Source organism: Manis javanica, chromosome 3, assembly GCF_040802235.1.
Source record: "Manis javanica isolate MJ-LG chromosome 3, MJ_LKY, whole genome shotgun sequence".
NCBI classification, from domain to species: domain Eukaryota; kingdom Metazoa; phylum Chordata; class Mammalia; order Pholidota; family Manidae; genus Manis; species Manis javanica.
This window is the reverse complement of record NC_133158.1, coordinates 98,186,396-98,326,161: the sequence shown is the minus strand read 5'-3', so window position 1 is coordinate 98,326,161 and position 139,766 is coordinate 98,186,396. Positions and strand designations below refer to the sequence as shown.

General features: G+C 35.2%; 2 protein-coding genes across 2 annotated transcripts; one reads left to right on the top strand and one right to left on the bottom strand.

Annotated features, from left to right (window-relative positions):
* Positions 1 to 13,003: 13,003 nt before the first annotated feature.
* On the bottom strand, positions 13,004 to 30,315 carry RBM11 (RNA binding motif protein 11). The gene is made up of 5 exons (XM_017654354.3): positions 30,147 to 30,315; positions 26,976 to 27,138; positions 25,537 to 25,609; positions 23,263 to 23,356; positions 13,004 to 21,624 (listed from the first exon to the last, which is right to left on the bottom strand). The coding sequence occupies exons 1-5, from the start codon at positions 30,240 to 30,242 to the stop codon at positions 21,337 to 21,339; spliced, it is 714 nt and encodes a 237-aa protein (XP_017509843.1). The 5' UTR covers positions 30,243 to 30,315; the 3' UTR covers positions 13,004 to 21,336.
* A 25,612-nt stretch (positions 30,316 to 55,927) lies between these two features.
* On the top strand, positions 55,928 to 91,204 carry LIPI (lipase I). The gene is given in 10 exon segments (XM_073230469.1): positions 55,928 to 56,188; positions 56,190 to 56,285; positions 58,520 to 58,628; positions 60,484 to 60,585; positions 68,889 to 68,978; positions 70,269 to 70,328; positions 70,331 to 70,432; positions 76,009 to 76,113; positions 85,492 to 85,603; positions 91,027 to 91,204. Coding segments are annotated over 10 exon segments (1,191 nt in total). The 5' UTR covers positions 55,928 to 55,951.
* The last annotated feature ends 48,562 nt before the right edge of the window (positions 91,205 to 139,766 follow it).

The following is a 139,766-nucleotide window of genomic DNA, read 5'->3' as shown; positions in this document are numbered from 1 at the left end:
TTCTTTAATTTCTTTTAGGTTGTGAGAGGATTAACTTTGTTATTTCTCCTTGGGAACATCATAAGAAATTATATTAAAACAAGGAACTCTCTTATGGACATTGTATTACTGAAGCATTTCTGCATTTTACTGTTCAGTATCTTAATGTGATTTGACTTCCTTATATCACCATTTGTGGTCTATTCTATCATGACTGGATGTAGTGGGAAGGTGAGGTCAGAATTTGCAGTTCCAATTCCAATTCCTTAACCCTGAATGAAGGACAGAGCTTAAAATTCCAAGGTGAAAAAACTTCTGTGGCTGTGAAACACAACAGGAAACTGCAAACAGTGATTCTAAGGAGAGTCTTTCAAAGAACTAAGGCAAACTGGGAAGACCTGAGAACACTGCCGCCTGTTGAGTGTACACACTGAAACAGCCAAGCAGTGAAAATTCAGTTGTGCAGAGCAGATCTAAGTTTCCAGGACTGTGACTCACAGGAATGATGGAGAAAAAGATATGAGTTGAATACCTAAAACTTCCAGTTTGTATTAATGTATCCTAACAATTAGAAATGCAGATCAATAGGTTTCTTCAGTCAAGAACCCCACACCTGTATAGGGTCAAGTGAGTGAGATACAGGACAAGGAGCCATAAAGAATTAATTTTGGGGGTCTCCACAGAATGGAAATGAGGTGAATGAATGATATATTTAAGTCTAACATCCCTAGGTTTCTTCTTCTCTTAACCCTTAGGTCAATAGCCAACCAGGGACAGGATCTTCCTGTTCAGAGGAGGCGACCAGCAGTCATTCTATCAGGGCACGTGGCTTCCACTTCTAACAGTCAACTCCTGCAATAACTAGCATTACTTTGTTGGGTTTCCTCCTATGTTCATTAATGAGCAGTTTATATATCCTCACTGGAAGCCATTAGCTGGGGCAGGGCACAAAATTGAACCCCAAAGTGAGTTTCAAGGTGGCAGTACTGTCCCAACTTTGAGAGCTATGGTCCAGAATTCTAAAGGAATACTTGTCCAAGGGAAGGCACAAAGTATCACCCAATGCTTTCTGATAGAATGACCTCCCTATATTCTAACTACATTCATCTTTCCAGCACCATAGCACTAGTCCCAACATTGATGCATTAATACTGTAGTTTTCTTTCTATCACAAAAATATAAATATAAATGCAATAGAATCAAAGAAGAGTTGACAGAGTCCTCAGTAAGTGTGACACAGGTCTTCCATATCTACCCTGAGGCAGAAGCCCCGGAGCTGCTGCTGAAAGGAGGAGCCCCCACTGGATGGGCTGGGGAGCGCCTGGCCTGGATCCTGCAAATAACTTAACAGATCACAGTCGGTTGTACCTGCCCCTCATTTGGCTCTTGTTCTCTGCAGACTCCAGGACTAGAGAACTTTTGTTGCTGTCCTCACTATTAGGAGCAGCATTTCCATTATCGTTTTGTTGTGTGCTTTCCTTTACAGTTTTTAGCCCTTATTTTTGGCAAATAGATACAAAGGCACAGATATACACATAGATATATTTGTAGTACTAAGGAGAGTCTACTTGGCTGCTGAGACTATTTTATCTGCCACTGTGAACTAGTAACCTTTTAAAAGCTCTATGCTAATCTTTTTCTCAATAATTGAGGTGTGTGTACATGTCTTTATGTGTGTGTGAAATCTAAAATCTTCTGTGATACCTAAACTTTTCCTGCCACTTAAAATTATAAGAACTGGTTCAAATCCAAATCCATATCTTATGAAATATTCAGAGAGTTGCCCAAGATTTCTGGGAATACCCAGCACAAGCACAGCTATAGCCATCTTTATTTTCAAATTCCTACTTCCACTAAATTTGTACAAATAATATATTGGCGCTACTCCACACCTTGTTAACTCGCTGAACTCAGATTTCCTTATTTTCAACACACACACTCACACACACACACACAAGTCAGAGAAGGTCTAAGTGACTTTACTGATGATCGGGACTAATTACCTAGGCTGATATTGTTGAAAAGTAATTTGAAATTGTAAATACTTTGAAACTGAATCTTAAACAGTATCCTGTGGTGCTTTCCACCAACAAAGGGTTCAGTCCTGTGCTATTTGATCAGTTGTCTTCTCTGCTGCTCCTCTTTCTGGTTTTCTCAGTTTGTCTACTTTCTCACATATCTTCCTGTTCATTTCTACACAGTTCTATTTTATTTTCCTAGATTCCTACTAACCAGACGCTCTCTAGTGACATCTCAAGGCATCTTTCGTAAACAAAAACTTTCCTGCCTAATAGCTCATGCAGGCTATTAAGATTAATTCATTTTTGAACATTTCACTTGTAATGGATTCAACTAGTATTCAGCACAGTTTTTATGTAACTTTATTTTTTAATTTATTTAAGTTCTTGAGGAATTAATTAGGAAAACGTTAAGTAGTTTCCCACATACCTTGCCAAAACAGCTTCTGTGAAAATAAATGATATGTCAATGAACAATATCAAATAAAAATATCTTCCAAGAGGTAATTCACATGGCCACATTTCATAGTAGTTCATCCTGTACTGTGTAAAAGAAGAAATAATTAAAATTAGAAGGTTTCAAAGAGCCATATTAAAGTTTTTGTTGTTTTTTGTTTGTTTTGTTTAATGGTACTGGCAACTTGGCTTTTACTCATCTATAAAATTCTGTGTGCTGAAGTAGTATTTTTCAGTCTTAATGATCATACCTCAGTGAAATACCTATACAGACACTTGCATAATTAAAAGTATATTTTTTAAAAGCTGTCCATTGTCACTCCTGTGTTACAACTAAGGAGAGTTCCCTGCCTGAGGACTAATTTTTTGGAGCAGAACCGTCACCTCTGCTTTTCTCCTTCTATTCTGCAAAGCAATCAGCTACATAAACTATCTGCTGTTAAGGCATATGACATGCACTTGTGAACAAGGAACTGGTTTTCAGGAACAAGCTAAAGAATGGAATATGGACTCAGGTATGATTCAAAGACATCATGGTTGACATATTTTTGAGAAAGAGCACAGTGAGATAAGAGCAGTGTCAAGGAGATGTACTGATCAGCCCTAAAATATGCTGAATGCCCTCGACTTTGGACCTTTTACTAGAAGCACAATGTCTAAAGCTTGTCGAATTAGGTTGTCAGAATGAAGTTTGATTTTGCCTACCATATGGTTAACTGGTTGTTACTCTCTACTGGATTTGATAATTCAGACCAAATTTAAGAATTAGCTGGATTAATAATCAAACCCTGTCTTTAAAGTTATTTACAAAACCCCAAAGGAAGTGCCAATAATTGGAACTCAAGACAGGGAGTCCTATTCTCTGGAAATAGTTTTTAGTTTGCCTTTGTAGTTCTTAGGACTGGAATGATTTCCTTAGCCTTCCTTTGACATCTGCTAAGAAGGATCAATGATTCTGTATAACCATTCTAATTTTTTCTTTTCCATTTCTCATTGCAAAAGTGAATTTTATAAGGGATTTTAGATATCCTTATATCCATAGTAACAAAGGGGATGATGAATCAAAACATTAATGTTGCTTTTGCATAGCAGAAACTATAGAATAAAGTCAGGTGATTTGAACACAAGTGATTTAGTCATGTCCTTGCATCATTACTGCACTCTGGGATATCCTGATAGTTGCCTTGGATTTGCTAAGAATTTCATCTCACTGTTCTTGCTGTGTCACATTGTAGCAAATTATTGATTACAGTCTGACTATGTCAGTTAGATAATGCGTAAACAACTTGAGGAAATGAGATGTATTTTTCTTCTCCTACTCATGATTTCTACCCAGTGAAAAATATTAAAATTCATCCTTACACAGGTACTTGAAGAATTGTATCAATTATTTGAGTCAATGGATAAACAAAGTCACAGAAATATGGAAAACTGAACATAGCTATAGCATATCCTTGTGATAATATTAAAAACTGTTAAATGGTATTGCCTTGTTGAGTGTTTTCTCATTGATATGAAACACAGCTTTGCATTTAAGTGTTTGTTCTGTGAAAGTATCATTCCATTTCCATGCACTCTCTCATGATTACAAACAACTTTTGCAATAAATATGACATACTAGATGTTTTGTGGTCTAGAAGGAAAAATACTAGACATTATAAGGTATCTGGAACATTCTTAAGTTTCTTAATACTTAACATATGAAATAGATCATTGTTTCTTATTTTGCGTATGAGTAAAAGGAGGATAGAAATGGTACAAGTTTCCTTGGTCCATATTTCTACATTTGATTTGGATTCAAGTTTCTTGAAGAAATGTTAAAGTATCTGTTATATATGGAATTTGGTACAACTAGTATATGGTAATTTCTGAACATGTTCTCAGTAATCAATTTAAATGCATATATATGTTCCTGCAATCAAATTATTTATCAATGCACACTGACTTAAGTATTAAGTACTAGTAAACAATGATATTTTCAGATGAGTGGTAAGAAGAATCAATATCCAGTCCACTAGATTTGAAGGAACTGTGAAAGAATTTCAATCTAAAATAGAACTGGAGGGTATAAAAAGAAAAACCCTTTGCATGTGTCCTCAGGAAAATAAAACTTAAGGGCTGAAAGATAGATTTCCATACATGCCTGATTTATAGAAAACTGGTAATACTGGAATTTTCTTGAATGAAAAGGAAGTAACCAGGGGTTGCCTCATATCAACCTTGGGATGTTTTACTCACAATTTCCAGAGACAAGAACAAGAAATGACCCAGGTAGGATTGGTCTCACAAAATTGGCTGAATTGACCTTTTTTGTATGACTTGACTGTTTTTGTCTTCTTGGTCAATTTTCAAAGCTGCTCTCCATTAGTTTTTATTTTAACAGACTGAGTTCTTCTCCCTTTACATTCTCTGCCTATAAATACAGCCCACCCCAAACTCTCGGTGAACTTACCTGTAACTTGCTACAGTTTGCATGTTCCAAATGACAATTTCTCAGCTAGTCCCAAATAAACTAATTTTTATTAAAATGATTTTGAGTTTACCTCTTTATTTTGGTCTACAGTACTATATCTTCCTCAGGAGGCATGGTGACAGAAGAGATGAACTTGCTTGTATGATATAAGACTACTATTAAGAGAAGTCATAAGGACTAATGTGATTATTGTAATGTTTACTCTTTGTGTTTAAATTAATTATGTTCCCTAGTACATATTTAAATGCTTTTCTCAGGAACAGATAATGTAAATGACAGAAAACATCAATAGTTTAAATTTTCTTCCAGGATTATTTGGAGGCAAAATCAACCTTTTATACAGTGTTTTTCTGACCTGCTTACTTTGGTTTCCTTTTTCCATCTCATGAATAAAAACTGTTTGGTTAGGGACTTCTTGTCTTTTTAAGAAAATGGCTATAATTCATTTGCTTCACTCAGCTTCTGAGTCAAACAACCAATCTAGAAATAGAAGAAGATAAAAACCCAAACAGCCATGGTAGTAAGCTTGTCTGAATATGGGAAGTTTTCTAAAACTTCCAGGCTGATAGAAGTGAGAAACTGATTAGCTCAGCTATGGGAAGCAGTAAGTCATTCTCTCTCCACCTTCTGCCATTTTTTTTCCTCTTTCACAACTTGAACCTTAATTAATTAGAAAAATTGATACCTATTCCTCTACCTCCCAGATGCTACTTTGTGATGTTAGCATTTACATTCCAATTCAACTTTCTCTACTCCTAATTAGATGCCAAAATTCCCATCATACTATAGAGATTGGTGGTGGCTTACTATCTTCTGCAAGATATAATGCTTACAAAGAGCATTAGAAAAAGGTACGGGTCAGGAGGACCTCTGGTAAAGTTGCACACTGAGGGACCTACAGATCCATGTGCCCTACCTGTTTAGAACATTAAGAACCAGGTGTTGAATGCAGAAAGGGCTCATCTAATTTTTGCAAGACACAAATAGATAAAAGCCTTCTAAATAATGAAAGAGCCGATAAACTGAGCACATACTACTGAAAGAGTGTTCTGGGTAAAGTCCTAGTGAAAGAACGGGATTTGCTTCCAAGTCGGCACACAATGGACATAAACTCATTCCGCATTCCACGCAACACTGTACCTGAGGAGAGTTCTGGTTTAAGAATGAGTACATTTTTTTAAAAGAAGGAAATTAAAATGTATGCTAAAGCAACAGAAAAAAAGTCATTAAGTTTCAGAAAAAGGAGAGACTTAAAAAATTAGTTACTTTATGAAATATAATGATGAGCTTGTGTGTTCTCCTCAGGATACAAAGTATCTTCACATTAACTGAACGTGGCAGCAGACCATAGAGAAAGAGCAGGTTAGCATGAAGGTGAATAAGACATGATAAAAAAGGAACATGGGTGAGAAAAACAAATATGTTATGTGACTCATAAATGGAAAATAAAAGCCAAATTGGTAGAAGAGCACAGCAAATTTCAGGTAAAATCAATGAGAATAAATTTACACCTTTAAATATCCTATAAATGAGAAGAAATGAACACGTTGACTATACTTTCAGATTTTAAAAATGCATCATGATAAGGAGAAAAATCCTAAAAGGATCTAGGTAGAAAAACTAAGTTACTTATAAAGAATAAAAGAACACTTACACTGGCCCTGGAATTTACCTTTGGAACTTCTTCCACATATTCATTGGCACTTTGCTTTCTTTCTTTCATGAGTCACTGGTTAATATTATTTGCCATTTTTAAAACATTTTAAAAATGTTTTAAAATGCCATTTTAAAATAAAAGATTTTATTATAAATGATTCATAAATGCTGGTTCTTATTTTAAAACTCAAACAATACAGAAGTATAGAAGAAAATTGTCTCTTGTATCTCCTGATCCTCCTTAGAACTCCTAAGAGCAAAGCTAGTCACTTTCAACTAATGTAGTGGGAGCATTAAAAGAACCCATCTTTCTGACTGTTAGCTCCTAGAAATGTATGCTATTAAATAAATTCATCAGCCATCAGGAGTTAGCACAAAGATGTCTAGCAGAGCATTAGCTATAATAGTGAGACTGTTACAGAGTTATGAAGGAATATCATGAAGTGTGTTTCTTTCACCTGCATTAGTTTAGGCTTTAAAATGTGATCATACGAGCTTTAATAATCTCTGTCTTCTTCTTGCCCACACATGTTAATGGGAAGACAACAGTTGGTCAGTGAAGAACAGGATTCTTGCAATTAATATGGAGTGATTGCATTTTGGGGTAATGGGGCAAAGTCTGAAGATATGACCATGGGGGTGAGCATCTGAGGGAGGGTAAGAGTTGAGCTCCTCAGAGGAGTTTAGGGAACTAAGTTACTGGTGCTTTGGAAGGATTGGCTAGGTATACATTGAAATCACTGAAAATTTTGGCAGGAATGGCATTGAAAATACTGACAGACAACTAGCACTTAAATTCAAGAAATGAGAGAGCACTGTAAAGGAGGCAATGAGGAGGCATGGCAGGTGATATATTACAATAGAGAGAAGGGAGAAGGATCTTGAAGTGTCAGTGCTGAGCAAAGAGACTAGTGCCCTTCTTCCAGACTAAGCAGTCTGAGGCAGTTGCGAGAGAAGAAGGCTGCCCTGAGAGGGTTGCAAGGGAACCAGTGTCCTCAGTGGAGAATCTAGTTTCGGTTAAAGTAGGAAAATAAGAGAACAGGTTAAGGAGTCAGGGGACTTTTTTTTGACTGACTATGAGTTAAAGAAACACAGCAAGAAGGTTCAGATATTGGAAAGGAGTAGAAAAATGGATAAGAGCAGGGATGTTTACATATGCTATGGTCCCTATAGCCTGGGACATGAGGGATGACCTGTGTGCTTTTTGTAGCATCAGAAGCAACTCAAGATGAGCACCATAATAAGATTGATCTTAATGGTCTCAAGGGAAATAGTGTTGGTGAACCTGTGAGTCCTAGGTTTGGAGGGAGGGGGAGAAAGAGCCATGAGGTCTTGCCAGAAAACAGAGATATGGAGCGCTCCTTTATTCCTATGAGGCCAGAGAAGAGGATGTCCTGTCAGTACAAGCTATCCTTTTGGATGGAACCCCAACATGATTCAGTCTACTGAGGGCTTTTGAACTATACCCATGAAACAGCTGTAGATTCCAGATTCTTATTTATAGAACACCTTATACTCTACAATTTCTTATGCCTAGATTCTTATTTACAGGTCATAGGAAATATGGGGGAGCCGAACACCACTTTAATATTTGGAATTAGAAAACCTGAGATTGATAAGGGTGGAGCTGCATGACAATCACTGTGAATAAACAGGAGATTTGGAAAGATGGGAAGAGGCTACTTGTCTCCCCACATGAAATGTAAAGAAATGAAAAGCATTTAGTGAGATAAACAGCATTTTTGTAATCTTATCTGACCTGAGAAGATTAACCTGGGTTTGAAGCTTTCCAGGTTACATGGCTTACACTGGCTGGAGTTTAAGTGTGACAAAGTCCAAGAGATAGCTACCCAGCCAGCTCAGAGAAGAAGCCAAGTCAACAATAAACAGAATATGCAAATTCTTAGAAGAGATTTAATACAAGTTATTTCTGAAGACTTTTAAAAACCAGGTTTTAAGCATATCTGTTTATGGATATAGATTAAATGGGATTTTTTATGGTTTAAATTAAGTGAACATTAAAATTTTTACAGATTAACTCTAGGGTTAAAGCTCGTAATTTTACTCTCTCTCTAACCATAAGGATGGAAAAGTGGCCTATAGATCTAAACATTCCAGTTAATAGATACATTGCAAAAAGATTAAAGGCAGGTTGACTTGCAGAAATACATTTAAATTGTTCAATGAGCAAGTGAGCATATGGAAAGTTATTTGCATTGGTTAATGGAACGTGACAAAAAAAATCAGTTCTTTCCCTCCCATCTCACTGGTATTTAAAGGCAAATAAAACCAGTCTGATTGCGTTAAAATTCTGAAAGTTGGGCTTAGCAGAAATACTTTAGAGAGCAGAAGAAATTGTCCTCACACATCTTCACCTGAATTCCAAAGATATGAGAAGACAAAGGAGTAGCAGAATGGAGGCCAAGACATAACATCTTGGGAGGAAGATAGAGTATTTTTTCCAAATGACCCCTAATTTCTGGACTCCAAAATTCAACAAGTTTAATGACCCAGTAAAGATGGTGCTGACAAAACTTATGGTGTGGAGAACACCTACATCTTGAGGCGAATTCACACCTAAGAAGACCAAGGGAAAGAGCAGTGCCTCTGCTTTTCCATTTTAAAATGGTATGAACTCTTTTTTTTCTGTATCCTAGAAGCTGCAGACTGAGATGTCTCACCTTGAAATATTTTCTAGTTATCTATTGCAGAGTAATAAATTACCCCAAGCTCAACTGGCTAAAAACAAAATATTTTATTATATTTCATGATTCTGTGGGTCAGAAATCTAGTCGGGGCTCAGTTGTAAAATTCTTCTGCTTCCTGTGGTTTCGACTGGGTTCATTTGGTGGTATTTAGCTGATGGGCAGAATCAGAGTTTCAAAACTGATTCACTCGCATGCCTGGCCTTAGAAAGGATTGTTGGAAGATTGGGCTCACCTGTGCTCTTCAGACTTTCCACATAGTCTCAGGCCCTCTTCACATGGTCCTTCCAGTGAACTTTTCATATAGGGACTTCAGACTCCAAAGGTGAGTATTCTGAGATGCAGGAAATGGAAACATTAGTCTCTTAAGGCTTTTTGGGCCCTGAAACTGGCACCTCATCACGTTGGCCACCTTTTGTTTGCCAAAGTAGTTCAAAGAGCCCACTCCGACACAGAGGAGAAAACAAATACCCCATAATTCCAGGAGAGGAGTGCCAAAGAACTTACAGTCATCCTTAGTGTGTGATCGTTTGCCTGCCTTCGGAATACACAGGAAACACAGTTACCCTCCAATGACCCCTGGAGTTCTCACTGCATTGCAACATCACGCTCAGACCAGGTTCCAGGTGGCCATCACCTAAATCAGATCCAGGCATGGATGAGGCTTTTTGGCTAATAGGGGCACAGTTCCTCTCTATATGATGAGCTATGAACTAAAGAGACAAGTTTTTCTACTACCCACACAATTGTGAGAAAAAATTAGTGAAGAAGGAACTCCACTTCAAATAGGGAGGGAATGAGAGGCATAGAGGATACCAGTCTTTAGCAATTCTGAATTCCAGGACTGGGGACAGTCTTGCTCCCTGGGAATGACTCCCTGGGCTCTTGATTGTCTTCTGAACTCTTGGATCTTCCTTTTCAGACCTTATGTATATGGAATGGCCAATGGAATGTATATGGAATGTATATGGAATGGCCCAACTAGCCTTTTCAGCCTGCTTCCTGCCCATAGTAAGTTGGGAAGGTCCAAAGACGTCTTTTCATTTTGTACTTTTAAAATCCATGCCATTAGCATGAACCACAAACACATTTTAGTTTTACTATGACGGGCCCTTCTCTATTTTTGGCTAAGAGTACAGTTGTAATGGGGCAACAATTACAAGATAAGATCCTTTAGTGCCCAAGGAGGCAGGCTCTTACTTTTTTTTTGAGGTCTCCACAATGGGGATTTACAGCAGTCACACACTGGTAACATTTACCCTGAGTTTCTTTTACTGTGCTGGATTTTATATTTGCTAAAGCTATTTCGTTCTTTGAGAATCTTTTTCTGGGAATAATGGGGTATAAGAAACAATTTTATTTTCAAATCCAACAATCCCTGGATCCTTTATATTTCCTCTAAATTTCTAAAATCGGAATAAAAATGGTACAGTTCCTTCTTTAGTTTCTGTCTCCCTTCCCATCCCCCCTTCCATCTTACAATTAATTATAGGAAGCTAGATGAATCCTACTGGAATTTTCCACATTCTGTCTGTAAATCTCCCCAGCTAGATTCATGAGTTCATTAAATACCTTATTTATATTCCACATTTTTACAGGGAGCTATGGTACCAAACTTGCCAGTAACAATGTCTCCACTGTTTTTGAATTCTCACTGTCTTCTGAAGCCTCTTCCACCTTTAACCAGTCCTTCTGAAGCCCCTTTCTTCTTTTGCCTGCTGCCTTCTTACTGCCATCCTGTCCCAATGCCAATGTCACCTGTTTTAGGCTTTTACTATGACAGCACCTCTATTTCAGGCACCGAACTTTGTACGATGCAACCAAGGAAGAATTATTATGAGTGATAGGTATTTATTCTAAGGATTAAATCTTACACAGTCATAGAACCTGGTAAAGAAGTCTACAGAAGAGTGTTACCTCTGCATCTGGCAGTCAGCTGGAAGCAGTTGTACATTACTTCGACAGAAGTAGAGAAAAAAAAGGAGGTTGTGAAGTGGGTTAACCAAAGACTAACTGGAACCCATATATATTTCTCAGTATCTCCAACTATGATGATGTGGGTGGTTGCAGAAGTAGCTGATGCTTTCACTACACAACCATATACAGGCCTGCCTTAGGACTAAGAAGAGCTGAACAAGGATATCCAGGAAATGTGGCGCAGTTGTGGGGCTAAATGCTGCCCCATGCCAATGATATGAGCCTGCAGGACAGTAACAAATGTGTAAGTTACAGCAGTGGGACATCCTACGTGAACTTCAAAGCCTAATGTGACTGCTTCTGTGCTTCCTTCCAAATATCATTTCTGATATAGCTAACTTAGCCTAGAATTATAGAGATAAGAATTCTAGGAAATGTAGTTCCAGCTTAGCTATATTACTACATTACAAATACACTAAAAATGGGTATGATTCCTTCAAGGTGAGTTAATTCACCACCAAGTCTCTGATGTGCCTTAACTTTTAAAGAATTCAGAAAGTTAATAGATACTCAGGAATTTTATAGCAATGATCCAACATGCCAATGTCACCTGTTTTAGGCTTTTACTAAAACAGGTTAGAGAAAGCCAATTCCTAGCCATGAGGGCTATTATTACAGAAATCAGTTTTTAGCATTGCCAAAGTCTATTGCAAGAGATTTAGTTGTAAATGAGTCATAATGGTTAGAAGGGAAAAGGAGTAAGTATCCTAGTTTCAGCTCTGATCGAATGCTTGTTATTCATTTAATACCAGGCAGTCAATGCTTACCAAATACACATACAAATTGTAAATTTATACTCATTTAGGAATGTTTCTTGGAGAAAGATTATTTTGGCACATGCATTTGCCATATTTCTGGGAAAAATCCGCTAGACATACTCTTTCCTTTTTCCTAAACTGGCAACTGAAACGTTACTAATATCTTACAAAGTGTGGACATTACAATGTTGGAAGCCTTTCTTTATAATCTGGAAAATCCTCTTCCTTTTCACTTCCTGGCTCTTCATTGCTCATTAAAGGGCAACTTAGTCAAGTTATGTGAGCTCCACATGTCGGAAGGAATTTTTAGCCCTGTTGCTTTTACCTTTTGTTATGGAATTGCTTAAACCTACAGAACCTTCCTGCTTTCATGTTTGCTTCAGCTTGTTAAATACTTCCTCAGAGGATTTTTTACTTGGAGCTGCTGTTGATGTTTCTAGCATCCATGGACCTAACAGCCTAGAGAGAATAGATAACTATCAGTCTCTCCTCCACTTCTGAATTTCACAACTTTCAAGGACATGTTCATATGACACAATTGATATTTGCATTCCACCTGTAGTAACTAACTCTCTCCAAAAGCACTAATATTTCCTGCTCTTGAGCCAAAGGTAATATTACATGAATTCCAGATTAGCCTCTTCCTGACTCTAGATGCTGGAGAGCTATGCCACCAGTGGTGTCTCCATGGGGAAACACTTCTCTAATATCTATATAAATGTTCAATGACTATGGTATGTTTAGTCCTTTTTAAATATGTGTCAACACCATTGGGAACAGGACTGACACATGTTTATAACTGGAAAAGAATTTACAAAAAACCTTCATGTTACAAGGGCTACTGATTGAACAAAGATGAGAGAAGAAAAAAGAGAGGAAATAAAAAAGCAATATGAGATTATTCACTTTATTATGTAATTCAAATGACACATTCACATAAATGTTCAAAAATGTTGATACTCTTATTATTTTAATCCTGAATAAAGACTTCTTAAAAGTAGAATGATTGATAAAATGTAAATACACTTAGATGAGAGTGCAGGTAGCCTTTATATATATATTTTTGAAATGAATTTTCAGGACTTCAAATAATTCTGTAGATATTTTAGCTCACATTAGATAAAAGGGAAAAGGAAGCCAAAGCAAAATTAACCCTTCAAGATGATTATTTTTCCAGGTTGCTTAATTATAGGTAAGGAGTTCTTGAATGTAAACTATTTTACATCAATAAAATAAAGCAAGCAGAAAACAAATTTAACTGCATTAAAAACTTACTGATTTAAATGTTTTATGGAGATGCAAAAGCCAGGGGAGACAGTATCTTATATTCTGAAGCCAGAGTAATTAAGACAATGCAGTATTGTTGTAAAGCCAGAGTTAAATGGAATAGCATAAAAGGCACAGAAACACAAACAAGAATTTTTTATATGAAAGAGGAGTCATTTTTAACTAGCCCTTTGGAGAATAAGGTTAGATGCTTAATTCATACCACACAGTAACATTCAGTGTAAGTAGATTATACATTTCAATGCTAAATATGGAATAAAATGCCAGAGGAAAAGTTGGAACTAGTCACATAATTTAATAATGAAAAAGCCTTCCTGGGAATAATGATGATGGCTGTTAACAAATATCCATTCAAACACACTGTCCAGTTATTATAGATCCTGCAAGTAAATTCTTAGTACCAGCAGTGTGATAATATATTTAGAGCACTGGAACAAGTCCTATGAGATTTATATTCCAGCTTTTCTCTGCTGAAATAAGATACATGTTTTTGGGCAACTGAACTTCAGCTTCCTCATTTCTAGGGTGTTTTTCTCAGGAATAATGTCAGGCATGCAGTAGTCTGAATAAATAGTAGTTACTGTGACTATTAACCTCTTACAGCTTCAGTCTCCTTCATTCTTTCATTCTTACTCCCCAAATCAAGTAATGAACATCTCCAGTAGTAAACAAAAAAGTATGATTAATGGTCTTTTCTGTTATTGCCTGAAAATCTAGTTCTTTGAAGAGTTGAGTGAATTTATCTCTGCTCCCACCTTTTGTTCAGCTGGTATATAAACCAGCTTTCTTTGGGAGTAACTTTGGAATTCTGTGGGCTGCATCTTCTGTGCCCTTTTCAGGGACACCTCTAGTTAAAATGTATTCTAAGCTGGGAAGGTTACCTCCAGGTCTTCCCATTAAAGACTTAACATTGTCACATTTGGAACAGGTATATTTATGCAGATCCTAATTGCCAAAGGTCAGATAATGGGTCCTTTTATTTAGGAAAGATTTTATATTTAAGGTGGTTTATAGAGAGCTCCCATATGAAATAAATGCTGTCTTGGTATCTCTGGGAGGACCACGTTGAAAGAAAGGCACAAAAAGTAGCATGGCTGGCCTAAAACGATTCCTTAACAAAATTACAGAGCAGAAGTCAGACTTGACAAAAACTAATGTCCACCATACATTCTCTGAGTTGCTCTTATATTCCCCTTTACTCCCAACTCCTTATTCCTGACCTCCCAGATTTAGAGATCTAGGATCTGGATCTCTGGACCCCCACCCCAAATCCATCTCCCTCAACCATATCCAGCTCCTCTTCTTCAAACAATTCTTTTAAGGCCTATAATTACTTGGCTTCCACAGAAAAAATTTTTGACCATCTAACTGCCTTCTTTAATCTCCCTTTCCTTATAATAATTGCAAAAGGTTCTCTAACTTGACCTCAAAACATGGGGCAGTCAAGTCACAAGTGATTACTGTCAACCAAGAAATAGCTTTAGCTGAAGCCCCAGATACACATACCAGAGCTTGTCTTAACTGTCCCTTTTAATTCCACCTACTTTGTATGGCTCTATAATTAGGTCCCAAATAATCAGGCCCAACAAGCCTTATACCTTCCCATTAAATGCCTATTATGCATGTACCCTGCCTCCCACTAGAAGGAACTCACGTGCCCTGGACAACAGAAGACCTTTTAAATTGCAAATCCTTTTACCCTCACATTCTAAAGATCCTACCAAATTTAATAATGTACAAATTATTTGCAAAAAATAACTGGAAAGTTGGGTGGCCATCCATAATCTAAGAAACAGGGACCTGAAATGGCTGTCAAGGGATGTCCTTCCCACCTATGATTATATTGTAATTATATAACAAGGTAGCCAGACCCTCTTCCAGGCCCTCCTACAAATGATCAAGAAAGGGCCCAACTGGAGGCTGATATTCAGGACCTGACTGGAGAAGCCATTAGAGAAGACTTTACTCTAAAAGTTAACTGGGCTAAAGTAGAACTATGTGTTTGGAAGGAAGAAGAATTGTTCTAAAGCCTTTGCGGAATGCAGTAAACAAACATTCTAAAGACACACTTCCCTAAATCCAGAGTCTCAGAATAGTTCTCAGAAAAACAATTTTTTGATTTCTGCCTTAACTGGAAATCTTTCTGAGGTAAAGAAGCAAAGTTAAAATAATGTAGTTTGATGGGCAGGCCAACCTGTTAGTGTTATCATTGAGGCTGTCATTCAATTATCTGAAAACAGCTTGCAAGAAAGCAAGAAAAAGAAGTAGAAACAATAGTCCTTTCCTTACAACTGAAATTTTTACAAAAAAAACCCCACAACCTTAAAAGCAAGCCCCAACCCACCTATTCTTTTTACAACCTCAGATCCCTGCCTGTTCACCAAGGACACTTACAGTTACTATAAGAAGTCAGGACATTGGAGAAAGGAGTGTCCTATGCTTAAAAGAAAAGGCAACCTAAGTAGTAATTACGTGAGACCTCAACATTCTCAGGTCTGTTTTTCCCCGTTTATGGGTCAATTTCTCATAAACCCTACCAATTGGTGGAGTCAATCTTCAGTTGCACTTCAGAAGCCACAATTAAAATACATAATCAGAAACTGGATTTTTAAATTGATAGTTGTGTGACTTTCTCTACCACAGGCTCAGGATTTGTATTTACCTATCACTTCTAATTTTGTTCAAACTGTTGAGGTCTCAGGGCAACTTATGTTACTGCCCATATCCCAAGCCACTCTGGCATCCTCAGGGCCGCTTAGCATTCACCAGGTTTTTTTTGGTTCTCTGACTCCTTATCAGCAAATCTTCTAGGTAGAGATTTGTTATTTAAATTCAGTGCTAACATACAATGCAACAAAAGGTTATCTTTAGTCCCCTAACCCTCAGACAAAATCTTAACTTTCAGACCATCACTAAAGGAATTCTTTTCAATTCAAAATCCTCTGAAGAAGATCCAAACTTAAAAGATATCCCTATTAGCTTTAGGGCCTAAGCCTATAAATGACGTTGCACTATTACTTAAACGTAGTGCCCACATTATCTGTAAAAAAAGCAAACCTTTCCCATGTGTAGCCCAAAACTCTGAGATGTAGAACAAGGAATTCAACCTATAACACGCTTCCTTGTACAAAGTGTCCTTATTTCACCTACTTATACTGCAATACTCCAATCTTGCCAGTAAAGAAAGAAGGGAAATTTGATTCAAGAAGAAATCAAATCTACTGACATTCTCATTCCCTACCTCCCCATTCAGAAGACATTAACCTGAGAGTATATGACAAAGTCCTTAAAATAGTCTATAAGGTCTCATTATCTTCTGATCTCATCTCTCCTTTGATCAATCTCCTCTACCACACTGGTTTCTTTCCCTTTCTTTCAGGCATGCTTCCTCCATGGGGACTTTGCCTCTGCTGTTATCTCTGTCTGGAGTGCTCTTCCCATAGATAACCACATGGCTTACTTTCTCTCTTACTTTGAGTTTTAATCCCTAAACATTTCTTTGTGTTTTTTCCCCAGTAGTTATCAATTAACATCTAACTCTATATTTTATTTATCTAATTTATTCTTTCCACTAATACTTTCCATGAGTACAGGAATTTTTATCTTTTTTATTTAGTGCTATAACCCAAAGTCCTGTATCCTCAAGAGGATGGGGTGATACTGACAAGAGACAAGCCATTATCTTGTACAGAGTTAAAACTTGGAGCCACCCTTCCAAGGAGGGGTCAAGAGCAGGGCTGACAATGTAACAGTTGAGAGTCAGTATAGACTCCTAGATCTCCACTTTTCTGTGATTGCCTCTCTTTCTCCCAGGATTCATTTTCTTGAGGAATGGAGACCCTTGTGCATTTCCATTGCACAATGTGTTTACATCTATTATAACATAGTCCTGAAATCACCTTTCTGTCCATCTGTGTCAGCAGACAATTAGCTCCTTGAACGTTGGGAACATACTTTTTCAGTACTTTACTCTCAGCACCCAAATCTGTGTTTAGGATGATAGGCATTCATTATTGATTGCTTAATGATGATTTGCTTAACGATGCTTCAAGAGGGAATGAACAGAACCTGAACAAGGTTAAAGTGAAGAGCTAATGACTACTTAGAAATGAATTAAGGGAATTGTCTAGAATAACTCCCAGGGTTTCAACTGGCATGCAAGAGACTCTGCAATGTTTTGCTTGTGATTAACTTGGAGGTGGGATAAAATCAATGAAGATGTCAGCTTGGGGTAGGTAACTATCCAGGATATTACTGCTTTTCTCATATAGAAATAAAAACAAAGACATTAATCATTAGAATTCAGACAGTAACTATGTTGGACTGATCAACAATATTCATTTAAGGAATATTTTCATTTATTAAACTCCCCAAGCAAAGTCAAGTAGATGAACCCATTATTGTCAGGTTCAGGTTCCTTGTACATGATATTGAATTATCTTTCAGTTGTTGGTCTCAATCCTCTCCAAGCTTATCATGCAGGAAATATATGAGCTTGTAATTCTTACATACTGGTTATGTTCTCTAAGTCCAGTACAAATAGCAGGTGTGTCTCTTCCTTTTGTGACCTATTGATTATATAATAAGATGGTATTGGAAGCTCAAAAGGAAATGTTACTAGGAACCAGATAATACATCATTTGTTCTCACTTGGTAAGGCAGTGTTTGCTTATATATGAAATAATTTTTGCAGGTTGGCCCTGACTGGGAATAAAGAGACTTAATTAGTCCATAATTAGGGCATCATGTGACTTTGCAGAACTCATTCTGATAAGGCCAAATAACATCATCACTAACCGCTTCAGTAAATATTACTTAGTGCAAACTGGAGAGGCTGTGCTCACTGAACTTCCTCAGGCTGAGGTACAGAAGCAGGCATCATCCCTAAAAAGATGTTTTTTGAACTTTCTGCAGTCAAATAGAGTTTCCATAGAGATTTCTGTTAGTGTTCACTTTTACCAAAATCAAACCCAGGCTATTAATTTACCTTTCTTAATAGGAAATAAATTAATGAAAGATAGACTTTTAATTCTGATGTAAATAGCCTTACTAGGATATACACAAGAGGAAATAAAAGTGGAATAGGAAGACTTTAGACTACAGACCTGAGCAGTTCAGATAGTACTTCATTAGTTCTGTAGGGTGATACTTCAAGAGCCAACCTTACTTCTCCAGCCTTCCTAGGGGCAGGGAGGATGGGGAACCACTCGTCCAGCCTTCCTTCCTCAGGAGCCGGGGAGTGTGGGACCAGTCCTCCCACCTTTCTTCCTAGGGATGGGGAGGACCCGGAACCAAATAGCCAAGCCATCATCCAGGTGAGGCTATTTAAACAACATCTGCTGGGAGCCACATCCACCCTGGAAAATATGCCCAGGCCTTAAACATATTTAAATGGGTATGGGGTGAGCAACTGGTGATGTTTCTATCTTTTCATTTCCTGATCAGGCTCTAATAAATGGGCCCATTTTCATTTATTTAAGTGCCTGACAAAGATTGTTTCCTTATAGTTGAAGTATGTGAATGGACAAGAGGGACTGAAATGGTTCTCTATTAAGTCACCGAAGTGAGGTCAATGATTATTGCAACCCTCCAGCAACCGGTCCATAGTAAAATACTGGCCCAAATTGGTCAAAGAAGAAAATATTTGGGGCTAAAAAAATTAGGGTAAAATTCAAAATGTAATTTTCATTGCTAAAGAGACACCCAGGTGGGCATGCTCAGTAGGCACTAGACAAAAGTCTGGGGATACAGTTTTCAAAGTGTTACCAAGAGAGAGAAATCTCACTTTTGGATCACCCATGGTTTATTAGTATTTAGCCATACAAAGAAAGAGGTTGACTACATGTCAGTGTACACTGTCCTTGCATCTGGATAGTGCTACAGAAAGTGTAATAACTCTTAAATCTTTTTCTTTTATTTCTGTAAGAAGGTAACCAAAAACATTACTGCATCATAATTTTATATTAATCATGTTACAATAAATTAGTTACTGCATATCTTATAACAATTGCATTTAATGCTAAGATTTCAAAGGTGAAATACTTGTCTCAACAGTTACATATTTGATACCAGAGCTAAAGGTGCATCATTTTAGCAAAGATTTCAAGGGCATGCTTTGCACTCATCTTTTTCACCATTTTAATTCTAAGCAATTTTTTTCAATTGTTTTTCTATTGTCTGATGCATTACAGAAATTCATTAAAAGTAAATTAATGAAAATGAGAAAAAAAGATGATTGATTTTGTTCTCAAATTCCAAGCTTCTTGTTGTACATACATACTTAAAAATAGATTTTGAGAAGGGAGAAATAAACTGGAAAAATAAAAAACCCTTTAAGGCAAAGAAATAATTAACTCAAAGATATACATTGAGAAAATTGATAATTTAAAATTATATAGGACTGTATATGATATAACATTTTAAGGGAAGTTCTATATTTTCTAACAATAAAAGACACCAGAGTATATACGTGAATTTGCCTTCTAGTTGGTTCAAATTAAGTTACTTTCTAAAGTTGATATTGAGGTAATTCCTGGCTACAATGAAAGAAGTTACAAGAATTCCTTGTAGTTCATATAACTGTACTTCAATATGATTTTCTTCAAATATGCCACTCTTACTTGCTAAGACAATTCTTATGTATACGTTTCTTGTAACACCCATCATAATACTTTAGGGCTTAGATAAACTGTAATGTAGTAAGAACTGAAAAGGTTGAGGTGAAGTTAATGTGTTTAAATATATATCATTTTCTATTTATTTAGAAACATATTTCTCTTTGCATGATCTGAAATTACAAAAATGCAATTTAAACGGAATAAAGAGTCACCTTCTTTAAATATTCAAGTACATGAAAGTATACAGGTCGAACTACATCAAGCAGAATTCAGGTTTTCATGTTGATCAGATAAAAATAGACTAATATTTATATTTAAAACTCTACTGTTTTGTATATTTGTAAGCGAAAGTTAAATGTACTCATTTTGCTAAAAAGTCTTTATTATCTAAAATAATAAATATTTATAAGTGCTATGCAATATGTAAAAGAAATATCCAAGCATGGCTTTTCTTGTTAAATTGGTAACTCCCAATGAAGTTGCATGATTCTTTCAATTAGTTTTAGTAAATATTTTCATTATGTGAGTTTACAATGAGCTACTGAAAAAATAAGCCCAAATAAGCTATTAATTTTACATGTAGTCTATTTTCTAAAAATAAATTAACCAGAAATAGGAAACTTGATTTGACAATATTAAATATCATATATTAATGAAATGTTATTCTCTTATGTTATCAAGATTTAAATACGTCAAATACACCCTCTCAAACCCAGCTGGCAAAAAATAAATACTGTCATAGCTAACTAATTTTCATGAAATATAACTAATAAGTGAGAAGTAAAGAGGCAGGTATTCCTATTCATATACATTCATATAAAAAGGGAACATCCAAAAACTAGTCCCATGATAATCATCTTTCCTTTGGTAACACTATCACATATCCTCATTTTATGAGATAAAACTGTAGGACAGTAAGGCTCAGAAACAACATATTTAGACAAAAAAATAAAATGTTACTAACAAAAGAAACTAAAGCCTGCTTATTCCATTTTGTTAGGAACGTGAAACTCCTAAATATTTATACCAGTTTCATTCAGAAAGTCCCCCCACTCAGTATCACCAACAATCCAGCAGAACAGGGTACCTTATCCTTAAGTGCTCAGTGGGTGTCTTTTGTTTAACAGTTTAGTGCATTTCATCATCAGTAGTAAAATATAACAACTCAAAGTGTATTTCTTACCGACAATGTGTCAACAATACCATTACAAATATGAAACCTAGTACATTATATTAATTTTAAGTTTTTGTCATTCAAGACAAAAACTGAATAGCAAATCTAATGTCATATTGTTATATATTTCAAAAAAGACAAGAAAGTCATGAAATTTGTCATTTACTGGAAAACAGATTCTTTTTTCTTTTAAGAAAATTAAGACCAGTACAGACAAATTTCATTTGAATGTAGTACTAATACCTTTTCTTCTTCTTACACTTTCGAAACTTTTGGCTGTATTCACTTCCTCTGTTGTTTTCTGTGCTACTATCACTATCACTGGTTTGTTTTTTCCTCTTTTGTTTATTCATCTGATAAAGGTCAGGGTCATTTGGTTGTTGGTGAGTCCATTCATAAGAGCTGGGTCCGGCCTCCAGATCTGGAACATGATTTAGTGAGGAAGACACAGATGTGCTATTAGGAAGGAGTGCGGTCATCTCATAGTAAGGAAGCTGAAGGGCTGGGTTATATGCATGCCATTGCTGTGGAAAAAAAGACATTCACCTACCAAAACAAATCCAAAAATTTCACAGTACATTCATACTACAAATAACTACCAACGAATAAAACCATGTGTTAGTATATAAGGACAGTGACTTTTCAGAGTAGGGATATGGTAGCTTCCTTAAATGGTTAACATATTCAAGTAGTGCATAGCTTACTACAGTAGAGATTAGTGCTGTCCTATAGAAATACAATACAAATGACACATATAGTTTTAAATCTTTTAGTGGCCACAATACAAAAATAAAAAAATAGGTGCAATTAATGTATTTTACTCAAAAATATTTAAAAAATTGATACTTCAACATGTAACCAATATAAGAATTATCACTGATGTATTTTACTTTCCTTTTTTCATAGTAAGTCTTTGAAATCTGGTGAGTGTTTTATACTTACATCTCAATTTGGATGCCACATTTCCAATGAAAATACTTGATCTAAATATAGACTATATAAAATTTGTAGTTGTAAAAGCAGACTCACATACTCATATTCTTTCAAATATTCTTAAAGTTTTTCATTAAATGGACCAAATATTTGTTTTTAAATTTTAATTAAAATGAAATAAAACAAAAAACTCAGCTCCTTAGTCCCACAAGTGACTAATGGCCACCATATTGCATAGCATGGTTATCAACTGTTACGATAGAGATGCTTTCTTGTTTTTAACTCAAATTTCTAACTATTCAAAGTAGAGTAAAGATTAATAAAGATAACATGAACTTGTGTGTTTGTGTGTATGTGATCTTTATCAAAGATAAAAAAAATTCTGGGAAGAAGATATTGACAGTTTCAGATGAGAACTATTTACTAATATATCACTGTAAGAAATTTTTTTTAAAACTTGAATTACCAGTTTTCCTTATGTTTACAAAGTGAAAAAGGCTATTCAAAAAATCTGAAGCACACATTTATGTTGGATGTTTGCAAAAATCATATCCTGTGAATCAGAAGAGCTGTATTACAGTCCCACATCTGTCACAAATGAGCTGTATGATTCTGGGCTTGTTGATTAACATCCTATACCTCAGTTTTACTATGTATAAAACAAAGAGTTGGAAAAAAAAATCTTAAATTCTCCTTTAACAATAATGACCATAACTATAATTACTAGGTCAGACCATATTTTTGGGAGTCTTTGGAAATGATGTAATTTACCAATTGAGGATCTTTGCCTTTAGTTAAAAAAAGAAATTTATTAAAAAAAAAGTCCATACCCAAAAGCATATTTGTGATTGATGATTACATTATATAAAAATACTTCACCTAGATTACATTAAAGTGTTTCACCTAATGAAATTATTCAATTCTAAAAAATATTTTTAAAAGTAGTCATTTAAATGAGAACTCTCTACTTCAATTTTAATTGGACCACAGCACATGATCACTACCATTCAGCCCTTTTCTGCTTATGCACTGGCTATTTGCCAAGGTACCATGTGTGGGATTTAAGATGACCAAGTTAGAGCACACCACTACTGGGGTCAGTGCTAGGCCACTTCTGTCTTTACCCCAGGCTTCAATTTGAGAATCATAAGTTCCAAATATTTTTCATATTATTCATAGTTTGTATTGTATTATAAATTGAACCAAATCGAAAAGCTTACCAAACTTACCATCTTCTGAAAGAAAAAATATTCTTGAGGTAAGGCTGCATTAGTAGGAAAAGACTGCATGGGAAAGGAAGATCTGACCACAACTTCTTCATTTCTTTGAGAAAGTGAAAAAGGAAGTAATAAAAAACGTTAAAATTCCTACACACAAATATCTTATTTTCTTGAAAAAAAAAAAAGGATCTTCATAATAAAAAAAGGGCTTGTCTAGGAAAGCTCGGTTAAGAGTAATTACTTTTTTTTTTTTTTGAGAGGGCATCTCTCATATTTATTGATCAAATGGTTGTTAACAACAATAAAATTCTGTATAGGGGGGTCAATGCTCAATGCACAACCATTAATCCATCTCAAGCCTAATTCTCGTCAGTCTCCAATCTTCTGAAGCATAACGAACAAGTTCTTACATGGTGAACAAATTCTTACATAGTGAATAAGTTCTTACATGGTGAACAGTACAAGGGCATTCATCACAGAAACTTTCGGTTTTGATCACGCATTATGAACTATAAACAATCAGGTCAAATATGAATATTCGTTTGATTTTTATACTTGATTTATATGTGGATCCCACATTTCTCCCTTTATTATTATTATTATTTTTATTTTTAATAAAATGCTGAAGTGGTAGGTAGATGCAAGATAAAGGTAGAAAACATAGTTTAGTGTTGTAAGAGAGCAATTGTAGATGATCATGTGTGTGCCTGTAGACTATGTGCTAATCCGAGCTAGACAAGGGCAATAAAACATCCACTGATGCAGAAGCTTTCTCTCAAAACAGGTGGGGGGGGGGTGAGGTTCTAAGCGTCACCACTGTTGTTCCCCGATTTCTCACCTGATGGCCCCCTTGCGACTGTGCCTGTCTTAGGTTGTTCCTCCCTTGAGGAATCTTACCCGTAAGAGAAATTACTTTTAAATTAACTATCAGTTATTATATTGATCATGTAGTAAGTTTAAGTCTTATTAATTACTATGTATTGAAATTTCAATATTTAGAGTCATATTTGGCTTTCTGACAGGAAGATATTAACATTTATTTACATAAAGACAAAGAGCACTTAGATTATATAAAGAGAACAAAACAAGTCATTAAAATCACCAAGGACAGATCAATCTTCTACAGATATAAAACGTGAAAAAAGTAGGAATTTTCCTTAATTTATTTTTGATGGTCTCTTCACTGTTTAACTATAATAATTATGTTCTTTCCTAAGTGGACTGCTCATGTTACCATGAACTCACATTTGCTGATTTCTTCCACACATTAATTAACAGAAGTCCCTAATTTGAAAATTCCGTGTCCTAATGTTTTCATTTATAAGTGCAATATTCTTCTATGAATACAAAAGTGTTTCTATAGAGATGTTCGGTAAATTCCAATGTTATGAATACTTGCTAAATTCTATAGTTAGACTTCATTAGTTTACTTCCTCCATAGTATTCCACAATTTTAATGCTAATACTACTAATCATTAGGACAGGAAGTGTACTGTGGGTAAAGTAAAATGAATACAAGGCAGAGGAAAAGATGAAGGTATCTCACTAAATGGATAGGTGGTAATCCCATTTGTAAGTGCAGAGAGTAATATTACAGAAGCCAGTGGGAGAGTGAATTTCTTTGAGGTAGTAATTAGACAGGTGTCAGCTGTTATGAAAGAGGAAACTGGATAAGCACTAAAGCCACTGAATTGTTGATCAGAAGGGTCCTGAAAACCCTTACAAGAACAGCTTCCATATATCAATAGGGTTAAAAAGTGACTGGGAAGTAAGAACGTGAAGAATAAGAGATTTTAATTTGGGAGCCTTTCTATTCCATGTCCACTGGGATAGCTTGCCTGATAGTGTACTGGGCAGCTACCACTCCATCAAGAACAAATAACCGAATAGCTTAATGTCAGAAGTTGTAATTTCAAGTCTAGCAACTATCACTTTTTTACCTTTGTAATCCTGGAATTAGTTAACTTATGCATCTCTATTTATTCAAATATAAAATATGGGTAATAGTATCTCTGATCCATCATAATGAGACCTTGGATGCTTATATGATTTAAAAGCTATGAAAAGCACATGGTAAACTATCTACTGCTGCAAATATTAAGACTGAACTTTAAATGAAAATATTTTCTTGTCACTTTTCATGGTTTATGAAAAAAATGAATTTCTTAATTTTATCCTATGTCTAAATAGAAAGGTTTTACAATAGTTCAGTTTATATAAAAACTTCCTGGCATAAGAACATACTTGTTTTCTTTAACTTTGTGAAAAAGTATTTTTAATTACCTGTAGCTATGTGAATTTATCTTAACACAACTCTCAAAACTTTGATCAGCTGGTTCAGTAGAACGAGAACTCCCTTTAAAAGAAATAGAATAACAGATTACTTCATGGTAGATTTTTTGAAATTCTAAAATTAAACCATAAAGAACTGCAAACCTAAAAGGATGTAGCAGTGAGTAAAATTCCATACTCATGTAAGACACATGAATATGTCTTTGATCTCCCAAGTAATATTTACAGATGGTTTATATTACTATAAATGAATTATAATGACACTTTGTCCAAAGCAATGGCTGTACCTAAGAGTCATGGTGACATGGGACCATATAAGATAGATCATGCTGTTGAATTCTATACACCTGTAAACTAAAAATGGTAACTAATCAGTGGTATTTGTCTCCTGTGTAAAAATGTGTGAGTTCTTTAAACTGCACTGACAAAAGGAAATTTAAGCTTATAGAGGAAACTGAGCAGCTGACTAAGGATGTGTCTGAATATAATATGTCCTGGCCCATTTTACCAGCCTGGGTGAGGTAACTTGGACAGCAGTTGAGAGCATCATGCAGCTGGCTATTTTTGCAAAGACATTAAAAAAATGAAATGCAAAGAGAAGCCCTTTTCCTTTGCAACAGGGCATTGTTTTCTTATTCTTATTTGTTTTTAGTATAGCAAGAGGAATAAAAACAAAGAAACAAGGGCTACATCAGTAAGTCTGAACCATTTAGGGGAGGAAGACAGCATAAGCACTATACGTACTGCGAACATTACTTTGCATAAGCATCAGCACTGCTGCTATCAGTCTCTCAAAACATGACAGGCCTAGAGTAGTAGTACCATGTTCTCTGGGCTTCTAATCAAAGGTGATCAGTTCTTGACAAGCATGCAAGGAGAAGGCATTTGAGGCCATCCATGTCAGGAAGCTTCCTTCCATAGCTATTAAGGGTCACTCTACAGCTGCCTTTGGCCAGTGACTTTTAAAGGAGTTTAGCTACTGAGCTGTTATGTACAGCATGCTTTCCCGAGAAGGACTAAGGCGCTCACCCTGTCTTCCAAATAGCAGGTATTTGATACTATAAATTAGCATTGACAAGAATATTAGCAAATAGAGCTTTGCAGTATAAAAGCTAGAGTTGTGTGTCCCCAGTTCAATTAGATTTGCTTCATTTACAACTGCCAATAGTAACTATCATAACTACTTGCTAGCTCATATTAAAATAGAACATTTAAACTTTTAATATGGAAAAGATGCTATGGGTTGGCAGTGTAATTGGCAATATTAATTATGTAACAATATGGATGTACGTATGTTCTGAGAAAGTTTAACAGAGGCCACAGGGGCACTTTTTGGGTCTTATGTTATACAGAAAACAAAGTGTTCAGACCTCTGTGAACATCACCACCACCAAAACACATTTTTAAGATTCATCAGTGACAGGACCTACCAAATCGATACTGCACATTAATTGGTCTTCCATATAAACGAATTCCATTCAGCAAAGCTATGGCATAAGACACTGATTCTGGGTGTTTAAAGCAGACAAATCCAAAAGACTTCGGCTTTCCTTCTCTGTCTTTGCATATAGTCACTTTGGTTAATGGCCCAGCCTATAAGAAACTTAAAAATTATTTTCTCATAAATCTCAAGATTTTTCTACACTTAAATGAATCAAGTATATTCAACATTAGATCTAAAAAACCTGCTAGCTTTAGGTAGCTCTGCTAATAACGTATATTCCTAACAATAAGTATCACACTTCATCACACTTTCTTAGTATTTTCTGGCTCATCAAAGAAACATTCATGACTGTTAAGAACAGGAAATTTTAGGTAATAGTTCCAAATCTTAAAAAGAAAGATATGTTAGGCTTAACGAAACAAGTTAGAAAGCATTGAAATCTAAGATTAAAATACTGCTTTGTCTCCTTACATACTAACAGAGTGTAATTCAAAAATACAAACCCACTGTTGGTTGAATTATAAAAAATTGGTAACATATATTGCAGCCTAATTTTTTCTGTCAAGATTAAAGTGTTTTACAAGAGAAACTAAACACTTCATGCATTTTGATCTAGTAATTCCATTTAGCAAATATTCCAAAGCAAAAAAAGTTTTAATATGTTTAACACTTAAGTAGGTGGATTATTAAGAGTGAAAAATTAGAAAGGCTCTAAATCCAACAATAGGAGAATTTAAGATTTAGTCTTTCTCTTTGTATTCTTTGCTTTCGCAGGGACTAGGCATTGTCCCTTCCATGCCTTCAAGGAACACTTCATTAACAAATCTATTTTTCCCACTCATACCTCTCTCATGGAGAGTCTCCTAGAGACCTCCATGTGACTGTGCTTCAAACTCAACATATTTGAAACTGAATTCATTTTCTTTCCTCTCAAAATCTCTGCTTTAGCATTTCTTAGTTAAAAATACAAAGATATTAAACCTGATTTTCTCACTTCAAAGGATAATCAGAAATTTGAAAGAAACTAATAAAAAGATACACAGTAGTAAAATATTTATTATTATAAATAATTACTATTTGATTACCATTTTAATCAGTACTTTTCCACTACTGGCATTAAATGTATGAAAACACAAGTGGACAGAATGTTTAAATGCCTTGAATTTTACAAATTCAAATATATACCAAAGAATTTTTAAAGATAAAAATCCAAAAAGAAGACTGGCTTGTAGCAACAATCATATCTTTAGTCATTTTAAACTAGAATGAAACACATAAAGAGTTTTGCAATAGTCAAGATTTGCTAGGGTTTGCTGGGTTGAAACCTCTATAAAAGATACCTTACTTTAGTAAATCCTTCCAGAATATACAAGGGCCTGGCCAAAAATAAAAACATATGCTTGGTTGCTTGATCTGTTAAAAGATATGACTATTTTGTATAGGTATAAATTATGAAAGTGAGATTATATATATATACATATCTCATAGATCCATACAACTAATATAGATTCAGTACTTGACTAGAAATAATTTATGAATGTGAGGGCCTTCATACCTTTTCTCCCCCAACTATCCTCCCCTTTCCAATCTCTTTTTTGGAGGCTCAACATGAAAGAAGCTTTCTAGAGAAAAACACCAATAAATTTCTTTCTTTTTTTTCTCTTGTCCTTTCTTTATTCCTTCCCCCTTTCTTTTATTTTTTTAGAGTGACAAGTTTTAAATGATACTGAGGGAAAATAACTATTGGAAAGGATAGGTATTATTAGCACAATTAAAAAAGGGAAAGTTTAAAAGATGGAAAATTAGAAGAATTAAGCATAAAAGCCTCTAATCAACAATATTTTTCAAATAATAAAAAGTTCTATGTCCAGAAAAGTAAACTGTGTTTTTGGAGGGAATTCTCTGTATCAAATTATGTGTATCTATAATTAACAGAGGGGTGCTTAAGTTTAGAGACAATGGTAGGGCCTTTCCAAAAAGGACCCCTTTTACCTCTAGTACTCACTTCTGGTAATTTAGCTTTGCTATTGTCTTCCTTGGAATTTGCCCTTATTCTGACTGGGGAGGTCACTGTTTCTTGACTTACCAGTAGTAATAATAGTACTATCAGTAGCTGCAAATGCTTAGTAAGCCAGGCTCAGTTCTCTTTCACTTGGATTAGCTTATTGAATCTTTACAACACAAATGTAGATTCTATTACCACCATTGGACATTTGAGGAAACTGAGGCACTGTGAGAGTCATTTACTCATCCAGTGACATAGCTGGCAGAGCTCAAACTCTAAACAACTTTGCTATATACTATGCGAATTAAGAATCTCCTTTGTAAATTATCCTAAATCTTGACTAAAATTTCTCCTTTTAGAAAGAACAAGACTCAAATTTGTATGCTCAGCACCTTAGTGTTTGCCGTGGAATTCTGGATCATTAAACTGTTAGATGATGGCTAAATGAGGATATCTCTTTAGCAAGAGATACTTAGGTGTATTACAATAGGTGAGTGCTTACAGGAGAAGGGAGGCTTAATTCTGGAGGTACCAGATCTTGAAAAGTTTCCAGATGGTATTCTTGGTTTGATATAAAGCAAATTGGCCAGGAAATCAATTAGTCACAGTCATTATTTGGCTGCCCAAATCACCTCACATCTCTTTATCAATACTGGAGTAAAGTTACCTGCCAAATAAAAAGGCTTAGGGGAGTATGTAATGTACAGGGAAACATTTTTAAATCTCTTCTTCTCATTTCGCTGGATGTAATGCATGAGGGTGTTTATTACCTTAAGAGAGACAGTGACAGCGCTGTTTCTGTTTTGCCTGAGACGACAACCAAGGCCCAGACAACCTGCGTGAGGCACTTACTAAGGGGGTGGGGGTTGTGCGCTGGGATCTGGGAGGAGCTCTGTCACTGCGCACCCCCCGGACTCTGCAGTGCGGATGGGGATGGGGATGGGGATAGGGATGGTGCGCACACTGACATTTCACAGCCTAGGTGCTCACCTGAAGGCAGGTGCGCCGGGGCGGAACTAAGTTAAAAACCCAGGCTGGGGATGGGGTAGGAAGGGAGCCGAGCTCAGGGGCGTCCAGGTGAGCCCCGCCCCTCCGGCTGCGCTTCCGGCTCGGCATTCCCCGCCCCTCCGCCGCACCTTACCCCCACGGTACCTGAAGGAACAGCTCGTAAAGAATCTCTTCCCGCACACGGGCTTCTAAATTTCCCACAAACACGGTCCTGTCGGCCTCCTCCTGAGTAGGGAACATCTCTCCACTCCAGGCCCGAGGATGGAGAAGGCGGCGAGACCCCGCCCCTCCCCTAGCTTAAACTGCACCGCCCAGGAGAGGGGGCGGGGCCTGAATCGAGAGCACGCCAGCGGCGGGGCGAGGCTGCGGGGCCACGCCCCCGTCCCCCACGGGAGCCGCCCACCACGCCACCGCCCACCCCAGATCCGGCTGGGACCACGCCAGAGTAACAGGAAAGGTCAGTGTGGGAAGTGCTTTGCCTTCTTGCTTGTGGAGTGGTTCACATACCTTAATAATTTTAATCCACAATATGTACATAATTAGACTAATCCTCCACTGTTAGACTGTTGGCATAGTTTCCAGTTTTTTGGCTGTTATAAAAATGCCGGGATGAATAACCTTGCTCATACATCTTTGAGCTTGTGTGGTAGTACTTCTGTGGAAAAGTATCTCAAATGTTTAGTGCCTGAGTCAAAGAGTTAGATCATTAGCCATTCTGACACATATTGCTAAATTATACAAAAAGGTAGCGCCAAAATATATTCTGATAAACAATGACTCCCCCGTCTCAGAATACACTACTCAACTACTTGTTAGAGAATTAGTTGTAAAGTGCCTACAAAGCACTCCTGCCGCATAGGGCTCAATCAACTTTATATTTTCATCCTCTTCCACATCATTTTTATAGTGTTGTTTATTGTATGCAACTTGTTAAAATTATTTTTAACATCTAAGGTGGACTTAGTAAGTGTGTAAATAATATATTCTCTTATTAAACTGTAGGCATTTTATATATTTAATCATTCCTCAGTACTTTGCTGCTTAATGCAATGGGACATTAATAATCCCAGCTTTCTCACTATTGATAGCAAGTAAAAAATATGAAAGTAAAATAATTTTGTATTTTGAAACACTGCTATGTATTGCTATGTCTTAAATGACAAGGTGATATTTTCATATTTTCAACATGAGCTCTGTAGAGCAGTAAAGAAAATAATGTGCAGGATTCATGTTACAGTTAGTGTCACATCAAAAGCACAAAGCAAAAGAAAAATTATATGTTAAATAGGAAAGATATCTTTTGCGTATGAACTTATTAAGAAGAATCTCTTCTAACTTGCATGACAATTACATGATCTTTCTTCGCACATTCTGAAATGACACAGTATATTTATATCTTTGTTAGAGAAGCGCAGTTGCTACAGCTAAATGATGTGGAAGTACCTAGGTTATTTGCTGGGCTCCAGTCAAATTATGATGGGGGCACCCTTATTAAAATGCAGTCTCTCATAAAATCCCCAGAGATCAAACCTTTCAAGATAATGATGAGGTTTCATCAGCAGTTACATTTTCATGATTTTTAAATGAGTCACAGTCATTTTGTTTCTGAGTTCCCAGATCTCTGACTAGTAACTGTTGATTGTTGAAGAAAATTAAACAGTTGTCTTCTTACAGTATCTTTGGAAATTTGCAGAGACTTGAATTTCCAGAAAGCAACTTTAATTTTTAATTTTTGAACTTATAATGCAGGTACTTAGAACAACTCCCTATTTTCCTGGCCTACTGAAGTCCATTGCTGGAAGAAAATAAGAGAAAAAATATGTAAACATGGGGAAAAAACTCTTGTAATAACTTTAAAATGTTTGCTATATTAAAACAAAACTATTTTTCATTTTCAAATTATACATCTTCAGAGACAGACTAGTATTTAAAATTTTTAAATAGCCATTGAGTTTGGGTTGCAAAATGACCTAAACATGAAAAGGCCATATTTTACATTTAACAGATTGATGGATATGGATTTCATAATTGGTCTTATGGTGCATAAAGAAAACTTAGTTTGTAATCAAAATGAACATAAACCACAACTTTTTCTGACTTTTTTCATTTCTAGCACTCTCTAACATTACATTTGCTCTAGGCTTTCAACAAACATTCTTCCTGACTACTTCTGAAACCCTGTAGTTGAGAGGAATAAAGAAAGCCATAGTTAACTTTTTCTTTCCTTAAATTCAACTTGTGTAGCTGAATGTCTTTGACTTAAAAATCCTTTTCAAAACCACAGGCTAAATGGAAGAAAACAAACCACTTCACCTTTGCAACAAACAGGGAGGAGCAAAAGGTCAGGGACCTTTTTCATTAAAACCTACCAGACTGCCAGTCTTTCCAAAGAGAAATTTTTCTCTTTAGGTGAATCTGAGTGCTTGTCTTACTTTTATCAGATTCCAAATGAGAGTATACATTTTTCTCTGATGTGCTGGACAAGATCTGGTAAGAACTTAATAACTTGATTTATCATAAAAATTTGTGTATAAAATAATCAGTATGGTCTTCTGATTCTGGGATAAAGAATGCTATCATGATATGAAAAAAATGTGCTTTTTGATTATGTATACTAATTATATTAGACAGATTATTATGAAAAAAGTTTATGTACATATAAACATGTGTGTGTTTGGTAAATTTAATTTTCTGTATTTTTAATTACTTTCCAGATAATTGGTAACTAGAAAACTTTTGACAAGAAGATGTAAATAGAAAACAAGAGACGTATTCAAGAGAAAGTTACAATAATTCAGTAATAGAGAAATCAATTCAGTATTTGAAAATCATGACAATTAAATCTTGATTCAATTTCATTTGTTCAAATAACCCTACTTTTGAGGAAAATGTTTACATAGGTAAACTGTCAATTACAAAGCAAACAAATTTTTTTGTCCTGTTAGCTGAAAACTAACAAAAACCAAAACTGATTTATGGTAATAAAGTAGAACTTTATTCTCCTGCTTTACTGGTTTGTGGTAATAAAGTTTACTAGTTTTAGAAATATCACCTACCACTTTGTGGTAATAAAGCAAACTACTTGTTCTACATTATAATAAGAAATTTAAAGTAACAATGAGTAGTTTTTTGTAGTGATCTTGCAAAACAGATAATTTGCTTTGTTTTAAATTTATTTTTTAAAACATTCTTGAATGCATACTTGAAATATCATTTTCAGATATGACCTAGAAGTTCAAATTAATGTTTTTTTCATAAATTCTAGGAGGGTTTGAGTTTTATATGCAAATACAAAATTAAATGGTACTGATACACAGTTTATCATTTTTATTATACTCATTGGAAGTTTCTTGATAGGGATTTTGTATTTGTATAATGTATAACAGTAAGACCTTAATTTGAAAGTCAGATAAATTTGAAGTCCCTAACCTTTGTGCCATACCACAGTTTATATCATTTTAATTATAGTTTATACTCTAAAATTATGTGGCAGACTTTCTGAAATTATTGTTTTGATTATTAGTCATTTGCTTAAATTTACAGCTGCAAAATTCGGATGTAATTACTAAATATGTTTGTCTCTGTTGACTAAAAAATGTAGCAGACTTCTTAGATATAAATAACAGTATATAGAAAATAAGGAATTAAAGATTTCAGTGATTCTCAAAATCATTCTTTACCCATGCTAACTTTTATATATTCTGTCATTTTCCTCTAATTCCCACTGAAAATGAAATTTTCAGTAATTGATTTCATATGAGTATGCTTTATTCAAATTACCCATGCTCCACCCTTCTTCCCTAGAGATTCAGATATATATCTTTTGGAGGACACGTCTCCAGTCATCATGAAAATCATTCCATGATTACATCTGCCTTCATAAAAGGAAGAACATTTTGAAAAATTAAGATTAGTCAGATATTTTAATATCTTTTAAATAGAATGAAAGGGGAGTGAAGAGTAGCTGAACAAACTATATACAACTATATGTATCTCTATGCATGTATATATTCTTAGTACAGTTTCTGATTCATAGTAACTGCTTAAGTGGCACCTGTGGTTGTTCACTATTGTTATTCTGGCAAGGGTCAACAAGTATTTCTGTAAAATGTCAGACAGTATATATTTTAGGCCTGGAGGGCCATGCAGTCTCTGTTGCAACTACTCAACTCTATCACCATAGCATGAAAACACCTGAGGACATTTTATAAAAAATGAGTGTGGCTGTGTTCCAATACAAGTTCATTTATGGGCACTAATATTTGAATGTACTGTAATTTTCACATCACAAAATATTATTTTAATTTTTTCAACATTTCAAAATGTGAAAACCATTCTTAGCTTGCCAGCCAGATTTGGCCTACAGGTGGTAGCTTGCCAGCTGTTGTGTGCTAGCAGCCTGGAAGTGATGTTGAAGATTGATTAGCTCATCTTTCTCATTTCATAGTTGAAGAAAGTGAAATTCTTCTAACATGATAGAAATTACACCTGGGACTCTTGTTTAAAATGCAGATTTTTATTCATAGGTTGGAGGTAAAGCCCAATATTCTGAAATTCTAATAACCCCCCAGATGATGCCCATGGGTATGTGGACTACATTTTGATTAGTCAGAGTACAGAAATTTTTAGAATCTTTCTTCCTAGGCTGTTTTTAGGACAATGATCTTTTCAAAATTCATGGAATTCTAACTCACTGCCTTAACAAATTCATCATTATTTTTTTCTAAATTGTATACAAATCTTTCTGATGTGAGTAGTAATTTATTTCTGTTGTGTAACTAAAACCAGAAGCAACTTTAAATTTATTGTGCTGAAGTTTCTTTAAAATAAAGACTATGTGAAAGAACATGCAATTTGCAATTAAAAGCCTCAGATTCAAGTCTTGGTGACTTGTTACACTAGGCCAAATTGCTAAACCTTCCTTAACCTCAGTTTCCTCATTTTTAAATGGAAGTAAAAGTTGTAGTACTCACTCAGTGCATTGTGAAGCTCAAAGGAGATAGACATAAATCTGCAATTTGGTCAGTTATAAAGCAATATAAATTAATTTAGAATAACCCACTATATTTTCTTCCCTATGTTTTTTCCCTGTAATTCTGTCAGATTAATATCTGAGGGCTTCACACTATATCTACATGTGTGCAGTTATGTAGACCTGTGTAGACTGCTTATATAAGAATCCCATTTTAAAATTCAGATGTACCTACCAAATCAGAATCTTCCATATAGTCTCAGGAAATTACATTTTGAACAAGCTTTTCCACTCATTTTTAATACCCATTTTTAAAGTCGTGCTTAGGGATTCCTGGCTAAAGACTTACAAGACATTTACTCTGGCTTGTGTAATCAGTTTTATTTTCAATGGCTTTCCAATCATTTGCAGGTTGAGTCACTGATTGAATATCTTGATTTCTTATGACATGTTAGGTAAGTGTGTATTTCCTGAATGTGATTTGATTGCTTCAGGATCATTAAGTTAAAGATACTTTTACCTTTAATTTTGTTTTCTGCCATTGACCTTCAGGGATTAAAGTTCTACATAAAATTTTGTGTCACAACTGGATATATGGCCATACAAACCTCTCTAGCATCAAGTCAGTCAAATTTTTTGTGCCTAAAATTCTGCTGTGCCCCAAAAGTCTTCATTCTTCTTATTATGCATGAGCAAACAACTGAACTAGTGAACCTCTGATAGTCTTATTTATGTCACTCAACTGTTTACATAATAATTTGTGCCGTAAATATGCACATGCTCTTCAAATCTCACTTAGAAATGTTCTGTTGCTTCTAATTGCATAATTTTGGACAGGTCATTTAATATATTTAAACTTCGCTTTCTTCAGATACAAAATGATGGAAAACATAGCAATATATAGAGCAACACAGTGCCTCACATGGAGTGATTATTTAATAACCATAAGCCATTACTATCATTTTTGATGTTATTGTTACTGCAGTTAACAAGTATGTTTTGTTTTCAGAAATCAGGAAAGAGAAGGAGGTTTTCATACACGCTTTTGGGGATGAAGTGTGGTATCAGAGGATTATCAGAGGGGAAAGAGTTAAACTTTTCCACGTTGTGTTAAGATTGGGAGCTTTTTATGGTTGGGTGTTGAGGCCCCTCTGTTATGGACTTGGTCCATGTTGAAGTTGCAAGAAAGGCTAACTTGTCTCAGCAGTTTACCAAATGTGAAAATGGGTTGGAATCAAAGAATGTTAGACTAAGACAATTCATAAAAATCATTTGTTTTACCTCCTTCCATTTGAAGAAACTGAGGCTGAGAGATGAGAAAGAATTTGCTCAGAGTCAGGAGATGTTTGGAAAGGGCAAAGGCAGTTGGGCTTCAGCTGTTCACGTTCAAGCCACTGTCCATGCCTCTTGATTCTGTCCATTTTGATCTCTTTGTCCTCCTCTCCTCCTCTTCGCAGTCATTGTCACTATAATGGAAATGCATTTCAGAGATACATCTGAACAACTTAGAATGATTATTCCTAACTTTACCTAGGTCTTTGATATTTTTAGCAATTTTACTGCTTCTATAATTTGAAACCCAAGATGATTCTCAGAATTCTTTCTCAGTGTACCTCTCTTTTGAGATTATTGTTAGAGTCACTACCTTACTATGTATTTGGCAATGAAATCGAATTTGGTACCCTTGCTACAGAATTTGCTTAATTTGTAACAGCCAATAGCAACTATCACAAAGCTTAGCAAATCATTTTTAAAAGCTAATATCAAACATAACAAAGAGGACAAATACACACGCACACACACGCACGCACAGCACACACATGAGCTATAAAACATTCCAACTCATGCAACACCTAAAAGTAAAATTCCCAAATAATACACTCACAAGCACACATAGCAGTCCATAACAGTGTATAGTATAAGACTAGAAAAGAGAAAATAATTTTAATTAATACTCTTTTTCTACTACTGTGTTTTTTTTATATACAATTTTTTTATTAAAGTATTATTGATATACACTCTTACGAAGGATTCACATGAAAAAACACTGTGGTTACTACATTCACCCATATAATCAAGTTCCCCCTGATACCCCATTGCAGTCATTGTCCATCAGTGTAGTAAGATGCCAAAGAGTCACTATTTGCCTTCTCTGTGCTACACTGTCTTCCCCATGATGCCCGGACACTGTGTGTGCCAATCATAATACCACTTAATCCCCTTCTCCCTCCCTCCCCACCCGCCCTCCTACCACCCTCCCTCCTACCACCCTCCCTTTTGGTAACCTCTAGTCCCTTCTTGGAGTCTGTGAGTCTGCGGCTGTTTGGTTCCTTCAGTTTTGCTTCATTGTTATACTCCACAAATGAGGGAAATCATTTGGCACTTGTCTTTCTCCACCTAGCTTATTTCACTGAGCGTAATATCTTCAAGCTCCATCCATGTTGTTGCGAATGATAGGATTTGTTTATTTCTTATGGCCAAATAGTATACCATTGTGTATATGTACCATATCTTATTTATCCATTCATCTACTGATGGACACTTAGGTTGCTTCCATATCTTGGCTATTGTAAATAGTGCTGCAATAAACATAGGGGTGCATATGTCTTTTTGAAACTGTGATCCTGCATTCTTCGGGTAAATTCCTAGGAATAGAATTCCTGGATCAAATGGTATTTCTATTTTGAGTTTTTTAAGGAACCTCCATATTGCTTTCCATAATAGTTGAACTAGCTACATTCCCACCAGTAGTGTAGGAGGGTTCACCTTTCTCCGCATCTTCGCCAGCATTTGTTGTTCTTAGACTTTTCGATTCTGGCCATCCTAACTGGTGTAAGGTGATATCTCATTGTGGTTTTTATTTTCATTTCCATGATCATTAGTGATGTGGAGCATCTTTTCATGTCCCTGTTGGCCATCTGAATTTCTTCTTTGGAGAATTGTCTATTCATATCCTCCACCCATTTTTTGGGTTATTTGCTTTTTGGTTGTTGAGGAGTGTGAGTTCTTTGTATATTTTGGATGTTAACCCCTTGTCGGATATGTTGTTTACAAATATATTCTTTCATACTGTAGGATGCCTCCTTGTTCTGTTGATGGTGTCCTTTTCTGTAAGAAGCTTTTTAGTTTGATGTAGTCCCACTTGTTCGTTTTTGCTTTTGATTCCCTTGCCCAAGGACATGCATTCAGGAAGAAGTTGCTCATGTTTATCAGGAGATTTTTGCCTATGTTGTCTTCTGAGAGTTTTATGGTTTCATGACTTATATTCAGGTCTATGATGCATTTTGAGTTTACTTTTGTGTATGGGGTTAGACAATAATCCAGTTTCATTTTCTTGCATGTAGCTGTCCAGTTTTACCAACACCATTTGTTGAAAAGGCTGTCATTTCCACATTGAATATCCATGGATCCTTTATCATATATTAATTAGCAGTGTATGCTTGGGTGTATATCTGGGCTGTATAGTCTTTTCCATTGGTCTATGGTTCTGTTCTTCTGCCAGTACCAAATAATCATGATTACTGTGGCTTTGTAGTAGAGATTGAAGTCAGGGAGCATAATCCCTCTAGTTTTATTCTTCCTTCTCAGGATTGCTTTGGCTATTTGGGGTCTTTTGTGATTCATATGAATTTTAGAACTGTTTGCTCTAGGTCGTTGAAGAGTGCTTTTGGTATTTTGATAGGGATTGCACTGAATCCGTAGATTGCTTTAGGTAGGATGACGATTTTGACAATATTAATTCTTCCTATCCATGAGCATGGGATGTGTTTCTATTTATTGATATCTTCTTTAATTTCTCTCATGAGTGTCTTGTAGTTTTCATAGTATAGGTCTTTCCCTTCCTTCATTTGGTTTATTCCTAGATACATTCTTCTTTTTGATGCAATTGTGAATGGAATTGTTTTCCTGATTTCTCTTTCTGCTAGTTTATCGTTAGTGTATAGGAATGCAGCAGATTTCTGTGTATTAATTTTGTATCCTGCAACCTTGCTGAATTCAGATATTAGATCTAGTAGATTTGGAGTAGATTCTTTAGGGTTTTTATATATAATATCATGTCATCTGCAAACATAGTTTAAATTCTTCTTTACCAATCTGGATGCCTTTTGTTTCTCTGTGTTTTCTGATTGCCATGGCTAGGACCTCCAGAACTACGTTGAATGAAAGTGAAGAGAGGGGGCATACTTGTCTTGTTCCCAATCTTAAAGGAAAAGCTTTCAGCTTCTTGCTGTTAAGTATGATATTGGCTGTGGGTTTGTCATATTTTGCCTTTATTATATTGAGGTAGTTGCCCTCTGTACCCATTTTCTTGAGAGTTTTTATCATGAATAGATGTTGAATTCAGGTGAATGCTTTTTTGGCATTTGTGGAAATGATCATGTGGTTTTTGTCCTTTTTTTTTTTTGATGTGGTGGATGATGTTGATGGTTATTTGAATTTTGTACCATCCTTGCATCATTGGAATATATCCTACTTGATCATGATGGATGATCTTTTTAATGTGTTTTTGAATTGAGTTTGTTAATGATTTGTTGAGAATTTTTGCATCTGTGTTCATCAAGGATATTGGTCTGTAATTTTCTTTTTTTGTGGTGTCTTTGCCTGGTTTTGTTATTAGAGATATGATGGCCTCATAGAATGAGTTTGGAAGTATTCCCTCTTCTTCTAAGTTTTGGAAAACTTTAAGCAGGATGGGTATTAGGTCTTCACTAAATGTTTGGTAAAATTCAGCGGTGCAGCCATCTGGTCCAGTGGTTTTGTTCTTAGGTAGTTTTTTGATTACCAATTCAATTTTGTTGCTGGTAATTGGTCTGTTCAGATTTTCTGTTTCTTTCTGGCTCAGCCTTGGAAGATTGTATTTTTCTAGAAAGTTGTGTATTTCTTCTAGGGTATCCAGTTTGTTAGCATATAATTTTTCATAGTATTCTCTAATAATTCTTTGTATTTCTGTGGTGTCTGTAGTGATCTTTCTGTTCTCTTTTCTGATTCTGTTTATGTGCGTAGACTCTTTTTTTCTTGATAATTTTTGCTCGGGATTTATCTATTTGTTTATTTTCTCAAAGAACCAGCTCCTACTTTCATTGATTCTTTCTGTTGTTTTATTCTTCTCAATTTTATCTATTTCTGCTCTAATCTTTATTATGTCCCTCCTTCTACTGACTTTGGGCCTCATTTCTTCTTCTTTTCCTAGTTGCGTTAATTGTGAGTTTAGACTGTTCAAATGGGATTGTTCTTCTTTCCTGAGGTAGGCATATATTGTAATATACTTCCTTCTTAGCACGGCCTTCGCTGCATCCCACTGGTTTTGCAGTGTTAAATTATTGTTGTTATTTGTCTTCATATATTGCTTGATCTCTGTTTTCATTTGATCATTGATCCATTGGTTACTTAGGAGTATGTTGCTAAGCCTGCATGTGTATGTAGGATTTTTCATTTTCCCTGTGTAGTTTATTTCTAGTTTCATACCTTTGTGGTTTGAGAAGCTGGTTCGTGCAGTTTCAATCTTTCTGAATTTACTGAGGTTCTTTTTGTAGCCTAGTATATGATCTATTCTTGAAAATGTTCCATGTGCACTTGAGAAGAATACGTATCCTGCTGCTTTTGGTTGTAGAGTTCTATAGATGTCCCTTAGGTCTATCTGTTCTAAAGTGTTGTTCAGTGCCTCTGTCTCCTTACTTATTTTCTGTCTGGTGGATCTGTTCTTTGGAGTGAGTAGGGTATTGAAGTCTCCTAGAATGAATGCATTGCATTCTATTTCCCCTTTTAATTTAATTAGTATTTTTTTCACATATGCAGGTACTCTTGTATTGGGTGCATAGATATTTATAATGGTTTTATCTTCTTGTTGTATTGACCCCTTTATCATTATGTAATGTCCTTCTTTGTCTCTTGTGACTTTCTCTGTTTTGAAGCCTATTTTTTCTGATACAAGTGCTCAACTCCTACTTTTTTCTCCCTATTAGCTGCATGGAATATCTTTATCCATCCCTTCACTTTTAGTATGTGTATGTCTTTGGGTTTGAAGTGATTGTCTTGTAGGCAGCATGTAGATCAGTTGTGTATTTTTATCCATTCAGTGACCCTTTGTCTTTTGATTGGTGCATTCAGACCTTTAGGGTGATTTTCAATAGGTATGTACTTATTGCCATTGCCATCTTTAGATACGTGGTTACCAAAGGTTCAAGGTTAACTTCCTTACTATCTAGGAGTCTAACTTAACTCAGTATGCTGTTACAAACACAATTGAAAGGTTCTATTTTTTTTCCTCCTTTTTCTTCTTCCTCCATTCTTTACATATTAGGTATCATATTTTGTATTCTTTGTCTATCCCTTGATTTACTTTGGAGGTAGTTGACTTAATTTTGAATTTGCTTAGTAATTAATTGTTCTACTTTCTTTACTGTGCTTCTATTACTTCGGGTGACAGCTATGTAGCCTTAGGAACACTTCCATCTACAGCAGTCCCTCCAAAATACACTGTAGAGCCAGTTTGTGGGTGGTAAATTCTCTCAGCTTTTGCTAATCTTGAGATTATTTAATCTCTTCTATAAATTTAAATGATAATCTTGCCAGGCAGAGTATTCTTGGTACAAGGCCCTTCTGCTTCATTAAATTAAATGTATCATGTCACTCCCTTTTGACCTGCAGAGTTTCTGCTGAGAAGTCTGATGATGGCCTGATGGGTTTTCCTTTGTGTGTGATCTTTTTTCTCTCTTTGGATGCCTTTAATAGTCTGTCCATTTCCTTGCTCTTTGCCATTTTATTTATTGTGTTTCTTGGTGTTGTCTTCCTTGAGTCCCTTGTATTGGGTGATCTGTGCACTTCCATGGCCTGAGACACTATTTCCTTCCACAGATTGGGGAAGTTTTCAGCAATTACCTCCTCAAAGACACTTTCTATTCCTTTTTCTCTCTCTTCTTCTAATTTCTATTTCATTTATCATCTCTTCTGCCATATATAATCTACATTTAAATCCCCTTATTGTATTGCATAATGATTGGATCTCCATCCTGAATTCATCCCTGAGTTCTTAAATATTATTCTGTAGTCCTGTGAGCATGGGTATGATTTTTAGTCTGAAATCTCTTTCAGGAAGATTGATTAGTTCAGTTTCACTTGTTCCTTTTTCTGGTGTTCATAGGATTTTGGTTTAAACCATGTTCATTTGGTGTTTCATTTTTTTGTTTTTTTTTTGAGAGGGCATCTCTCATATTTATTGATCAAATGGTTGTTAACAACAATAAAATTCTGTATAGGGGGGTCAATGCTTAATGCACAATCATTAATTCATCTCAAGCCTAATTCCCGTCAGTCTCCAATCTTCTGAAGCATAACGAACAAGTTCTTACATCGTGAACGAATTCTTACATAGTGAATAAGTTCTTACATGGTGAACAGTACAAGGGCATTCATCACAGAAACTTTCAGTTTTGATCATGCATTATGAACTATAAATAATCAGGTCAAATATGAATATTCGTTTGATTTTTATACTTGATTTATATGTGGATCCCACATTTCTCCCTTCATTATTATTATTATTTTTATTTTTAATAAAATGCTGAAGTTGTAGGTAGATGCAAGATAAAGGTAGAAAACATAGTTTAGTGTTGTAAGAGAGCAATTGTAGATGATCATGTGTGTGCCTGTAGACTATGTGCTAATCTGAGCTAGACAAGGGCAGTAAAACATCCATGGATGTAGAAGCTTTCTCTCAAAACAGGGGGGGAGGTGAGGTTCTAAGCTTCACCACTGTTGTTCCCCGATGTCTCACCTGATGGCCCCCCTGCGACTGTGCCTGTCTTAGGTTGTTCCTCCTTTGAGGAATCTTACCCGTCTCTGGCTAACCAGTCATCTTCCGGGGCCATACAGGGAAATGTAAAGTTGTTAAGTGAGAGAGAAGCCATATTGTTTGAAAAGGTTAGCTTTTTACTTCTTTGCAGATTTATGCCCTGTGGCTTCTATGCCCAGCACTTGTCTTGAGGTATCTTTATCACCTGGAGGAATTATGATACTCGGTAAATTCGATATGAGGCACGAATTCTATTTAAGGGTTGTAATTAGGAAGGAAGAAGAAAAGCTATAGAGGTAGCATATGGAAGAAAACATGGGAGGATTGATTATTTCTTTGACATATCTTCTTGTAGAGTACCTTAAGCATGTATAGATTTTAAACTACCAACTAACTTGCGCACACATATTAATATAATAGGAATACAGTTACATAAACAGAGCAAATCTATAATTACCAGCCATCTCCAGTGAAGCCAAGAAAACCATTTAGGCACCCTAGGCATTTGTGAAACTTAGTCTATGATATGATGGATATTGTCCAACTGTACTTGAACAGTCTGAGAGAAATCAGACGAATTAAAGCAACCCATTTCTGGGATCTGTTCACATCCCATATGTTCTTTTAACCATAGATAGTCTATAGTTGTAAGATTTTGGAGTGCTACAACTTGCACCCCTCCCAACTCCTGGTTGAGTTCCAACAGTACAGATCCGGTCAAATTCATTGTCTCACTGTATGCACATGCCAGCCTAGACATCTCCCTCCTCATTCCTATGACAAGTCTAGGAAACGGTGGGGTGGACGCAGCCACAACCGCAGCATCGTCCAGATCCCTGTGGAGGCTTTTTGATGATCCTCCCCCCGGCACGAGTCCTCCAGAGAGTGCTGATGCCGGAAGCTCCTCCTCATATCGTATCTTAGTTCATTTTCTGGGTATCCAAGCTAGGCCTTGATCTTCTGCATAGAAACAAACAGACCCTTTGCCCACCCTTTGACATGCCCTCTATACCACTGTGTAGAACTCATTGGAGGTCAGCACACAGGAATTGCTTTTTTTTTTTTTTTTTTATTAAGAGAAAGGCATATTATCAGAAAAGAGTACCTCCATAGCTGATCATCTGACACCCTTTAAGTGATCAACATTAAGGATATTTAAAGCATGTGTTAATCTTTGATTTACCAATAGTATTATCCTATCAAGGAGTAATCCCCATTTTCTTTCTTTCTTTCTTTTTTCTTTTTTTTAATCTTTAATCTACACCTACATGAAGAATATTATGTTTACTATGCTCTCCCCTATATCAGGTCCCCCCTAAAACCACATTACGGTTACTGTCCATCGGCATAGCAAAATGTTGTAGAATCACTACCTGTCCTCTCTGTGTTGTATAGCCCTCCCTCCCCTTTCTCCCTCTCCCCCATGCATGCTAATCTTAATACCCCCCTTCTTCTTCCCCCCGCTATTCCCCCCTGCCCACCCGTCCTCCCCAGTTCCTTTCCCTTTGGTACCTGTTAGTCCATTTTTCGGTTCCGTAATTCCGCTGCTGTTTTGTTCCTTCAGTTTTTCCTTTGTTCTTATACTCCTCAGATGAGTGAAATCATTTGGTATTTCTCTTTCACCGCTTGGCTTATTTCACTGAGTATAATACTCTCCAGCTCCATCCATGTTGCTGCAAATGGTAGGATTTTTCCACTTCTTATGGCTGAGTAGTATTCCATTGTGTATATGTACCACATCTTCTTTATCCATTCATCTACCGATGGACATTTAGGTTGCTTCCAATTCTTGGCTATTGTAAATAGTGCTGCGATAAACATAGGGGTGCATCTGTCTTTCTCAAACTTGATTGCTGCGTTCTTAGGGTAAATTCCTAGGAGTGGAATTCTTGGGTCAAATGGTAGGTCTGTTTTGAGCATTTTGATGAACCTGCATACTGCTTTCCACAATGGTTGAACTAATTTACATTCCCACCAGCAGTGTAGGAGGGTTCCCCTTTCTCCACAGCCTGGCCAACATTTGTTGTTGTTTGTCTTTTGGATGGCAGCTATCCTTACTGGTGTGAAGTGATACCTCATTATAGTTTTAATTTGCATTTCTCTGATAATTAGCGATGTGGAGCATCTTTTCATGTGTCTGTTGGCCATCTGTATTTCTTTTTTAGAGAACTGTCTGTTCAGTTCCTCTGCCCATTTTTTAATTGGGTTATTTGTTTTTTTGTTTGTTGAGGTGTGTGAGCTCTTTATATATTCTGGACGTCAAGCCTTTATCGGATCTGTCATTTTCAAATATATTCTCCGATACTGTAGGGTTCCTTTTTGTTCTATTGATGGTGTCCTTCGCTGTACAGAAGCTTTTCAGCTTAATGTAGTCCCACTTGCTCATTTTTGCTGTTGTTTTCCTTGCCCAGGGAGATATGTTCAAGAAGAGGTCACTCATGTTTATGTCTAAGAGGTTTTTGCCTATGTTTTTTTTCAAGAGTTTAATGGTTTCATGACTTACATTCAGGTCTTTGATCCATTTTGAGTTTACCTTTGTATATGGGGTTAGACAATGGTCCAGTTTCATTCTCCTACATGTAGCTGTCCAGTTTTTCCAGCACCATCTGTTGAAGAGACTGTCATTTTGCCATTGTATGTCCATGGCTCCTTTATCAAATATTAATTGACCATATATGTTTGGGTTAATTTCTGGAGTCTCTAATCTGTTCCACTGGTCTGTGCTCTGTTCTTGTGCCAGTACCAAATTGTCTTGATTACTATGGCTTTGTAGTAGAGCTTGAAGTTGGGGAGTGAGATCCCCCCTACTTTATTCTTCTTTCTCAGGATTGCTTTGGCTATTCGGGGTCTTTGGTGTTTCCATATGAATTTTTGAATTATTTGTTCCAATTCCTTGAAGAATGTTGCTGGTAATTTGATAGGGATTGCATCAAATCTGTATATTGCTTTGGGCAGAATGGCCATTTTGATGATATTAATTCTTCCTAGCCATGAGCATGGGATGTGTTTCCATTTATTAGTGTCCCATTTAATTTCTCTTAAGAGTGACTTGTAGTTTTCAGAGTATAAGTCTTTCACTTCTTTGGTTAGGTTTATTCCTAGGTATTTTATTCTTTTTGATGCAATGGTGAATGGAATTGTTTTCCTGATTTCTCTTTCTATTGGTTCATTGTTTAGTGTATAGGAAAGCTACCGATTTCTGTCTGTTAATTTTGTATCCTGCAACTTTGCTGTATTCCGATATCAGTTCTAGTAGTTTTGGAGTGGAGTCTTTAGGGATTTTTTATGTACAGTATCATATCATCTGCAAATAGTGACAGTTTAACTTCTTCATTAGCAATCTGGATTCCTTGTATTTCTTTGTTTTGTCTGATTGCCATGGCTAGGACCTCTCGTACTATGTTAAATAACAGTGGGGGGAGTTGGCATCCCTGTCTGGTTCCCGATCTCAGAGGAAAAGCTTTCAGCTTCTCACTGTTCAGTATAATGCTGGCTGTGGGTTTATCATATATGGCCTTTATTATGTTGAGGTACTTGCCTTCTATTCCCATTTTGCTGAAAGTTTTTATCATGAATGGATGTTGAATTTTGTCAAATGCTTTTTCAGTATCTATGGAGATGATCATGTGGTTTTTGTCTTTCTTTTTGTTGATGTGGTGGATGATGTTGATGGATTTTCGAATGTTGTGCCATCCTTGCATCCCTGGGATGAATCCCACTTCGTCATGGTGTATGATCCTTTTGATATACTGTTGAATTCTGTTTGCTAATATTTTATTGAGTATTTGTGCATCTACATTCATCAGGGATATTGGTCTTTAATTTTCTTTTTTGATGGAGTCTTTGCCTGGTTTTGGTATTAGGGTGATGTTGGCTTCATAGAATGAGTTTGGGAGTATTCCCTCTTCTTCTATTTTTTGGAACACTTTAAGGAGAATGGGTATTATGTCTTCTCTGTGTGTCTGATAAAATTCCGAGGTAAATCCGTCCGGCCCCGGGGTTTTGTTCTTGGGTAGTTTTTTGATTACCGTTTCAATTTCTTTGCTCGTAATTGGTTTGTTTAACTTTTGTGTTTCTTCCTTGGTCAGTCTTGGGAGGTTGTATTTTTCTAGGAAGTTGTCCATTTCTTCTAGGTTTTCCAGCTTGTTGGCATATAGGTTTTCATAGTAGTCTTTAATAATTCTTTGTATTTCAGTGGAGTCTGTCGTGATTTTTCCATTCTCATTTCTGATTATGTTGATCTGTGTTGATTCTCTTTTTCTCTTAATAAGTTTGGCTAGAGGCTTATCTATTTTGTTTATTTTCTCAAAGAACCAGCTCTTGGTTTCGTTGATTTTTGCTATTGTTTTATTCTTCTCAATTTTGTTTATTTCTTCTCTGATCTTTATTATGTCCCTCCTTCTGCTGACTTTAGGCCTCATTTGTTCTTCTTTTTCCAGTTTTGATAATTGTGATGTTAGACTATTCATTTGGGATTGTTCTTCCTTCTTCACGTGTGCCTGGATTGCTATATACTTTCCTCTTAAGACTGCTTTTGCTGCGTCCCACAGAAGTTGGGGCTTAGTGTTGTTGTTGTCATTTGTTTCTATATATTCCTTGATCTCTATTTTGATTTGTTCATTGATCCATTGATTATTTAGAAGCGTGTTGTTAAGCCTTCATGTGTTTGTGAGCCTTTTTGTTTTCTTTGTGGAATTTATTTCTACTTTTATACCTTTGTGGTCTGAAAAATTGGTTGGTAGAATTTCAATATTTTGGAATTTACTGAGGCTCTTTTTGTGAGCTAGTATGTGGTCTATTCCGGAGAATGTTCCATGTGCACTTGAGAAGAATGTATATCCTGTTGCTTTTGGATGTAGAGTTCTATAGATGTCTGTTAGGTCCATCTGTTCTAGTGTGTTGTTCAATGCCTGTGTGTCCTTACTTATTTTCTGCCTGGTGGATGTATCCTTTGGGGTGAGTGGTGTGTTGAAGTCTCCTAAAATGAATGCATTGCAGTCTATTTCCCTCTTTAGTTCTGTTAGTATTTGCTTCACATATGCTGGTGCTCCTGTATTGGGTGCATATATATTTAGAATGGTTATATCCTCTTGTTGGACTGAGCCGTTTATCATTATGTAGTGTCCTTCTTTATCTCTTGTTACTTTCTTTGTTTTGAAGTCTATTTTGTCTGATATTAGTACTGCAACCCCTGCTTTCTTCTCACTGTTGTTTGCCTGAAATATGTTTTTCCATCCCTTGACTTTTAGTCTATGCTTATCTTTGGGTTTAAGGTGAGTTTCTTGTAAGCAGCATATAGGTGGGTCTTGCTTTTTTATCCATTCTATTACTCTGTGTCTTTTGATTGGTGCATTAAGTCCATTTACATTTAGGGTGACTATTGAGAGATATGTACTTATTGCCATTGCAGGCTTTAGATTCGTGGTTACCAAAGGTTCAAGGTTAGCTTCTTTATTGTCTTACTGCCTAACTTAGCTCGCTTATTGAGCTGTTATATACACTGTCTGGAGATTCTTTTCTTCTCTCCCTTCTTATTCCTCCTCCTCCATTCTTCATATGTTGTGTGTTTTGTTCTGTTCTCTTTTTAGGAGTGCTCCCATCTAGAGCAGTCCCTGTAAGATGCCCTGTAGAGGTGGTTTTTGGGAAGCAAATTCCCTCAGCTTTTGCTTGTTTGGAAATTGTTTTATCCCGCCATCATATTTAAATGATAGTCGGGCTGGATACAGTATCCTTGGTTCAAGGCCCTTCTGTTTCATTGCATTAAATATATTATGCCATTCTCTTCTGGCCTGTAGGGTTTCTGTTGAGAGGTCTGATTATAGCCTGATGGGTTTTCCTTTATAGGTGACCTTTTTCTCTCTAGCTGCCTTTAAAACTCTTTCCTTGTCCTGGATCCTTGCCATTTTAATTATTATGTGTCTTGGTGTTGTCTTCCTTGGATCCTTTCTGTTGGGGGCTCTGTGTATTTCCGTGGTCTGTTTGATTATTTCCTCCCCCAGTTTGGGGAAGTTTTCAGCAATTATTTCTTCAAAGACACTTTCTATCCCTTTTCCTCTTTCTTCTTCTTCTGGTACCCCTATAATACAAATATTATTCCTTTTGGATTGGTCACATAGTTCTCTTAGTGTTTGTTCATTCCTGGAGATCCTTTTATCTCTCTCTATGTTAGCTTCTATACGTTCCTGTTCTCTGGTTTCTATTCCTTCAATGGCCTCTTGCATCTTATCCATTCTGCTTATAAATCCTTCCAGGGATTGTTTCACTTCTGTGATCTCCTTCCTGACATCTGTGATCTCCCTCCGGACTTCATCCCATTGCTCTTGCTTTTTTCTCTGCATCTCTGTCATCATGTTCATGATTTTTATTTTGAATTCTTTTTGAGGAGGACTGGTTAGGTCTGTCTCCTTCTCAGATGTTGTCTCTGTGATCTTTGTCTGCCTGTAGTTTTGCCTTTTCATGGTGATAGAGATAGTTTGCAGAGCTGGTATGAGTGACCGCTGGAAGAGCTTCCCTTCTTGTTGGTTTGTGGCCTTCCTCTCCTGGGAGAATAGCGACCTCTAGTGGCCTATGCTTGGCAGCTGTGTGCAGACAGGGCTTCTTCTACCTGCCCGGTTGCTATGGAGTTTATCTCTGCTGTTGCTGTGGGCGTGGCTTGGCTGGGGCTGCTTCTCCAAAATGGTGGAGCCCTGTTGGAGGCGGAGCGGCCAGGAGGCTGTTTATCTCTGTAAGGGGCCTCTGTGCTCCCTGTTGCCCAGGGGTTTAGAGTGCCCAGAGATCTCCAGATTCCCTGTCTCTGGTCTAAGTGTCCTGTCCTGCCCCTTTAAGACTTCCAAAAAGCACTCTCCAAACCAAAACAACAACAGCAACAATGAAAGAGGAAAAAAAAAAAAGAGGGAAAAAACACGTGATTTTCTTTGTCCTCAGGCACCAGTCCCAGGCACCTGCCCACTGGTTCTGCCACCCTGCCTCCCTAGTACTGGGGTCCCCGTCCCTCCACGGCCTCCAAAAAGCACTTGCCAAAAAAAAAAGGGAAAAACGCGCGATCCTCTCCTTCCCCAGGCGCCGGTCCCAGCACCCGCCCACTGGCCCTGCCGCCCTGCCTCCCTGGCACTGGGGTCCCTGTTCCCCTAAGGCCTCCAAAAAGCACTCGCCAAAAAGAAAAAAAAAAAGAGAGAAACACGCAATTTTCTTTGTCCACCAGGCACCCTCCCATCGGTCTTGCTGCCCTGCCTCCCTGGTATTGGGGTCCCCGTGCTTCCAAGGCTTCCAAAAAGCACTTGCCAAAAAAAAGGGAAAAACGTGTGATTTTCTTTGTTCTCAGGCGCTGTCCCCAGGCACCCGCCCACTGGTACCGCTGCCTTGCCTCCCTAGTATTGGGAAAAACACACGATTTTCTTTGTCCCCAGGCGCCGGTCTCAGGCACCCGCTCACCAGTCTTGCTGCCCTGTTTCCCTGGTATTGGGGTCCCTGTCCCTTTAAGGCTTCCAAAAAGCACTCGCCAAAAAGAAAAAAAAAGGGAAAAATGCGCAATCTCCTCCATCCTCAGGTGCCAGTCTCAGGCACCCACCCACCGGTCCCGCCACCCTGCCTCCCTGGCATTGAGGTCCCTGTCCCCTTAAGGCTTCCAAAAAGCACTCGCCAAAAAAGAAAGGGAACAATGAGATTTTCCCTTTTCCCAGGCGCCGGTCTCAGGCACCCGCTCACTGGTCCTGCCACCCTGCCTCCCCAGTACTGGGAAAAACGCATGATTTTCTTTGTCCTCAGGTGCCGGTCTCAGGCATCCGCTCACTGGTCTTGCTGCCCTTTTTCACTGGTATTGGGGTCCCTGTCCCTTTAAGGCTTCCAAAAAGCACTCTCCAAATAAAAAAAAAAAAAACCGCTCCAGTTTCTTTCCACCAGCTGGGAGCCGGGGGGAGGGGCGCTCGAGTCCCGCCGTGCTGGGGCTTGTATCTTACCCCCTTTGCAAGGTGCTGGGTTCTTGCAGGTGTGGATGTGGTCTGGATGTTGTCCTGTGTCCTCTGGTCTCTATTTTAGGAAGAGTTTTCTTTGTTATATTTTCATAGATCTATGTGGTTTTGGGAGGAGATTTCCACTGCTCTACTCACGCCGCCATCCTGGCTCCCGATTGGTGTTTCGTTTTTGTATGTGGCACCCTCTAGTGCCCAGAAGCCCTACTCTCTGAAGCTTCTCAACCCCTGGAGTGATGTTGGGGGTTGTAGGGGAGCGGTCCTGATGCCTGGTGGGAGGAAAGGCTGTTTCCTGCTTCCTGGCTGCTATGCCTGTCTCCATTGCCATACACAGGTGGGTTGAATACACAGGTGTAAACCTCTCTGCTTTGTGTTTGTAGCTGCCACAGTCAGGTCTTCTCTCTGGCTGGCTTCAGCCAGAGTAGGGGCTGCCAGTTTTCAAACCAGGTGTTGGCTGACCTAGAGAAAGGCACAGCAGGCTGCATGTCATGGTTGGTGGCTTTGTGGCTGCATAGCCAACCAGGGGGATGGAGTGCCTAAAGCTTCTGAAAGTTCACAACCTATTGGGCATAGTGCATCTGGACAATTTTGTCTACCTGTCCTTTCTCCTGAGCAGTAAGCTCTTTGCAATCCTTGGACCTTTAGCATCCTTCTTGCTCTTATGAAGTTTCTCAGATTGACTGCCTTTCTTTTGTCCCAGAACAGCTGGAGATATATCCCTGTTTTCCACAAATGGCTGGAATCTCAGTCTCTCCATGTTCTTCAGGTCTTCAAACCCACTAATCACCAGAGTACCATGCAATGTAGGTTCATGCTCCCAGAGCAGATCTCTGGGGTAGGTGTTCAGCTGTCCCAGGCCTCCACTCCTTCCCTGCTCCATTTCTCTTCCACCTGTCAGTGAGCTGGGGTGAGGAAAGGGCTGTGTCCTGCCAGATCACTGCTTTGGTACGTTACCCTGTACCATGAGGTCTGTTCTTTTCTCCAGGTGTATGCAATCTGGTGCAGCCTTCTTTCCTGTTGCTCTTTCAGGATTGGTTGTATTAATTATATTTTTATATTATATGTGGTTTTAGGAGGAGGTCTCTGTCTCAACCTCTCACACCACCATATTTAATCTAATTAATACTTTTAAATAAGTTAAAAATAGCAGCATATTCTATGAAGTATAAAATGCTAAGTATTTCATACCACTAGTGATTCTTATATTTTCCTGTGCTTTGGAAAAATATTACACTTTTACTGTGCTCTAAGGTTTTAACTGAGCTTTACTGAAGTATAATTTATACAATAAAATGTACCCATTGAAGTGTGCATTTGACGAGTTTTGAAAAATATGTGTCTGTATTTTATATGGTACATAACAGTAATGCCAGTTAAAATATAAAGCATTTTCTGCATCCCTAAAAGTTAGCTCTTTGCATTTAATCTCTTTCCCACCTCTGGTTCTAAACAACCTGATCTGCTTTCTGATATTCTAGATAAGGTATCCCTTTTCTAGAATTTCATATAAATGGAATTAAACCATATACTTTTATGTTTCTGGAGTTTTTTGTTTAGCATGTTTTTGAGATTCATCAAAATTGTTGTAAGCATAGGCAGTTTATTCCTATTTATTTCTGGGTAGTATTACATTATATAGTTATACCACAATTTGTCTACAGTCCTCTTGATTACCATCGGGGTTTTTTTAATTTTGGGTCCTTATGAGAACATTCTTCTATGAGCTTGTACATGTTGTGGATTAATGTTTTCATTTCTCATAGGTAAATCTAAATATTGGTGATCATATGTGTCTATTTAACATTTTTAATTTTATCAAATGTATGAATATAAATAAATGTAAAGAATTTTGGGAATTATATAAATGTATATTTAACATTATAAGTGACTACTAAGCTATTTTTCAGTGTATTGTTTCATTTTGTCATTTCCCTCAGCAGCATAGGATGTTTCAAGTGCTTTAAATCCTCACCAGTACTTGGTTTTGTCAGTCTTTAATTTTAGCCATTCTAGTGGGTGTGTAGTGGTATATTATTTTGATTTAACTTGTATTTTCCTGATTACTAATGCTGAGCATCATTTCTTGAGCTTATTGGCCATTGTGCCATCTTTTGTGAAATGTCTTCAATTCTTTGCCAATTTTAAAAGTTGGGTGTCTTCTTATTTTACATATATATGTGTGCATAAGAACGCACATACAACACACACACACATATTCTGGATACAGATACTTTTTAAAATTTATACATTGCAAGCCTACATATTCATGTTATTATCAGTGTCCTTTAAGGAGCAGATGTGTTTCATTTAGTGAGTGTTCAGTTTATCCGTTTTTCTTTTTATGTTTCATGTTTACTGTAATCTTGTCTGAGAAATTTTTGCTTACTTCAAGGTTATTAATATTTCTCTCAATATTTCATGCATGTAGTCTGCTACCTATCAGATAATGAAGCTGAATAAAAGCAAGCTGTATTGAGAAAATGAGAGGGAGAAAGTATACATCTCTCCTACTCTAAAGCTAGTTTAGCTACCTTAAAACTATGTCTAACCCTTCTAGGGTTTCCACTAAATGTCCAAGGTGTTGTTCATTAAGGTCTTACTGTTGTGGCTAATTAGAACTTCATTGTCTCCCAGCTAATTATGATCTTTGGAATTGTTCTGCTTACAGTTCTTTGTGGAATTTCACCCTATATGCATGCATAGGTTTATATCCAGCAACTCCCTCATGGGGTCTCCTGTGCAGATTTCCAAGCTCTGTCTCTGTGTAGCTTCTTCTTATGTGGCACTCTGTGATAGACTCTAGTTGCTTCAGCCTTCCCTAACTCCAGTCTCTCCAACTCAGTAATAACACCTTGCTGTCTTTGGGTTCAACCTTCCTGCACTGCTTTCTGCAAACTACCTTTTAAGTCCAGGGAGAGGAAATCCCGGGGCAAAGTACCTGTAAAACTGAAATCAGTCAAAGGAAGAAATATAGTTTAAAATCCGTTTAATGCTTACAAACTGCAGTCTGGGGCCATCTTTCTCTCTTCCAGCTGAAGCAAGCAAGGACCTCCCACTAACCTCTCAGGTTCATATAAGCCCTTGGTTGCTCCGGTAATTTACCCACTGATATGGAGATGAACTTCTCTCTACCCCTGAGGATATGCAAATGCACTAAAGCCAGGTGAGATATTCTGGAACTATTACAATTTTACCCACATACCTCCAGGCAGAAACCCTATTAGATTAAGGGTTCATGTGATTAGTTTCCCTTCTTGTCCAGTATCTAAACTTCTTTTTCACTTATTTTGTTCAGTGTTGTAGTTGTTTACAAAAATAAAGCAGGTCTGGAATCAGGTATCCATTATGATAGGAACTGGTCTTTATAAAGTTGTTTCCATCTCTTGGCTATTGTGAATTCCAGGGCCAGATAAAATCAACCTTGGCTTGGAATGGGTCAGCAGTTTGGATGTACTGATTGCATGTGTACTACCCAGAATCCAACTGGTGGGAGGATGTACACAATTTGTACAGTGTAGTAACCACTGCTGTTGCACTGTGGTTTAATTTATAATTGTCTCCACTTCCTCATTCCCTAGTACTTAGAAAAAATGGAATAACAAAGTTTTTCACTTGTCCAAATATCTCTCAGTTGTTAATCTGGAAATTGGATGCTTGTCTTGCTTCTCCTTCATTGACTTCCCCCTTTATCTTCCTCTGAAAATAATTTTGACAATACTACACATATACTATACAAACTAGAATTATTGTAATTAATTCATTTAATTGTAGATTTATCAAATATATATCATGTATTTCTAGTTTTAAATATATACTTACATGTATTAAAATATATATTTATATTTATCAAGATGTGTATGTGTAGTGTAATCACATCATTATACCTGAGCATTTAAATCACTTCTATTTCTCTAATATTAAAATAGTATATTTAAGTTAATTTTTAATGTGATTTTGGACTATTTTCTTGGGATAAATTCTTAAAAGTAGGATGACTGGCATAAAGTATATTAACACTTTTGTGAATTTTTGATATATATTGACAAATTGTTTTTCCCAATCTTCTTAACAAATTAAATTTCCAGAACCTGTACATACATATGCTCTCATAAAAAATGTTTTGAGATTATATGGTTATTTTAGAAAAAAATTATAGTTCTGAAAAACTGTAAAAGATAAAAAGCAGCCATTGTGTTTCTGCCTAACAATGACTACTGCTATTGATTTGGCTTAGTTATTACATTTTCTGCCCTATTCCTTTCTAGGTAGGATGGATGGATATATGGATAGTTAGATAGACATAATGCACATGTGTAATGAAAACGTCATATATATTTAAGGTGTTTTAAATTTTTGTGGGATTATACATAACCCTATGATTACTGTCTTTACCTTTAATACATATTTTTTATTATAGAACTGTAAATCCTAGAAAGAAAATGTAGGAATAAAAAGAATTTTTAAGATCATGTGTGTATTGTATACATAAACACATATATTGAATTTCAAAAGGATGCTGCATCAACTTACACTCTCAGCATCCATGTATGTAAATGAATATTGGTTACATTTACCTTCTCAAATATTAAGTATTAAAAGGATTTTTCATTTCTTCAATATGATGGGAAGAAAATGAAACCTAATTGTTTTGATGTATATTAATTTGATCACTTGTCAGTAAAATAGTTTTTCTAATCCTTACTATTCATTTTATTTATATTATACTGTAATAAGAAGATAATACTGCTTATTGTCCTGTTTTTTTCTGTATAATTTCTGATAAGGCTGATCAATTTTTCTGTTTTTATTGGTGTTCATAACCCTGCCTTTATTAACATATTAATAATTTCAGCCACACCATTACTATTTTGTACAGATAAAAAAATATTAATTTTTAGCCAACCACATTTATTTCTACATTTCATTATAAATTTTGAATATTTCTAGTTAGAAAAGTCTTTTTACGTATCAACAAATTAAACATTGTGTTGTTTAGTAGGTTATGTTGAAGTGCTAACAAAATGAAATCTTCCCCACCCTTGAAGTCAATTCTGTTCTTTGCAACAGCAACAGAAATCAAATAAAATACTATCCCAATATTCAGCTTGACTGATTTTTTTAATTTTAGAGAATAAAAGACCGTGCCTTGAGTTCTCTCAGCTAAGCAATCTCATCTAAGGAATCCTTTGATTCCTTCAGAGATTTGTTTGTCCCCAAAATGAAGACGTTTCTGATGATGTATATAAGGAGCAACCTAAACTGTGCTGAGCCATTGTTTGAGATGAATAACTCACTTAAGGTTAATTTCAACACAAACAGGAAAACAGTCTGGCTTTTTCATGGATACAGACCAATGGGCTCCACTCCATCATGGCTTCAGAACTTTCTGAGGATTCTGTTGAATCAGGATGATATGAATATAATTATAGTAGACTGGAACTGGGGTGCTACAACTTTTTTTTTACAATAGAGCAGTTAAGAACACCAGAAAGGTTGCTGTGAGTTTGAGTAGGTACATTCAGAACCTCTTGATAAGTGGAATTTTATCATATGTGTCATACAATGTAGTGTGTTATGCAGTACCACAAGTGGTAATAAAATAAATAACATTTTCCCATAAACATTAAGAATTTCTGCTCTGATATGCTAACATGTGCATTCTTTCTTTATGTAAATGGATAATTCTCTACCTACTCATGACTTGTCTAATTTTTAAAATATTATCTAAAAAACTCAGTTATTGTTTTAACTTTAAATTTTTAAGGCTTATTTTGTTTAACTCTTCCAACTTCAGGATAAGGTAGGGATTCTAGTAGACAGACAGGATAAACTATGTCATCATTAGATTCTTCAGATATCTTTTCTAAGGTATGGCTAATGTGTGTATAGCTAATCAGTATAAATTGATAAAAAGCAGAGGAAAAGAGGTTGAAAAGCAGCATACTTCCACCAACCTTGAAGGTAGGTTTCAGTTCCATTAAGATTTGTCCAGCATTTAGGTCTAGAGTTAGAATGAGTCAGATAAAGTCAGGCCAGTTTAGGTTATCTGTAGTCTGAATGACCTTTGTCAACCCATATGGAGATCATGTCTGTTCTAGAGAGAGGCGGTACTCATTGGTACTCAAGAAAAAGAAGGATGGTATCTGATTTGGGGCACTCTTGAGCTTTAAATCTGCCTTTGAGTTGTGTTGTGCTCACTTCTAAGTAAAGATACTTAAAAATATCTTTTAAAGGTGATTGTTTCTTCTATTGCATAGGTGTTCTCAAGATGAATTTTATCTGCTGAACTTCCAAGCCTCTGCTGAAACTGAGCAAGCATAATAGATCCAAAAAAACAGTTACTGTTAGCAGTTAGCTCTCATACAAGAGGGATTCAAAGACCAAATCCATCTTTTATCAACCGTATGACTATGAACAAGTACTTAGTCTCTCTGCCTCATTTCCTTATTTGTACATTTAGGCTAACAAACCTTCTAACAATATGTATTTAAGTATTCAATGAAATTAAATCTCAACCAGTGCCTGGCATAATCATCATTGAACAAAATCAACTATAATTATTATTTTTACATCTTCAAATCTGGACAAAAATCAAACAATCCTAGAGAGACAGAGGAGATAATTGATTCACCTGTTCTTGTGATAGTCTGTAAATTGCATAATTGATTTTTCCTTATATTTTCCCTTTTCTTTTCTCTAACTACTAAACATGTACATGGGAAATGTGAATGCTAATGAAAGAAATTTAGGAAAATTTGTAGTATTAGGTATATTTCTAACAGGGCCTTTGCTTGCAAAGTTTTCTTATTGAGGAGAAAGAATGAAAATAGCAGTAGTACTCAAATTGGCAGGGATACTCCCTCAGGTTTCTGGGCGTTGCTCTGAAAAAGTTGAAGAAAATTAAAGCCTGAGGGTAGTTTCTCACTTAGCAGTAAATGCTCCACCAGCCATTGCACTGTCACTGTGTAGAGTGAACCAGCACCTGCTTCCTGAGAGTGTGGTGGAAGAAATTCTCCCTCATTTAAAATCCTGATGACCCCCAAGGACTGAGACTCTTAAGAAGTGTTCAAAACTTGGGCTTAGAAAATCAGGCTCCATCATTCTCCACCTTGTGATTTGGGAAAATGACCTAAAAGCCATTGTCCCATTTTATCATCTCTGAAATGAGGGTGATGTTTCATACTGTTCCATTTGTCTAGGGTTTTTGACACTCTGGCTGGATAAACAGGAAGGCAGATTAATATATTTTAGAGATAAACACATCTGGACTTGAAGTTTTTTTCCCTATAGTAATAAGTGTATGTGGCTTTGGGCAACTATCAAACCATATTTACTCAGCATTTATTAGGTGCCAGGAGCATTTTAGACAATAGGATAAGAAAAAATAATTCATAGGAGTATTGTGAGTATTAAATATGAGATTTACAAAGAACTTATCAAGGTAGCTAGTGTAACATAAGTACCCAGTAATGTTTTATTATTATTATAAAATGCTTTACTAATTAAATGTATTGCTTTGTTTATACTATTCTAAATAATAAGTGATAAAGATTTTTCAATTTTTAAATAAAAATTTTTTGGTATTAAAAATGTATAGAGAAAAATCAGATACCTTATGGAAAAAGTTGAATGCAGATATAGTTGTTTTAAAATTATAAAGTCTATTTGCTGTCTCCCAGAAATGGATTAAGCCCAGAAAAATAGCGAATTTTAGAATATTGATGCACAAGGCATAATCTGTGATTTTTCTGAAATGAAAACTGTAACACTGCATTTTCAATTACAGAAGCATGGGGCATCCCTTGATAGTTTTCATTTCATAGGTGTGATCTTAGGGGCTCATATTAGTGGATTTGTTGGAAAGATATTTCAAGGTCAACTTGGAAGAATAACAGGTAAAATATTTTTGATAAAATTAATGTTTAAGCATTAAGTAATAGAAATGTTGCACATTTACTTTTTCAATATTATATGCTAATGCTAGTCTTTTAGTTAGATACTAAAGTTTAGATTTTACTTAGTTTTTAACAAAGCTTAGGGTTACTTATACAAAAATGAGAAGAAAAAGATTAATTTCTGCTGCTTCATGTAAATTTTAAATATATTCTTCTAACAATCCAGAGGAAAATTTGACCTATTAAATAGAAAACTTTTTTCATGTAGTAACTAAGAATATAACCATGTACCCATGTACTTCGTTTTCGCAAACTTTGATGTCTTTTAATTCTTTCAAAAATTTTAGTTGAATGCCAAGAAAGAATCAGCAGTTGGTATTCAAGCTTGAAGGATTCTGGATCCTAATTCCCCTCATATTTCCTTAACAAAGTTATTGCATCCAGAAAGCTTAGTAACCAAATAATGCTGACATGGATTTTCATGCTCCCTTTAGAAATGGTGGTGATTTTAGAATTATAGGGATAATGTCATTCCCCAACCAATTTAGCTTTTTGACAATTTTTGAGACCTTTGTGCCTAGAAGATTTATAATAATTTAAAGTGTTAATAAAAGGTAATGGAGTCTGAAGTGAAGGGGAGGAGAGAAGTGTGAACAACTTGTATGGATAGATAGGATCTTTATAGATCTTAATTATACCTTATTTACTTACTTTGATCAGTTTTAATATTATTTCCATTATAAAGATATGCAAACACGTTAATTTAATGTAGGAGGGACAAAAAGTTAGTAATTGCTAAGCCAGATTTACACAAAGGAATATAGTGCACAAAGCCCATTTTCTTTCAACCACCATAGTGCTTAGCTTGCTTAGAACTGGTGGTAATCCTACTTTATTTCAAGGTGTGTTTATTCATGTATTAGCCCAGTTTGTATGGCTCCATGTACCAAGCAATCATCAGGATTTGAAAAGCCAACATATGTGGTGATTCTACATCAGAGTAATTTATAGGAAGAGAGAAGTTTCTTGTCTCTTAATAATGCAGGATTATTGCTTACTTTATTGCTTAATTATTGTCTCATTCAGGCAAGTGGGCTAAATAAATTAGGGGTAATAGAAGGGCCTGAGGTGATTTATATTTTATTAAAAAAAATCTTTAAAAGGTGATTGTTTCTTTTATTACATAGGTGTTCTTAAGGTGTTGAATTTTATTTGTACCCTTTTTTTTTGGAAACTCTCCAGTAGATCATGAGCCTAGAATTTTTCTTTAGAATTTTAAATGCACCAGAAATAATATCTGTATTCCATAGATCTTTTAGTATATTTTTCTTTTCTTGTGTGTGTGTGTGTGTGAAAGTTTGGTGACAAGATAATAATAACTATTTGATTACAGTCCAAATTACATTGGACACCTAACAATCATTTTAGACCTATAGAGAGGTCCAAGGTGAGCTAGTAAGGCATGAGGTCAAAACAGGACCACGATGTATTCATAATTTTCTTCTCAGGGGCAGTAGTAGTTATTTATTATTAAAAAGAAAGCTACTAACCAGTTTATTCCTAAGTATTTCCTAAATAAAAATGCTAAAAGAAACCCTACAATATTTTGTTGAGGTATCTTAATGTTGCTTACCACTAGATTGATGACAAACTCTGAAGATTGGTAAAATTTATTATTCAAAAAAGGAAAATACTTATATTAATCCAATTTCATTTATCTTTAGGTTTGTTTTTGGACAGGTTTAAGGTAAAACTGGGTAGGCTTATTATGCTTATAATGTAATAATAATGCAAGTGTATGATCTAATGAACATTGCGGTAGGAATAGACTGATAGATTCTTTCTTGAATTTCAGGTCTTGACCCTGCTGGGCCAAAATTCTCTGGAAAACCATCAAATGGCAGATTAGATTACGCTGATGCAAAGTTTGTAGATGTCATCCATTCTGATACCAATGGTAAAGCAGGATTTATTGCTTAATTATTTGAAAATAAAAAAAATTTAGATTCTGGGGAAGAGGAGAATAAAAGAGGATAAAAATTAGTGGATAAAGTGCTGATAAGTCCATAGATATATAATAATAATTATTGTATTTCCCACAAGCAACATTTCTTGGAGTTGGTGGTCCCTATGGTGTCAAATGGCACTTCTTGCCTTCAGCTTTCTGAGAACCATCATGTCATCCTAAAAACTTGAATTTTTGTTAAAAAGAACTTCATCTTGTGTATGTTATTGAGAATTTTATTGATTTGATAACAATTTCCCTCATGCTTAGTGTTCCTGATATATTTAGGTTACCTTGCTTACCACTCATTTTCTTGCTGTGATGTGTATCAACTAGTACTGAGCGCAGCATTTCAGGGACAGACAGAGAATACCTATGCCTAAACGTAGGGAAATAATTTCTCTATTGTTTTTAATTGTCTTCCTGAAAATATCTAACAAACTGTTGGCAGTTTTGACCAGAGTATATTGGACAGACATTTTAAAGGAATAATTTAGATAGCCCTGATTCCCTTTCTAATTTGACCCTGGTGATACTAACATTTAATGAGCACTTCCTGTGCATCAGGAAATGTTTTAAGCTCTTTGTGTGAATTAATGACAGAATTCTCCTAAGTTCTCATGAGATAAGTAAACATTATCATCCCCTTTTTACCAATGGGAAAGCTAGGGTTAAGGTCACAAGGCCAGTAAGGGACAGAGCCAGAATTTGAAATCATATAATTTTATTGGTCTACAATTCACTAGTATGTTGCTCTGATTAACTGATAATTTATGTGTGTTGTGGTTGTAAACATGGGGAGGGTATCATGTTAAGATAGAGGTTGGAGGAAATGGCACTAAGGCTGCTTCTATTTCCCTGTTTCCTCAGGTTTCTTTTATCTTTGGTAAAGGTATATTACTTGATTCCGTATTGCTCAGAATTTACCTTGTGGTGATCCATACTAATGTTTTTGTAAGAAATATAAATGTCATAATTGCCATAGATGACAATTTTTCAACTTCTGTGTCTACATACCAATGGGATGAACCTATAGTTGGAACAGTTGTGCTCCTTATTTGTAATCTGAGCTCACATACATCTTACAGGGAGTCCGTGCCTAAGGTTTCATAGTTCTAGTATCATACCTCAATCTCTTAAGTCTTCTTTATCTCTAGCCCATTATATCAGCTTCACATTCCCATGCACAGCACACCTACTGCCCAATTACTCTATAGTTCTTCGAATTCTTTCTGAAATCCCAGCTTCAGTTTGTTTATGAACTTTTGATTCAGCTCTTCATACTTCTTATTTTTATTTAAATTTTTTACTTTTCCTAATAACTGTTTTGGATTGTTTTATACTCTCAACATCTTTTGATGGCTCAGCCTATCAGATCTAACCTGCCATTAGATGCTACATTGTTGGCATCTTCAATCTTTTTATGACCATCACTAATGAGGAACACAGATTTTTTGACACCACATATGACACATATATATTATGTGCATTGTCCTGAGACAGACACCTGTCTTAGTGAATTCTTCAATGAGATACTTGATGTCAGCACATATCTGGCAGAATGCTTTTTCCTTGAATATTAACCAGTGAGTACATCTTCTACTTGCCAGTAATTCCTGTCCTTATTCAGTTGTAATGTAAAAATAGCTATGTGGCCTTTTGAAACTGTGAATTAGGTAATTTGAACAAACATTCTTGAGTATCAGGAAAAATTACCAGTCTAGTATCCAGAAGATAGAAAAATTCAGGGAGGTGAATTGGTAATTTGGAGTCACTTTTCTCATGGAAGGTTTCTTGAAAGAGTATGGGAAGTGCTTTTGAAACTTGATACCATGAGTATGGGAAAAGCATTTACATATGGGGCTTGTAAAAGATCTGAAATTCTTGTTTGGAACTGCAAAGGACAGCATTTATAGGAATAAGCATAAACCTTAAATAAACCAGCCTTTTTATGGTCTGATCCAAACTTCTGGTAATCTGAAGTTGTCCAGAAAAATACCAGTTTCTTGAGTTTTGCTTAAGGACATCTTGGATTGTTGGACTTTCAAGGGGGCCTGGCAGAAGCAAATAATACTTACTTTCGTAGGAAGATACTATCATTTCTGTTCTCAAATTATTTCTATAAATACGTTTAAAAATGAATGTCCAGAATCCAGATAAATATAACCAGAAACACTGAAAGCAAGACAGCACTCATGAGAACCAATATAAACAGTAGTTAAGAGAAACAGACTCATAGGCCTCTGTAGGAATTATTACCCACTGGCTATAGAAAATGTGCTAATTTTCAAAGAGCTAAAAGATAAGACTGCAAATATCAACAGAATGAGTAAGTATAAATATAAGCTATTTTATTTGATGAAAATAATAAAAGTTTTTAACCTAAAAGGTAAAGACATATTTGACACTTATTGAATGGGTTTAACAAAAATTTGAATTAGATAAAGAGAATGAATGAATTGGAAAATAGGTGAGCAGTCTCCTAAAATGAAGCATAAGGATACAAAAGAGTGGGTAGTACAGAGACGTAAGATACATAGGATTCACAATCAAAAGGTCAATCATACTTCATCCAAGTCCCACAATAAAAGGGAAGAAAAATGGAAAACAGAAGCAATATGCAGAGATAGAATCTCAAACTTCAAAAACTGAGAAAATATAATCAGTCCAGAATCTTGAAATGCCCAATTAACTCCAATCTGAATAAGTGGTATCTTGTGTTCACTCTGAGACACAAGATATTAAAGTTATAGAAAATACCACCATCAAAGCATACAGCATAAAACTAAATAAATAAAAATAATCAGACTTATGATGACTTTCTCAACAGAAACAATGGAAGCCAGGAAGTAATAGAATTATATTTTCAGTATGGTGAAAGAAAATAACTGCCAACCTAGTATCCCAGTCTGTTTCAGAAAAAAAATGGAACATACATATATTTTGTTTCAGACAAATCCACACTGAGAGAAATTCTCATCAACAGAAGGAAAATTATCCTTTGATGGTGGCTATTCTGGAAGGAAGAACATTGAAAATGGTAAAATATAGTTAAATCTAAATGGATACTGATGGTATTAAACATTATTTTATATGACAGAATATATAAACAATTAAAATACATTATCAAAATAGCATATTATTTGTGGTGTTAAATAAAGTTAAGGGTTTCTTGTTCCTTTAATTGCGTGGAAATAAGGTAAAAATAAAAGTTAGCATTTGATATTCATAAAGGATTCATGTTAAATCTCTAAGGTATCCAGAAAGAAGAGTAAAGAAATATTTAACTTCCAAGCTAATGGAGGACAAAATGAATTTTTTTTTATTTCCAAAAGAAGTAAAAAAAGGAGAGAGAGAAACATATAGAACAGGTGAAATAAATAGAAATATATAATAAAATGGTAAATCCAACTATACCATTTCATTTAAATAGCCTAAATGATCCAATTAAAACATTATGGTTGACATATTTGGTTAAAAAGGCAGAATCCAATTATGTATGATTTATTAAAGATATATATAAAAGTAAGGAATAAGAATATTTGAAGGTAGAAAGTAATGAACAATGATATGCAAATATCATCTGCCAAAAGGTAGTAAATCTACATTAATTTGGACAAAAATGATTTTATCACAACAGTAGAAATATGGAGACTTTAAAGTGATAAAACTTCCAACTTATCAAACAGATATAATAAGTGTAGTTTGTATGTAACTAATAAATAACATGGCTTAAATATACATAAGGCAAAATTGGCACTCATATTGCCATAAAAAAGGCAACTGTATTATAGTGGGAGATTTCAATTAGCAAAATGATTTAATGGACATTTAACAAATATTATATCCCCAAACAGCAGAATTTATATTCTTCTAAAGCATACATGGATAATTTAGGGAAACTGAGTATACACTGAGCCTTAAAAATATTCTCAAATATTTAAGAGAAGAAACCATAAAGAGAAATATTCTGTATCTTTAATGCAATTAATTTATAAGTAAATAACAGAAATATAACTAGAAAATCCACATATTTTGGAAGTTAAAAAACACATCTTTAACTATTGGGGAAAGAATAAATACTAATGGAAATATAACATATTTTGAATTCAGTAGTATTAAATATATGACATATTAAAATTTGTTGGATTCAGCAAAAGCCATAACTAGAAGTAAATGTCCTGTTTTTAGTACAGATATTTTAAAAGGTGAAAATCAATACTCTAAGCATCTATGTTGAGAAATTTAGAATTAAACATGAAATACACTCATAGGTATAGAGAAAGAAGCTGGTAACATACAAAATAAATTAGGGGGATAGGAAAATATGAGTTAGAACTGTGGAAAAATATGAATTAGAAATATATTAAAAAAGCCAAAAATTTGTACTTTAAAAAAGAGATTATTTAGAATTTATTTATGTCATTTTTACCATCTTTCCATCACATGAAAGGAACATAGAATGCTGAACTTTATATATTACCCTCCAAATTAATAAATCCTTGGGGAGAAAAAGGACAAATGGGGAAGACAACTACACAACTGGTAACAAAAATAAAAACAAGAGATAGTGTTATAGATATTAAGGATATTAAGATGATCGTAATAGGATATAATAAACTATGCAAATAATTATAAAACATGATCATCCTATGATATCAAACATGAAAAATAAAAATGCTTATGAAACCATTAACATAAAAAATAGATAATGAATCAGCCCCAGTTGGGATTTATTGTAAAATAGCAATTTTAACATTCAAAAATCAGGTCCTTAATTCTTCTTTTTAAAAGAATAAGGGAGAAAAATTATTTAATCATCCCAATTCAAATGCAGAAAAAGCTTTTGAGAAAACTTACATATGACCAAAACTTATAGTAAATTATGAATAGAAAGAAAATTACACAATCTGATAAAATATATCTATTCAGAATGCTATAAAAAATGTCATGTCAGTGATGGAATTTGGAAGACTTTCTTTTTGAAATTGGGAAGTTAACAAAGATGCCTATTATTGTCATTCTCAGGCAGCATTTTACAGGGTGTTTTACTGCAGTAAGGGGAGAAAAGTCTAAAAGATAAGAGAATGTGAAGTATCATTTTTAAATGGTATGTTTGCATATGTAGATAATTCAAAACAATCTCTAGTAATTAGAATTCATAGGTGAAGTTAGCAAGATTGTGGGGTATAAGTTAATATACAAAATTCAATTCTTTCTAATAACTAGCAGTAAGAGTTAGCAACTAAAATTTGAGAATAACACCTTTTTTTTTTGAAGCAAAGTAAAAGTTTTATTCAAAGTTACTTAAAGAGAGAAACAGTGCAGGTGACCTTAGGGAGGAGAGGTGCACTGTGGATTACAACATTTTTAACAATATAAAATATACCAAGGAATAACTAACCAAATTTTGCAAGACTATGTAGAAAACAACAAAACATCATGGAATATAATTAAAACACCTAAATAAAAAGGAAATAAACCACACGTATGAATGTAGGTACTGTATAATTGTCAACTTGCAGGTCAACTTACAGATTCAATGCAATCTTTGTTAAAAGCTCATTTTATATAACCTATAAACTATAAAATTAATATAGAAATGCAAATGGTTAAGTACTGCTAAGGTATTCTTCTAGATATTGAGTCTTATAAAACTATAGTAATGAAAACAGTGTGGCATTAGTATAGGGGTAGCCAAATGAGCCAATAAGTAAAATACAGTCATGAAACTTACTCAATTTATGATAATTTTGGTACTATGGATGGTGTGAAAATGATTCTCTTTTCAATAAATGGTTATGTCAATTGGATACCCACATTGAAATAAAAAGTTCTTTAACACATAAAACACAAAAATTCTTTCCTTAATTGGGCATAAATGTGAAAGGAAACAATAAATATTTGAACTATTATTTTAAAATCTTCATAACGTAATATAATATTTTTACAAAATGCACACAAAAACCCCCTAGCCCAAATTGAAAAATTAAGGTGTCTAATCATGCTAAAATTGAGAACGTTATTAAATAACACTTAGAGAAAACAGCAAGCCAACAAAAGTCAGGGAGAGATAATGAACTGCTATATATCAATAATAATGAGAAATACAACTTAATTTTAAAAATATCAAGTTTGAGTATATATTTTACAAAGGATAAATTCCAAATGGGCAATAAACAGATGTAAAGTTCTTAAAATCTAAGCAGAAAAATGTAAATTAAAACAACAATGAAATACCATATGCCCATGAGAATGTTTAAAATTATAGTGCCTGATAAGATCATTTATTGGAGAGGATGTAAAACAGACCTACTCATAGGTTGTTGGTAGGGGTTATAAATTAATACTACATCTTTGGCAAAGTATTCAGCATTATTTATTAACATTTAAGATATTCATACTCTATAATACAGCAGTTCCACTCCTAAGTATGTAACCAACAGATATATCTGTATTCAAGAATGTTCATAGCACTAACATATTTAAATATTAAGTCCACCAACAGGAGAATTGATCAATTGTGGTATGTTCATTCAATGAAATGTTATATAGTAATGAATGACTACAACTGAATGGCTACATTTATAGTTCACAATGTGCTTTAATTTAATCACAAACATTCTAATAATAAAGCCAGACACTAAAGCATACATGAAATATGAACTGATTTATATATATTTAAAAAATGGGCAAATTTAAACTATGTTTTGGGAGGCATCCTTACAAAGTAAAGAAAGCAAAAAAAAGATAGTTGAGGGTTTAAGAGAGAAAAGCTGGGCGAGGGCATACTGTTGGGTCAGGCACACTGGGGGCTTCAGTGCTCTTTCTTGATGTGGGTGTGGTCACTACCTGGCTATTTACTTTATAATAGTTAATCTTTAGCTTTATGTTTTATGTTCTTTTCTGTATGTGTGTATTACATCTTACAATAAAAACAAAATGTAGAAGCTATATCTGCTCTCCTCACCCTTGAAACCAAGGGAATGAATGACGACCTAAGCAGACAAGCTGTCCTATTCTCTCCATCTGAATAAAATGGAAATGATATACCTGAAGCAAGGGCTGCTTGTAAGTTAATAATAAATGCTTTTGCTACTCCCTGATTCCCGAGCAATCTTCTTAGTTTAATTCTACTTCAGTGACAGATAGGAGAGAATGATGCCTCCAAACTTGGGAACCCTGCTCTTGAAACTCCATATTGAGTTCAGACATAAGGAAATTTTAAAGCTCTCCAAAATTATTAGACTTTGTTTGTTTTTTGGTTTTGGTCATATTTGGGATACTGTCCTGTCTTCCTTAAATCCCACAAGCTAAACAAATGATGAGACATAAAGAAGAACTGGCTAGCTGCCCTCATCACTATAACAATCAAATGGCACATAATGCTTCTTTCCATTCTAGGGAGTTCTAATGAAGTCATCTTAATTGTCTTTTGTCTTTCCTTATATGCTAAATTCCCTTTCCTGTAATGCACATGCCCAATGTTTTAATGTCTTGTTTTTAACACCTCAGTAGCTGTTACTTTGTTCTGTTTCCTACTACTACATCTTAACCCTTCTTGTCAGACCCAGTAAGGGTTATGCTAGATCCATTGCTGATCTCTCTCAAGAGTTCATTCTGTTGTAGGGAATTTCTTGTGCCCCAAGCCAAAGTACTGCAATCTCATTTGGTAGCAAGATTTTATATCTAGTCACAGTCCTGAAGAGTTTGAACTTACTATACTCTCTCATTCCGCCTTCATGTCTTTGCTAAACTCCACCTCCTTAGTGGTAAATTCCCTCACCAAACTACCTAAAAGTACAAACTACCACCCTTACTAGGCACTTACTATTCCCTTATTCTACTTGATTCTTTTCTACAGCACTTACTGTTATCTGACTTTCAGTATTTTTATACTTTTTAATTATGTCTTCCTCCTAGGAGAATATAATTTCTGCCACAAAAAAGGATTTTCCTCTTTTAATTTTTCATTTATGTATTTATAGCACAAAGAACTGTAATGGGCCCAAAGTAAACTGGTGATTGGGAAACACATTAAATTAATGAAACATTAGTTTCATGAGTAATTAATTTGAGGAATTAATGCCAGAAAAAGCCATCATTTTAAAAACAGCACCAATTTTGTTTTCAGCTCAAGCTTTAAAATACTCACTTTTAATGGATTTTATAAGAGATTTTGTGTTATACAAGTGTTGTTGACCTGAATATATTCACTTTGTGATTCTTGGTGTGCTTCTTGCTTTTTTTCTTAGGTTTAGACATTAAAGAACCCTTGGGACATATAGATTTTTATCCAAATGGAGGGAAAAAGCAACCTGGCTGTCCTAAATCAATGTTTTCAGGTATACCAATAGTATTTTCAAATGAATTACATATGATTCAAAATGAGGAAAGAAAATCAGTTTACTTTTTTTCCCTCTTCATCTGTTAAGTAAGATTTTGATCACAATTGCTCATGATTCAGGAGAGTTATTGGTGAAAAATGGTTTAATTTGTTCCGTCTCAGTTCATAAAGGTTACCAGTAGATATCCCATTTGGTCTTGGAAGAAACATAGATTACATTATAGTTTCAAACGTTTTAGTTCACATTTTAAACAGAAGTTATATAAGTCATTAAAGATGCATGTGTAGCCAAAGTATCATATAACACAGTTTGCTCTCAGGATTTCATCTTTACCATCATGGTTGTATTGTACAAACAGATTAATAAATTCCTGCACTTGGTTGCTTTATACATAAATAGCTGAGTAACAGCTCTGGGTGTGGAATTTGGCTCACTTCAGAGCCATAGTGCGAAGTGTGAGGCTCCAGTGGCAGCAGGTCAAGTAACACATGGCTAAGCCCACGCAGCTAGAGAAGTTTGGTCAAAGCGATAAGGAGAAACTGGGAAAGGAAAGGGATGTGATAAAATTTTTTTTTTCAAGTGGACAAAGAAATTTTATTGATTTTTATTTTTGAATCTATGGTAAAAGATAATAAGCTTAAAAGACAGCAAAAGACCTTCTAATAGTAGACAAAAGTCTACTCAGAAAGCAGTTTGTTCCACTCTGCCAGAGTTTATTACTGACTCAACTGAGGGAATTAATGTGCTATTTAGAATATAGAACATCATGAACAGATGTCATGAAATAGCAGCTTCTTCATGTTTATCACCCAGCACATAGCTTTAATTCTAACAATAAAAATAACTGTTACCAACATGCATATGACCTCCAGTCAATCCTCTGAATAACTGATACAACTTTGACCCCTACTGAATACATATATGAGGGTTGTGATAAAGTTTTAATGTCACCTGGTTTCATAGTCATTTCTGACACTGAGAAGAAAGGAGAGATGGGTTATTAATTATTAAATTGGTAGCACTGTGTAGAGTTTGTTAAATTGCTGAAATTATTTTGCTGTATTAATTATTTAGGAAATTTTCTTACAAATCTTATGTAAAAGGCATACTAAATTTAAGTTTTGAATGGTACAGTTTTTTCAGCTGCTTGAGATAAAACTGCGTTGTAGTCAACACTTTAATGTTACTAAGTGCACAATGTTGAGAACTGAATCTTTAGTTTTCTCTAATTTACTTGAACTTGGGTTAATACATCTACAGTTCTTTTGCTTCATTTTAACACTTAAGGAATTGAATTTATTAAATGCGACCACCAGAGAGCAGTTTACTTGTTCATGGCAGCTTTGGAAACTGCAATTTTATTTCATTTCCTTGTTCTTCATACAAAGATTATAAAATTGGTTCATATGTGGATTGTGACGACTTTAAGAAAATATCTTGTCCTCGGCTAGGTAAGAGAGATTGTTGTAATTACTGTAATTCTGTGCGGAAAATGAATAACAATTGTGTTACTATTTTTTCCTGGAAGCTTTCATATGTACTTCTGAATATGTTAACATTTTATGGAAAGATTATTTGTGGGATAACCAGAGAAAATAGTTCATTTCCTACTAAATTTTTTTTAGGTATTTAGTGAGGAATTTGGCTATTTTTCTATGCTCAATGTAGTAGGCATGTTTGGTGGTCTCATGATGATCCTTATTCTTGATACACAAAAAGATCTCACTATTTATCTTCTGCGGAGACTAGCTCCACAAACCAGCTGAACTTGAGAGGAGGGGATGAGGAGCTTAAAGAAAACACAGAGAAAGGTATAAGAAAGACACGGAAACCAAAACTGGGATCAGGAGGTTCACTGCTTTCTGATGGTGGACAAGTGATGCAGTTTATGTTCTGAGCACTACTTATATACACAAGCTTATGACTTCTGGACTGATCTCATACCCGGTATGTTACTTCCACTTCCGATGATCTCACTTCTGGTGATAATCACTTCCTGTAACCAGGTCTGGTGATGTCACTTCTGGGGTGACATCACATCTGGCCCTCCACATCTCCCCCTTCTTACTTTATTAAAAAATGTAGATGATAGATATAATAGAGATTATAGAAAGTAGAAAGTTTCTTAACACACCCCTTTCCTTAATTTCCTGTAATATATTAAACATAGTCCATCCCTTAATTCTCTATAGGATAATTAGAAAAGGTAGCCACTCCCTTAAGTTCCCATAGTGAAAGATTTCTGTAATTTCCCATAGTGTGAGAGAAAATTATGACCACAGCCTGGCTCTCCATCTGAGCTGAGCGTGGGCAGCAAAGCAGCCATAGGAGGAGGAGATCTCTCTCAGAGATGGTGAAGGTTCAGGCCTCTGCAAGTTAGTAGGGGTGAGGATCTGTGCTTCAACTCTGTTGGCCTCCAAGTTCTCTCCTGACGGCCCCTCTGCAACTGTGCCTGTCTTAGGTTGTTCCTCCCTTGAGGAATCTTACCTGTCTCTGCCTAACCAGTCATCCTCCAGGGCCAATCAGGGCAATGTGAGGTATGAGAGTGAGAAAAAGTGGCAGCATCCTTCCAGAGGGTTGGTTTTTTGTCTCCTTGGTAGTTTATGCCTCCATGGCCTCCACGCCCAACACCTGCTTTAGGGTTCCCTTGCCAGCCAGCAGGGCCCTAACTCAAGTAATATATTTTGGGGAACTCAGGCTTTTTTTTATAATGTAAGATATTCTTTCAGAAACAACAGGGTAAGGAGGTTCTAGAAAAAGTTTGGTTTGAGAAGGAAGGAGAAAGTTATAGCACCAGCAGATAGAAAAAAAAGAGTGAAAGATTAGAAAATTTCAGGGGGTTGAAAACTTTTCCCTCTCATTTTTAAATTGAAGTTGTAGTTGGTGTAGGTTCAATTGGTCTGCGTAGCTTCTTTTCTTGAGGGCTTGCCAGCTAACTGGATGGTGACGATGGCTAACATCACCAGGAACAGCTGATTAGGCATTAGAGTCAGATTCTGTTGTCTGACCATCTCCTTCCCTCCTGAGTCAGCCTCTTGAGCTGTCCCCACTTGGGAGAATGGGCTCTCTGCGTTTGTTGTGATGTTGGATTTTGAGTTTAGGAGTAATAAACTAAAAATGACAAAAGAGTTAACAAATGACAATGGTTAAAGATTTGATGAGAGCTTATAAGACAGTTGATATAAGGATATATGGATATTTCTATAACATAAAACATTCAATGAAGTTAGCATTATTCATTTGACAGTGCTTTCCAGGTAGTTAAAGAAGTAATTATTTATCAGATAAATAAACTGAATTAGCTAAATATTTTCCCCAATGAGGAGAAAAAATTCCTCTGACATGTTCCAGGGGCCCCCTGGAACATATCAGAGTTAACTAGAGGCAAAAGCACCTTTTTGAATTTGGTGTTGGGAAGTTGTCAAAAGAAAGTTTTAAGGCACTTGCCTAAATAGAATTATAGGTTATTATTAAATAATACTTATTATTTAACCAGAATGACAATAAAAAGGTTTAAAGGCAAATACAAAAGGTTAAACAGTTGTTAACAACATTTAGCTTACAGTCCTTTTAATATTAAGATTTCATTTTCTTAAGCACTCAATAAACAGCTGTACTTTAAGAACAAAGTTACCTTCTTTTACTTTCAATACAATGCATTTCCATTCCTTATACCTTCTCTTATTAAAACACACATTCTTTAGTATACATAAATTTTTTCTTATTATATTAAGTAGTTTTAGTAGAACTTAAAACTATTACATACCTTAACCTTTGGTGAACACTGAAATAGGCCATTGTAAACTGTTATACCAGCATTCCTCAGACTGATACATTTATGAACATGTTTTATCATTTCTGTAAATGTGCCTTACCACACAATTTCTCACTGAACACAAAACGTTCATATAACTTAGCAAAACTTTAAGAATTTAAGTTACCACAAAAATTCTCAGGCTGTTTGCAGATGTACACACTATTATACATTAACACACTGTTATTCTTAAGATGTTCATTTGCTACACTCATTTATTCATTCTTAGCAACCATGCTAGATTACTCATAAAACTTTAACCAAACATTAGACAAAGTCAAGCTTCTCTTTAAGCATCTTCTTGAAATATTTAACAGACAACATCAACTGAAATGACTTTAAATAAACTCAGGCAGCTGATAACTATAAGGAAATGCCCATTTCAGTTAAACTTAAATTAGCATTAATGCTTAATAACTTTTATATTAGAATTTCTGGAAGTTTTAGAATGTCCAATTTTTATAAGCACTTGTCTGTAAATTAATTTTTATTAATACTATCCAGAGGTAGAAAAATATTTTTCATTTACACATTTAGACATACAAACGTACAGATTGAGACGTAATGACTACAGTCAACATAAAAGAATATATACACAGACAGAAACTAATACAAAGATTTTTTAGTTACTAATATCCATTGCAAAATGATTATTTAATTATGGGCTGATCTGTTGTCTGTTTGTTAAAGAGTAGGTAAAAGATGGAATCCATCCTACCTTCTACTGTGTAGTTTACAGCTGGGCCTGCACACTAAATTAATTGCCCAGGTTGCAAATTACTAGAATGAGGTAGACTTGCAAAAGGAGGGAGTGGGACATAAGGAGAGGTTATTTTAGGCTTTCCAAGGTCAGGTAGCTCTGACTTCGAGTCCATAGGTGTGTCATCATTATCCTCCCCCCCCACTGATGACCGAGATTCTTTCTGGAAGTATTGTTGTTTCTCCTGGGTTAGTTTCTGCTAATATTCAGGAGGCAAAGATTCATCACTCCCTGAGGCCATGGATTTTACAAACGCTTCATAGCCAGCCACCGTCTGTTTTCAGTTGTTTAGCCACAATGTTCCCTTTGAGAGGTTTATCTGGCAAACAGTAGGTTTTTGGGGAGGGGTCTAAACTCTCTTTCACTAAATTCCACAAAGCATATGTTGCTGTTGGAAAGTCCCAAGGCTCGTGGAGAGTGAAGCACGGTTTAAGCTGCAGCCATACTTCTTGCCAAGTCCGCTCTAAAGCAAGAACAGATTTTAACTGCTGGCTGTGCACATTACTGCTGCATGCATGAAATGTAGTTTTAAGCATATGTACAAAGAGTGCCTGGTCTTTTGATCCAAAATGTCCCATATTTATAGCTTTAAGATTTTTACGGTCAACCTGACAGTCTTTGACCCTTGCTATCCCAGGTTTTACTCCTGATTCTAATGCTCCCATACCATCCCCTTACCTTATAGATGTACGACTGTTCTCCTACGGGAGGCTCCTCACTGAAATTGCTGGCCATCTATGCGAGACCTGACCCTTCTCAGGTCCCCTTTACTCCGTACTCAGGTCCCTGTTCAGGTGCCACCTGCAGAGACCAGCTCTACAAACCAGCTGATCCTGAGAGGAGTGGATGAGGAACTTAAAGAAAACACAGAGAAAGATACAAGAAAGACATGGAAACCAAAGCTGGGATCAGGAGGTTCACTGCCTGCTGATGGCAGACAAGTGACTCAGTTTATTTTCTGAGCACTACTTATATACACAAGCTCATAAAGATGTCACTTCCAGACTGATCTCACACACGATATTGTTACTTCCACTTCCAGTGATACCACTTCCTGTAACTGGTCTGGTGATGTCACTTCTGGGGTGACATCACATCCGGCCCTCCACAAGCTTCTACCTGTATTTTCACTCAAGAAAAACTTGTGCATTCTTAATGACACTGAAGGTTTTTTAAATGGAAAGCCTTAGAAGCAGGTGAAGAGGTGTGAACCATGGTTAGCTTTTCATTTGCTTTATCATTTTAGTAGACATGAATCATACATGGTTCACACCTTTTGTATCAATAAAGCTTGTCAAGAGCAGTTACATATTGCAACTTTTGACAACTAAAGCCTGCTTGTGGTAAATTATAGAGAAAAAAGAATCCACATAAGCATAGACTATTAGAGTGGGAAAGAATTTCAGAGGCTGTTTGTTCAGGGTTCTACAAAGAGAATATCAGATCCTAAGTATGTCTCGAGCACGTAAACATCTGATCAGTTTCTTGACAGCATCTGCCAGAAATGTTTCCAAAGCCAAGGGGCTCAATGAAATATGAAGCCATTGCAAACATTGAATTAAAAGCCTCCTGCAGTTTTCTTCAGCAGGAGGTTTATACTGATGTACAAAGAGTACAGAGAGAATTGCTAGGAGAGGCAGGCAATATGCCAGCTTTGCCAGACTTACTTTCTGTCCACCAGACATCTTGTGGAATTAATTTTCTTCAGACCTCATGTCAGGAATTGCTTTTTTTGTCCCTTTGTTTTTTCATATAAATGAGAAAATTGTGACCCAACATGAAAATATGGATTTCTTAAGGGCACAAGTGAGCACTAGAGTTAAACCTCTGAATTTTCAATTTCAGTATTCTTTCTGCCACATTCAGATCTCAAATTTGGAGGTGTATGAATAGAATAATATATGAAGTAGGAAGCATCTCAAATATATATCTGTGTGTGTACATGTGTTTGTGTAATAGGTATTATATATGTACAAATAATGTACCTGAAAAATATGTATTATATATACATTACATAGTGTATATGGATGCTATCTTACTATATATGTGAATGTGTATATGGGAGAATTAAAGGCTGTATTCATGGAGCTAAATTTTGTATTGAAGTTTTATCTAATCACTTTATTTTGCTGAATTCACTAAGAGTTACAAGTATAATTTTGAATATATGAAATAATAGTAAAAACTATAAATAGATTGTAGCCATAAGGGTAAGCTCTGATAAGATTTCCAGGGAATGAATTTATTTGTGAATGTTTAATTTGAGAATTATAATTGTAATTAAAACAAATAGAATGTGAAATTGTTTGAAAATTGTTTTTTAAGTTATAAAAATCTTTAAATTATTATAATAATTATAATACATTGATCCTTTAGTTCCTTTAGTGATTTGCAGTTTTTGTATCCTATTTGATGGACATCTAATTTCTAATGTTCTATTTCTCAAATCTCAGGTTATCAAGCTGAGCTATGGAGAGATGTTTTAAAAGAAAGAATAGAAAGAAAATCTCTTAGGACCACTGTGTTTTTGGATACTACTGGTACAAATCCATTCTGTAGTAAGTTAACATTTTTAACAAATGAACAAATGATTAGTTTTACATACTAATTTATATTTTGTCCAAAATGTTCTTTCATTCACTCAAATTCCATCATGCATTGCAAAGGAACTTTAAAATTTGTTAGAGCCAGTTGTACAAATTCATATAAGAACTTGATTATTTAGATAAAATGAACATATGCTTTGGGTAATAGTTCTCCCCCAAAAAACCATCAAGTTTCTTTGTTTCTCTCCCTCCAATTTGCATGGTTATCCTTCCCACTTTTGGAGGTATGTCTGAATGACATACCAGATTTTGACGTCTATAGACACTATTACCAACCTTTGGTAACTGAAACAAGAAAGTGCAAGTAAATAATAACATTCCCAATATGTTTAGAGTCAGACAAGAGAAGAAAAGTTGAAGAACAAGAGAGGATCTCTTAGAAATGTATTAAAATTAGATTTATGAGGAGCTATTAGAAAAAGCAAAATTATTTTATTTAGAGATGAAAATCTAGAAGTGGTTTATATATAAGAATAAATCTATTATATGAAGAATCTTGTGAGAGAAGTTTCCAGTCATTGCCATTGGCCCTGTTTACTGGAGGATAAATATTTAAAATAAATTCTCATATTTAAAAATGTTTTTGGTCTGTTATTGTTAATGATTTGCAGTCACAGTTGCTATCAATTTTAAGATATTATAATTCTTTAAACATCATTGATGTCTTATTCAGAATTGGCTTGTGCATATTTTAAATTAAAATTTTTATTGAGTTTAATTTAGATTCTCATGCAGATATAAGAAATAATACAGAAAGATACTATATATGTTTTATCTAATTATCTTCAATGGCAGATTTTTGCAAAAGTATAGAATAATATATTACCACCAGGGTATTGACAATGGTCAATCCATCCATCTTACTCATATTTCCCTGTACATTTGTGTGTGTGTCTGTATTTAGCTGTGTACAGTTTAATCATCTTTATATGACTCTGTATCTTTCACCAAAGCAAAGATACTGAACAGTTCTATCCCCACAGGGACCCCACGGATGCACTTTTATAACTGCATTTACCACCCTCCCATCTTGCATTTTTAATCCCTAGCATCCATTAATACATTCTTAAAATTTTATTTTGAAAATGTTATATAAAGGGAATTATTCGGCATATGATCTTTTAATTGGCCTTTTCTTCACTCAGCATAATTCTCTGGAGGTTCATCCATTTTGTAGCATGTATCAATAGTTCATTCCTATGAATGAATTCCATGAGTAGTATTCCATGCTGCGTATATGCGGTGTGTTTAGTCATTCATCTGTTGAAGGACATCAGGGAAGTTTTTTGGCTATTTTGAATAAAGTTGCTGAATATTTGTATTCAACTTTTTGTGTGACTTTTTCATTTCTCCATTATAAAAGCTCAGAAATGCAATTGTTGTACCAGAAGCTAATTACACATTTAGTCTTACAAGAAATTGACAGTGTTTTTCAGAGTGATTATACCATTCCCTCCACAAACTGTGAGTGATCCAGTTTCTCTGATTTCTTACTAGTATTTAGTTGGGATTATTTAAAAATGTTATCCATTCTAATAGGTGTGAAGTGATGCCTTATTGCAGTTTTAACTTTTTGTTGCTCTCATGTCTTATAATATTAAATATCTTTTCTGAATATCCTCTGGTGAAATACAAGTTTGTGTCTTTTGTCCATGTTCCAATTGGATTGTTTTTTTCTTTTTAGACTGTTGAGGTTTGAGGGTTCTTTATATATTTTTGGTAGTAGTCCTTTTTAGGTATTTGGTTTGCAAATATTTTTTTCCAGTATAACTATAATGTCTTTTCATCTTCTTCACAAAGGCTTTCACAAGGCAAAAGTGTTTACTTTTACTGATGTCTAATTTATCATTTTTTCCTTTCATGGAACATTCTTTTGGTGTCTAAGAATTGTTTGCTGAGTTCTAGGGCCTGAAGATTTTTTCCTACAATTTTTTCAAAAACTTTTATAGTTTGATGTGTTACATTTAAGTCTGTAATCCATTTTGATTTCATTTTTGTTTAATGTGTGGAGTTAGGATGAGGTTCATTTGTTTGCCTCTGGATGCCCATTTGCTCCAGCACAATTTGTTGAAAGGGCTATCCTTGCTTAATTAAAATGCTTTTGCATCTTTATCAGGAATCAGGTAACCATATTTGTTTAGGTTTATTTGTACTGGACCTGTGTTCTGTTCTCTGTTCTGTTTCTTTGACTAATGTGTTGATCCGTTTTCCATTACCACATATTAATTACTAGTAAGCCTTAATATCAGGTAGAGTGATTAGTTTTTCTTTATTCTTCTTTGTCATGATTATTCTAGGGTATTTTCCTTTCAATATAAATTTAAAAAAAGGTTAGCTATATCTACAACAACTTGGCTTGGATTTTAATAGGAATTGCAAACCTATAGGTTTGTTTGCAGAGAACTGACATCTTTACCATGTCAAATTTTCTGATCATGAACATATTGTACATCTACATTTACTTTGATTATTTGATTTCTTCCATCAGTATTAATAATTTTTGTTGCACAAATCCTGTGTATCTTATGTTGCATATATACACAAGTATTTCTTTTTTTGAGTTTTGGTAAATGATATTTTAAAATTTTGATACCTCATTTTCATTGTTAGTATATAGAAATGGGATTGAATGTTTTATATTGAACTTGTTTACTGGGACCTTGCTGAATTCAATTATTATTTCTTGGATTTTTTAGAACTGATTCCTTGGAATTTTTAGGATGAAAATTTTCTAGGTAACAATCATGTCACCTACAAACAGAAAACTTTAATTTTTTCCTTCTTAATCTATATATCTATTTCTTATTCTTGATTTATTTTAGTGGCTGTTAACTTCCAGTACTATGTTGAATGAGAATAGTGATAGCAGACATCTTGCTTCATTCCCAATATTAGAGGGAAAGTATTCAGTTTTCCATTAATTACACCACTAAATATGATGTTACCTATAGATTGTTTTTTATATAGGTAATCTTTAAAATATTGAAGCAATTCCTTTATTTTCTTAGGAGTTTTACTGATGAGTATGCATTGGATTTTCTCAAATTCTTTTGTGTCATTGATGTAATCATGACTTTTCTTCTTTAATTTGTCAAAATGTTGGATTACATTACTTGATTCTAGCATGTAAGCCAGACTTGCATTCCTTAATAAATCCCACTTGGTCACAGTGCATTTTTTAGATATATTGTTGTTTTTGGTGTGTTAATATTTTGTTGAGGACTTTGTGTCTAAGCTCATGAGGGATGTGTATCTGTGGTTTTCTTTTTTGTGTTGTCTGGGTTTAGCAAAAGAGTAATGTTGTCTTCATGCAAGCGTTAACACAACATAAAGTGAGTTGGTAATTGTCCTTTAATCTATAATTTTCTGTAATATATGGGGCAAAATTGATGTGAATTCTTTAAATGTCTGGTAGAATTTTCCAGTGCAATCATATGGACCTGAAAATTTCCTTTTTAAGAACTTTTAAATTATAAATTTTATTTCTTATGGTTATAGCACTACTCATATAATCAGTTATATATTGGATGGATTTTTATAGTTTGTGGTTTTCAAGGAAGTGGTCCATTTCTTCTAAGTTGGTGAGTTTATGAGCATAAGGTTGTTTGCACTGTTTATTATCTTTTGAATGACTATAGCATCTGTAGTAATGTCTTCTAATTCAGCGCTGATAGTGGTGATTTGTGTCTTCTCTCTGTTGCTAGAAGTCTATCAGTTCTATTACTTTTCCCCCAAATACAAGCTTTTTATTTAGTTGATTTTCTATTGTTTTCCTGTATTAAATTTCATTGATTTCTTCTCTGCTTATTATATCCTTCCTCTTCCTTTCTTGGAATTTATTTTGTTCTTCTTTTTCTATTTTCTTGAGGTAGAACTTAGGTTGACATTGTTGGTCTGAGATATTTCTTCACTTCTAATGCTATGAATTTTTCTCTCAGCACTGCTATAGCTGTATCTCACATTATGATATGTTATACTTTCATTTTCATTCAGTTGTGTGTATTTCTTTTTGAAATTAAATATTTTCTAAATTTATAATAAATTCTAAACTTGTGATTTTCTAAATTCTTAATCGAGATGTTGTCCAAATTCAAATAAGATTTGGGTGAGGCTCTAGATAGAATTTGTCCTTGGGCAAAATTGTCTCTGTGAGCCTGTGAATCTCAAGAATCAAATTACCTGTTCCCAAAATGTAATAGTGAGACAGGCATGGGCTGCCAGTTAGGAACATTCCTGTTCAAAAAGGAGAAAATGAAAAGAAAATGCAGTCAATGGTCTCAAGAAATTGTACAGCCTAGTGGAACAAATATTGTCTGGTTCCAAGGCCTGGAAATAAACCCCTGTTTATTCCCCCAGGTTATGTCCCATGGGGCACAGCTCTATGTTCTAGGCTTTCAAAATTATCCTTCTTCCTTCCTTCTTTTTTTTCCTTTCTCTTTTCTTTTCTTGTATGAAAATTGCATACACTTTCATCTGAATAGTTTTATCAACCTGTTTCTTGCATGTAGCATTTTGGGAATCCCTCAACATCCTTTCATGTTTGGTCTCTTACTTTCAGTTCAGTATGGCTGTGTTTATGACACTACAGTATTCTCAAAAATCCTGTAGATTGGAGATCTACATATATTGACATATATGTGACATCTATATGTTACAGAGACTCATTCTTTTAGACAAGAGACTCTTCCAAATATCTTTCCTAGATAATCCTACCTCAATTTTTGGCTTCTGCTGAGATACCTGAGGGAATCTGAGACACAATCTTTTCAAAGAGCCTTTTGTGTTACTGAATATTCTGAATTTTTTATCTTTCTAAAGCAAAATTTTATCCAGCCACACTCTTGGCTTTTTCACTAAAGCATGATTTCCTGATGGCAAGTATCTTAGTTGTAGTATCTTGCAGACTTAATGGAATAAGGATATTTCAAATCAGCAGGTCATAGTTGGTTTTTGTTTAAAACTGTTTTTTTTTTCTTTTAGTTTATATCTTTCCTTTCATATTTCACTATAAACACCAGTAAGAATTAAGGCCACACTTTCAAATTTGTATGGAAATTTCCTCATATGAATGTGCAATTTCTTCATTTACAATTTCTGCTTTCCACACAATTTCAGAACACAATTCCACTAAAGTTTAACCTGAGAGGTGTTAACATCTACATTTCTACTAACAGTATGTTCAGAGTAACCTAAGTGTTTCTATCATACTCCTCAAAATTCTTCCAGCTTCTGCTTATTATCAATTGCAAATCCACATCCTTATTTTTAGGTCTTTGTTGTAGCAGCATACCATTCTTCAGACCAAAATCTGTATTCATTTTGTTACTATCATAATAAATGAACTCAGTGGCTTAAAACAACACAGAAGTTCTGACACAGTGTCATTGTGCAAAAGTCATGGTGTCAGCAGAACTGCATTCCTTTCTGGAGGCTCTGGGGGAAAATTTGCTTTCTTGACTTTTTAAACTTTCTAGAGGCTTTATTCCTGGGCATTCTTCCACAATGGTGGGTTGAGTTGTTACATTACATCACTTCAGGCCTTCATCTACATCACGTCTCTTACTGATTCACTTCTGTCTTCCTCTTCCATTTTGAAAGCCTTTGTGAGTATAATCCAATCCTTGTGATTACAGTAGGCCCACCAGATAATTTAGGATAATCTGTAAGGGCAGCTTATTGACAACCTTAATTCCATTTGAGATCTTAATTATCCTTTGCCATTTAAGGTAACATATTGACTGATTTCAGTGAGTAGGACATGGGCATATTTGAGGAGTTCTACCACAATTGTATTTATATGTGGTTTTTCACAGTCATTGGTATCAACATTCTATAATTTCAAGTGAAATGTGGGAACTTCACTTGCATTTAGGTCCCTTTACATTCTCCACTTTCAAATATTGTTTTGAATGCTAGATTGTATGAAAATTTGTATTTAAATCATCAAATATGATTTATAAAACTCATAAGGAAAAGGGTAATTAATGTATGTCTCCATATTTCTTCCCTTCCCATTGTCCCTTCTTTCTTTCTGGTGCTTCAGGATTATTTATATCAGCAATTCCTTTCTTCTGAAGAAATTTCATCTTAAAATATTTAAGAATGGGTCTGCTAATGAGCAATGTTTTAAGTTTTTCTTTGTTTGGGAATGTCTTCATTTTTTCTTTATTCTCAAAAGATAGTTTTGCTGGATATAAGACTTAGCACCGTTCTTTCTTTTAGCACTTGAAAAATGTGTCACTTCTTTTGGCCTCTGTGGTATCAGATGAGAAATCCATTGTGACTCAAATTGGTGTTCTTCAGTAGGTAATGCATTATTTTCTTTCTCTGCTTTCAATATTTGTTCTTTGTTTTCAATTTTCTGAAGTTTAATTATGGTATGTCTTAGTGAGAATTTCTTTAGGTTTAGCCTGGTGAGGTTCACTCATCTTCTTGAATCTGTGTGTTTCCTTCACCAAATTTAGAAAGTTATCAATTCTTTAAATATTCTTTCATCCCCATTCTTTTTGTTCTCTTGCCTTTCTGATAACACAGATATCACATTTGTTCTAGTCCCACAGGTCCCTGAGGCTCTGTTCATTTTTTTTCCTCAATCTGCTTTCTATCTGTTGTTCAGATTGCATAGCAGATTGACCTGTCCTCAATTACAGATTTCTATCCTTTATCATCTCCATTGTACTATTGAACATTTCCAGTGAGTTTTGTATCTGTTATTTTTCATGTATGTAATTTCTACTTTGTTTTCTTTTATGGCTCCTATTTCTTTGCTGATTTTTCTGTTTGTTTATTTTTTTCAAGGAACTCTGACTTTGAAGCATTTTGATGATGGCTCCTTTAAAATCTGTGTCAGAAAATTCTAGCAACTGATTCATCTCAGTGTTGGCATTAGCTGATTGTCTTTTTTCCACCAAAGTTGTGATTTTCTTTGTCCTTAGTAAATGGGTAATTTTCAGTCACATCCTGGACATTTTGTCTATTATGTTAGAATTTGAGTCCTATTCAAATCTTTAATTTTAGCAAGCAGTCACATTATTTAAGTTTTGGCTTTATGTATTCTGAGGCTGTGATTTGTTCATGATTTTTATATTTTCCTAATGACTTGTTTCTTTTTTTGTTTTATACATAAAATTGTATGTTGCCTTACAGACTGTTCTATAAGATTCTGTCAAGTTTGCCTCATAGACCCTTTGAATCTTGTGTCTTCTTTATATCTTCAATATTATGTTCTGTAGTATTTTATTTCATTTATTTAACAATAAACATTTATTATGAATATTATCATTATATCAAGTGCTCACTTATATTTACCATTTTCAGTTTTCTACATCTTATCATATCCTCTCCTCCCCCCACTTCTTCCATATGGGTTTAACTTCTATCTTGCTGAAATATAACCTTAGTGCCATTTCTCCGGTAGTTTCTCTCAGTTTGTTTGTTTCCTTGAAAATGTCCTTGTCTCTTCCTTACTCTGGAATATACCTTTAGTTCAGGATAGAATTCTACATTGCCAGTTATTTTTGCTCAGAACTTTGAAAATATTAATTCTCTTTTTTTCAGATAAGTTAATTGTTTTATTATTGCCAGTATAATTGTTCCCTGCAGATTATCTGTAGTTTTCTTATGGTTGAATTAATTAATTAATTAACCTAGCTATGTGTTTATTTATGCATGATTTATTATTATCATTTTCTAGGCTCAGTGATTAGTTAAAGTCTATTGAAAATTAAGCAACAATATTTGTGCTATTTCAAAATAAAGACTCATGTCTTTTTTTTTTTAATATAGAAAATTTAGCAATCAGCTGTTTTTCAAAATTCTCCCTTCAGAGCCAGTTAGACTTTATTTTCCAGAGCTTATTCTTGGAGCGTTTTTTAATGTGAATTGTAGGGGTGTTCCTTTACCAAGTGATGAGTACAAATTTATATCCCATGTTATCTGGAGATCTATTAGTCTAAGGAATTTATTTTTTCACCTAAGACCCATATACAAATAGGTAAGAGGAATTTTCTAAGTTCTTCTTTCAATGACAAAGAGAATTAAGGTCTCTGACTCTGCAGAGATTTTCATTTCAGACTCATCATTTAGCATCATATCTCCTGTTCCAGCATGAAAGTTGACACTCTAGCCCCTGTCTCCATGCTACATCCAGTTCGCAAGTCCCGTTGGGACAGCAGGGCTTCAATCTTAAGGCTTGTCTTTAATTTCTCTTCATTTCTGTCTCCTGATATTTCCCCTTCCTTCATCTGACCTTGGTTGTGTATTTAATTTATGGATTGTGTGCTCAGAATTTCTTTGTACTTGTAGCAGGAGGTGGGCTTATTCGCTAACATTTCAATAGGTCATCCTACCAGACATCAACTGGGCAAGTCTGAACGCCCACTTTTTTGGGTGAGGTAGACCAAAAAATTTTGTCTAAAGCTGGTCAGTCACTTCAAAGTAAGAAGCATTCCTTTATATCTTTTATATTAGAAATTGATGAGGCACACTGGAAATCCATTACCTTATTTGAGGTACTAAGCATCAAGCGTAAGGCAAGAAATTACTTGTGGCTTTTTAGTAGCAACATTTAACAGCATGTATAATTTTAATAAATGTATTTCTCATTTGAGGTACTAAGCATCAAGCATAAGGCAAGAAATTACTCTAGGCTGTTTAGTAGCAACATTTAACAGTTAGCATGTGTAATTTTAATACATGTATTTCTCACAGGAATATTTTATGCATTCCATGTTCTGCATAGTACTTGGGAAAACTCAGAGTCAGAACTTTCTGTATAGCTCAGACAATATTGAGTATAGGTGTAAGTTCAGCATCCTTGCCTCTTAAATATACTCAATTTTTAGTAGGGATATTTTGAATGAGAACTACTATGAGTTCACTCTGTATAGGATTGTTTAATTTTATAGTCATTCCTAAACAACCAGTGGAATTGAGAATTATATTAGTCAAACAAATTTATCTAGTATACTAATCAGATATTAAGGAACTTTATCATACTTATATGTGAAGTTGAAAAAGAAAAATTCTTTAATTGACTTAAATTTGAAAATTTTGGTTTGTAGGTCAGTAAGTATTCACCAATTATTTGGCTAACTCTTCACCATACCCATTACTATCTGGCAGACTTTTACATTCCTCATTTTTAAGACTAGTTCAAAATTGACAAGAAGTAACATGTATTACTCATGTACCAAATAGCTGCATCTTAATGTTATTTACGTAGGTAATGTTTACCTAGATTACATACATGTATATGTACATTCGTATCTGCATACATATCAACACAAAGTTAAAATAATGTGAATTGCATTTTATGTTTTTGTTTTGTAGCCTATTATTTTGTTCTTAGTATAATTGCTCTGAATAAAACTATGGAGAATGGCTATATTACATTTAAATTATTGAATCAGCTTGGAATGACTGAGTTGCCAAGGCTCTATGAGTAAGTATACTATAGTAGTTTTTTTTGTCCTTTGTAAAGTAAATGTTTGTTTTCTTCAGTTTGTTTGGAAGATAATCCAAATAGTATAAATTTTCTATCGAATGAATAATAAAGTGTTAGATATTAAAAGGATCTCAGGTGTTATATTTTAATTCATTGATTCTATGAAGGAAGATACTGAATATGAAGAAGACTAAATATCTTATTTGTGTTATACATCTAGAAACTATGAGAGTTAGAAAAGAAGGGACTTATTTTTTCTATTTTAGCTCTCACTCCAGTGTTCTTCCTCTCAAACCACCTTGCCTTCTAATTCCCTCTAGTTTTTAGGCAGTTTTGTATTCATAGTGGTGTGAATAAATATCTAGTGACTTCTGTCAATAGAGTGGCCCAATTTCAGTATTTCAGAGAACCATTCCCAGCCACAATGCCCTAAATAATAGGAGAGGGTTTGTTTTTTGTTAAATTTTCATTTAACTTTTTATGTATGTATTCATATTTTTAAAGTTATCTAGAATGTATGTTTGTATGTTTAATAAATTATCAAACTGAGAAATCCATTTTCCCTTAAACAAAAGAGTGATGTAAAAGTGTATGCTACTATTACAATTGCACTCCAACCTGATGAGCTAAACTCCTAGAAATTCATTAAATAATGTAACTCTTCAAAAGTCTCACAGGTACAATCTCCAATGATGAAATACAAAATAAATTTCATTTTATTGTGCTTGAACTTAACAATAATTTGGTTTTAGACTAGTTACTTATGATATCATTAGAATTTCGGAAGGCACACTGGTATTTCCAACATTTGCTTTTATCACTGTTTATGTAGTTATCATATTTGAATTAACTAAATCTAATGTACAGTGGACTTCAGACAAGTACGTCATGACATCCAAACTTATTCAACTATCAATAGTGAACCAGGGAAAATCTCTGCATGGTTATTTATTTGCACATTAGTATCAGAAACAATGGTGGTGATGTATTTCATTTTACAGTATTATGAACCCTAATAAAACAATATAAGATCTAAAATAACATGAAAATATAAAATGTAGCAATAGCCTATAATACATGAAATTTGCTTTGTAAATTAAATTTTAAAACCTTCAAATCCACAAAGAAAAAATTATGAAAGAGTCCAATAGTAAAATATTGAGAATCTTTGTATTAAAGTAATGGAAAGACTATTTCATCATAGAATAACATTATTATAACCTTAGAAATGATATTCTGGGTTACAAGTCAGGCAAAATTTTGAAAATTGTGAGATAACCATTTTTAATATTAATCCTATAGATTTAATTTTCTTGAAATCAATAAAGGCCTTGCTGATAATTTAATCATCAGACAGACCTTGTAATACATGAGCACCAATTAGCCTTGCTTGTTTCTTAGATTTCAATCCAAATTCTTCACTTACAACAAAAACCATCTTTTATTAAGAGAAACTTTTTAAGTTCTTTCCACCTAATTTTAGCACTTATTGAATGTGTTATAATAAATAATATTATTCCATAATAGCTTATTACTTTAAATTACTTAAAATGGTGTGTATATGCATATATGCATACACACATATATATGATCCATTATTCTCAGACATACTTCATTAGCTTTTGAATTTACTTATTTAACAAGTATTCTTCAGTACCAACCAAACTTATTCAGGAATTTCACCAAATAATGGGGATTCAAACTTAAATATCAACGTTATCATTCTCAAAGATATCAGAGATTACTAGGGGAGACTAATACATAATTGCAGCTCTGGGTAATAAGTTGTATAAGTACCAGAATATTTACATGCTATTGGAGTACAGAGGAAGGAAGGAAGCATTTGCTGTTGCAGGGGAGGTACCGCAGTCAGGGATAGAGAGAGGGTGCTTTCAAAGGCATGCATGTAGGAAACTACCTGAGTTCAGTAACAGCACACAGACTGCAATCCTAGAACAGGTATTTCAAACTTGTTCAGAAGGCAAAGAATTTATGTCTTGATTTCCTTTACAAACATAATGGTCTATGTAGAATATTGACAGATATTGATGCATTTTATTCAAACCCTTAAATTAGTACATTTTTCATAAAAGCATATAAAATATAGAACACATATACCTGGTAAATCTAGTCTGGCCAATGGCTTATAGTTTTTCTACTAATAATTCTTTGCTAAGAAATTTAATCATGCTTTTGGATGTAAATTGTCTTAGAAGCAAGGGATGTCAGAGAATTTCAAATGATTTTTTACTTCCCTTTTCAAAATTAAAATAAGAATATTTGTTTGCTGTAGGAAATGTGTCATATTGTAGAAAATGAGAATCATCTGTATTATATCATTCAGGGATATTCACATTTACCATTTGGTTTATAACTATTCCTTCTCCTCCACTGGTACTCCTTTTACTCTTCTTTCTTCTTCCTGTAGATTCCCCCTGGCACACACACATTATTTTTTATTTAGAAAAATTAGGCTCATTGCAAATATGTTCTGCATCATGTTTATACCAAATGCTACAGTGATGATTGTTTTCTGTGTCACTAAAAATCACTTACACATTATAATATGATGCCAAATATATTAATACATCAATATAAGATTTTAAATGAAGTATCAATATTGGATATTTGGACTAGAATGATTCCCCAGTTGGATGAGTAGTGGGGAGATTAGAGTGGAATAAGTCCAGAGAGGTGGCTATTGTAAGAATTTATATCAAAGATGATGGTAGCCTGGACCAAGTCACTGAAAGTTGGTTTTTAGAATGTAGAATAGATGTGTTTTTATGACTAGTTCAATATGTGAAAGTGAAGGAAAAAAAAATCTAGAGAAACTTCAAGTTTTAAACTTGAGGAGTATTTAAATTACTGTGCCATTCACTGAGATAGGAGATACATGTCAAAGAGCCAATTTAATCATTTGATAAAATTTCTTGAGAGCATCTATAGGCTAAGCCTATACTAGAAATTAGAGATAAAATTTTGGACAAATTAAATTTCTCTTTACATAATTTCAGTTTGGTATAGCAGATGTACTTTACTAATACAAAATATACATAAAATAATGGCATTTTAATATTTTTTACTTTTTATCATTTTTATCATTCATCATTCCGCTATTCAAATAATTTTTAATGAGAATGTACATTGATCTAGGCATTGTGCTAAGTGCTATGGGTGCTGTGAAAAGAAAAACATATATGGTCCTACCCTCATTAAACTCACAGCCTAAAAGGATATAAAAGTAACCAAATAATTATAAAAATATGTTAGTAAAATGTGAAAAATGTCTTAAGCAAATTATAGTTGTATGGAAATATAAAATAGGAATGTGAGTCAGTTTGTAGGGTCACCAAAAGTTTCTCCGAGGACATTTCATATTAGTCAAGACCTAAGTGATGAGTGGGCCCTTTGTCTGTTTGGCTGCTTTCCAGGCAGATGGATGAACAAATGCGAAGGTCCTGAAGCAGGAGGGGGCATAGTCCATTTCAGGAGCTGAAGGGAGTTCATAATGTCTGAGAATAGAGGCATGGAAAGCAAGAGACAGAGAAAAGAGGTAGAGAGCACCTAGTTTTTGTAGCAACTAGAACTTGTAGGACATGTTCCAGGGTTTATATTTTATTCACTGGGAAAGTGAAAACCACTGAATTGTTTTAGTTGGGGAAGTCTGGTTGGAGCCAGGATTGGATTTTTATTTTTGAAAAAAAAATTGACCATTGTAGGTTTGAAAGGGAAAAGTGGATTCTTGCAAGAACCAATGGTGTTCTGAGATAGAATGCAGTGGAGTCAGAAAAATGAAGGTAGATTCTAAGCAGTTTAGGATATTTCATAGGTAAAGTCAGTAGGAATTTATGATAGATTAGTTGTAGGGGTTGAAAGGATGCTAGGTGAATCCTAGTTGACTGGCTTGAGTAATAGGTGGTAGTACCATTTTAAATGATAAGGAAATTAGTAAATTTTAGTATTTTTTTTTTTGTGAGGTGGGTGCTGAGGAAGATGCCAAATAGATTTGAACCTAGTGAGCTATAATCATTCTTAAAATATCCAAGTAGACATGGTGAATAATAGTAGATATGTATGTATGAATCTCAGTAGACAGGGCTTGCTAGAGGCACATATTTGGTGGTTACCAGCAAGCAGTTGGCATTTGAAACTATTGGAGCAGATGGAAATTCATGTGGGAAGACAAAATTCCCATATGGATACTGACTTTATGGTATCTCTGAGAAATCTAGCTTTTGGACAGAAACTGGGGATATGATCAATGACATTTTATTCTGTGAAAGAGGAGGTAGCACACTGCCAGCAGGGAGCAGAGATGGGCTTTGAGGGGGGTGATGACAAGTCTTTTTTGGCCCAGCTGCCCTGAAGAATCAAAACCAGGGTTGAGAAAGGGACAAATATAAGGTGGCACAAGTGCTGGATGCCCACTGGTTGCTCTTCAGCTGTTCTAGGTATGATTGTCACCTTTGCCTAAATAAGGAACAAATTGGAGGGGGAAATTATTTCAATGGATCTTCTGAAAAATTTCCTTCCTTTCTCTCCTCTTTCTCCTCTCCTCTCTTCTCTCCTTCCGTCCCTTTCATTCCTCCTCTTCCTTATCATCTTCCCCCTTCTTCTCTTTTTCTTTCTCCTTAGTGTTCCCTTTGGGGGTCAAGCAGACCCATGTTGACCTAAATGACTGCCAGCCACCACATTTCTGGCACATAGGGATGAGGAATTGAGTGGAGTGGTTGAAGAGTATTAACCTGCCTGTGTTTGCATTCAGTCTTTTTCACTAGCTTAGGAAAGGCACTTGTTTGCTCTGATACTGAGGGTTTTTTTTTATCTGTGAAATGGCACCACTAATGGTACATAATAAAAGGAGTTGTTCAGATAGTTCAATGAGATCAAATATGTCAAGCTTTATCACAGTTCTGAGGACCTTGTAAATGCCTAGGAAATTCTACTTATTAAATACTAACTTTATTTTTTATGTTGATCCTTAGGCTTTTGTAATTACTCCTTTAGTTCACAAATATTTTAAAAAATGGCACAGAATGATAAAGGATTATTATTTGAGTACCCAGTCTCTTCTAAAGAACTGTGATAGTTATTCATGGGTCTAAAAGAAATATAAGATTGCTTCTTTCATCTTCAAGAAATGTAAAATCTACATACCTAGTCAGAAAAGTGCCCCACTTTTTTCCTAAAAAGTATTTCCAAAATACTTGTGTATGAGGATGCATATATTATTTTTCTGTTTGTTCTAAATTACTGTTTAGGTTATTTTAATAAATACTTTGACAAATACTTATTGTTTGGCCTTTTCCCTATAAAATTGTTCTCCCTATCCTGCATTGTTAAGATTATATTGATTTTAGAGTTAAATTATATTCTAAATCTCTAATATGCTGAGTAATGTCAAGTTTTCTGTTTAGGAAGAACAAAGCATTTTATAAATTTCAAGAAGTCAAGATTCTTGCCCAATTTTTAAATGATGTAAATATTTCAAGCATTGCTTTGGCATATTTTCAGAGCTCAAATCAGCAATGTTCCACATGCAAATACCGCATCCGGTGTCTCATGTTAAAATCACTTACGTATCCAGAAAGGTAAGAGAACTAAATTCCCATTTCAGTTATCTTTTTTTTTAAATTAATTAATTCATTTATTTTGGTATCATTAATCTACAATTACATGAAGAATATTATGTTTACTAGGGTCCCCCCTTCACCAAATCCCCCCCCCCACAAACCCCATTACAGTACTGTCCATCAGCACAGTAAGATGTAGAATCACTGCTTGTCTTCTCTGTGTTGCACAGCTCTCCCCATGCACCCCCACACATTATACATGCTAATTGTAATTTCCCCTTTCTTTTCTCCCACCCTTATCCCTCCCTTCCCTCCCTTTCTCCCCAGTCCCTTTCCCTTTGGTAACTGTTAGTCCATTCTTAAGTTCTATGATTCTGCTGCTGTTTTGTTCCTTCAGTCTTTCTTTGTTCCTATAGTCTTTGGGTTTGAGGTGAGTCTCTTGTAAGCAGCATAGAAATGGGTCTTGCTTTTTTATCCATTCTATTATTCTGTGTCTTTTGATTGGTGCATTCAGTCCATTTACATTTAGGGTGATTATTGAAAGATATTTACTTATTGCCATTGCAGGCTTTAGATTCCTGGTTGCCAGAGGTTCAAGGTTAGCTTCTTTAGTATCTTACTGTCTAACTTAACTCCTTATTGAGCTCTTTTAAACACTGTCTGGTCATTCTTTATTTTTCTCCCTTCTTATTCCTCCTCCTCCGTTCTTTATATGTTGGTTGTTTTATTCTGTGCTCTTTTGTGCTTCCTTCAACTGCTTTTGTGGGTAGTTGATTATATTTTTTGACTTTAGTTAGTATTTGGTTGGTCTGCTTTCTTTGCTGTGATTTTATTTTCTCTGGTGACATCTATTTAGTTTTAGGAGTGCTCCATCTGGAGCAGTCCCTCTAAAATACCCTGTAGATGTGGTTTGTGGGAGGCAAATTCCCTCAACTTTTGCTTGTCTGGAAATTGTTTAATCCCTCTTTCATATTTCAATGATAATCATGCTGGATACAGTATTCTTGGTTCAAGGCCCTTCTGTTTCATTGCATTGAATATATCATGCCATTCTCTTCTGGCCTGTAAGGTTTCTTTTGAGAAGTGTGATGATAGCCTGATGGGTTTTCCTTTGTAGGTGACCTTTTTCCTCTCTCTAGCTGCCTTTGAAACTCTGTCCTTGTCCTTGATCTTTGCTGTTTTAATTATTATGTGTCTTGGTGTTGTCCTCCTTGGGTCCTTTCTGTTGGGAGTTCTGTACACTTCCATGGTCTGATTGATTATTTCCTCTCCCAGTTTGGGGAAGTTTTCAGCAATTATTTCTTCAAATACACTTTCTATCCCTTTTTCTCTCTCTTCTTCTTCTGGTACCCCTATAATATGGATATTGTTCCTTTTGGATTGGTCACACAGTTCTCTTAATATTGTTTCATTCCTGGAGATCCTTTTATCTCTCTCTGCATCAGCTTCTATGTGTTCCTGTTCGCCTGTTTCTATTCCATCAATGGCCTCTTGCATCTTATCCATTCTGTTTATAAATCCTTCCAGAGATTGTTTCATTTCTGTAATGTCCTTCTGGACATCATCCCTTAGCTCTCGCATATTTCTCTGCAGCTCCATCAGCATGGTTATGAGCTTTATTTTTAATTCTTTTTCAGGAAGACTGGTTAGGTCTATCTCCTTCTCAGGGTTTGCCTCTGTGATCTTGGTCTGTATCAATTTCTTCTGCCTTTTCATGGTGATAGATATATTTGTGGGGAGCTGGCGCATATGTTGGGTAAGAGAAAGTCCCTTCTTGCCAGTTTGTGGCCTTCCTCTCCTGGGAGAACAGCGGCCTCTAGTGGCTTGTGCTGGGCAGCTGCGTGCAAATGGGGCTTCTGATCTTGCCCAGCCACTATGGAGTTTATTTAGCTCTGCAGTTGCTGTGGGCGTGGCCTGCCTCCGGCTGCTTCTCCAATATGGTGGAGCTGCATTGGAGGGGGAACAGGCTGGAGGCTGTTTATCGTGGTGAAGGGCCTCTGAGCTGCACTGCTGGGGTTCAGGTGCCCAGAGTTCCCCAGGATTCCCAGCTGCTGGGCTAAATGTCCTGGGGCACTTCCATCCAGTTGTGTTGTCTCTGTCCCTTTAAGGCTTTCAAAAAGCACTCGACTGGCTTTTCTTTGTCCTGGGTGCACTGGCTGCGGGGACCCACTCACAGGTCTTACTGTCCTGTTTCCCTAGTTTCCAGGACCCCACGGACGCACTGTGTGTCTGCACTCCAGTGCGGATGGCTGGGGCTGGGTGTTCAGCAGTCCTGGGCTCCCTCTCCCTCCTCACTCCGACTCCTCTCCTCCTGCCCGGAGCTGGGGTGAGGGGCGCTCGGGTCCCGCCAGGCAGAGGCTTGTATCTTACCCCTTTCACCAGCTGCTGGGCTCTCACAGGTGTGGATGTAGTCTGGCTGTTGTCCTGTGTCTTCTCGTCTCTCTTTTAGGATTAGTTGTATTTGTTGCATTTTCAAAAATACATATGGTTTTGGGAGGAGATTTCTGCTGCCCTACTCATGCTGCCATCTTGGTTCTCTCTCTCAGTTATCTTTTAAACTTGAAAATATTAGTTTGTATTCAAATATCTGTTTATTGTATATTTCAAGTTATATTTTATATAAATATCAGAATACCTAAAAGGTTCAAAATGGACTTTTTGGTTTGGAGGAGATTTACTTTGGAATCATATTATACAAGCAAAGAAAAAACACACATGGTAATTTAATAAGACACAACAAAAGTGAAAAAAGTGAGACAAATATCTGCCTTAAAAGTTTTTCAGTAATTTATTATGTATACATATGTATTTGAAGAGTGGTTGAGAGTCCTTTTATATAGTTCTTTAAATGAGGTCCAATGGCTGAAAACTCTATAGTGAGACTTAGTCATAGGCAATTAGAAGTCATCATGACTTTTAGTGATCTTTTCTTCCTCCCAAATTTATATGATCTTTTCTTTCTCCCAAATTTATTAATCTTTATTTGGGAAGAGAAAAAAGCCTTTTTTCATCTGCCAAATGTAAGATTCTACAGGTTATTCTTGGAAATTCAACCCCAAGAATATACTGACAAGAGTAAGGCTATACACACACACACACACACACACACACACACACACACACACACACACACACACACACACAATCACATATGTATATACAGTAACAGCATAAGGATAATTTGTGACTCTACACTTTAGTTTTACAGTCATCTGGCTTTGTCGGTTATGTCACAGATGTCTCCGTTTCAAAAATGTGTGACATCATCTTGACTATGTAGGTACCACTTTTTGAAGATGATAGTATCTAGCAGTAGTTTTCTTAGACCATTTAATATTCTCTTCTTGGTTCCATGTTGTCACAACCAAAGAGGTTTTCCTACCATTGTTGTCCTCATGGTATTGGTGCACATTTTCACAGTGGCAGAATTCAGATTCCCATAGAAAACACCCCTACGGAGGCACTAAGAACCGCTAAGAGCTCTTTAATGGGTTGATCATCTGTCAACTTGGATTTGTGAGTTATTCTAACAGTGAGCATAAACTGAGAGCCAGTAGCAATGGGTTTGTGAATTTCTAAAAATCTGTCTTTTTTAGTTGACTGCAGTGCCTCCTCTTTATGTTCCTGTATTATATGTTTTATTTCCCAGTTATATATCTATGAATGTTGAACATAGTAAATAAGAATTTTTTGATAATAAAAATAATAAATCATTTAGATAAAGTCTACATCAACAGAGTTGGAAAAATCTTTGAAGCATAAGTTATTTTGTAAATTTTGGTATGAGAATGTTTATTCATCTAAAAATCAGTAAATTAGATTTCATCATAATGGAAAAAATCTAGGAGTACTACTATTTGCATTTGATTGAAATACTTACAAAAATACCAAAATATATGGACATTTTCAGTTAGGAATATTAGCAATATCATTCCCTGCAAAACTTTATCAGGGAGAGAAAAAGAGGCGGGGGTGGGTGAGGGAGAAGGATAGATGGTCGTGTTTGAAGGACTAGAGCTTTCATATTTTTAATCTTTAAGTGATTTCTGTATCTGTTATCTTAAAGATGCAAAGCCTCTACTGAACATATGAACGGAAACTACACTTGTAGTCCCCAAAACTAGGTTTTAAGGAGGCCAGGATTTTGTACCATCATATCCCCTATTCTCCCCCATAGTACCTCTCTGAGCATAAGGAAGATCAGTATAAGTAGAGAGGTGTAGAAGCTGTAGCTTTACATAGTCTGTTTCTGGCACTTAAATGTAAAGCACTGATACTGTCCCAGAATAAATTCTTCTCCCTATATGTCGTAAGTGGAAAGAGGAAAATTTCCTCCCCAGTCTTGAAGATACATATAATAAAAGTCTTGGCCAGGCATCAGAAATTTAGCTAAAATCTTTGTACATAAAATAGCTCAGAAGCTCAAAATGAGAAACAGAAATTTAGTTCTATACATGTGGATAGGACAAGAAAAGGAACGAAGGATAATTCACCCTTTGTGTATATGAGCAAATGCCAAGGCCTTGGGGATGGTGGGAAGGGGAGATGTTGGTCAGAGAGTATAGCCTTCCAGTTATAAGATAAATAAGTTATTGGGATCTAATGTATGTACAACACCATAATTATAGTTAACAATACTGTATTAGATACTTGGAAGTTGCAAAGAGAATAGATCTTAAATGTTCTTATCCCAAAAAAGAAGTGGTGATTATGTGGTATGGTGTAGGTGTTAGCTAACACTATGGTGGCAATCATTTTGCATTATATGAGTGTATCTAATCCACGTTGTATAACATTCTTACACAATGTTATATGTCAATTATATCTCAATAAAGCTGAATAATTAATTAATTACAAAAGAAATCTTACAAATCAGTAATAAAAGGATGAATGTATTACAGGGATAATTGGGCAGGGATACACAGGAGGAAATTAGCAAACTTTACAATAATGATCCGAGAGCTTTTATTTTTAATTTTTATTTTGTGATATAAATAATGTGTGGTGTGAGTACATAAACAAAATACACTCTCTCTAATATCTGTGGACATTATGCTGAGTGGACATTAATGCCTGAGATACTCCCACCCTACCTGTTTCCCCAAATGGCTAACTCATTAAACTTTCCACTACTGCTCAGGGGTGAAGCAAGTGGCCAGCTCTCTTACTTCCATCCGACCCCACCGTTTAACTATCTTTTTTATTATTGTTATGGTAAGAATGCTTAACAAAGGATATACTCTTTTAAATTTTTAAGTGCACAATACAGTATTATTTACCATAGGCACAATATTTTACAGCAAATAAAAAACAAACAAAAAAAGCTCTTACTATTACAAAAGAGAGAAAATCCAACCATGAATCCTTAAAGATAAAGGGATGCAGCTAGGTTTACCTGAAAATCACACAGAAGATTTGGCTCCTAGTTGGCCTCATGTAAAGGACCAAGGAGCCGCTTTGTGCCAACTCTTGGCTCTGTCATTACCTTGCTTTCACTCTCATTCTTCATGCCAAGTAAGCTGATACTTGATTCCAAGTTTAAATCCCAAATGAAAGAAAAAAATATAGAAGGGTTTTAAAGCCTTACTGCATCCCACCTCTTTGATTTATCAAGTATATATCTTTAAACCTTACACTGTGGTCAAGGAAATCGATTCTTCTGATTGGCCAAGCAAGTAAGTCCTTAGATTGGTTTATGTTTAACTCTGAGACAAGATGGGATCAAATTCATCCAAAGTTTATAGATTGAGAGTGGGATAAAGAACGATAAGGGTGATTTTACCAGAGACCATAGTATTAGTCAAAAGGGATAAATGCTTGGTGGCAGAAATAACAGACCCTACAGAGAGACTGAAAATATTTTGATAAGTCAGGCAAAATATTAATTAAAATTAGATTGTCTGGCTTGTAATGTACTCTGCTAAAGTTAAATTCTAATTTAATTTGAAAATATTCAGTATAATTCTGACTGGCTAACAGAAGTAACTTGTGAATGGAAGCAGTAAATGAATAGCTAAGCTGGAGGATTCAAATTCAAATCTTTCAAGATCTGGGTATTTCAAACAATTTTAGGATACATTAGTTTTTTAAAATAATTATGTTTATTGTTCTGTGTGGCTATAATGTAATAGTTTGTCTGATATGACATTGCGAGATTGAACATTGAAGTAATTCCTCAAATAATTTACTCCAGTATAACATGGAGAACTTATATATAGATTTAGATGCTTTGTTCTTTTTCAGATTAATTAAATTTTAAATCTATAATGTTGTAATTTTGAAAGGAATGCCTTACTTATGTCATTTTATCTTCTCTGGTTATTTGGTATTGCATGTAGTCTCAAGATTCTTTTGAAAATATTATACATAAAGCTTAGACTTAATGAAAGTGTTTGGTTCACAATAACCTTTAAGAAGAACTGTATTTAATTTGGAGAGAAACCTCAGAAAACCAATTTACAGTTTTATTATTTGTGCTGAAGTCCTTAATATTTCATTTTGTCTTTTACACTGCTTGGCTGTTGCCTCCCAACATTACTTTGGGAGAATGTGAGGATTGGAGTTCTAAAACTGCAGAGTGTTTAAAGGAAGCAATGTTGGCAAAACTATTTTACATTTTTACAAAGTTTATTCATCCATCCTGAAACCTGTCTCCCAGCTTCACTATCTGTACCTGCTTTTTTTCCTGGGTCTTCAGTGATGCTTCTTTCCTAGGTCAGGGAAATACTGAGAAGTGATAAAGAACAAGAACTACAAGGAATGTCAACAGTATAAGTAGCATGTGTGTTTCTATATGTAATGTAAGCTATGCCTTATATAAGAATTCAGTGGTTATAGTATGACTGAAAATGAGCTTTTATTTTATATACCAGTAGAGCCATTGTTGAACCAAAAGGTTATTATACCTAAATATTTTTAGAAATTCAACATTATATTAAGAGACGAGATATTTTATTCATATTTTACTTCTAAAATTATTTGTTCTAGATTAAAATTTTTATTGCACGTATATAAGAATTTTTTAAATATTTGTTAATCATAAGTGATTCTCTTAATTTATCTAAAACTTATTATGACATAATTCTAACTGGTAATTGTATAATTAGGTACTGCAATCAAGAATTTTTAACTTGTAATCATAAAAATTACAGCACATGTTTTTTTACTAACTATGGTGTAAGATACAATTATAGATAATACATAGCTACCCAATAATAAATACAAAACAAAATTTGATTAAAAGTACATTATATAAATGAATGAATAAATATAATAAAAAGTAAACATAAATATATTTTACAATTACAAAATGGTTTCTTTTCTTTCTATATTTTTCTTGTAATTTCTTCTATATTTTCAGTGGTATAATATAATTAACGTATGTATTTGGCTCATAGTAGATGCTCAATTAACAGCAATACTATTTTCCTTTTTTTCTTCCCTTCTCTTATTGGTTCCCAACTTAACAGAAACTCAGAGGTTTTAAATAATATGTCTAAGGTTTTTTTAATCTGAGAAGTGCTTTCCTAAGGATTTGAAACTTTCCTTAAGTTTTTGAATTTGTTGTTTGGCTTTTAGGTGCTGTTACTTTTACAGGAAAAAAAATTTTTTCACTAGTTAATATAGTCAATTATTCTCATTGTGGAACACTTGGAAAATTTATTTCATATGCAACTCTAGAAATGAGAGATAACACTTAATATTTTGTCATACTTGTAATCACACATCTTATAGTTGAATCATGAATTTAATTATTTACATTAAATTATAAGCAGCCTTTTTTGTGCAGAATCATGCAGTTTATTCACTGCTTAACTTCAAGGTCACTGTTCACATAGACAACAATATGAACACAATGTGCCTGGATTTGTACAACACCATGGACTTGGATGTAAACAATTTTTTATTTGAAACTTTAAATTAATGGCTATCATTATATGCCATCATTTGCAGAATAATTAGTTTTTCCTTTATTGGTAGGTATTTCATTTCTTCCCAATGTTTACTTATAAACACTGACTATGCATAGATAACTATCTGTACTTTAAGCAATTTCCTTGTTTTATATTCATACAAAGAACATTAAGGAGAAGGAACATATTCAAATCTATCTCCCACATGATGTTCAGACATTCATACAGAAAGCTGGTGAGCCTACAGACAGTTGTTTCTCTGTCAATGCATTTCTCTTTTTTTAAATCACTTTTCATAAGGGGAAAGGAAAGGTTAAAGCAGACAGATATATTCACTATTATATTTAACATACTATCTTTTCAATCATGTTTTACATAGACAAATGTTATATACAACTCATTCACTGGTTAAGTAAGAAAGGGTGAAATCATTGGGATATGATATAGAGTATAAAAGAAGCATTCATGTAATTTTAATATTTATGTAAAATCTAAACAGTGGACAGACTGAAATTTCTAAATTTCAGAGAATAATTGACTAAATTTCTAAATTTAAAAATTTAGATGATTGTTTCTACTCAGGGAAAAAAACTAAAATACATTTTGTGGGTGGTTAGCAAAACTCCTAATATCCCTCCTGGCTGGGAATGCTAACAGATGCATGGATGAAAGTATGCTTTGAGTTTAATTACCTAGATAATTGCCATAACCATGTAGTTGCTTTTCCTACTTATATCTGTCCATACAGATAATATGCAATTAATGAGAATTAGTACTGCCAAATTATTGGCAGTGTGAGTTATAAAAATGTAATGCCTTATGGTCCAGATTAAACTGTGTATGCACTCAACCAGTAATTATCCCTCTGTAACAAACTGTGATAGAGACTATGACATAGTTCTCCTCCTGGGCATTTCTGGAAGAGTAGGGATTTGAAATGTAGGGACTGAGAGGAATATTCCTAGTGGAAGTGACCTGGGATGACCCCTGAGAAAAGCTGGAGTAACCTTCTTTTTAAAAACTTTACTTAACAGTAAAATGTTTTGATATACAATCCCATGAATTTTTATAAATTCATAGAATCATTAATCACCACCACAATCAAGATACAGAACATTTCCATCAATCACAAAAACTGCCTTGTGCTGACCCTTTTTTCCAACCCTACTCCCCACTTCCATTCTCTGGCAATTACTGTACCTAGTTTTGCCTTTTCCAGAACATTATCTCAATGGAATCATATAGTATGTAGCATTTTAAGTGTAGCCTCTTTCATTTGATTTCATAAATTAAAAAAAAATTCATCCATGATGTTACTTAAATCAATGGAATGTTATTTGTGAATAGCTTTTAGTGTATGGATATACCATATATGTACATATAAGTGAATAGAATTTCATTGTACGGATATACCATCTCCAAATGTGGATATGGATGAAGTTTATCCATTTATCAGTTGGAGGACATATGTTTGTTCACAATTTTTGATCTCTATGAATAAAGTCAACATAAATATTTGCATGCAGGCTTTTATGTGAATACAAGTTTTCATTTCTCTTGGATAAATACCTGAAAGTGAGATTGTTGGGTCAGTCAGCAATTTAATTGTATATATAACTTTATAAGAAACTGCCAAACTTTTTTTCCAAATTGACTGTACATTTTGCACTCCCATGAGCACTTACCAGAGTTCTGTTGCTTTCTTGCACTAAAGCTGCACCATCCCCAGTTTTTTGTTGGTGTTGTGTGATTTTAATTTTCACTAGTTTAATAGGTGTGTAGAGGTATCTCATCAGTGTTTTTACTTATTTATTTATTTTTAATTTTTTAATTTTTTAAATTAAGGTATTATTGATATACACTCTTATGAAGGTTTCACATGAAAAAACAATGTGGTTACTACATTCACCCATGTTATCATGTCCTCCCCATACCCCAATACACTGCCCATCAGTATAGTAAGATGCCACAGAGTCACTATTTGCCTTTCTCTGTGCTACACTATCTTCACCATGATCCCCCCGACACCATGTGTGCAATCATAATACCCTTCAGTCCCCTTCTCCCTCCCTTCCCACTCAACCTCCCCCATCCCTCACCCCCCTTTGGTAACTACTAGTCCCTTCTTGAAGTCTGTGAGTTTGTTGCTGTTTTGTACCTTCAGTTTTGCTTCATTGTTATACTCCACAAATGAGGGAAATCATTTGGCACTTGTCTTTTTCCACCTGGCTTATTTCACTGAGCATAATATCCTCTAGCTCCATCCAGGTTGTTGCAAATGACAGCATTTGTTTCTTTCTTATGGATGAATAGTATTCCATTGTGTATACGTACCACATCTTCTTTATCCATTCATCTACTGATGGACACTTGGGTTGCTTCCATATCTTGGCTATTGTAAATTGTGCTGCAATAAACATAGGGGTGCATATGTCTTTTTGAATCTGAGAAATTATATTCTTTGGGTAAATTCCAAGGAGTGTAATTCCCAGGTAAAATGGTATTTCAGTTTTTAGTTTTTTGAGAAACTTCCATATTGCTTTCCACAATGGTTGAACTTGCTTACATTCTCACCAGCATTTGTTGTTCTTAATCTTTTTGATACTGGCCATCCTAACTGGTGTGAGGTGATATCTCATTGTGGTTTTTATTTGGATTTCTCTGATAATTAGGGAAATGTGGAGCATCTTTTCATGTGCCTGTTGTCCATCTAAATTTCTCCTTTGGAGAATTGTCTTTTCATATCCTCTGCCCATTTTTTAATTGGACTATTTGCTTTTTGGGTTTTAAGGTATATGAATTCTTTATATATTTTGGATGTTAACCCCTTGCCAGATATGTTGTTTAAAAATATCTTCTCCCATACTGTAGGATGCCTTTTTGTTCTGTTGATGGTGTCCTTTGCTGTACAGAAGCTTTTTAGTTTGATGTAGTCCCATGTGTTCATTTTTACTTTTGTTTCCCTTGCCTGAAGAGATGTGTTCAGAAAAAAGTTGCTCATGTTTATATTCAGGAGATCTTTGCCTATGTTTTCTTTTAAGAGTTTTATGGTTTCATGACTTACATTCAGGTCTATAATCCATTTCAAGTTTACTATGGGGATAGACAACAATCCAGTTTCATTCTCTTGCATGTAGCTGTCCAGTTTTGCCAATACAAGCTGTTGAAGAGGCTGTTATTTCCCCATTCTATGTCCATAGATCCTTTATCTTAAATTAATTGACCATATATGCTTGGGTTTATATCTGGGCTCTCTAGTCTGTTCCATTGGTCTATGGGTCTTTTCTTATGCCAGTACCAAATTGTCTTGATTACTGTAGCTTTGTAGTAGAGCTTGAAATTGGGGAGCATAATCCTCCCGGCTTTATTCTTCCTTCTCAGGATTGCTTTGGCTATTCTGAGTCTTTGTGGTTCCATATGAATTTTAGAATGATTTTCTCTAGTTCATTGAAGAATGCTGTTGGTATTTTGATAGGGATTGCATTGAATCTGTAGAGTGCTTTAGGCAGGATGGCCATTTTGACAATATTAATTCTTCCTATCCATGAGCACAGGATGTGTTTCCATTTATTGGTATCTTCTTTAATTTCTCTCATGAGTGTCTTGTTTTCAGAGTACATGTCTTTCACTTCCTTTGTTAGGTTTATCCCTAGATATATTCTTCTTTTTGATGCAATTGTGAATGGAATTCTTTTCCTGATTTCTCTTTCTGCTAGCTAATCATTAGTGTGTAGGAATGCAACAGATTTCTGCATATTAATGTTGTATCCTGCAACTTTGCTGAATTCAGATATTAGATCTAGTAGTTTTGGAGTGTATTCTTTAGGGTTTTTTATGTACAATGTCATGTCATCTGCAAACTGTGACAGTTTAACTTCTTCTTTGCCAATCTGGTTGCCTTTTATTTCTTTGTGCTGTCTAATTGCCATACCTAAGACTTCCAGAACTATGTTGAATTAAGTGGAGAGAGTGGGCATCCTTGTCTTCTTCCCTATCTTAAAGGAAATGCTTTCATCTTCTCAGTGTTAAGTATGATGGTGGCTGTGGGTTTGCCATATATGGCCTTTATTATGTTGATGTAGTTGCCCTCTATACCCATCATGAATGGATGTTGAATTTTTTCAAATGCTTTTTCACCATCTATGGAGATGATCATGTGGTTTTTGTCCTTTTTGTTGATGTGATGGATGATGTTAATGGATTTTCTAATATTGTACCATCCTTGTCATTGGTGTTTTTAATTTGCATTTCTCAAATAACAAATGATGTTGATGGCCAGTGCCATTTAATTTAATGGAATTATTATATGGTTGGGTTCAGGTCTATCATCTTGCTATTTTTGTTCTCTATTTTTTCTGTCTTTTTTTGCCATTTTTCTTATTGTCTGCCTTCTTTTGATAAATTGGGTAGTTTCTTAATTGCCTTTTATCCCTTCTTTAGGTTTTTTACATATGGTTCATGCAGAAACAAGGAGAAAGTGCTCCACTTTTTGCCTAGGGATTTAAGCAGTGCTGCCTGGGCTTCTTTCTGACAGTCCTGGAAAACAGCTCTCTCAGTTTCTACTTCAGCCCTTCACAGGCCTCTGACTCTAGTCCAGCCATACCTTCTCTCTTTTCACCAATGCATTTGCTCACAAACTTACCACATTCTTAAAGAAAACCTCAAATCCTCATGTAATTTTCTAATCCCCTTCCACCTCCCACTAATTAACTCGCCAGACATCCCTGGAACTTTTGAGTTTTGGTTTGTGACATTAATGACATTTAAAATCAAATAAAATGTACTTTAGATATGCTAGGAGCAGAAATCCTGCTTCAGTATTCCTGTTGGCTTTAGGACCCGGGGTAGCAGAAATGGTTGCCAACTTGTCTTATAGCAGATTAAAGGATCCTAAAGCCCTCATAATAGAACTTTCTTGCTATAGGTAATAGAATCTCCCAAAGATAACTTGAAAACATAAGCTTATAAAATGTTTAGGTTTCCATATTGCACTATCTTCTCCAGTACCCTAATTTTTTCTGCTTATTTTTTTTCAAGTTGCAGGTTAATAAGGATAGCAACCTTTAGAACTTGTTTTGGTAATGAGAGAAGTAATTGCCTCTGACCCTCAAATTCATCATCTTCAAGCAATATTTTTAATATTTTTTTTTTCAAATTTATGGAAATTATAGACCAAAAATAGAAGAAAAAATGCACTTTTCAGAGGACCACAAGGATGCGCAGGTATTTTGTAGCAATTATCTGGACAACAAAAGGAGCAAATAGCCATTATGCGCAACATATGTTACACTTGTCTGCTTTGAGGGCATGATGTTCCAGATCAGATACAGAAGGAACAGACAGATGAGGTGTCCACATTCTTTTCCTTGAGGATGCCTATTTGGCAAGGGTCAAAAACTGGACTTACTGTTTTCAAAGTTCTCTCAGCAACATAGTTTGATTACTTTTAGGCTAATTTTAGGTTTTATCTAATTAAGTACTATATTACCTATTTTATCGATGTGCCTTCTTTGTGTTTCCATTGAATGATAAACTTTACATTTAAAAAATAAAACACCAATAAAGGAACAACTCTTACCTTTGTTACTCACAGTGGTTGACTGAAATGACAAGTGGACATAAGCAAAGGCCAGCTGGATTTTGCTTGTTTTAATAAACTACATTTAAATAAACAAATTATATCATCCACATAGGCTGTAATAGATTCTAAGTTACTAGATAATTGTGTAATATTGTGTATTTGTGTGTGTGTCCAATACAGATGCACAATTATTTGTAATCAATTACTTTCATAAAATTTGTATCTTAGACATTAATCCTATTTTTTCACATGGTTAAAAATGAATGGTTAGAGTAATAATGCTATGTACATAATAAGCACTTACCATGTGCTAATCTTTTCTTTAAGTCCTTGACTTACATATTTCATTTAGTTCTTACAGTCCCCTATAAGTTGGTTGCTTTTTTCACCTTCAGCAACTGAGGGGATAAAAAGAGGGAAAAAAATCCTGAGATGATTGACAGTACTTGAAAGACATGTTTGTTATATTTTGATTGCTATCTATTGAGTATATAATAGTGTATAGTAATATCTATTGATATTACTGTAAGTGATATAATATGTAAGTGTTTGTGAATGAATAAATGGCTGGATGGGTGAACAGGAAATCAAGTCCTTTGGAGAAGAAGTGAAGGATAAAAAGGGAAAACCTGACTCTGAGAAACTACGATGTGGCTGGTGAGTGCCTGCCACCTGGGGCTTGCTGAGTGTGCTTTTAGGATCTTAGAATGAGGACTCCACTAAACATTACCAGATACCTGAGTCCTGCCCCAAAACAATACAACTGGCCTCTCCAGGTGGCATAAGTGACATTGTCAGAGAACATTTGGAGATGAGTTTGGGGTTATGAAGTACAGGACTTAAAGGCACAAGTAACATTTTCATTCATAGTTTCTTTTTTCCTGTGAACATGTGGGACATGAAAAAGAATGAATATGGGAGGTGAACAGCTGGTTATGCAGATGGTGTTGGATTGAATTTGGATTTCTGTAGCATGGCTTAAGTTTCTGCAATGCTAAGCTCTTGGCTAGGGGTAGAATTGCATCTCATAGGGACACGGAAGAATGTGTTTGCATTTAGGCTAGCAGTCATGATTAGAGTGCTTTAAATGGAACATAATATTGCAGAAAGTGTTAGAAGATTCAAATCAACATATCATTCACCCAGATTCAGTAGGACCCTATTGAATTCACTTCCAGCTTTAATGTTTCATCCCCAACAGCACCTTCTAGTTCTTACCTCTGATTGGCCCTCACACCTTCCCTCACACTTTGGCCCTTTCCTGGCCTTTTCCATGGTTAACTTGTTACCCCTCTCAAGCTCACTCTTCCTCTGCTTTTGCCCCCTCTGCTGTTTCATGTCTTTCTTACAGTATGGGGTGTTTTAACTCAAGTTTGCTCATTTGTTTGTATCCATCACTAGAATGTGCGCTTGCCTAAGAGAAGGAAATCTGGCATTAGACATTTTTCATTTTCAGGGTCTAGACAAATGCCTGGCCTGTAACAGGGGCTGCATAAATATTTGTTGAATGATAAATGCAAAATTAAATAAATGAATCAGTAAGTTTCTTTTTTAGCTTAAAAGGGAAGAGAGTGGGCAGAGACCAGTGATTACAGGCTATTTAGTAGAACAAAATGTTTAAAAGTGGTTCTGGTTAGAGATCAAAGAGCTCTCACAGTACAGCAAATTTAAGATTACTTGTGCCTTAAACTGTTTTCTAAAAATTTAGTAAAACCAGATTTTAATATTTGATGGTAGTCAAGACAAATAAAATATTTAAGAATAATTTGCACTTAGAATTGTATTTTAAAAGTTCTCCAATAATATCACTAAAGTATTAAAACCTTGTTAGCCCAAACACATAGAAGAGTTATAAATTAATAACTCTCTAGTGAAAGAGAAAATTTGAAGGTGAAAGAGCAAAGTCTACTGCAGACAAAAGTCCTGAAATCACTGGACCTTTATCAGTTGAATTGTCGTAAGTTTTCAAAGGATTTTTTTTACTCTCCAGTATTTGTTAGTATTGTGTTAGTCTTTAATACTTGGTAGGAGAGATTTTTATTTGGGAAAATGTCTATGGATAAAGTTTCCATGATGAGACTTGTCAAAGTAAATGAAGAATAAAAAGCTAGAAAGTGGGCTTACTGAGTGGGAGGATATGGGATGAGAAAAAGAGTGACAGAGAGTTTTGGAATTTATTAGGAACACATTTCATTGTAATGATCCAACTAAATGTATTATCAGAACCTTATGACCTAGGGCACCACCCCAAGAAACTTACATTGTAAAAGACAAGGTACAGTTTCTGTTAAATAGTGATTTTCTGAATATAGGGGCTATCTTATTTCAAACTTTTTTCCCCACACAGACTTTACCAAAAAATAACACTTGATCAGTATTTATACATTTCAGTATGGCACAGTTTTTGGAAGACACCTCAGAGTGATGACGATGACACCCAGCGGTGCTGGATTCATCCTTCTTGCCCTTCCCAGGGAGCAAGTCAAGGAAATACAGAGAGAATCTGGGTTTGAAAATCTCTGTAATCTAGGAAAGTTAATCACAGTCTTCCAAAGTTCAGGAAGAAATTGTAATAATCAAACAACAGTGGAAATTGAGGCAGGTAGTTTAGCTGAGAAGGGGAGAGAAGAGGTGGTCCACTGCACTGATTCCATTTTACCTCCCAGCTAGATGTGTATGATCATTTATCTACTGAATAGTAACAACTTTTTGAGGGCAAGAAAATCTTCACTCTCCACCACATTCTCCCCCACTTTTCTGCTTTCCAGTCATCAGATGCCCACAAATCCAGGAAAATTATGTTACTGGAAACATATGGACAGGTTTGCTACCTGTGGTAGATTGCTTCGGGAATGACTCCCAATTTGTTAAAATTTCCCTGTGATCCCTCCTGTAGGTGACCCCCAATACCCTGGCTCTGGGCTTGAATAGTGTCTTCCTTTGGCCACTGGGGCAACAGCAAACAGGCTGAGACCAGAAAAGTACTTGCTGCCGCTGGATCCCAGAGAATCATGTTACAATGCCCAAGCTGGGCTGCCAGAAGGGTGAGATATCGAACTGAGAAGTGAGACACTCCAGGCAATGGCTACCACTCAGCAGATTGACCATAGAAACTGGCAGAGTGGGCCCAGACCTGGAGAAATACAACGGACCCACATAATCACGAACTAAATAAATGTGGTTGTTTCAAGTCACTGTTGTGGGATGGTTTGTCATGCAGCTAAAAGTAAGTAATATACTATCTGAAAGATGAAACAGGTAGAGCTGGATGGTGGCAAGACAAACTATATGCAGTTTCTAGAGAATGTGTTATAGAATGTGTAAATTAGGCATTCATTAATTCTACATCTAGTGAGGTATTCATTAATTCATTCATGAATTCATTTATCAGATATGCATCAAATGTATATTATGTGCCTGATATTTTGCTGGAGAGAAAGCTGAAAACAAAAAACCAGGTTCTTGAACACAGCAAGCTTGACTTCTTGAGCTCAGTGGTAAAGCAGGGAATAAATAAGGTAACAGAAATGTAACTTCAGAGAGTGTCAGGGCAGTGAGAAAAATAACAGTGAAAAGAAATAGTGATATTAGAGAAATATTGGAGTTTGTTTAAATGGTCAAGGAACACTTTCCTGGGAGGGTAATATTAGAGCAGAGGTCTGAATGCTAAGGTAGAGCCACTCATACAAGGACCTGGGGAGCAGCATTTCCAGAAGAGGGTACAGCAAAAAGTGTGGTGGAGGAATAATAAGGCCAGTGGAGCTGGGAGTTTAGCAATCCAGAGACAAGAGTTGTAGGAGTTGAGGCACGTATCATTAGCAGGAACCAGATTTTTAATATCATCTTGGTCAGGTTTGGTCAGTAGTTTAGATTTTGTTCTAAATATAGTATATAATTGTTGGTATGATTCAAGCATGAGAATAACCATGTCTTTGTTACATTATTGAACGGGGACTTCAGGTAGCCTGGTAAGTTTGGACACAGGGACACCACTAAGGAGGCTGAGTGATCATGGTGGCTTGGTGTATGCTGGATTTTACGGCAGATGTAGTATTGGACTCAGTATTTTGAAGGTAGAACCATGACCATACCAAATATGAAAAATAAGGCAAATATAGGTCCAGTATGTTCACATCTCAACTAATTATATCTGCAAAGACCATATTTCCAAATAAGATCACATGTGGAGGTTTTGGGTGGATATATATTTTGGGAGGACACTATTCAAACTAGTGCAAAATCTAAATACTCACCTCAAAGAAGTGGAAGGACAAAATAGAACTTTATTAAAATGGAAATGAAACATTTTTATGATGATAAAATAATATGTATCTTAAACCAACAGTTCTCACCTTAGCTAGCAATACAGCAACCAAGTGACTCCTTTTGAAATTCAGCATCAAGGTAAGGAAAGCTGTGGTCACTATTGTTAGTTATTTTTATCTGGAAATTTTGCCCAAAGCAACAAAATGTAAAATGGAAATATATATGTATGTATTGTATATATATATATATACACACTATATAATAGACAAAGAAGATATATATGATGTATATTTTATTTAAGTATATCATATAATTTAGTAATATATTATATATATTACTACCATTTGCCAGCAATGCTAACTTTGAGTCCTCCTTTCAAAATTATTACTAGATGATAATACTGTCTACCAACAAAACACAATAGAATCAGCTACTGTTGTAACAAATAAGAGTGCAGTAGAGTGGTAGGGCATAAAGGAACACAGAGAAGATAATAACACCCCTATATTAGCTAGAAAATGTCAAATGACAATTGTAAAAGAGATGTAATTAATATCAGCAGTAAAGCATAGTATACTTTGTATGTTTATGAAACATTGACTTTTTCTGTTTATTAACACCAATTATAGAAAATGAAAAATGAAAACGAAATTCAAAAATAATAAAATCTTATCCCTATCATCCTTACTTTTATTTCTTTCTCTCCTTACTTCACTGATTCACTCCAAACACGTATCTATGTACAAAAATGTACATTAAAATTTTTTAGATCATACTTGTGATTCTCACTTCTTGTCTGACACCAAATGCAGTGGTGTCTTTTTTCCCTACATGTATATACATATGTATAACAGCAATAATATTATGCACAGCAGTAATAGTAGTACAACTCCATTTGAGTACCTGGACCCAATTCCCATGTGTGTAAATATATGGTAGGGGGGGTCTTCCCACACATACTAACACCAAGCAATTCTCGAACACCAGCAGGGTGTTGGAGAACTCAACTCAATTCTGATGCTATCTGCCCGGAAACAGCACCAGATTCCCAGGTTAAGGGCTCCGTCCTACAAGACTGCCTTCCACCCCAACATCTTACCCCCAAGAGGCCGGTTGCAAGCCCCAGGCAATTAACCCTGTGCTTCTGACCTACCGGCTAGAGCTTGAAGGTTCCCACAATCTCCCCCTCAAGTTAGCTTAGTTTGCTAAAGTAGCTCACAGAACTCAGGAAAACACATTTACCAGTTTAATAAAGGGTACCATAAAGGATGCAAATGAAGAGATACAGAGGGCAAGGTCTCAAATAAAGGAGCTTCTATCCTTGTGGAGCTTGGGTCCTGACTCAGTGGCACATGGAGGTATTCTGGTTCCCCAAGCATAAAAGCTCTTTCTGACCAAGAAGCAGGACCAACTGAGCAGAGCAGACAGAGCAGAGAGAGGAGCTCTTTTCCAGGGGTTTTTGTCAGTGTTTCATTGCATAGTCATGATTAACTTAATTATTATCCTTTGGCTGATTCAACCTCCAGCCTCCACCCTTGGGTGAGGGTCCCAAAGCCTCTAATTAACATGGCACAAACCCATTTCACCTTTAAAAGTGCAGTGTTTTCAGGAGTTGTGGATGAAGACCAAATATACCTGGGAAATATGTATTTGGTCATCTGAATGACCAAATATGTATTTCCTATGACTCATTCTATCATAATACTTATCAATAATTTAGAAGGGTCTGAGATACAACCCTACTTGCAAGTTATTCTGCCACAGTTTTATGGATGCTGGCTGTAGATTTCTGGCTCAGAGGAAAAAGAACCTGTTGCCCACAGTACAGATAGCATAGCCAGAGTATACAACTCTCACAGGGCTACACAGAGAGAGCAACCCCAGGCTTAGGAAACCCAAAACTTTTATTATGGCCGTTCCTTTGCCAGAACTTTACCTAGATGGATACATTATCTGTATTTTATTGAGCAGTAAAAAACCCCTTTCTCTGCTTCAGAAGAAGATACTGTTTCTGTATTCCAAGGTTGTTTTCTATGTAGACATCCTTGCAAAGATATTCAGGAGAAGGAGGTCAGTACTTGCAAACTGGACAGAAATTAGAGAGACCCAAGAGTTGTATCCCCCCCAATCCAGTGTTTTAAAACCAGTGTTTTTCTACATAATAATATGCCTTTAAAATTATTCCAATTTCTGAGTCTAGAAGGATACTATTAATTTGATTTTATTTAGTACTACATTAAATACTGATTGTAATAACCAAGCTATTAATTTTATAGTATTAACAAAGTGTAACAATAATATTGTGAAGTGACATGTCTACATAATGCCAATCATAATACCTGTTTGGAGTGTAATGATTATTTTCTGATATAAAGTTGCTAGATATAAAGAGATTGGAATAAATAAATGATAAATTTTCAAATGTAGGTGGAGTAAGTGTAATTGGTCTCTGAGAAAAAAGATTTTTTATACAATTTTTAAAAATTAAGGTATTATTGATATACACTCTTATGAAGGTTTCACATGAAAAACAATGTGGTTACTACATTCACCCATATTAACGAGTCCACCCCCCCATACCCCATTACAGTCACTGTCCATCAGTGTAGTGAGATGCCACAGTCATTACTTGTCTTCTCTGTGCTACACTGTCTTCCCCATGATCCCCCCTATACACCATGTGTACCAATCATAATACCCCTCAATCCCCTTCTCCCTCCCTCCCCACCTGCCTTCCCACCCACCTCCCTTTTGGTAACCGCTAGTCCCTTCTTGGAGTCTGTGAGTCTGCTGCTGTTTTGTTCCTTCAGTTTTGCTTTGTTATACTCTACAAATGAGGATAATCACCAGCTGTTATGGTATTAGGAACAATCTAAATTAAACTCAATGTGGAACATCTACGTTCAAGGCTACCAAGTGAAAGCTAAGCAAAGTAGTCCATAGGTTTCCCTACATTTAACCCAGAGGAGCCTGAGAATGGGATTATTTTTAAGACATTTTTATATCCAGATTGTAAATACTCTACTTCCTCTATGTATTATCAGATTAAGTGGATCAGTTTTAACTGTGGAATAAACATACAAACTATATATTTAGGCATAAAAAGTTGTGATGAATAATTTATAGGAGAAAAACTACTATGTTTCTGTCACTGTCACTATTTCCTTTGTGAAATCTCCTAAAATGAGATTTTACAAAAATTTTACAGAAGGAAATTGGTTGTCTCTCAGGACTTCAAGTCTTGAGTACCTCTGGGTACATTTTCACAGAGCTGGAATGTCTAGGATTCTAACACTGTTAGGGGATGACTCCTACAGCAGAGCTTGATGATTAAGAGTTGTTTCAAGTCCAAGTTCAGGAATCAAGTCTTCCTGAGTTCAAATCTTGGATTAACTACTCACTGTCTGTGTGCTCTTCCTCTGACTACTTAAGCCCTTTGTGCCTCAGTTTACTCAGCTGAGAAATGGTGATATTAATCATACTTTCTTCCCAGGGCTGCTATGAGGATTATATAATTACAATGTCTAGCACATAATAATAGAAGACATAGAGAAATAATAATTATTGTAGCAATTAGCTGCATGTATGGTAACTATTACCCTCATGTATGGGAGAGACAAGAAACAGGTCATTGGTCAGCTACTTTAGAAGTCATAAGAACAGGGCTCTGCTGTGAGGGCATTAGAAGCAGGTCATTTGGCTTGAGGTTAAGCCAGATGGCCTCAACTCAGATACTGCCTGAAATATTTCCTTTCATTAGTACTTTACCTTTTTTAGAGCAGTTTAAGCTTCACAGCAAAATTAAGGGGAAGGTACTGAGATTTTCCATATATCCCCTGCTCTTATACCTGCTCGTGTACTTGCCGACACCCCCATTATCAACATCCTTAGCCTGAGGGCATTTGTTTTACAATTGATGGTCTACATTGATGCATCATAACCCCCCAAAGTCCATAGTTCATGTTATGACTCACTTTTGGTGTTGTATATTCTATGAATTTTGATAACTATATGACATATACCCATTATTATAATGTCATACAGTGTCACTGCATTAAAAATCCTCTGTGTTCTTCTTTCACTTCACCCAAACGCCTGGTGACCACTGATCCTTTTACTGTTTCTATGGTTTTGCTTTTTTCCAGAATGTAATATAGCTGGAATCATATAGTATGTAACATTTTCAGATTGCCTTCTTTCACTTAATAATATGTGTTTAAGTTTTCTCCAGGTCTTTGCATGACTTGCTAGCTCAGTTCTTTTTTAGCACTGAATAATATTTCATTGTCAGGATGTAGCAGTTTATTTACACATTCACCTACTGAAGGACATCTTGGTCACTTGTAAGTTGTGGCAATTATGTATAATGCTGTTATAAGCATCTATGTGTAGGTTTTTGTGTAGGCATAAGTTTCCAATTCCTTTGGGTAAATACTAAGGAGCGCAATTGCTGGATCATATGTGAGCACATTAAGTTTTACAAGAAACTGCCAAACTCACTTCTAAAATAGCTATACCAACTTGCATTGCCATCAGCAATGAACAAGAGTTCTGTTGCTACACATCCTCACTAAAACAGGCTAGAATAGGGAGCAGAGGGAATCAGGGCCTAAATTAGAAGGTGTGGGATAGCAGGATGCTTACAAGTACAAAGTAACAGGTTACTAATTGTTCAAAACAACAGGATGCTTGAAGACCTGAACATACCAAAATAAAGTCTTAATGGTCTGTCTACCAAGTTAATTTCCTCTTAAGAGGAAACATTTTCTCTTTCCCTCATTAGGCATGTGCAACCCAGCCCATTAGGCAAACTTACCACCTCTGCATCCATAAATATTTCAAGGAGACTCCACCTTACTGCAAACTAGGTTCTTTATAAGAGACCCAACTTGTATACCCCAGTGCTGCTCATCTCTGGAGCATGTCCATACTCCCTTTTGAGTGTATACTTTTGATTTAATAAACTCATGTTTCCTTGCACCTGCTTGACCTGCTCATGAATTCCTTTGCAACCAGAGTGGAGAAGACCTCTTAGGAGGCTGATATCTCACCTAACTAGCAGGGAGACCTCCATGGATTGGATTTTCTGACAACATCATCAACATGTGGTGTTGTCAGTATTCTGGATTTTGGCCATTCTGAAAGATGTGTAATGGAATCTCACAATCAATTTGCATTTCCTTAATGCCGAATGATGTGCAGCATCTGTACATATGCTTACTTGCTGTCTTTATATCTTCTTTAGAGAGATGTTTATTATAAATGTTTTCTGTCCATTTTTCAATTAGGTTGTTCATTTTCTTGTTGTTCAGTTAAGAGTTCTTTGTATGTTTTGGATAAGTCCTTTATCAGATGTGTCCTTTACAAATATTTTCTTCCAGTCTATGTTGTCTTCTCATTTTGTTGTCACTGTCTTTCAAAGAGCAGAAGTTTTTTATTTTAATAAAGTCCAGCTTATCGATTATTACTTTCCTGGACTGTTCATTTGAATTGTATCCAAAGGTCATCTAGGCTTTTTCCTATGTTATCATCTAGGAGTTTAATTGTTTTGCATTTTACATTTAGTTCTATGATCCATTGTGAGTTAACTTTTGTGAAGGGTAAGGTCTTTGTCTACATTCACTATTTTTGCATGTGGATGTCCTATTGTCCTGGCATCATTGTCGAAAAGATAATTTTTGTTTCATTGCATTGCCTTTGCTCCTTTGCCCAAGGCCAGTTGACTATATTCATGTGGATCTATTTCTGGGCCCTTTCTTCTGTCCCATTGATCTATTTGTGTATTCTTTTTCTGATACCATACTGTCTTGATTGCTATAGTAAGCTTTATAGTTAAGTCTTGAAGATGGGTAGTATCAGTTCACTAACTTTGTTAATCTCCTTCAATATTGTGCTGGTTATTCCTGGAAACATTTTTTTAGAGAGTGTTTCTCTGAATACTTGCTTCTGCAGCTTTAAAATATTTTGCAAACACTCAAGTGTCCTTCATATATCTCCTTGAAAGGAGTAGTGTTACTGCATACATAATCATTTCAATCAGTATTTCCAACAAGTATTTACAGTGAGTATGACAGGTGTTTGGAATACAGAAAGAGAAAAGTTCAAATTCCTAGATCAAGAAACTTATATTGTATTAGGAAAGGTACCTGTCATAAACATAGGTTGCAATACCATGTGATAATTATGGAAATAATGATTACCCCAAGGTATGATGTGGAACAAAGCCAAGTCAGTGGCAGTGGAGGCTAGGGAAGGCTTGACTGATTTAACAGAGATGATCAGATTGGTTCTAGATGGAGGTTTAAGGATTTACACATAGAAAGAGGTATTCAAGAGAATGTAGCTATTTACAGTTGTAGACTATGAGGCAGGAAAGGAGAACAAAGTTGATATAGGCAGGTCAGATTATATGAAGTTTTGTATATCATAGGAAAGAACTTATTGAATTTTCAGGAACTATTTAAGATTCTTGGGTAAGGAAAAGGCATGAGCATACTTGTGTCTTTAAAATGATATCTCTCTCACATGCATTGCTAAAGAGATTTTGACAAATCCTTCTGCTGGGGCCCTGGACATACTAAGGTAGGGTAATAAAAGATGTTAGGCAAGCAAGAAAAATAGAAGATTGAATTTTTCTATTGGATGCATTGGAGTTTTGCCGCAACAGTGTGGAAGAGCAAAAGAGAAGTTCATGCAGTTATGTTGTGTAGCTATGGCACTCTAATGTAACAGTATTTTTATCCATTCTCTAAAACATGTTGACATTACCTTTGAAGCTCCATCAGTGGGAAAAACCTAGTGGGAGTTCTGTAAGTGGGCTCAAATGGAGTAAGAGACAACACAAGAGAAACAATTAAGGATTCCAGTATACCACCCACTTGACTTTGAGTTATATTTTTAAAGAACATATTATAGACTTTCTTCCCTGTAATGGCAGGAATTTGAGGACAATGGCAGGTTGAGTTGACCTACTTAGAGGTAAATTTTGGATGGTTCCTGCTATCTGAAAGGCTACTAGGAGAATTGGTTTACAAAATCTATTCCTGCCAAACATATATATCCTAAATGAGTTAAGTCCATACTCTCTAGATCCAAATTGCATCATATCTCTGCCATTCCTTCTCCAGAATAAGGGTATTTTTTGTTCAGTTTTTTTAAAAAAAATAGAGATCATGATAAGTGGTCTTAAATGTTATTTTCATTTTATCTTTCTTACAAGGAAAAATTACTGACTCATAACTGTGTATATCTACTTATGTCCCTGGGTGGGAAGGGGAAAGAAGGTTAATCTCCCAAATTTTCCCATTGAGAAGATTCAGGTTTTCATGTGAGCAAAATTGAAGTACAAATTGAATATATACGTTATGCTGTAGATAAAAGTCAAATATCCACTTATATATACACATATGCTCACATTAACCAGTCCTTGAATACAGGCTGTCCCTCTGTGAACTTGGATGAGAATTTTTTCAGCTGGAGCTGAAAAGTCAGCCGTCAACACTCCCAGGGGCCAAGAGAGTGATGCTTTAGTCCTGAAGAAGTCACCTGGGTGTCAGAGCCCAGCAGAACCAGAGCATGGGGGATGGATGGTGGTTAGGGGTTTAGTGCTTGACCATCTGTCCGCACATGTACATTCTCATGTGACCATGAGACCATTCTTTGGTCCATTCTCATGTGACCCCTTTAGGCCACCAGGCTCACTGCTGCTGTTATATCATATTTGGAGTGCACAGTACTCTCATGAATCTGCCCATGGCCCCCCTGTCTAAATACCCTTGTAGCTATGTCTTTTCTTTTTTCCTGAGACCTTTACATCTCATGGGTTCTTTCTAGGAAGCTGTTCCTAGGTGTCCAGTGCTTATCAAAGAGGCCCCTCTGTTTTGTCTTTCTCTGAATCATATGGAAGGAATATAGGGATATGGAGAGTGGAATTTTTCCTAATCTGGGGAAAATCTTTCTCCTTTTGTATTTATACAGTCTTTCCACTAAGCAAAATATTTTTCTCCACCAGTTCCATGATCCTTCTAAATTCTCCCTATGGCTTAGGCTTTAGAAGTCAAGTCAGAAAAAATTACAGGCTCCTTTTCCTTTCTATGAAGTGCTTCCTTTCCATTCCTCTGAATTAGTAAAGCCAGAGTAACTTTGAACCTAAAGCTGGGAAAGATGGCCTAGGAAAATCCTGGAAGAAAAAAGAAACTTAAAGTTGACATCACAAAAACATTTCAGTCACTATTGACAATATAGGGTTGTGATGAAATGAGAGGGGGACTAATTCAAGAGATATGAAGGAGAGAAAATTCCCCTAGAACATTGCAACCCTCATCATATTGCATTCAAATTGTTTTCAGTATGGTTTTTCCATTATATAGAAATGTTCTTGAAAGAAGGGATTAAGTATTTCATTAATGCATCTCCAGCATCTGGAGGTATTTATCATATAATAAAATCCTATCTTACTCAAATTTTAATAGTGTCTCCTGTGTTAGTTTATCCTAGTCAATTTCCTAAGTTCTCTGAAGCAAAGCCAAGTACTTTCTCTTCTATGCTTCCAGGTATAGTATATATACCTGTATTATAGTATTTTCATTTTTCTTTGCAATTGTTTGTCATTATCTCCTGCATTTAGAACAAGAGCTCTTCAAAGCCAGGAGATAATGTACTATTCATCTTTTCGCTAGTGATGTTTCTGATTAATGGCTTATTCAATGTGTGGGTGACATTCATAGTTACAGTAACATAGATGATAGATGGCAACTTAAGACAAGTTATGAAGGTCTATGATGTGTGTTACTGACACCTCAATCTATAGCAAAATTCAACTCATTTCTTAAAAGTAGAAAAGTGGGTTATATATGTTAGAAATTTATCTATTAAGTTAGTTAAATAATGAAATACATTTAAATTTCAAATCCCTGCAACATCTGCCTAATTAGAACTATTCATTACCTAAAGTTTCCATATAAGCAAGATATTTTTTAAATCCCAGTCTACATTAAGGCTTTATTTTTTGTTAATGCTATTGTCACTGAATTCTAGAAATCATTTTATAAGTAAAACATAACAATACATTGTCACAAGAGGGCAGCCTTTTAACATGAACTGTTCCTCAATCTTCAGACATTCCTTGAAATTTTAAGACAATTACTTTAATTCACACAAGTAAATAATGTTAAAACAATACAGAACATTCAAGGAAATACTTTGCTTTATGCATGTTGTGTTTTCTTTTCATTAGTGCTAACTAAAAATATTTAAAATTCATAAGGAAAACAAGGTCTGAATTATCTCATGTAGAAAGAGGGGCTTTATATATATTGTGCCTTTAAATCATCAAGATTGTAAGTCTTGATGTTGAGGGCACCAAAAATTTCACATGACAAAATGTGAATGCTTCTCTGGTCTACCCAAAATTCTAACCAAACAAAGGCAAGTTGTAAGCATCCAGACTTATATATGAGCCAAGGTCAAATGAATGTCACTGGATTGTATGTTTCTAATTTTTAACCTTGTATGTGTCTAAAAACAATGCTAGTGGATATACTGATAAAGAGTAAATTGCAGAATGTCTTGGTATATGGCTGATCTTGGTCTGTAACACAGCTGAATAGAGTTTCCTCTCCCAAAGTCATGATTCCTTTCCAAGATCAGCCCATGGTTATAAATGCCTGGTCCCATGTGCCCCAACTTGCTCCAATTTGGGTTTCTCTACTTGCTGAATCTCTCAACCAACTGTGGTTTCACAAGTACTCTGGATGATATTGATTGAGAACTATTAGCAGCTACCAGCAAAAAGCAACAAAGAACCAAATCCCGCTGTGTAGTTTAGACTGTATTCAATTTTCACCCTTAATCCCTCTCCTATCCTCAGCCTGGTACCTTGGCTACCCAACTCTAACCCCCTCCCCCACTGCCCACCACTGCCCAAGACACGTATCTGTAGGCTATAGTCACCTCCTTGTCTCTAGGACTGACCCTGACCTGTGGCAGAAGGGATTGAAAGAACTCACACTGGAAGTGTAAATTTGTGCATCATCTCTGATGGTTATAGAGTATTCCAGCTATGATCATGGGGATACTCAATTTTTTTCCAGTCTCATGCCCTTCCTCTCTACCACTGTCTACCTCATATTCTGATAAGTAAGTTTCTGCCCTCTAAAAGTCCATATTCCTGAGTTCCTGTTTTTTGGTAATTGGTTTAGTAGTCCAGTTATTCTCACTGCCTGGAAAACCCCAGAAGACAGCCTTTGCCTTGGCATCTTCTGACTTTTAAAATTGTAAACATTCTCAGGACCCCATTTTATCTTAGAACTGTATTTACCTCTGGCTGTTGCTTCCCTCTGGTTAGTTTAGTCTACCTGGAGGCCCAATCTCTTAATTTCAACTACTGACTATTCTAAATGTCCCTTTGGGGGTGATAAGACTTCTTCATCATAGACACTATTGCCAATCCACTTATCTTGATTGTAATTGAAATCGTTTGTATTACTTCCCAGTAACAAGAACCTTCTTTAGCAGACCCTAAAGATGTGAGTCAGTCTCACAGAATGTGTCCTGCTCCTTGTGTGGACCTAATGTCAGAGCCAGGCCTTCCTTTTTTGCCCAGCTTGGTTCTCAGAAAGTAGATCTGCCCACAGAGTTCCAAGATAATACTTATGGGTCAGAGCAATTTCTGAGTGAGATACAACTTGTAAAACAAATAAACTTGCCTTAAATATGGAATTAAGTATAAAAGGACAGGAAATAATTTTTTTCTTTTCTGATAGATCTTTAATTGTTCAGTTGGTCTCGCTAATTAGGTTTTTTTTCTCTTTTAAAATTAGTGAAATCATGAATTTGAATTTTTTTTTGGTTGTAAGCAGAAACTATAAATGGTCTTTGGACTTTGACACCAACTAAAAACTCTTGAAAGAATTTGGAAATTGCTCTAGGACTCCAGATAAAACATGTAGTCCTTGAGAGAAAACTAAATTATATTATTATGTGTATACTCTTTTAAAATTTGTTTAACCATGCATTAAAAAAAATATAGGAAAGAGACATGACCTTCTTCCAAAATGAGAGACTGGAAATGTACTGCAAAACCAATTGCTAGATGATATGTCAAGATTTTAAATGTGTATGTTTTTTGTTTGGATGTAGATGACATTGCATAGGATAGAAAAGAAGTCACTCAAATTGTTGTTAGCTTTTGGATTTTAAAGCCTAGGTTGGGACCTAAACATTTTGGAACTATAAATGTTGAGATCAACATGTCCTCATGTTGATTTCCTAGGTTAGGTTGTGAGGGAGAGGAGAGATAAAGCAGCTTAGATAACAACTTCTAAGCTTGAAATTGTTAGTGGGTACCTCTCCTCACTTCAGATTAAGACAGCTATTGGGCAGGTGCTTTTTAGATACGTGTTTGGAGAATTCAAGAGGAGTGGTAGAAATTAAGATCCTAAACTTCCTCTGCACCAGCTCCTGTAGGAACAGGAGACAAGTCTGCAAAGTGGCGGAATCAGATTGACCTGAAGAGCCTCTCTGTGATTCCAGTCTAGAAACTAGTCTCAAGAAAGAGCAAGGAACTTAGTCAAATTAATGTACTTTGTGCAGTAGGTGGAGTGACAAGAGAACTTCCTTAAGATCCTGTGGACATGGAATCAGAATTATGTGTTCCATAGACCTGGCAGATCTGAAGCGGCCTGTGATTGTGCTTGGGACAAAGTAGACACAGCACTGATCTTCATGGAGTAATGATTGAAGACCCAACAGGAGTAAGTCTATCTCTGTGGTTACCATTCAGTGCTACTTTCCATCCGCTGCAGGATCTCAGCATTATAGAAAACCCTTCCTGGTCCCTGGAAGCAAGATGAAGTTCTGGGAATAGGATGGTGGCGACCTTTAATTGATAATTAGATTTTGCCACCTAGTAACTGTGTTTGTGACATGTACATGCACCTGCCACTGCCATCCATCTGATGGCAATTGATGATAATTCTCAACCTAGTAACTAGGAGCAAATAACATTTTCAGTATAAAGTGATCTTTGCCTTTTTAAATTTCTAAGATGATGGAAAACATTATACACCTGTCAAACCAGGTATAAATAGGGAACACACTGTTTTTGACCTCTAAAGATTGGTATCATGCGCACAACTAATTTTCTTGTAAGATAGAGTGGAATTTACTTAAACTAGTGAGATTAAATAAATCTACACTATACCTCCTGGTGATAAAAATCATATTAACTCCTAAATTTTCAGTTTTAAATAATCATTTTCATGTATTTTGAGTTTCACTAAACTTATTTTTATCAGAGGAGAAGCTCATTCTTTGAAAGAACTAAAAAGAAAAGTTTAAAGTACAAATTACTGGGAAACTTTGATAGTATTTGAGTGAAATTTCACATGAAGTGGCACTGAAAAAATTTCATCTGTATGTAGTAAAGCACTGAATGTAATCACTATAGGCTATTTTGGTCTCAAACTAAAAATCTGATTATAGCTGAAGAGAATTACTAATGACAATAATTTAGAAATATATATTATGTATGATATAAAATTGGTTAGCTTTTCATAAAATTAAAATTTATCTCTAATTCAAATCCATTAGTCAACATTTTATGAATTGAAAGTAATTAGATAAATTTGTGACTGAAGGGATTTAGACAAGCAAACTCAAAAAAAAAACCTTGTAAATTAAATATTTTTGAAAGTCACTGATAGTAAGTTTTTAACACCTGGAAACTATTAGCCTAAAAATTAAACCATCTCTTTGTGACATGGTGGAGTTATTTCCTGTGTGTTAGCAGGATTTGGACCTGAGTGATAAATCCAGTTAGAAACTTCATGGAATGATATAACTCCGTTTTGGGGACTTTGCATTTCTTTTTGATTTTAGACTGGGTGTACTTCTATTTTTGTCTTTATTCATCAAGGTTACCTGGATAATTTTCAGCTATATTCCTGGGTATAACATATAACTGAAAATATAATCAGTTATCAAAAACTGTTGGTTGGATAAATGGATATAGTGTACTCTCAAAGTGACTAAATGGTGAAGCTTATAATTAAATCTGTTTTTCACATAGAAAAGAAAACTGACTTCAGAGGAACTGAGTGAGGTGCATGTAGTTGAACAAGGCAAAGATTCATAATCCAGACTGTACAGTGGAATCACTGAAGAATTTACAATAACAAAAAAATTAGGAGCCTGGGTATTACCCCTTAAGATACTCTTTCAGTTCTTACAGATCTTTTAAAAATTTCAAGGAAATCTGTGGTTTTAAAAGCACTGGATTATGTGAGGAAAAGCAAATGATATCACAATAAAAATTACACTTAATTTAGAGAAATTAAATTCCATTGTTTAGAAAGAATACAATTTAATCATTATTTTTTCCTCTGGAAAATTTCTCTTGATTTGTCTTCAAGTTAATGATATTTTCTTCTGCTCTCTCTGGTAAACTCGTCTCATAAATTTTTCTATCAGAAATTATAAATCTTAGTCCTAGAATTTCTTTTTGGTTGAAATGTAGTTTTCATTTCTCACTTAAAATTTACCATATATTCACATGTATGGGCACCTATTCCTTTAAACCTTCCACACTTATAATAGCTAATTTAAAGTTTTCTCTTAATTCCAACATGTAGGCCATCTCAATGTCTCTTTGCATTGTCTACTTTCTTCTGTGTCTCATATTTTCTAGTTAGTTTTTCTGTCTAGTTATTTGTAAGTTTACATTGGATTTTGTAGCTGATGCATTGTACAGACTCTGGGCTCTGTTATTTTCTTCTGAGGAGTTCTTATGCATCTATTTGTACTCAAACATCAAACTTACATTCTTTGTGATACATAGTAGTTCTCTGTTATGTTCTAGTGCCCCAAATATTTCTTTCTGCTAGGGTCTATGGAGTTTCCTCTAGGCATGTGTAATTTAGGAGTCACCCATAATCTGAATTGAGTTTATGTACGTATTTCAGATCTTCACTGTCGGTGACGTTCTCCTCTGTGACTTTTCCTTTATGGGATTCAGTCCCACCTGACTCAGTTTCTGTTCTGTTCTATTAGCCTGAGACTCTGTACTCTTATTCCTCAAGCTAGAAAAAAATTATTGCTTCAGTCCTAGTCATCCAGTTCTTCACAGACTATAGAGTGCCATCAGGTATAAAGATGTATTGATGCAAACTTAGCCAGTGACGTTATCTTCTCTTCTTTCAATGGTCAAATACTTTGATATTCCTGCCTATTTTCTATTTTTTTCCTAAGACATCAAATGTGATTTTTAAAAATATTTTGATTAGAGTTTATAATTTTTCCTCTGTATTTGGGTTCATCAGGTATGAGCTACTACCACATCATTGTAATTTAAAGTTTTTGTCTGTCATCTTTTGAAATACTTCTCTATATTTAAAGAATTTTCCAAGCTGTGAATAGCTCTGTAAGTAGAATCAAGCCTCAAATTCCCAATTTCACTTGTATGCATATGTACATATGAAACTTTGGCTCAACTGGTCAGACATACCCATATATTTGAAAGTGGGAATAATGATAAATGGCACTGTATGTAGATATAATTTTATTTGATGCAGGGAAGGACAACAATAACCAATTTTCACTAGACAACTCTGTCTTCAATGATTGTTTTCCTATGGAAAAATGGTTAATTTCATGGAATTGTAAATGGAATATAGAAATGGAATTGTTGTGGTGGTTATAATTGATTCTGATAATATTCTGTTTTTTTTTCTTTTTTTTATGCTAATTCACCTTTGTTTCTGCCTCTGCTACCTAGACAGTATATAATCTCTCAGAGAAAAACTGATTCTAGCTTTTGTTATCCTAGCTTAAAGTGGATTTTAATGGGCCAAATTCTCACTCTTGACTAAAAGGAATGATTTTGTTTGGTCTTAGATAGAAATAACAACAAAGAGGAAAATAAGGGACTATGTCATCTTAAAACATTATATTAATGAAATATTAAAAATTCAACAACTCTCTTTTCTAAAAAATGGATAATTTATACTGTTTCTCATTATATTCGTATCATTAAATGAAGTTTCTACCTCATGAAGGATTTTCCAAAGTATGCAATACTTAATAACATTCAGATCATTAGGGGGGAAATGGATAGAAGATTGAAAGAGATAAGCATTCTGTAGTAATCTAGTTGTGTACATGGAGCCTCAATACTTTCTATTATGGCATTTATAAAACAAAAGTTAGGTTCCTGTGAACCTGCTAATTACTATGGCTTGCATAGACATTTCATTAACCTAAACAGTTTAGGTTTCCTGTAGATAGTCTACATGTATTCTCATCTTTAACCTTTCTGTAATATTCCCTAATTAAAGATTTCATTAGTTCTTAATAGCAAGGAATGAGAGTGGTTTATAAATTATTTTCTAAAAATTTTTAACTAATATATGAAGTTATTTCCTCTTTCATTTCACCTCTAGAGTTAATTATGCATTCTAGGTTAACAAAAATTCCTGATCATGCTATCACTGCTTTAAACTTTACAATGAACTCATTATTTCCATTTATTACTAGCTGCATTATGACGATATGTGGCTAATGAGTTCTCAGAATGTTTTTCAAGAGGTTAAAGAGTACCTCAAGTAAATGCCAACATTAATTGATCTACCTGAATTTTTTTTAGAAGTTTTCTTTTTAACCTCAAAGGACACTAATTAAGCTAGGATATAAGCACTCTCAGGTTAATAGAACTGCAAAAGTTAAAATGGATTATTTCATTTTTTCCTCATACTCTGATGGTTATATAGTTTTTCAAAGCCATGCATATGTTCAATTTTTAGAGGCTCTTTAGAATCTGCTTTTAAGATGAAAGCTCTTCAGTTTAGCTGGTAATTGAAATCTGAGCAACATTTCTTTTGTTTAATATAGTTAACTGACCAATCTAGGCCTCTAGAGTTACTGGTATATATAAAATTATATAAACAGTAATTAGGCACATATATAAAACAGATAGCTTTCTGCAGCATCTTGTGGGCTTTTATTATATATACTATGCAACTGGGCACTGGTCACTTCAATTTATAAATTACAAAATACAAATGGAAGCATATAATTTAATAACAATAACACATAAAAACAGTAGCATATAATTTAATATGTATAAAAATAGCATATAATTTAAATTATGTAAAACTTTTGCTTTTGAAGAAAATTTTTGAAGTGCAAATTAATTAATAGCATATATAACCTATAAAGAGTTGTCTGTGGGTCAGTAGGCAAAGACATCTGTGACAAACAAAATTGGTAGAGATACTTTTTTTCTATATGTAATAACTGCATTGAAGTGTTTCCAGAATACGTGCTGCTGCAGGACACTGGTCATGAGGTACAAGCAGGAGACAATGATGGGGTGAAGGTGAAAATGAGGAGCAAATAGAAATAAGCCTTTAAGTGCAAATGTTTTATAAGAAAATTATCAGATGGCAAGTGATTTCGAAACTTGACTTATGTTTTCTAAATGTACCACCAAAGTGATGGGACTTTTTTTAGATCATGCCAGTGCAACAAGCATTAAAGACTACTTATTTGAGTCTTGAAAGTGAATGAGTTGACAGTGGATGAGTTGTTTATATTTGTGTTAAAAGCAGTGACTTTGATTTTTAGGGGGTGTGATGATGTCCTGAAAATATCCCCCAAGAGATATTCTAAGGGCATCTAGTTGGCAAAAGCTTATCTCCAAACAGCTACCTCCATTAGTCTATAGAACATTTACAGTTTCATTTTAAGCAAATTTCAAGTTCTACTATCCTTATACATAAGATGAATACCTACCAGGATAAAATTTTAAATGGTAAAATTAATTGGATCTTACAAGTGAAAAGCTAGTCTACAGTAGTTCCTCCTTCTGAATGATTGATTTTTATAAGTTTTTCATTCATGTCCTTATAGGTAAGTCAACACTCTCAAGAACTTCTTGTGAGACCCATCAGCATAACCAACGTATGCCTAATTAACCCACTTGCAAAGGCTGGTTAAATTAAATTGGAAGTAATTTCCTGATTGGCATATCCTAGAATAAAAAAACCTCAACAGTGTTTGTAAGAGAGTATAAGCTTTAAAAAATTTCTTAATAATTTTACAAAACTCAGAATGTAAAGTTTTGTCTCCTTTCTGAAGTATGATAGTTTGTATTGCAGAGTGAACATAGCAATGAACAATAGTTGCTCATTAAGCAAGTTTATGCAAAAGCTTTGGAACAGGTCTTGTTCTAGGTAAAGTTGTAAAGTATTTGATGCTTGTGTTTTTAGAGTTTCTTTCTCTCCCTCAGAGGTAACCCACATTTCAAAAGATAATTGGGCTGAGAGCTTCGCAAAATTGCTTTTGGAAAGTGTGCCATGCATAAGCAAACCTTAGTAGCCTGCATTTCCCATCAGTCAAATGAGCAATAGCTGCGAAGCTGCAGGTTGTTCCAACTCTACCCTCTCTTATACATCATAACACCTAGGATCATACCTGTGTATATGTCCAAGTTAAAAGACGTATTTATTTATTAACAAGAAATTCTCACTGTGGAATTCAGTGAATCAGTTATCAGCGTACCAATACCCAACAAATAAGCAGAATCTTAACAACACCATCTTACCAAGGCAAGTAACATTTAGGGTTAACCCTAAGTTAAATCATTGGAACACACAACTACAGATAAGGGCACTCAAAGGCACAAAACCAGGTTATAAATAGTAGTGTTTTCCAAACATTTAGCAGCCTTAGCTGTGGAAGGGGCAAAAATTAATAGATTTGGAACTGTTGAGGAGGCATGAATAATACCAATACTTTCACTCTATTCAGACTTAGGTTAGCAGGGGGCTGCGTAGTCCATTTATAGTGCACCAACCCTTCATCATTGCTTTTTTATCTATAGACGCTCCCTTTTTAATGTTCTGTAGATGGCTATAGGTATGGCTGCCCTTGGTGCTGGATGAAAATGGTGTTATAGGTAAGTGAGACGTTACTGGCCAGCATCTACCCTATTTTTTGTTGCTCAGAATAGCAATGGTGCCATAATACAAAGCAGTAGTTGGGAACTTAGTGTAAGATGCTTCTGTAACAATGGATAGAAAGAGGTAATCAAATGTGGATAAGTGAAGATTCTAGAAAGCTGTTTAGATAGTTTGTGATCAGTGGAGATACTAAATGAAATATCTGGAAGTTGTGGTCTTGCAACTGTGCTTTTAGTGGTTCTTGTCATAAACAAGAAAGTGTTGTTTCTATTTGTGCTGGAGCTTTAGTGTCCATTTCCAATGAAGTTGCTATAGTATATTTAATAATGAAAGAATCGTATTGAAAGGGCCCATTTAATTTCAACAAAGGAAAGATGTATTTGCTGAAAAAGGAGTTGACTTCCTTCCTGCTCTCATGGCCTTTTTCATCCCTAATAAATGTTGGAATTCCCTATTGCTGCATAATGAAAATCACGTGAGGTGATCAAATAAGGCAAAATTTTACATTGTAAGGACATATACCTTCTTGATAGTCTCTAAACTGAACAACCATTGTTCTGCCTTGAATGTTTTTCCAATTACTATGGACTAACTAAACTTGGGTCTTGATTTTCCACCCATTTATCATAAAGACAATATTTAGCTGGGAAATATTTTTAATATGTTATGTGAACAGTAAATATTTATAATAGTCTATCTTCCAGGCTTTTTAATTGTCAAATCTGGTGCAATCAAGGGGTGTTGTTAGAGGTACTCACTGACAATATTATATAGACCTAGATATAGATAGATATAGACAAAGATATGTATAGATGTAGATATAGGTTACAAATACACATGATTGGGAGGGACTTTGGCCTTTCTTCTGAAGCTCTGGGTTGGGGAGCTAGAATATATATTTCTTTTGTATGTACTTCCAAATAATCCTTATACAGACTTCCCATAGGCTTGCATTTGGGAACCATTGATGAAGGCAATCATTAGAATTTCTATGCTTAAGCAGATTCCTCCATTCTTTCATATATGCAATTATATTTTTCTCGGACACTGTTCTATTTTTGGAACTGTAAACTTTGAATGTTGACTGGTAAGTGTAATCCTATTAAATTACAAAGTTTGACTCAGGTGAAGTATGTTTTATGATGAAGTTGTACAGATTCTGAATGAGCATTCACTCCTCCTATGGTCTTGTGTTTCTAAGTTTCAGGGGAGGATAAAAGCCTTTCCCTACATCACAGTCATGAGCCAGATTGAATAAAGCAAACTATCTATTTATTAGAAACATATACTCCAAACTCACCATTTAAGATGAGAAAGCCTTTGAAAAGGTATCAATTTAATCTTCATAGCATTTACAACTAAATTTGCACTCATATTAATGGTGTTTTAATATTTAATTAAATTACAATGATAAGATAAAATAGTGTATACATGGTGGGAAATAACTTAGGTAGGCTTGGTAAACCTGCAAGTCAGCTGGAATTAGCAGGAATGCCTGTGTATATTAGTGAGAAACCTGCCGGTCAAAAATATTGGGCAGTGTTTCAGGCGGAAAAGTATATTAATCCAGGGAGTAAAATGAGTAGTAGCGAGTTAAAAGAAATATTTCACTCTAAGTTTTGCTTAGGTTTCTACTAAGAAGGAAATATAGCATTTTATGTTTTTCTCTATCACATTTAATATTTTCTCTATTCTTGGTAATAGTTTTCTCTTCCCCTCTCTGGCTCTTATTACCTCTAAATCTTTTGTGAAAGCTACCACCAGCCACTGGGTCATCCAAGATCTACAGGGCATACTCAAAATTTATTTTTCTCTCTGTCCCAGTGCACAAAGCCCATCTCTTCCAACTCCTTAACCTCTCTATAACCCTTTCTTTCCATCTCCACTAATGGTACCTTATTTCAGAATCTCTTGTCATTAGAAGTTTTGCCAGTAAACATCTTCCTCGCTGCTGCAGCAGGCCTCCAGGACACATGGCTGAGTATGCCATTCCTCTCCATCAGGCTCTCTCTGTCTTCCTACAGCTGTAAGGAAGATATCCAAGTAGTTTAGCCTATTATATATACCCCATTGTGGTACAATTTAATTCCCTTTGAAGCCTTCTCTCCTGCTTTCCTTTTATACCATTTTCTCCAAACTATTGGGCTAGTAAGCTTCCCTATATACTCTTATGCCTTCTTTCATATCCAAGCTCCCTTGGTCAGAAGAGATATCCCTTCCTTACTGTCATATTCATATTACCTTCTAATCTATTTCTGTCTCTATTTTTTTTTATTCTTCTAGGCACAGTTGCAACATCATCAATTTCAAAAAGTTTTCCCTGATATTCCCAATATGAATTAGGCACATGCTCATCAGTTTCTGGAGATTTACCAATCTGCCTTTTACCTGCTTGTCAGTGCATCAGGTTGGAAACTAGATTCTTGTGATCAGGGGCTGGGATTTATTTATCCTTATTTCCATGCCTATCATAAGGCTGATTGTCATATATACATTGTAGAACCATAATTCCTAGTGACACATACACACTGTAGGGACCCATAACAATAAAGGTTTGGAATCAGTAAAAATGTGAGAGTTTGGAGGGGTCAAAGAACTTGGCATCTCTGCAGATGAAAAGCAAAAGTAGAAGAGGAAATAGGGGATACCTGAAACATTGGGAAAATACAGTTAGAAAGCAAGAAATTGATCCCACAAGCTTAGCAGTGAAGTAGTTTGGAGAGACATACTTGATGTAGCTCCGGGAATGGAGTGGGTACCAGAGCCCAGGAACCAGAGTCAGTGCTAGCAACACAGTGAGGGACTGCACTGGGTGGGGTGGGGTGGGGGATGTCAGAGGTTAAAGAGAATTCAGGATTAAATGGAAGACTAAACAAGAGGCTGATGGTCTGTATGTGACACACCCAATAGATACAGAGATCCTGCTAGGTGCCACAGTCTTCAAAGAAGCTATTTTTGCACTGGTAAGAAGCAAAAAGTCCAGGATGTGATAAAAGATAAACAGACAGTTACATTGCAAAGTGATCTGAGAACCCATTAAAGGCAAAGGTATTGATGGTAACCTCCACTTTGCTCACTGACAGTAGATCTTTTTATATCTTCAAAACCGTACTTGAATGCTTCGTTTCACCCACTAGCTATAAGGGACTTTTTTTCAGTCCCAGGGCCTCCAAGGGAATCCAGATGAGCCTCATCAGCTTCCAGCCACTGACTCACCACTGTAATGTCATCCTTAGAAGCTTTCCTTCTCCTTCTCAGTTTAACATAGCTTTCAAATAGGCTTTCCAGTAAAATGGAGTTGTTTATATGGTTTTGTGTTTCTTCCTGTTGCCTTTATAAGCATGAATCCACATTGACACTGATTTCTGTCAGGCCATGAAATACTCAAGGTGAAGAAAATGGTACAAGATGACTAATATTTATTAAGAGCCAGGTGGTGTTCTAAGTGTCCTGTAAGAATACTCTAATATTTGCCAGCTCACAAGAGAGGCACAAATTGATGCATATGTAAAACTAAGTCACAGAGAGGTAAGGGAATTTTCCCAAAATCACGCAGCATCTAGGGATGAGTGAGAATTTGAGTCCAGAGCTCATGCTTTCAACCGTCTTTTGTACTGCTTCCCTAAATTATGCTCTGCTCTTTGGTGACTTCAAATCTCAACTATGCCGCTGATTATCTGAGTGTCATTATAACTCACTCTCTTTACGACAATTTTTTTTCTGTAAATGATAAAGTCAGTATATACCTCATAGGTCTACTGTAAGGATTGCACGAAAGAACACATGTAAAGTCTTTAGAAGGAACTAAAAGATGGCAAGCTCTTATTTTGTCAGTAGCATATCAGTGTTGCATATAGTTGATGTTAAGTAAGTTTTGGCTCAGTTCATGAATGAAATATTAATGCTTAGTAGTATTCAACATATTATTAATATAGCATAAATAAATGTGGTTATTAATTGTTGACTAATATTCATTTTGCTTTTCAATGTTTTTGTTTTTTATCTAGAGACTCTTTAAGATCTCCTTAATATTGTACATATTTCTAAGTTTGGTGGAGGATTCCTTTTTTTTAAATTTTGGTATCATTAATCTACAATTACATGAGGAACATAATATTTACTAGACACCCTCCCCATTACCAAGTCCCCCCCACATACCCCATTACAGTCTCTGTCCATCAGCATAGTAAGATGCTATAGAGTCACTACTTGTCTTCTCTGTGTTGTACAGCCCTCCCTGTGCCCCACCTCATTATACATGCTAATCATAATGCCCCCTTTCTTCCCTCCCCCCCACTTATCCCTCCCTTCCTACTCTCCTCCCCAGTCCCTTTCTCTTTGGTAACTGTTAGTCCATTCCTGGGTTCTGTGAGAAGGATTCTTATAAGCATCTTATATTATGCTTTCCTTAGTAAATGCTGAATTTCATCATGCAGGAGAAAGAGTTTTGTCATGTTGATACAATGGTTTAATATTCCCTGTGTGGTGATTCTAATTTAATTGGTGTTTAGAATAAAAGCTTGCTACTTATTATATGCATTCATAATTACAAATTTGTTTTTTAATACCTTCTACACACATACTGTGCTTGTCTTTATTTCCTTAAATTTTTTTCTATTTCATAATCTGGCATTTGAAATCTCAAAAAATGTTATTTTGGGGATTGCTACAAATGTGATCTGCATAGTAATGGCTCTTGTTTGTAGCATCGTTAAGGCATACTATGGAATTCATAGCAGAGTAAAAAACATCTCTCTTCAGGGTGTATTTGTGATTGGTATGACTTTGCTCCCAGAGGGCAGTTAGCAACAGAGCATTATGACTGTGCATACAAGGATAACAAAAAGAAGTAAAATAAAAACAAAAATAACTCCTCTTAACAAAATTATTATTACTATTATTATTTTGTCAGAATCCAGAGGCTGTGAATGTTAGACTTGTGACCTCTTAGTTTAGCTTTACAAATGCATAAAACTGATAGGATTTTCAGGGCATACTTGGATGAATAATCTAAGATCAGGAGAACAATGTTTAGACACATCTTTAGAAAGTGCTTTAGCTCATCAGTATCAAGCAAAGAATCCCCACTGGGTGTAGGGCTTTCCATCTCTGCCTAGGGAAGTACCTCTTGATGTTCACCTATAAGGTTGGGTAGTTATTTATCACACATGACAGACAAAGGGAGAGAGTTTAAAAGGAAGCACTATATTTTACCCAGAGGAATGCCAAATCAAAAAACAATGAATGACCTTTCCACACATTCTTTTCCTCCTGGGTGCTACTCTCCAGATGGCTTCAGTTCATTAGAAAGAATTAAGAAAGTCTTCATGAGTTACATCCAAGCAAGCTAAATGTTCTTCCTCTGTGTGCCCAAGCATAAGGACACAAGATTGCCTTTGGATACACAAAGCCACTAAGAGCAAGTCATGCCAAGCTTACCTCTATGACACCATTACCCGACTGACAGAAAAAGTAGGCTTTAGACACAGACAGTCTGGATATTTCCAAGGGTAAAGTTATTGTCAGGTTACTATAGTTTTTTGCCTCTGCTCAGTTTCTCCTAAGGCTGATTTCTGAGGAAAGGGATGGTTGACCTTTGATCTAGAAATTTATGTTGGTTGTTACATAAACAATAAAATAAAATAAAATAAAAAATAAACCTTCCTTTAGGTTCCTCTATATTCATTTAATTATTGTATCAATGTGCCATTAATAGAAAACACAGAAGGACCACACCGCAGACACTATTAAAGAAACAACTTTCTTACATTCCTTGTGTTTAATGTCCTCAAAAGACCTATTATCTTATCTCAGCAATTAGACTGCCAACTAGTTAAACATAGAAACAATGTTTTTTGTCTCAAAGTACTTATCAAATGTCTTTCACATTATGGGGGCTTTAACTTTAATTATTAGATTATTAATTGATAAGACAGTGCATATGCTATAAACCAAAGAAGAAACACTTGTTAACTTCCATAAGAGACATACAGTATTTTTCTGGTTAAAAGAAATGCCTTTTCATACAGAAGCTGGATACTGTGTGCTTCAATGGGCTCCCTCAGTGCTACATGAATCCTGATAAACCTAAGCCAATCATTTTCAGCCCTCTCTTAGCCGACATGTCTAATTCATAACAAATTCTTTAATGACACATTCAGTATTTTAAAATGTTACTGAAAACATATAACACATGTATTCTAGTCTTTAGAAAATTAATATAATGTCACAACTAACATAAAGGAGAAATAATTTGAAGTCAATTTATAATAAAATTTATAATAAAAATTGTGCCTAACTATCCACATATTTAAATACTATGGGAGGTGATAAAATGTTTGTGTCCCACCCATAATCATTATAAATGCAAAGCTACAAATATAATAATGCATGTGAGTTTTATTGGAGTACTCAAATACTCTTTCACTCCCAGTTTGCCTCTCACCTCTAGTTGTACTCCATCTTTTACCCTGCTTTTGTCCAAGCAGAAGAAGAGAGGAATCTGGGACTATTCCAGGAGCTTCCTCCCTCCTAGGTCTCTTTGGCCAATCTGTGTCCTTCATGAGGTCCGTGTTCCCTTGTCTCAAGGTGGTTTGTTCCCCAGAGACCTGCTGCTACTAACCCAGAGTTACAGTTATCTATTGTGGTACCTCTACTCTTATCCCCCTACACCTTTGTGTACAGTGTCTTTGTAAGTAAACTTTGGTTAAATTATCATTTAAGAATGCACTGTTTATTTTTGTACTCACAGGAGTACATATATCTCTTTGAGGTAATGATTTCATTTTAGGATGATTTGAACAGAAACATATTTCTCCTTAACCCACAAGGTCATTTCTTTTCTTTTACCTGCAAAAGTGTCCCATGATAGTTGCTTTGAAGATCAATTTGCATGTTTGAAAAACATTGTGTTTAATGTCACATTATACATCCAATATTAGATTTTATTATTTTAACTATGTAAATACTGTTTAAATGTATAAGTTTCTGTAGTATTGGCTGTGAACCAAAATACATTTGTGTTTCCATATCTGTAATAATAGGTTCCTGTGGATTTTTAATTTTGGAAATATTATATATATTTGACCTCTAAATTTTCAATTTTTGATACTAAGGTAATGGAATCTCAAGAGGAAAATGCATCAGTGTCTGTGATTATATTCTTGGAATCACGATTTGATCCCCATTCAACAATGTGTGTGAACCTTCCTTCACATTGCACACATACATCTACCATGCTGACTGGTGTTGGAAAAGTATTTTCAGTAATGCTTTCATGAAACTGTCAAGCTCCCTACACTTAGGTTTTTTCTTTTTAAATCCATCTTTTTCTTCTGGTATCAATAACTGTCTTCGAAGAAATGTACAAGCAGGAAAAACTAGAAAAGAACCTTAATCTAATTAACTAGCTCCCCTATCTCTAATTTTTGTTTTCAAATAACCTTCATTTCCTTTCCAAGTTTTATTTTTCTTTACCCTTTCCAACACCAGACTTTTCTCTATTTGTTTTTTGTACCTTTTAGAAGAGACACCTACAGTAAAGAAAAAAATAACTATGACATTTTCAGTGCAAGTGCAAATTTTGCATTGCTACAAAAAAGAAAGTATTATCTGCTTATAAAGAAAAAAACAATAAAATTATGAAGCAAGAAAGCACAGAAGGTAGTAACCACATTTAGTTGTTTATCATGGAATCATCTTTATAGTCCATCTGCTTCAATTCCACAGAGTGAGTTTCGAGTAATTAGGAAGTTTCTCCTCATTTTATAGATTTGGTTTTGGAAGCTTTTAAGGCCAATACAATACAAATATTATTTAGTTTCTATGGAATTTTGATTTCAGCTTGGTTAAATGGCCACCAGGTGGATGATGGAGGCTTGTGGAACATACAGATAGTCTTCATACAGCTTTAAGGATGTAAATATTACAGTATTTTCTATCCTTTTTTTTATTTAGAAACACACTTCATTTAAAAAGATAGCATCATATCAACAAATCATAAAATTTAAAAGATACAAGGAAAGCAATGTTTTTTTAAGTTCCTGTGTAAAATTAGTTACCATTGTATTCTTTGAATATTTTTAGCCCTTTTACATGTAAGCTTAGTTTTATACCAGATATGTGGCTCTGATGATATCAAATTTGAAACTTAAAAAGAAATTATCTCTATTGGGTGTTGCCTACATATCAGCTTTTCTAGATGCCAAATTCCTTTTCTTAGCCACCGTGATGACAGCAAGTCAGATAGTCAGGAATTCTAGCCTCTGGTGCAGTCTTGAATTATGTGATGAAGGCTCAGTTGAGATGAACAAATGGGTAGCAGGGCTTAAAGTTGGCTGGGAGGTTGCCTTGAGTTATAACTCAACAGGGAGAGAAGGCTGGGAAAAATTATGAACAGTATTGAACTATAGGTTATTATGAGTCAAGGTTTCTACACCATCAAGCACCAAGATGGAAAAAGAAAGGATGGTGTGTTAAGTGTTTAATTTTTTCAGCTTGGTAGTTGGATTAGGGAAGTTATGGATAAACACTTTCCTGCTCTATTCCTCTACCTAACTCAAGACCAATTTGGGACATGGTCTTAAAGGAAAACAGGGCTGAGATCCAGCAGATATGCCCATTTGAACATAGGACCCTGTCTTTCTGTCCTGAGTGCTGCTTCATTCTCCTTTGCCATGTAGAGTCATCTCTTCTGGCCGTTTGTTCCTCCATCAGTGAATGTTGGGCAGGGGACAGGTGGGTTCCATGGGAGGATGGAAAGAGGTTGTAGCAGAAATACAGAATGAACTGAAGAACTTAAAAGTGCCCCTCTGTGGAAGAGGGAGGGTGTTGTGGAAAGCAAGGGAGGAGAAACCAAGAGGCCCAATAACCTCACTGTTTTCTCTACCTAGTAAGAGTCAAATTGCCAGCAATATATATCAATAATTAATTTGAGGCTTTTTAGAAAGTAAGACTTCTAATACCTTAATAGTTGAAGTCTTCCTCAGTACTATACATGACCTGTGGACAGATTTTAGTCATCATTAATTATTAATTCAACAAATAGATACTAAGTTCAAGATATAGTCCTATACTGTAACTACCTACCTAGATCTTTGATTGTTTCTTTCTTAATGTCTGGTCACTTTAGAGCTGCCACAGAATGTGGTTTGGAACATGAGACTCTGATAAGTAATGGCTAAAGCTGTCTTGACTCAAAAACCTTGTGGGGAAGGATTTAGTAGCCAAACCCCTATGAAAATTTTCTGTTCTTCACACATTTGGAGCTGAATATATTGTTTAATTTTTACATCAATGATATTTTAACATGATTCATGCAAATCAATTCTAGTGGGAATTTATTATACTCCAGTAACAAGTAATACATTCCTTAAATTCAGTGTAATTATAAATTCCATATGGTACATAAAGCTTTCTTTTTGAATTATTGCTATAGAATATACCAGATTGTGTGGATTTCAGGACAGTCCAGGTAAATTTTAAACATTTTAACATTTTCAGAGAGTGTTCCTTTCATTCAGTTTATAGGACTTTAAAACATAAGTTACCACCTGCTAGTAGGATCACTAACTGAATTCTGTGTGCCTAAATTTATTTTCCTATTAAATTATCTAAATGCTTTCTCAAAGTCCTTCTATGGCTTTTTGAAAATAAAAGAGAATAATTTAAGAATTGTGTTTAAAACCAGAATCATACAGTGAGTTTGTATACTCCTTTCATGTGTCCATAATGGATACATTTCTTTTTCTGTGTGATAGTTCACTGTCATTAAAAAGTTACTCAACCATTATTTTCATTTAATAGTTTTATAAAGTGAGTTTAGGCAGTAAAAGGGTAAATGCCATTATTTGTAGTTTGCCAGAAAGTGCCAGTTATCAACCTTGAATGTATATCCTGTCTACTGAAATCAACACGAATTTTATAGTTAAGGAAGATAGAGTTCATTCATAGTCTTACTGAGGATGGTGACCCTAGAGCAGCCTGTCAGTGTGCTCTGAGAAACTGCTCTAAAGCCCCTTCATTTGGAGACATCTTAAATACTTTCTCTACAGCAAGGGATATATGCAGAAAGTAGATTACATTCGTCAATACAGCAGGGAGTGTGGCACATATATATTTAGTTAGTGTGCTAAAACATCATGCTATAGGTATTCCAAAGCTATCTATGTGTGTGAGAGGCAGCAAGGATAAGTGTCTCATTAGATGGATTACCTCATTTTCCTTTGGGGATAGAGAGGGCATATGTGACATTATCTTACTGATGCTGACCAGAAAATTCCTGACTGACTACATTTCCTGGGTGGGAGTGGGAGTGGTGGCAGTATTAAGCCCTGGTTTGGTGACTTGGCTTAGCAGAAGTGACACCATGTTGGGCCTCTCTTTCTTTGTAACAATCCATAACCATGGAACATTTCTCCAGCTGCCAGGAGTTATCCCAAATTGAGATTGGAACAAGGGCTAATTTGGTATGTGTTCATCCATAACGATAAACCTACTTGGCATTTGACCTATGTAATATCAGCTCTAGAACTATCCATGAGAATTGGATCATTTCTGCTCTCTGAAAACTGTATATCATTTCCAAGAGATTTAAGAGTGAACTGCCTTAAAACCTAAAATAGTGACTAAGTCTACAGGGGACCTGACCATCTCAATGGAAGCTTCTTCTGAAGAAGGCCACATCTTTCAGCCTCTAGATTATATCTTTCTAGTTAGCTTCAAGCGATAATTGGTAGATCACTGGTTTGAATACACACAGGATTGCACCTCACTTTCTGTCTCTGCCACCTACTTTTGTGTGTAAAAACTGATGGCAGTAATGATGGCCTTCAGGGGCAAGTGACTAACTAGGCCTTTTAACATCATAAGTCCTCTTGTTACTAGGTTGTCAGGGCTGTCTCAAAATAGTGCCTGTATATAACCTGCTGTCCACTTAACTATTTTGGTTCCTTTTTTCTTAAGAAAATTTTATATGTGGAGATTTTATGCTCTTGATTCACACTATGGTTTATTTATAAAATAATCATGCATTTCAATATTTTTCCTTTGATAAGTTAGATATCCAAGCTATTACATGTAATTTTCAATGGTGAGAAAAGTGATACCCAAATATAACACTATATGAAGAAATTCCTGAGAAAACATTTATTCTTGTAAACCTTTAATTATTTCAATCCACATGTTTACTTTATCCCTCAATAACTCTATGTTACTACAATGGCTATTCCTGCTAGTCAGAAACGTTTGTGTGGTTAGCATTTATAAAGTAGATTGTAAATGAAAAGATGTATGAGTAATAGTGTTATAAGATATTGTTCTGAATAGAACTGCTGATTTTCCAAGGGATTGAAGATTCCTAAGTCTGTCTATATCTGTCAACTTTGGATCATAGGAATATCTCATTATAATAAGCCAAGCGCCTATTCGATAATTATTGATGATTTTAACACTTAATGAATAGCTACTTAGGACATAGCTTATTTCTAGTAGGATTTTGAGGTGCAAATTACATAGTTCTCTTTAAATAATTAGGGTAAGATATGGACACTATCAATTTACACTCAATATACAGAACTAAATTCAATTTATTCCTAGAAGAAAGGTTTCATTTTGCAGGTCCAATCCACAATATGAGGTGTTAACAAGCTGCACCTTTATTCTCACTTTTAAGTAATTTCTCTTTAATCATAGTATAGCAGTATTACAGTCTGCATGGAAGTAAAAATGTATTTCACTGTCAAGTTCCTTAAACAGATCATTTACCTTTAGTCATTTTCAAGATATGTGCTTTTACAGTAAGGACAAGAATTCATGTATTTGTGAAATGCAGTCCTCCTTGAAAATGTTTCTAAATGACATTTCCTTTGTTATACAGCTAGTTTTCATATATTCACAAATGAGATGCATTATAATTAATGTAAAAGCATAGTATATCTATAAAGTTTAGGAGATAAATAGTGTCTCTTGGAAGGAACATACTGAGTGAATTATCAAAGCAATTTTATTGGTTCCCAGATTTATCATAGAAGAAATAAAACACCCTTACGAAAATTGCAAGCACTTAATTCCATTTAAGGTCTATTTCATATGCCCTTAAGTTCCTCAGATGTTATTGCCAGTAACAGAGAGCATCTGATAACAAAACCATTTTTCTTTCATGTTCTCCTTCTATGAGTATGCAGCATACTGGTATGAACTCTCTCTGTCTCTTAAGAGTTTGTGTGAGTATAAGGAGAAAAATGTCTGTTAATTTTCCTTCCTATAAAGTAAGCTCTCAAAGATTGAAGGTCAGTCAACAAACATTTCTTTTAGTTTCATACTGAAGTTTTGCAATTGCCAGCTTTCTTCTATTTAGATGTTGTGATATTATGATTTATATTAAATATATGTTTGGTCTTTGTCAATGGTTAATGGCTTACAGACCCCAGACCGTTGGAATTTCTTGAGCAATAATAAAAATAGGAACATCTTTTGTTATAGTTGGTTTCTTGCCCTCAGTTTCTGGAATAGCTTCAGACCTAGAAAGGTGAAATAGGTGTCTATTTATTCATAACAAGTGACTTTCAGTCACACCTCAGTTTATGTTAATGAGGTGGCTTTGGGAGTGCCCTGCAGATGAAGGTGGGGAGCTCTTTGTTGAATGAATCGACTGTGATTAGGGGATTGGAACTGTCAGTCACATCCCCTGATTTTTGGAAAGGTTGAATCAATCACCAATGGCCAATGATTTTTACTCAGTCATGCCTATGTAATGAGGCCTCCATAAAAACCCAAGAATGGTTGGGTTTCCAGGTTTGTGAACACATGCTGATCTGGGAAGAGTAATGTACTCAGCATAGAAGCTCATGCCTTTATCTATATTTTACC

Coding starts and splice junctions, on each gene's coding strand:
- RBM11 (XM_017654354.3), bottom strand. CDS start 30,242: ATGTTCCCTACTCAGGAGGAGGCCGACAGGACCGTGTTTGTGGGAAAT. Junction 27,139..30,146: donor TTTACGAGCTGTTCCTTCAG/GTACCGTGGGGG, acceptor AGTTTCTTATAG/GCTGGGCCATTAACCAAAGT. Junction 23,357..25,536: donor ATAAATTCACATAGCTACAG/GTAATTAAAAAT, acceptor ACTTTCTCAAAG/AAATGAAGAAGTTGTGGTCA.